Below are 144,179 nucleotides of genomic sequence, written 5' to 3'. Positions count from 1 at the left end.
GAGCTATGTGAAAAGGCTGGCAGAGCAACTAGGATGGCCTGGATAATTTAGTGAAGGGATATATGATGTGGGCTAAGAAATCTTACCTGTAAATGGCACTTATGGAAAGAGAGGCCATGGCGCTGGTAAAACCAACGGTACGTGCCCATCAATTGTTAAAAACCTCTTGTGTAATTGAACCCTATTTAAATGTTGTAACCAACTCGAATGATCGTTTCCTCTTAGTAAGATTTAGGCTGGATCAGTTACATTGTTTACTTGCCGAACCTCAGGGATGGAGACGGGAGAAGGATTTAGGTGTCTGTACATGTGACAATGTTTCTACCCAGCACACATTGCACTTTGTCTTGTTCTGTGAGCATTTTTTGCACAGTGGGAAACGTTTTAATTTTCCAATTTTAAACGGCAAAGGATTTTTACAGGCAAAACCAGCGCTTATATATTTACAGATGCTGACCAATGTCTGGGAAATTTTTAACATAGCAAGTTTTTTAACAGCAGTAGTTAGAATAAGGAAAACAAAAAGTGAGAGCGACACCCATGATCTAAAACATAACAATTACTTTTTATAATTGATTTTAACTCCTTCAGTGCCCATGACGAGATGGTCTCGTCATGGAGCGCGGTTGCGCTGTGCCCATGACGAGACTATCACGTCATGAACCCCGCCTGCTAATGCAACGCCCGGCACAGGGCGGGGAAAGGGCGGGGCACTGAAAGGGTTAACCCCTTCACTGCCAGGCCTTTTCCCCCTCCTGTGCCACGCCCTTTTTTGGCTATTTGAGGTAGTGCGCGCTGAGGCCCCTGTAACTTTTTGACCACATAAGGTATCCACGCCAAATTTGCGTCCTTTTCTTCCAACATCATGGGGATTCTGAAGGTACTCAGGGTTTGTGGATTTCCCTGAAGGGGTCACATAAATGAGACAAAATACAGCAAAATTTAGTTTTTTGGGGGGAAATTGGGAAAAACGGGCTGCAAATGAAAGCATCTGGGTTTTTCCCTGCAAATGTTATCAAAAAAGGGTTTGTGGGGCTGAAATCACCATTTTCCCAGATTTTAGGGGATACCAGACTTTTGTCAGAAACCCAACATTTTTTACACAGTTTTGGCATTTTTCTGGGACATAGCCTATTTTTGCTATTTTTTGTGCTTTCAACCTCCTTCCAGTTAATGGTAGAAATGGGTACAAAAGCAATAATGGATCCTGGAAAGCTATACATTTTAGAGAAATAGACAAAATTCTAAATTTAGCAAGGGGTAATTTGTAGGCCTGGGCTAAAATTTCGTTCCGTTCGTGGAAATTGTGATAATTTGACATTTTCACGTTCCGCGGAAAGCGCGAAAATGTCAAAATTTCCGCATTCCGCAGCTTTGCGATAATTTGGTTCTTGCTCACGCTGTAAAATAATACATTCTCGCGCGATCGCCTTACCTGAATCCCTGCGTTCGCCGACAAGTTTTCTTGATCCGGTCGCGTTCTCCATGAGATGTTGTATTGTTTTTAGCCATTTGCGCTGTCTCGCGACAGTTCGCGCCCGCAGTGACGTCATGCGCCGCACGATCACATCTTTCTTCTCGCGATCATGCACCGTTAGACAACTGAAAACAAGATGGCCGCGCCCGCGAGTAACCGCATGGGTAAGTTGGTGAGCCGCAACCATGCAGAAAATCTCGCGAACATGCGGGAAAAAACCTCCGCATCTTCGCGATATTTCCGCGTGTTTGCGATAATTTGTAAAATTTTCGCGATAATTTGCGAAAGTGGATTTCGCAAATTCCGCCCACCCCTAGTAATTTGTGTAGATCCATCAAGGTTTCTTTATAGAAACTAACAGTTAAATATAGGATAAATTGCAAATTTGTTGAAAAAAAGCGCATTTTGTGTCAACGTTTTCACCTGTAACTTCTTCTAATTTTGACAGCTCATTGAAAGCAATATACTGTTACATCCGCTGGACATTACTGGTTGTGGGGATATATAGGACTTGTAGGTTCACCAAGAACCCGACGAACCCAGAGCCAAAAACTGAGCAGCAACTTGCAATGGTTTTTTATTATGTACCGGGTATATAGTAATTATTCTGTAAAAATGTGTACATGGAAAAATCGGTATGAAAGACACCTATGTATTTCTGAAATGGGAACAAAATATAGAGTTTAGAAACAGTAGATATTTGCACATTTCCGAAATTGGGATACTCATACTAGCATGAGAATTATCAGTCATTTTTTAGAATGACTTCTTTTTTACCCAATGTCTTTCATTTGGAAGGCAGAAATGCATCGAAAGTCAATAGGTAATAACAGTTCCTTTACAAATCTGAATTACCCTAAGTCTCCTGATAAAAATGGTACCTCACTTGTAGGGGTAGGCATAGTGCCCACGACAGGAAATGGCTCATAACCCAACGTGAACACACCACATTTTCACAATGCCAAATTACCCTTTTTTAGCAAAGTGCCTAGCTGTAGTTTTTTAACCCTAGCTCTGCCGGCACCTAGGGAAACCTAGCAAACCTGTACATTTTTTAAAACTAGACACCCAGGGGAATCCAGGATGGGGTGACTTGACTGCCTCCCACCAGGTTCTGTTACCCAGAATCCCTTGCAAACCTAAAAATTGCCCAAAAAACGCATTTTCCCCACATTTCTCTGGTGGAAAGTTCTGGAATCTGCATGGATCCACAAATTTCCACCCACCCCGCGTTCCCCAAAGTCTTCCGAGAAAAATGGTACCTCACTTGTGTGGGTCAGCCTAGTGCCCGTGACAGGAAACGGCGCAAAACGTAACGTGAACACACCTCAATTTTGTTGCGAAAAATGACCCTTTTTAGGCAAAGTGCCTAGCTGTAGTTTTTTAACCATAGCTCTGCCGGCCCCTAGGTAACCCCTCCTCAAAGAACACACTTTCTAAGAATTGTATGAGGACTCTCGTGTCGATTTGTTGGACGCATTTGTAGACCAACCACCTTGAGTGATAGTCCACCAGCACCAGGATGAAGCGTTCCTTCAATGTTTTTAAGTTGAGGGGACCAATGATGTCCAAAGCTAACTTTGACCATGGTCGATCAGGCACTTCGACGGGAGAAAGGGGGGGCTTACGGGTCTGGTGAGTTTTGTCACTCCGGCTACAGTCTACACAATTTCTCACCACTTGTTCCGTCATGGCGTCCATACCTGGCCACCAATATTCCAGTCTGATTTTATTCTTGGTTAGGCTTCGCCCTAAGTGTCCCACGTGAGCTAGTCCCACAATCTTCTCTCTCAAGTTCTCCGGTGGAATAACTTTCTCCCCTCTGCAAACCACATTTCCTTGTATATTGAGTTCTACTCTGACATCCCAGAATTTACTTAAACTGGTAGGAATGTCATTCTTGTTTTCAGGCCACCCATTCTTGATGAACTCTTTGATCGAACACATCTCTGCATCAGTTTGCATACTGTCATTCCATTCTTCCTTTTTTAAGCAGGTAAGTTGCAGTATAACATCATCACATACACAACTAACAGGCGCACTCTCTCCCTCTGATGGAGACTTTGACAAGAAGTCAGCAACTGTGTTTTGATAACCTGGCATGTATTTCACACAAACATTGTAGCCTTCCAGTCCCAGAATCCATCTAGCAATTCTGGGGGTGGTTTTGTTGGCTCCTTTGGTGGTGAAAGCAAACATCAGTGGTTTGTGGTCCGTCTTCACAGTAAAAGGAATACCCCACAGAAAGAAGCGGAAGTGTTTGATCGCCCAGAAACAAGCTAGTGCTTCTTTCTCCACCACCGAGTAGTTGATTTCAGCACCCTTTAGAGCTCGAGATGCAAAGGCCACGATGTGTTCCTTACCCTCCCCCATTTGGGTGAGGCTGGCCCCCAACCCCTTATTGCTTGCATCTGTGCAAAGGATTGTGGTTTTGTTTGGGTCAAACCTTCCCAGCGATGGAGCAGTAATTATGCTTTCTTTGACCTGATCAAAGGCCTTCTGACAGGCATCGGACCACACAAACGAAGTCCTGGATTTGAGTAAGTTTCGTAAGGGTTCCACTATTGAGGAATAGTTCCTCACAAATTTTGAATAGTATTCGGAAAGGCCCAAAAATGATTTAAGGTCTTGAACACCTTTAGGGGCCTCCGTGTCCCTAATCGCCTTAACTAGGTCTATTTTAGGTTTGATACCATCTTGAGAGATGGTGTGCCCTAGGTACTCAACCGATCCCACTCCAATACGACATTTCTCTTTTTTAAGGGTGAGCCCTGATTTTTCCAAGTTGGTTAAAACCATCCTGAGGGTGGCATTATGCTCGGTTAAGTCCTTCCCGTAGATTAGTATGTCGTCTTGAAAACAGAGAGTTCTGGGAAGGTCTTTCAAGACATGCTGCATGATCCTCTGGAAGGCAGCCGCAGCAGAAGCCAACCCGAAAGGCATTCGACGGAATTGGAATGCTCCCAGGGGTGTCACAAAGGAGGTGAGATGCCGTGAGTTGGGATGAAGCTCCACCTGGTGATAGGCAGAGGATAGGTCGAGAACGCTGAAACAACTCGCACCATTAATGAGGGTAAGCACCTCGTGAATACGTGGGAGGGGGTGCCTGTCTACCCATATGTTCTGGTTAAGGTCCCTGAGGTCTACACACAGCCTGATGTCCTTACTGGTAGCCTTGGTGGTAAGAACAATGGGGGCCAACCATTGTGAACACTCTATGGGTTCAATCACCCCCAAGGACAGCAATCTGTCTAACTCATTTTGAAGGGGAACATGCATTAAATGTGGTATGGGTCTGGCTTTGTGTGCTACCGGCCTGGCATTGGATTTCAATTTGATAGAATGCTGATAATTCTTGAGTAAGCCTAGGTCATCAGAAAACACTTTGGGGAAATCATTGCAAACATCCATCCCTCCCACCAATGGATCCACTAAAAGGACCTGATCGGGACTGTTGGGGTCTAACTTAATCCCGAGTTCCCTCTGGTGTTTCCAACCCAACAAGTTGGACCCCTTCTGGGTAATGTATATCTTGCCCACCGTGTTCCTCCCTTTGAACCCTATTTCCTTAGTGGTCATGCCTAATAGGGGTATGGGGTCCCCATTGTAGCCTCCTGGTTGAATGTCAGGAGGATGTACCGTTTCTTCCCATGAGGGAAACAGTTGAGAAAATACCGTGGCATCAACAAGGGTGTAAGGGGAACATGAATCAGCAAAGACAGTTAGGGTTTTGCTATCCAGGGTAATGTTACAAGAGGGGAATTTGTCAGCATTGTTTTTGTCTTTTAGTTGAAAAATTAACTTGGGATCAGGAAATAATTGTGGCTCAATCTCCAACACCGCTTTAGAGCGCTGATCGTGACAAACCCTGGACAAATGTCCTTTTTTCCCACATTTGTGGCAGACAACAGAACGTGCTTGGCATATCAGGTTATTGGCTAAGTGTGTTGGGCTCCCACACCTATAACACTTGAGTTTATTTCCCTGAAGTGGGGTGTTAGCTATCTTACTTTTGTGATCTTTGCTTATGGCATTGACCTCCATGGTTTTGCCCCCTTCACCCTTCATTTCAACCATACAATCTGCCGTGTGCTCAATCCCTACCGCTATATCAATGGCTTCCTTGAGGTTAGGATTGGCCACCAGAAGCCTCTCCTGAATCTTATGATTGTTGGTGCACCTGACCAACTGGTCTCTAATCAGGGAATCTTGAAGGGACCCTTTAAGGCTGCAACAAATGGTTTAACATTCTCATTTTTTCCCTGTGTTCTTGAGAAGAATTTATGTCTCTCTAACACTACGTTTATCCTCTTACTGAAATGTTTTTGTAGTTTGTTTACTGCCACCATATACACATTTTCATCATCATCACTATCACTTCCCCCTTCTGCATTAGTGGAAATATCATCATAGACCTTGCGTCCCTCAACGCCCAAATTGTGTAGGAGGGTGTGTAACTTGCGTAAATGGGAAAATGTCTCCCCCCGATAGCAATTAGATAGGACTCCAGTAACCCAAACCATTGTTTCCAAGGCAGAACAGGTTCTCCTGCTTCATTAAGGAAAGGTGGGGGCTGCGACATATTAGCAGCAGCCATAATCTATCAATAACTGGATGAAGGGAAGAAATATGCAGCAACGCAGGGCGAGCACAGCGTTGGTATGAGGGAAAGCTAAACAAGATAACTCACTCTTGCCTTGCAACCCACCAAAAGCACACCCCCATGTACATAGCAAAAACAAAATGGAGCGAATCAGAACATGGTACAAGTTGGGACAATCAGCGAAGAAGGAAGTCACCAAAATACACTGCAATACACTAGTAGTTCACTACACATAGAAAATCCCTTCAAACGTATTATTTAACAAAAGTCTGCAAATGAGGAGCTGAGCCTGTCAGCGTAAGCAGACAAGCATGACCAAAGTGAAGATAACTGTGCCCATCAGTGATGACAATATTAAGCAGCTGTGCCCGTCAGCGTGAAATGACAGGCAGGACAACCTCACAAGCTGAGCCCGTCAGCGATAGTAAAGGAACCGAAGACTCGATGGAGGGATTCCACAGCTGCTTCGTTGAGAGGAGAATAATGCTGGAGATCCAGGGGACAGGGAAATTAATGTCCAAAAGGCTATCTACCCAGATCCGGACTTAAACGTAGGGACGCACTGCCACCTGCTGGATGGTATCGGAACCACACTCTCCTTCCGCCTCAGCTGAGAGGAGACAAGAGGTGACGGATCAGTTGCGAGCGCGCGCGATGGAACGCTCTAGGATCCTGTCAGAAATTTCGAACGTAGGCCACCGAACAACACAGGGGCTGCCCAAAAGCGATGAGACCCGCCAGGAGTACTGCCACCACAGGAGGCACAGCGAAGCAGGCAACTGCGCTGACAGCGCCTCAGGCGCAATTCTCACACCAGCAGTGGTAACAGACCCCGCAGAGGTAGCGAAATGAAGCAATCCGCCGTGAAGGCAGTCCGGCGCTGAGGGGCCGCAGAAGGTGAATGTCACAGAGGAAAGCGGAAGCTGGAGCAACCCCCACAGGCAGCCGAGAAGGCAAACTGCCGCGGCAGGAACGGGGCTGCCACGCTGAGGAGCAAGGCAGAGAAACCGTCACCAGATCATTGATGCGCTTGAAATGTAAGCGAATATGATAAAAGCACTCTACTCATATTTACACTGCCGGCAGTAGCGTGAGGAAGGACACTGTAGAAGTAGCACGAAGGTGGCAAAAACACTTCCTATAGCACAAGGCAGGCAGCAGAAACGAAGCACAAAGGCACAGTCTTACTTGGTGAAGCAGCGGAGCCACAGCCGGTTATGGACAGCGAGGCACAAAACCGCCGACAGAACAGGAAAGCTGGATTTCAAGAAGAAGTTTGGGGTGATGGTGAGCCGTCCCCACACAGCGAATCGTCGCCAGTGTTATAATGAAGTACAAGACAGGTAATCAGGAAACTCTTCTTTATTCGTACTTCCACCACCACAGGATCCAGCAGAACAGAGGAAGGGTGCAATGGAATGTTGGTGACAGGGAGAAGGAGGAACCAACGGGAGGAGAAAGGAGGGGGGAAAAGGAACGTACCAAGTAGTAGATTACAACAGGAAACCTAGCAAACCTATACATTTTTGAAAACTAGACACACAGGGGAATCCAGGATCGGGTGACTTGACTGCCTCCCACCAGGTTCTGTTACCCAGAATCCCTTGCAAACCTAAAAAATTGCCAAAAAAAACAAATTTTCCCCCCATTTCTCTGGTGGAAAGTTCTGGAATCTGCATGGATCCACAAATTTCCACCCACCCCGCGTTCCCCAAAGTCTTCCGAGAAAAATGGTACCTCACTTGTGTGGGTCGGCCTAGTGCCCGCGACAGGAAACGGCGCAAAACATAACATGGACACACCTCAATTTCACAGCGAAAAATGACCCTTTTTTGGCAAAGTGCCTAGCTGTAGTTTTTGAACCATAGCTCTGCCGTCACCTAGGGAAACCTAGCAAACCTATACATTTTTTAAAACTAGACACCCAGGGGAATCCAGGATGGGGTGACTTGACTGCCTCCCACCAGGTTCTGTTACCCAGAATCTCTTGTAAACCTAAAAAATTGCCAAAAAAAACACATTTTCTTCACATTTCTCTGGTGGAAAGTTCTGGAATCTGCGTGGATCCACAAATTTCCACCCACCCCACGTTCCCCAAAGTCTTCCAAGAAAAATGGTACCTCACTTGTGTGGGTCGGCCTAGTGCCCGCGACAGGAAACGGTGCAAAACGCAATGTGGACACACCTCAATTTCGCTGTGAAAAATGACCCTTTTTTGGGAAAGTGCCTAGCTGTAGTTTTTGAACCATAGCTCTACCGGCACCTAGGGAAACCTAGCAAACCTATACATTTTTTAAAACTAGACACCCAGGGGAATCCAGGATGGGGTGACTTGACTGCCTCCCACCAGGTTCTGCTACCCAGAATCCCTTGCAAACCTAAAAAATTGCCAAAAAAAACACATTTTTCCCACATTTCTGTGGTGGAAAGTTCTGGAATCTGCGTGGATCCACAAATTTCCACCCACCCCGTGTTCCCCAAAGTCTTCCGAGAAATATGGTACCTCACTTGTGTGGGTCGGCCTAGTGCCCGTGACAGGAAACGGTGCAAAACGCAACGTGGACTCACCTCAATTTCGCAGTGAAAAATGTACCCTTTTTGGGAAAGTGTCTAGCTGTAGTTTTTGAACCCTAGCTCTGCCAGCACCTAGGGAAACCTACCAAACCCACACATTTCTGAAAACACCCGTGGGATTCCAGGGAGGTATGGCTTGCGTGGATCCCCAACGTTTCCTTACCCAGAATGCCCTGCAAACCTCAAATTTAGCTGAAAAAAACACATTTTTGTGTGGGAAAGTTGTGGCATCACCGCGCTGACACAAATTTCCTACCACCCAGTGTTCCCCCGGGTCTCCTGATAAAAACGGTGCCTCACTCGTGTGGGAGGCAAAAGTACCCGCAACAGGCAAGGGCCCACAACGTAGTGAGGCGACATGAAAATTGCCTACCTCAATACGACCTGGTTTTGCAAGGGGAGTCACCTGGGTTTTTGGCCCGGTGCTCGGCTGCCACCTAGGGGAACCTACCAAACCCACACATTTCTGAAAACTAGACACCTGGGGGATTCCAGGGAGGTATGGTTTGCGTGGATCCCCCAACGTTTCCTTACCCAGAATGCCCTGCAAACCTCAAATTTAGCTGAAAAAAATCACATTTTTCACACATTTTTGTGTGTGAAAGTTGTGGCATCACCGGGCTGATACAAATTTCCTACCACCCAGCGTTCCCCCGGGTCTCCCGATAAAAATGGTGCCTCCCTCATGTGGGAGGCCCAAGTACCCGCGACAGGCAAGGACCCAAAACGTATTGAGGCGACATGAAAATTGCCTACCGCAAAACAACCTGGTTTTGCAAGGGGGGTCACCTGGGTTTTTTGCCCGGTGCTCGGCGGCCACCTAGGGGAACCTACCAAACCCACACATTTCTGGAAACTAGACACCCGAGGGATTCCAGGGAGGTATGGCTTGCATGGATCCCCCAACGTTTCCTTACCCAGAATGCACTGCAAACCTCAAATTTAGCTGAAAAATTCACCTTTTTCACACATTTTTGTGTGGGAAAGTTGTGGCATCACCGGGCTGACACAAATTTACTACCACCCAGCGTTCCCCCGGGTCTCCTGATAAAAACGGCGCCTCACTCGTGTGGGAGGCCTAAGGACCCGCCACGCGCAAGGGCCCAAAACGTAGTGAGGCGCATTACGTTAATGACCCTTGCTTGTTGAGGCGCACTACGTTTTGGACCCTTGCCTGTCGCGGGTTATGTTATGTTATGTTAAATTAAATTTATTAAGCGCACGTACGCCCGTAGGCTTCATGGCGCTGTGGAAGACTAGCAAAACATAACATGTGACAGAAAGAAAGAAAATTTAACTAAGGATAAGCTTGCTTAAAGAGCCAAGTCTTAAAAGCCTGTCTAAAGGCTAACAGATCTTCGTGGAGTCTTAGTGGCAGTGGCAAGGAGTTCCACAGGGAGGAGGCCAGGAAGTGGAAAGATCCTCCTCCCTGGCGTTGTTTCCTGATCCGGGGCACGACTAACAAATTCTTTTGGCCAGAACGGAGAGCACGGGAGGGAGTGTAACTGACCAGCAGGCAGCTAATGAATCCAGGGCCCTTACCTTGTAGAGCCCTGAAGATAATGCATCCCGCTTTAAATGCTGCTCTCTGCGCTACAGGCAGCCAGTGGAGACTGGCCAGTCCAGGTCTAATAGACTGCCACTTAGGAATTTTACAGATCAACCTGGCCGCTTGGTTCTGAACCAGTTGGAGTCTCTTGAGCTGCCCCGCCGGTAGGCCCAAATATAAACTATTGGAATAATCCAAACGGGACAGCACAAGAGCAATGATGACCTGAATCAGAGCAGGGTGGGTTAAAAGGTGGGCGATCTTCTTAATCTTGCAAAGTTGGAAGAAACTTGCAGATACCACAGTCCCTACCTGGCTTTTGAGCGAAAGATCTTCATTAAAAGTGATACCTAAGCTCTTAACTGTTTGGGATTTAGCTGGAGGATCTCCCATTTCTGGAGGCCAGAAGTGTGGTCCCCAATGCAGTTCACTCTTCCCGGGCAAAATCAGTTCAGTTTTGCCTGGGTTGAGTTTCAGATGATTTAGGCCCATCCATCTCTGAATGTGAACCATGACCTCCCGAAATTCGGTGGCAGCGCCAGGGGAGTCCAGACAGAAGATCAGTTGCAGATCATCTGCATAGTTAAAAATTAAGGCGCTAAACTTTTTTAATGAAAATAACAAGGGTCGTAAGTACAAATTAAACAAAAGTGGGGACAGGAACGAGCCTTGGGGGACTCCACATTCATTTTTGATTTTGGGCGCTGTAAAAGTTCCCAATCTCACTGCCTGGGTACGCTCCGAGATAAATGACTTCAGCCATCTAAGTGCCGAGCCTCTCAGGCCAGCCTGTTCGACACGGTCGACCAAGATGGTGTGGTCGACCGTGTCGAATGCGGCCGATAGGTCGAGAAGTACCAATGCTTGGTGAATGTCCCTATCTGCATTGCTTCTTAGTACATTCTGGACCGCCAGTGTCACCATCTCGGTTGAATGCCCTGGTCGAAACCCAGCTTGGTTATGCTCCAGATATCCAGTGGTTTCAACGAAGCTAGAAAGACAGCTAGCAACGTGTGCCTCCAGGATTTTTGATAGGAATGGCAGCAGGGATATCGGGCGGTAATTAGATGGATCGTGAGGATCAAGACTGGGTTTTTTGATCAGGGGAATCAATAGAGCATGCTTAAATCCTGCCGGTACCTCTCCCTGGTTAAGTGAGTCGTTAAGCAGAGAGAGGATCCCGTGAGGGATAGAGTGCCCAATCTCTGTAAAAATGTGGGGTGGGCAGATGTCATCGGGTGATCCAGACTTAACCCGTGCCAGGAGAGTTGAAAAAGTTTTAGCATCTATAGCAGGAAGGGTGTCTAATGTAGTGGGGTTATTAAAAATATCATCTAAAGGAGACGATTTAGGAGAGCTAGCAATGTTGCGTTTTATATTTACAATTTTCTCTCTGAAAAAATCATTCAGAGAGTCACACAACTTCTGGGTAGGGGCTATTGATGGGGCTGTCCTATCATCGTCACAGAGCTCGTTGACTATGTTAAAAATATCTTTAGTTTTATTTGAGGAATTTAAAATTTTTTGAGAAAAATAGTCAGATTTATGTTGGAGCAAGATTTTTTGGAACTCCTTTCTTGCGGTACAGTACACTGTCCTGGCTTGAGGGGAGTAGCTTTGTCTCCATTTCCGTTCCTTCTGTCGAACTCCCAGTTTAAGATCTTTCAGTTCTTGGGAGAACCATTTGTGTGCTTCATTTCCTCTAACATTAGGGACCCGTACTAAGGGGGCTGAGAGGTCAGCTGCGTTAAGTAACCAGTTAGACAGCGCTCTCTCGCTAGTGTCCAGATCATCGTACGGTGGTGGTACGGTTTTGTTTAAAATGTCAATAAATCCCGGAAGGTCCATAGATTTCCATTTGCGGAATTCTTTGCTCTTGCATGGCTTGGGTTTGACATTTCCGCCTACTTCTAGTGTGAAATAGATGATGAAATGATCCGACAAGATACATGGGCTGATGACTGGATTGGATAAAGATAGATTATGCGTCCATATCTGGTCCAAGCTGTGACCTTTCTGGTGAGTGGGTACATGGATGTGCTGATTTAGATTCAGGTCTGTTAGCAAATCTATCAATTCAGCAGCTTGAGTATCTGTGCCTATGCTATCAAGCCAGTAATTTAGGTCTCCAATAAGGATGATTTTAGAGTAGCTGACTACATATGAAGCCAGCTGCTCTGCCAGAATGGATGGATATTTGGCCATGTATTGGGGGGGTCGGTAAATCAGGACCAGAATGAGGGACCCACTTTCAGTGTCGAGATTAATCACCAAGTTCTCAGTGTCCGGAAGGATCAAAGAAGGCAGTTGCCTGACCTGAAGGGATTTCAAGATTATAGCTGCTACTCCACCTCCGGCCTTCCCAGGTGTACGGTTGGCCGTCAGAATATAGTATTCTGCAGGAAGAGCCACGAGTACGTCGGGGAGGGAGTGAGGGGTTAGCCAAGTTTCAGCTAATAAGAAGATGTCAGGTTTTACCTCCTTCAGGAAAAGAAAAATGTCTATCTGGTTTTTGACCAGGGACCGAGTATTGAGGTAGTAACAGCGCAAGCTGTGTTTTACAGAGGGTGCAGTTTGAGGCTCAGGAAAAGGTTGTTTTAAAGGCTGAGCATGAGGCACAGCATTGATGGAAGAGGAAAGCCCTAGGCTTTGAATGCAAGTCAATGTGCGTGGGGCTAGGGAGTGCTTACAGGGACCATCAGGATTGTGAGGGCGTAAAAGCAGGAGTTCCTGAGATGAGTATTTATAAAAATGGCCAGGAGGAGTGGGCTCGGGTCCCGGTCGGCCGCGGACGGGCGCAGACGGGCTTAACTCAGGCGCAACTCCGGCGCGCCTCCGTCGCGCCCGCTGCGCTCGTCCGCTGCGCTGACACATGATGGCCCGTTTAAGTAGGGGCGGTACTCGTGGGGGTGTGGCCAAGATGACCGTGGCCTCGCCTCACCCGAGCAGCCCAATCCAAGATGTCGGCCCCAGCTGCTGCGAGCCGCCGCTGTGTTCAGCGCTGTGCCGTGCCGGTGCACTCAGAAGGAGTGGAAGGTGAGCGTCAGGATTTCCGTGGGGGAAGAGATGAGCAGAGAAGATTAAAAGCGCGCCTCTGCGCTTTATGCAGGAGCGCTAGTTAAAACAGCGTCTCTTCCTGGGAAACAAGTCAGGTACTGATGTCTAGTGGGTGGATCCCTGCTTGGGGATCGCCCTCCTGTGGCGATCCCCAAGCAGGAATCCACTGGGGAGGAGTACCATTGGAAAGGGGAGATTCTCCCCTTTCCAATGATACCTCTCCCGTCTTTCTACGTGCTCAGGGGGCTGAGATAGCCCCCTGAGCACGTAGAAAGAGAAACAGAAATGAGCCTCTTGGCTCATTTCAGTTTCACTTTCAGTGTAATGACGTCAGCGCGACGTGCGCGCCGATCGTCATTACACTGAAAGCTGGGGGGGGGCATGGGGAGCTGGGGAAGCTCTTCCCCAGCTCCCGAGGCTATTTTTAGTGAAAAGGAATCCCTCATGACGTGCTGGACTCGTCATGGGCACAGCGCGACTGTGCTCCATGACGAGTCCAGCTCGTCATGGGCACAGAAGGGGTTAAAGTTGAATTGTAATTGTTTATTTACCTTGATTATGAAACTTGTGTACTATTCTTGGTGTAGGCTTTTGTCATATTACTATTTTTAACCTTTTTATTCTGTAGAATGCATTTATGGTTTTAATTAACCGAATAAAGTGATTTTGACTGACTGATATGGAAGGGCAACTGTAATACTCCTGACCGTTTCCTTAACTGGCTTAATGAGAGAGCAACAGTTTACTATGACTCACAGCAGAGAAGAAATAAACTTTGTTATTCTATAGGAGAGGTAGGCCTTGCAATCGTGAAACTACTAGGAAATTTAAAATGTAAAAGTACATGTCCCAATTTTAATACACTGGCCCCTGCCCCCTGGCCTCTGGGCTGTCCAGTGCCTGCCCTAGGGGTTAGATATGTATTAAAAAGGAGGGTTTGGGCCTGGCAGGAGGTTTATCTTGCCAAGTCGAATCTGAGTTTAAAATTGCACACACCAGCAACAATGGCAGCCTGGAGACATGTTAAAGGTCTACTTAGGTGGGTGGTACAATCAGTTATGCAGACCCATCAGTATCATTTATCTTACAGGCTCTGGGCAAAGGTAATACCAATTTACTTGTGGCCGACAAGTAAATTAAACATGGCACTTAGGCGTAAGCCAATTCTACCATGTTTTAGGGAGATACCAAAAACACTTCACCAATCGTTAGAAGTGGTAAAATGTGCAGAGCCCTAAGGCCAGCAAGAACGAAGTCAGGAAAACAGGTGGGTTGAAGGCAAAAATGTAATGGGAAAACCCTTCCAAAGATGCCAGCTCTAACAGTTACTGATTTGAGGTTTTTTAAGGCTGAAGGTATAGTTATATGAGGTACGTTTTTTTGGGGTTCAGAGACTGGTGGGTAGTGATTTTTGAGATATGGGTGGTTTTAGGTTTGGAAATTGGGTAGTGTTTTAAGGGGCATGGGGTTTTAGCATTCAGGCACGGGTATTGATTTGGGTAAGGTGTCTTTTTTAAGGTTCTTGGGTGGGTAGTGATTTTAAAAAGTAAGGTTTTTGGGGGGGATTAAATAGTGGTTTGTCGTTTGTGGGTCAAGGGGATTTTTAGAGATGGGATGGGTAGTGATTGTGGTTACGTTTTTTTAGGGTTTAGGGATGGGTATTGTGAAGGGTGAAGGGTTTTGTACGGTTCAGGCTGGGCAGTGATTTGGTTTAAGGGGATTTATATGGTTCAGTGTGGGTAGTGATTTGGGGGTATGAGATTTTTAGAATTCAGAAGTGGGTAGTGATTTGGGGTATAATGATTTGGTTGCAGGCATATAATTTTGAGTCAAAAAGTTAACAGGTATGCATTTGCCACTGACAAGGCACTTTCAGCTAGACTCCATGGCAGCACTCCGTAATTTGGTAAAATACATTACCAACATTGCTGAGATGTGCAGAATGGTGTTCGACTTTAGAGAAATGCTTACAATTACACTGTAAATTGAAACATGTCTCACTGTGTCACCCTAACATTTTACATTCTTGTACAATGTACAAGGACTCTAAACCTACAGAGAAGCACTAAAACTAAACATCCACAGCTTATAAATCCTGTCTTTAAATATAATTTATATAACACAGTATAAAACATTTGTTTAACATGGGTATATGGTCAGACATCCACATGAGGATAACCTAATGTAAATAAAAGTTTTGGCTTTGCTCACAGAATTTCGACAACGGGTTTGGCTTTTAGGAGAGAAGGTAATTTGTAATGTACCCCTAAAGACCACACCAGGAGCCTTTAACCCTTATCTTGTTTAAGAAGCTTTACTGTCATATGTCCCAGTTAGGCCTTGTAGGAAACGCTGCCATTTTTACATGTATACATGGATCTTTCCTAAAGTTTCCTTCACTTTCCACATCAATTTTTGACACACATTTGCATTTGTGACACTTTGGGTTTGTTTCCTAGAAACACTGACCTTGCTTACACAAATCAACTTTGCAAGAACACTAGCATATTGCTTTATGCTGTGTAGAAGGCCTACACATATGTGTCGAAATGTGTTCGTTATTTGCATCCATATGGTGATACAGCTATCTGTAGAAATACAAACAATGGCAACTTAATCACAATTTCGGCCCAAGGCAAGGATGCTTTTTTCTAAATATAAACATTTGTTTCTGGGTATAGTCAGAAGAGGCACTTCTGCTGACTTCAAGATGTTCCTACCTGCTGACTGTCATCTCCATGAGGGGTGTCCAGTTTGTGACCAAGAAGGGATTCTATATTCTTACCCACCAGGTAACGGGGTTGGATCACCTAGTAGGGGGTTTCTTGGCAGAACATACACATACACCCTAGGCATGTAGGTTAGGGTTTGCATAGTAGCAGTGCGCCACATTGTTATATTATTTCATATGCTTGCATATATATGTTGTTTCAGCACAATGGTGGAGCCTTTTGTTCTGTTCACTGTCCTGATGCTTATTATACCTTTTATCTCCTTCTGTCTTTTTATCATTGCCGCACATATTTTCTATACATGAATCACTCATGTTCAATAAACTGTTATGGGCCCAATGCCTACATTTGTCCTACCTTGATCTACATACAGCTCTGGTTCTGACCTTTTACCTAGTTAAGTGCTGTAGGAGAGTAGGATCTGCACTTATGTTGCCCCCACTTTTTTTCTGATGTTAACACTGGTTTGTGGCTATAGTCTGGCTGGGTCCCTGCTAATCGGGGCCCCAGTCTCTCTGTTCTCTCTAAACAACTTGGAGTGCATATTAGATGCACTAGTGATTGGATACTGTGGTACCTTATGACCCCCTAGTATATGGTACCCTAGGTACCAAGGGCATAGGTACTTCTCAGGCCTACCAGGGGCTGAAGCATGTGTTATGCCACCCCTGGGAAGCAGACCAAATCTGACACCACAGGCCTGCTACTGCAGCCTGGGTGAGGTAGTGTTAGCACTCCTCACTGAGGTATAGGTTCCTATATCTCACCATACACACACATATAAACCTATCAGTCACCCCTAAGGCAGGCCCTAACAATCCTGAGGGCAGGGTGCTTGGTTTACAATGTGAGGGGGTGCCTCTGCATGAGCAGGACCCCTCTGCAGCTGGCAGAGTCTATTCTCTGTGGCTGTTTGTGGATGCGGTTAAACCATATACTCTTAAGTGCATTATAACCTACCGGTAAATGCTAACTTTGGAATGACTGCATCAAAACATGTCGTGTTTGGTGTCAAACAACTTGGAATCATACCCCCACACCAGTAACTGGTGTGGGAGTATGATCCCACCCTTCTAGAGGGGACGACATGTACCTACTGTGGTAACACGGTAGAAATCTGAAAGAGCCCTGGCATCACAAAATGGATGCCACCAGCACAGACACTGGGCTGCCCTTCTGCTGCTGACTGAAACTCGCAGTGGAGGAGGCCCAACAATAGGCATCCTGTCACAGGGAGGTGTCACCACCTTCCAGGCAGGATTTAGTGTATTGGGGCTGGGTGGGTGCACTCCTAGAGTGCTTTGAAGTCCTGTACTGGGGGAGCAGTAGGCTCCTCTGTGCATATGCCAGCTCAAACCGGTTCAGGGGCTACCTGTCCCTGCTGTGGCATGAAACTGGACAAAGGGAAGTGGGTGTAACCACCCCCTACCCTGACCCTCCCAGAGGAGTGGTCATAAAGCTAGTCCCTCCCTTTCATTTAGTATAAGATAGGGAACCCTTGCCACTGCAAACTAGATATCCCTGGACGACGCTTTACAAGAAGAATCCTGGTCCTTCGACGTTCCACTACCTTTGGAAGACTGAAGAATCTCCCTTGGAGTCAAGGAGTGACTCCCCTGCTTGGCAGGCACCTAAAACTCTAATCAACGGTAGCAAACTTTCCCGCTCCCGCCAGAGTCTGAAGTCCCTGCAGCCCCAGAAGTAGATTTCCTGCCTTCTTGACTGCCATTGTGAGTCCCCAGCAGAGCTGAGGCAAGTGGACCCCACGAGTGATGAGGAACAGCAAAACAGCAATACCCAAGTACCGTGCACTATTGTCAAGTGCAACCCCTTCACGACATTTGATGAACTTGTGCATTGGATCATTTATGGCCCAAGCCTCCTGCAGGTTGTGCACCGAAAATCAGAGGCCTACCCCGTCCTGGGTGACCGTGGGCTCCTGTAAAGCATTTCCTCATGAGGGGTCTTTGCTATCCCTTGCCTGTTGGTTTGTGGGTCCCCTGAAAACTTTCTGATCAAACCAAAGGGCTCCCCTGGTTGCTCCAGGACTGCCCTCACTTACCTATGCTGGGTGAGTCCCTCAGACCTTGCTGGTCTGCACCACTGACTTAATTCACTTTCCACAAGACTTGCTGTTGCCAAGACTTGTTGGCTCCAATCCAGTTGCCGGCACCTCAGTAAGCTGCAGACTTTGTGGTACACTCTGAATCCAGCTGCTGGTCATCGTCGATGCCTCGTGGTCCTCGTGAGCGAAGAGTCAAAACACCCTGGATCACCTGAAATCACCCGACTTCCGTGTGCATCCATCTTCCTGGCTTCGGGTCACTGGCAAGTGACTGTGAACACTCTCCCTTTTGCTTTCAGGTCATCTTCATCCTGGATTCCACCGGACACGTCTCCAGTCTTCGCAAGCAGCAAATCTTCTTTGGCTTCCATAGAAAACAGCGTCGCGACCCGACACCAAAAGACACCTATGCACCCGGCTTCCCTGGGTGAGGTAACTCGTGCACTCTGGTGCCCTAGTGTGTGTTGGCCCTCAAATTACTGACCTTGTAAGTGGCTTGCTTGTAGACTTCCTCGAGGTACCCTAAAACTTTAAAAATCCAACCACGACTTGCTCCATTGAAATCAATAGGGAACGCGTGGCTGTGTTCTCACACTGCACTCTTCTCCCGGAGGTCTTTAACTTACCTGCCTTGGGTGGATTAGTGAAGCCCCAGCGATTCTACAGGCCCTAGGCCTTGTCCCCTTGCAAGTCAACTTTCCTAAACCTCTTTTTTAGTATATGGTCTGGTACGCCCCTAGGGCCCCAGCCATATTTGTGCTTAACTTATTGTGAAACGTTGATATTTGAATGTGTTCCTGACTTCTAATCTCATAAAGAGATTAGTAAAGTGTGTCTAGTAATAAATACATATATATTTGATATATATACCTGTGTGGTGTCCTTTCATTTGGTAATTCAAGAGATTATAAGGTCAAACAAGCTGCTTTACATTCCTCAGAGACTTAGCCTGAATGCTGCTCTCCACAGCTACCACTAGGATAGCTTTCTTTAAAAGGTTGTCTTAAACCTATCTACCATAATAGTCGAATTGGACTGGTGCAAGGTGGCCCCTAAAACTAGTGACCAGCATGTGCCAGGCCAACTTCTCACAAGTGCCAAATAAATTTCATGTGGTTTTCTTCAAAAACGAGCTCATTTATTATGCATGAGGATTCTTAGTATCACACAGCAGGATTATCATCTTCTATATAATAACTCTGTACAAAGTCACGCCTATCACCATCCTTAGAAGGCTGGTAATATTATGGCTTCTCCTTTTGGGCAGTCCATACCAAACTCAGGTGGCGAATCTTTTTCAGCCAAAAGGATATCATATCCATATGGCAGGTTCTCCCAAATGAGACCTTTCACTTTCCTGGGTATGTCTCCCTCCATTTGGAGTGTTATTTTGTATAACTGACGTGGGACACTTAACCTTGTATCAGGTGCTTCCACCGTGATATGCTCATTCAAGGCTGCTGTCAAAAGAAATTAATCAGGTTCTGGTGAGCAATTGTTACTTCTGCAGCGCTGTCTAGCATTGTCAGAGCCCATTCCCCGTTCAATAGTTGAGTCCTCAGTAGCATGGTCCTTTCTCATTTTAAGGCAGCTACTTTCCTCTTTTCAAATTGAGGTTTAGATTTTGGGTTATCTTCTTGTTTGATAATGTAGTCTGAAGTGTGGTGTGTTTCTTGGCTTAACTCGCTCTTCTGATCTGCGTTCTGACTGTCCTTCCCTTTCGGAGTTTTTTGATGAACCCTGAAAGGAACGAGAGGAATCTGTATCAGTATCCTGATACCTGTCAGGTTTTTTAAGTTATGTTTTCTGTCAGAGGACTCCTGTTGAGGAAACCCACACTGTGATTGAGATGCATCCTGCTTATTTTTTTGATTGTTTTTGTCCCAATTCTTTTTAGAAGAATCGGGTGCTTGCTTTGAGTCATAATTTTCAGGAATAGACATTCATTAGGATGCTTGTTTCCAGTCCAGGGAGGACCTGGCTTGGCAGTTCGGGCTGGACTGTTCCGATGAGGCACAGGGTCAAGACTGATTTGCATATGGCTAGGTTCAAACTGGAACGGGATGGTGAGCAAAAAAACTCTGGATTTAGACCCAGATCTCTGTACTGGGGTGAATGTATGACATTGTTCTGCATTCTGTCCATCAACTGTTGTTTTTGCATTAGTCACCCCGAGTGGGAAGGGTATTCCCAGACGTGGGTCCCATGCTCTTCATGCCACTGAAATCAAGCTATCCTGGCTGAAGAGGGGTGAAACCCCGAAACCGGCCCTAGGATGCTTGTTTCCAGTCCAAGGAGGACCTAGCTTGGCAGTTCGGGCTGGACTGTTCCCATGAGGCACAGGGTCAAGACTGATTTGCATATGGCTAGGTTCAAACTGGAACGGGATGGTGAGCAAAAAAACTATGGATTTAGGCCCAGATCTCTGTACTTTGGTGAATGTATGACATTGTTCTGCATTCTGTCCATCAACTGTTGTTTTTGCATTTGTCGCCCCGAGTGGGAAGGGTATGCCCAGACGTGGGTCCCGTGCTCTCCATGCCACTGGAATCAAGCTATCCTGGCTGAAGAGGGGTGAAACCCCGAAACCGGTCCTAGGATGCTTGTTTCCAGTCCAGGGAGGACCTGGCTTGGCAGTTTGGGCTGAACTGTTCCCATGAGGCACAGGGTCAAGACTGATTTGCATCTGGCTAGGTTCAAACTGAAACGGGATGGTGAGCAAAAAAACTATGGATTTAGGCCCAGATCTCTGTACTGGGGTGAATGTATGACATTGTTCTGCATTCTGTCCATCAACTGTTGCTTTTGCATTTGTCACCCCGAGTGGGAAGGGTATGCCCAGACGTGGGTCCCGTGCTCTCCATGCCACTGGAATCAAGCTATCCTGGCTGAAGAGGGGTGATACCCCGAAACTGGTCCTAAGATGCTTGTTTCCAGTCCAGGGAGGACCTGGCTTGGCAGTTCGGGCTGGACTTTTCCAATGAGGCACAGGGTCAAGACTGATTTGCATATGGCTAGGTTCAAACTGGAACGGGATGGTGAGCAAAAAAACCATGGATTTAGGCCCAGATCTCTGTACTGGGGTGAATGTATGACATTGTTCTGCATTCTGTCCATCAACTGTTGTTTTTGCATTAGTCACCCCGAGTGAGAAGGGTATGTCCAGACGTGGGTCCCGTGCTCTCCATGCCACTGGAATCAAGCTATCCTGGCTGAAGAGGGGTGAAACCCCGAAACCGGTCCTAGGATGCTTGTTTCCAGTCCAAGGAGGACCTGGCTTGGCAGTTCGGGCTGGACTGTTCCCATGAGGCACAGGGTCAAGACTGATTTGCCTATGGCTAGGTTCAAACTGGAACGGGATGGTGAGCAAAAAAACTATGGATTTAGGCCCAGATCTCTGTACTGGGGTGAATATATGACATTGTTCTGCATTCTGTCCATCAACTGTTGTTTCTCCATCTGACAGAGCGCCTGTACCCATCCTGGCTGTCGAAGGAACAAGAACAGTACTTCTTCCACCTCTTGCTGGCAAGAAAGAAAATGTATTCATATTAATTGATCTGATCAAACTACACTATGTGGCCGATAGTGGATAACAAGCCACTGGCGCTCCTGGGTAGCCGCCGATCTCCTCTTGCTACCATACAAGAAGTGCAGACAAAAGATTAATAACAGTTGAAGATTCGACTCTACGAAGTGATGGAGTTACCAACAATGGAATGGAACTCTTGCCTTTTAAAATTGAACAGCAACGAAACACAAACGAAACATAGATTTCAATTGGGCCTAATACCGACATCTATGTGAATATGTCTCCCAATGAGTCATCTGCCAGTTCTACAACACCTGCTGAGCTACCAAAGATAGATCGAACTGCGCCTGGCTACGTCATTGGTTTCAATTTTTTGCCGGATCCATGTGAACCTGAGTCATCGCCAGCTCCTGTTTCCCACAAATAACAACTTCGGGATTTCAATTTTTTGGCTGAAAAATACTTACTTCGTCTCTCCCTGACTACAACTCTGGATTGCAATTGGTCTACTGTTCCTAGTCTTTTGGATAGGTGTAGTGACTGTCTTTTTCTTGCTCCTGAATGGACACTATCTCCCAGAGAGCTCCGCAGTACAGCATGTGAACTTGGTTCTGAAACTGCACGCATCATCACACGAAGAACAAAGAGACCTGTCCTTTGTAAACATTACATTAACTTTGCAGCGATGAGAGAGGACTAATGCCTATACTCACCCTTCGAGCTTCCTATTAACTTACAGCCACCTCTCAAGATCACCACCGCCTGGGGTTCCACTTATCGTGCCACCAGTTCTCGCTCCAGGATTCACCCTGGTCCTTTTAGGGCTGCCCTTCAATCCCCCCCGCCCATTCCAGTCCTGATGAAGACCCGCTCTTGACTACCTAAGGGAGCATAACTGGGTCAAAACGTCGACAACCACACTAGGCCCGGATCATCCAAAGGCGCTGCCCAAGGAAAGAATCATCATCAAACAGTCCTTATATTTTTCCCTTGTATTATCCGGTCCATTACCCACATGTAAAAACTTTCACCACTCTGTATATATTGCACATCACTGTACACTGAGCACTAATGTCACTACCACCCATTTCTTAATTGTTTATTTTGTTGACAGCCCACAATGTATGTGTAAACAATGTGAATGCTAATATTTGGATAAACGTACACATAATACAGCCACATAATACAGCAATTTGAGTTTGGTGCCTTATTGTTTGAAAAGTTATCATCTTTTTCTAGGCATTCTGAGATACTCTTGTGACATCTTAATGCGCAATTTGAAGTATTTTGAAACCTGACAGAACCACTTTTGAATATTACTTTGTAAACATTACAGCAGTTCCAGATCCAGAAGTAATAGTATGGGACAGGGTTTCTTATGATGTAAATGCTCCAACTGAACTTTTAAAAATACCACACCTGTTTAAAATGTCTTTGAAAGATATCATCATCTCCAGTTCTTTCTCCGATGATTTGGACTTTGAAACTGTAAATACTAGGCTTTCTGATTTGAAAAATTCTACTGCATTTTCCGGTAATGAATTGTATGATGATATATCTGATTTTGACACCATGTATTCTTACCAACATTATGGTAATCACTTCTTGCACAAAGCAAGCATCTCACGTAATGATTTCATTTACCATCAATGGGAACATTGCCCAACACCACAGAAAGGTAGTTCACAAACATTTGCACAGAAGTTTGCTTATTTTTCTGGGTTTACCACATCGGACCTGACATCTTATTATTATAAGCTTTCACCTACACCTGCAAAGACAAATATGCTCACCAACAGGAAACAGATATATTTCTTTTATTTCCCAGCTGTCTTTACAGGGTTTCAACTTTTGGAGGGACACCATAGGAACAAATTCTGTCTGGGGGACTAACGATTGGAATGGTCAGGGAACTGAGGCCTTATTTAGAGCCTGCCTTATACCACAGCAAATAATCTTCCTGAACAACACAGTGCAACAGACTTCCTGTCTTGGTCTAGATAAGATCAAGGACTTGAACACAAGTTGGGTTCCCTTGCTTTCACACTTTGAGGGATGGCAAATCTATACACAACATATTAAGGATACTTTAGATGACATTCTACATGATGGCTCATACAATTCACCTGACCCCAATTGGAAGGGATGATTGGTTTGGCCTATCGACACAAACAGGTGTCATTCAAGATTCAGGGGTACCACTGAAGAGTTTAGTATCCATAGGCCTGACCAGCGCTACGTAAAACGAGAGCACTCGGGGTGGTGACATCTTAAAATGTCGGGAAGTTATGCCTAGAGTGGCTAAAGACCTTAACACTGTCCCAGGTGAAACAACACTTGTCTTTACTCTCAGATGACATGGATCTTAGAGATTTTTGATTAGGTCCCCAGAAACCACGTCAGAAGTGCTTCTTATACGCTATATACAACGAAGAATGGAAAATCTCTCAACAGGAGTCTGCAGAGAGATTGCAGGAGATTGACAGTGTCAACTTACAAAAGGCTTTGGCAGTGGTCAACAATGGCATGACCACACAGACATCCAGGATTTATTTAGTGGGCAACATTGTGTCTTCTGCAGGAGATATAACAGAACAGGATTTGTCTATTCTTAAACATGGGCAATCGCAATTGCGATCCATTCTATTATTATGCTGGATGCTACAATCACTGCACTCTGGTCACGTGTCCTGGCGGTACATCAACAGTACATCTCTGTTTTCTGGATAAAATCTCACTGAAAGACAGACAACTATGGAACAGAGAGATGCAAAATATACAATACTGCACATTGAAAAATTGGACCAATTACCTTTTACCGTGGCTGAGTCATCTTCCACAGAATGCTTAATCCATGGCCATGTAACACTGCCAGTCATTACATTCCAATTTCAATACTGTCTCTAGTATCACCAGGTAGTCAGGAATGAAGCATTGGGTAAAGGATACATATATGAATCTTGGGTGTTACCATACAAATTAAGATGCAGGAATGGAGACGCTGAAGTTTTTCTCATCGGTTCAGACTGTGAGAATTCTTTAAGTGGGTCCCTAATTTGTCAAGATATTATGCTTTGCGGAGAATGTAATGCTTCTTTTGCAATCTTATCATGTCAATTAAAAAGGACCCCCAGCTGCTGTGATTCATTCGGTGTTCAAATTGCTCTCAAATGGGAGTTATTTGATGTTAAATGTTCAAGGTTGTTGTGGGATGCTGCCAAGCATAGCATATCTGGTCACAGTAAGTTCCAGGGCTAGTTGTTTTTTTAAAAAAATATTTTTATTAATATTTTTTCAATAAAATCACATTACATCTCATTGTGTTTATTTGGACGACAGTAGTACTGCTGTTCAACCATAGGACATACATCCTGTACTCAGAGGGGGTATCTGTCGTTATAGTCCACTTGCCTTCTCTGTAAAGTGACGTCGGTGGGAACCGGGGAGAATAAACTGGGGGTACCTTGAGGGGGGAGTCAGGGTGTGGGCATCGGGTAGGGTGTCTGGGTTATGTCAGCTACAGTCTGTAGGTGCGTCACAGCGTTGTTTGCAGGCTATCATTTGGACAACGTTGCTAGTAGCAGTATACGGTGCAGAACATTGTGGAGTTATTGTGCATTACGTATTAGTTGGGGTGGTGGGGGTGGTGTCCTGTGTACTCCCTTGTGAGGTTCGTGCTTCTGAGTCAGTTGGATTGCATTGAGAAGTAATTGGGTCGGTACCCGTGTGCAATTGTTTGAACTGGTGGGATAATAGGGCCCATTCCATAGATATGGGATGCTTTCGTAGTCCCTTCACCTCCTCCTCCCGCAGTGTTTCTTCTGCTGCCACCCATTTCTGCACCGCTCCCACCCACGCCTCTATCGGGGGCCCAGTGTGGCTCGCCAGTTCATGGTGATACTTCTTTTTGCTAGGAACGTTGCGAGCGACACAAAACAGACAGGTACTTTGTGCGTTTTTGGTCGTCGGAAGATTCCGAGAGTGACTGCCTCCCACGTGTGTATGTCTGTGAGGCCTGTGAGTAATTTGAGTGTCTCGAGGATTATGGACCAGTACAGTTGCAAGGTGGGGCAGCTCCAAAACATGTGCCTAAAGTGCGCGTCTGGTGAATGACATCTGGGGCAGTGGAATTGGGTGTCTGGGTAGAATCGCTGTAGGCGTGCTGGTGTTTGATACGCTCTATTTAGGACGTAATACTGTATATTTTTAAAGCGCGCATTCCTAGACACTTTCTTGGGGTACTCTAGTGCCCTTTCCCACTCCCTGTTGTATAATTGACGCCCAAGTTCGTCCTCCCATTTGGCTCGGAGAGCAAGCAGTGGTTTGTTGGTAAGTTCTCGTATGGACTTATACAGCCATGTGACTAAGTGTCGGCCTGTACCCATATACAGGATTGTGTGGATGACCGGGTGTGTTGTTGGCTCGCCCGTAGAAAGGTCAAAGTGCGGCCGGTAATTTTCTAGGAGCTGTCGGTGGGTCAAAAACTGTCCCGGGGGGAGATCGTAGTCCTCCATGAGCTGGTCATAAGGCCTAAGTTGTCCATCTGTGAACTGCGATTCAGCCTCGGTTATTTCGCGGTCTGTCCACATATGGAGCATGGTAGTTGTGAAGTATTTCTCTCGTTTGGGCCAGCTGACCAGCGGCAACCGAAGGGAGTAGTGTGGGGTCTCTGCCGACATGCAGTGGATTCTTTGCATGCATCGACGGGCCACCGATACTTGTAACGGATAAGTCCATCGGAGTTTGGTACCTGGGAGCAGCATGCGATGGAGTTCCGGAGTAGTGACCGGGCCTCGGGATGTATGTGTTTCATCTGTATGCCTACCTGCCATCCAGTGCGATAGCCATTGAAACAGCGCCGCCAGAAAAATGTGATTCGAAGGAGAGGGCACCTAGACCTCCTTGCGTGGTGGGCAATTGCAGTTTAGTGAGGGCTATCCGGTGTCTACTTGCCCCCCAGATGAGCGAGTGGAGGAGCGAGTCTAGGTCGTGAAAAAAGACTTTGGGAGGGATTATCGGTATGTTCGGGAAGTGGTATAGCAGCCGGGGGACGATGATCATCTTAGCTATGGCCACGTGGCCTATCGGGGACAGCAGGAGATTCTTCCAAAATCCCACCGACGATCTTTGCAATGATTACCCTCATAAAAGTCGGCGGGGGAGTGGTACAAGCGGACGCCGAGATATCGGGGGGAGTTTGTGCTCCAAGATAGGTTCTGCGCACCAATGCGCACCTCCTGCAGTACGAGGTTAGGATGCAGAGGATAGATTGTGGATTTTTCCCAATTTACTTTGAGTCCGGACGCCTCCGCGAACTCCGTCAGGATTGTCCAGATGGATGTGAGATCTGCGGTGATATCACGGATATATAGGAGGAGGTCGTCCGCGTACATGGAAACGCTATGAATGGTGTCCGCTATGGAAATGCCCCATTCAGGTCCCCCCTGGCGTAATCGACGAATTGCCAAAGGTTCTACTGCCAGGGCAAAGATCAAGGGTGATAGTGGGCATCCTTGCCTTGTACTTCTCTCCACCTTAAATGGGGACGATACATATTGGCCCATTCGAATACGAGATGTAAGCTTGGTGCAGAGAAGCTGCGTGTATGTTAGGAGAGTTGGACCTATTCCTGCACGTTGTAGAATGGCGAAAAGGTATGGCCACGTGAGAGTATTGAAGGCCTTTTCGAGGTCTAAAACTAAGCAGGCCTTGTTAGGGTGCATATCTCCCACTTGATCCTGAATGTGGAACAAGCGACGTATGCTTTGGGACGTTTTTCTGCCGGGAACAAACTCGCACTGATCCGGGTGAACTAGGGGTCGCAGGATTTGTTCATATCTATCCGCTAGAATTTTCCCCCGTATTTTGCAGTCGGCAGAGAGGAGCGTGATAGGGCGGTAGGAAGACAATTGTTGCAGGTCGCGGTGTGGTTTGAGGAACGTTATGATGACCAACTCGCGGAGGGAGCTGGGCAATTCTCTCCTCTCGAGCGCGGTCACAAACATCTCTGAGAGACGAGGGATTAACAGGGAGGAAAAGGTGCTGTAATATTCGAGTGGTAGACCGTCTAGGCCCGGTGCCTTGTTCTGTGCTAGCGCACGGATCGCATGGGTGACGTCAGTCGGCGTTACTTTGGCATCTAGTGTGGTTTTCTCTGCTTCCGTAATGTGTGTGATAGGTAGGGGGTCCAGAAAGTGCTTATCGCCTCCTGTCTGAGCTGTGTCGGGGTGCGGTAAATCGTGATATAGTATTGCTGGAATGCACGTAGGATGTCTATTTGGGATCGCACTAAGTTACCGGCGGGGTCTATTATCTCGGTGATGGGTTTCGTGTCTGTCTCCTGTTTTGCTAACTATACTAGGAGTGTGCCCGTTTTGTCTCTCTCCTTGTGCATTCGAGTGGCGTAGGCCCTAAAGTTGTATTTGCGTAAGTCTGCCATGGCCATAGAGTACTGTGTTTTTGCCTCCGCCACCTGTTCGGCTGTCGCAGCATTTGCATCTTCTCATCTTGTGAGGGTTGCTAACTTTAGTTCGGTGGTGGTGAGTGTTTGTTCTAGTGTGCGTTTCACCCCCACTATTTGTTTGATGCATGCTCCCCGAGCCACTATCTTAAATGCGTCCCATTCTACCAGTTTGGATGTGGCGGTCCCCGTGTTATTAGTAAAGTAGTCCTGTATGTTTTCTTCATGGTCGTGCTTGAACACTTGGTCCATCAGACAGTCGTGGGGGAGGCACCAGGTGGGCACCGGGGGACGAGGGGGCCTCTAATGTATATGTAAGATATGTGCATCGTGGTCGGAAAGTACGCGGCCTAAGTAATCCGTGTGTTGAACTTTGGGGATCAGTGAAGGGGAGCATAGAAATCTGTCCAACCGGATCCGCAGGTTGTGCGGAATGGAGTGGAACGAGTAGAGTCGTGTTAGCGGGTGGTGTGTTTCTCCATGAGTCTGTTAGCGCCCAGGGCGTGACCCAGCGTTGGAAGCACTCCATCCGTCTCGGAGCGGGAGAATGTGGTGGTGACGGGTGAGATCTGTCCAATGCGATATTGAGCGCGCAGTTATAGTCGCCCCCTAGGATCCATGGGATAGATGCGAATTGGGCTAGAACCCCAGTAAGGGAATCCCAGAACCTGTCCTGTTCAGTATTCGTGGCATATATGCTACCCAATAGGATGGATTGTCTGTCTAAGAGCCCCTCCAGCAATGCAAATCTACCCTCTTTGTCCACCACTCTCCGGAGCTCTTGAAAAGGGACACCCGGGCGGACCCAGACCAGCGCGCCACGTGCATATGCAGAATATGACGTGGCACATATAGTTCCGCGCCATCTGGCCCGTAGTTTGTTGAGTTCTGGCGCTGTGAGGTGTGTCTCTTGCAGAAACGCAACTTGTGAGTTTTGACATTTAATGTATGAAGGCCCCATGTGTTTAAGGTTATAATGCTAACGTCTGCACTCTGCATTGGGGTATGTGGGAATCGTTACCTGTGCACCTTAGTGTGACAAAGGGTGGCTGCGTCATGGATTCTAGCGGTGTCCTAGCCCTACGTTCACCAGTCATGGGGGTTGGTGACAGCCACCCAAGTGTGATGGGTGCCCTGATGCGTGCGTTCCCTGAGGGGTAAAAGGGTGAAGTAAACCGGGTCAATGAAACCAGAAACTGGGTTGGGAAACTGTCCCAATACCTGGCACCTATCGGCGGGGCCAATACGTCCAAACTGACTCTCATTGAACTGGAGAGTGAACAGTTGATACATGGGGGTGGCAGTTCGTTCCTGCGAGGTTGGTTCCCGTCGGGGCATTTGTAGGATCAATGTTCGACATCCGGACTGTGGATCAGCGAGGGTTCCATGGTGCATATTGTGGGTGTGTCTCGTTCGAGCGTGGCAGCTTATGTCTGCCATTCTGACCGGATACTTCTGATCACCATCTTACGTTTCCATTAGTGCATATTGTCGGCTGTTTGTGGAGTGACCTGGGGCAAGGAGATGGAGTCGGTCTTAGATTGAGTTATGTTATGTTATTTTATGTTATGTTATTGCCATTTGTATAGCGCAACAGCTGCCCCAACAAAGGGGCGTCCCGGCGCTGTCAGCAAGGCAACTAACATGGAAGGACACAGGAGCTACACGCTGGGAAATAAGTGGGTTTTTATGGCCTTCCTGAATGTCAAATAGTTAATATGGCTTCGAATGTGAGTGGGCATTGAGTTCCAAAGGAGGGCTGCCCTGCTGCGGAAGGAACGGCCTCCTGCCCGCACTCTCTGGAACCTAGGGATCCTCACCAAGTGCTGTCCAAGTGACCGGAGCTGGCGTGTAGGAACATAGGGAGTAACCAGGTTGGCAAGAATACCAGGAGTGGTGAATTTCAGGACCTTAAATGTAATACAAAGGGCCTTAAATTCTAATCTCCAACCAGTAAAGCCGGTCAATTATAGGTGACACCGGACAGGACCTGCGCAAGCCAATCAGTGATCTGGCCGCTGCGTTCTGGACCCATTGTAGCCAAGCAATCTCGCCCTTATTTGCCCCTAAATACAGGGAACAGGCATAATCCAATCTGGACATTATAGCCTGGATAATAGTCTGGCACGTCAGGGGGTCAAAAAACCCCAGTCGGGGTCTAAGCCCCCGCTAGAGTCCAAAACACGCCCCTGCTACCTTTTTTGTTTGGATTTGATAGCTGAGCGATGAGTCTAACCAAACCCCCAGGTTTTTGACAACTTGCTTAGGAAGAGGGGCACGCCCTAAGTTTTCAGGCCACCAAAGCTCACTCCAAAGCCCATGGTCCTTTCCCACCAACAACACCTCAGATTTACTGGCGTTCAGCTGGAGGCAGTTAGCAGTAATCCATTCATCGATCACCGCCAGGTCGCCCCGAAATTTCAGGGCGTCCCTCTTGGTGTCGCTAGAGAGGGCTACCACCAGCTGAGTGTCGTCGGCGTAAGAGACCATGGTCAGTCCCCTGTTTCTAGCCACCACTGCCAGCGGTTGGACATAGAGATTGAATAAAAGGGGACTGAGGGAGGAACCCTGTGGAACACCTTGTTTGATGGAATGGATGCCTGAGGAAAAAGGGGGGACAGAAAGCCTAAATGACCTCTCACTAAGGAACGAGGTGAACCACTTCAAGGCCGAGCCGATAATCCCCGCCTCCTCCAAGCGTTGTAACAGAATGGCATGAGACACTGTGTCAAACGCGGCGCTGAGATCCAGCAGGATGAGCGCGTATGTTTGCCCAGCGACTAACGCAGATCAGAGATGTTCTGTCACGGCCAAGAGAGCAGACTCTGTGCTGTGACTAGGTCGAAAACCATTCTGGGAGGGGTCCAGTGTGCCGTTCTTGGTCAGGAAGTCTGAGAGGAGTGAATTAACATGCGCCTCCATAATCTTAGCTACCCACGGGAGTATTGAGATGGGGCGATCATTTTCGGGCCAACAAAGGTTTTTTTAATAGAGGTAGCACTTTGGCATGTTTCCACGCCTTGGGCACAATAGCGGTGGAGAGCGACATATTAATTACCTGTTTCAAGGAGGGCAAGATCGTACGCAGCACCCTTCTGAATTGTTCCACTTTAAGGGGATCAGCCGGTGAGCCAGATTTAATTTTCCTACAGAGTGCTTGTAATTGGTCTGTGGAAATGGGTGCAAGGGACTCCAAGGTATTGGCAGGTTGACCACACCCTACCCCTGAAGGGGTCATAGCTATGGCAGGGAAGGACCTATAGATGTTATCTACCTTCCTAACAAAAAAGGAGGCAAGGTCCTCACATTGCTTATTGGACTGTATTTTCTGATCTACGTTGGTCTGCTGTGGTTTAAAGCTGGAGAGTATCGTGAATACGCTCTTTGCCGGGTTATCACTGTTGCGGATTAGATCGGCATAGAACGTTGCGCGCGCTAATTGAATGGCCTTATGATAGCTTTTGACTGCCATACGATAGCTATCATTCGCCTTGATGTTAAAATCCCTTCTCCAAATACGTTCCAGCCTTTTGCGTTTCTCCATGCAGATCGGCCAGCTCGCTATTGTACCATGGCTTAGATCGAGTTTTACGATTCAGGGACAATTTCTCAGGAATGAGACCATCCAGTGGCTGACTGATCCAGTCTATAAGGACCCCATATAGCTTATCAGGGTCGTTACGAAGGCTAGGACATGTTGTAGATAGTCGGGCCTGGAAAGAATCCCAGTTAAGCTTATGCCAAGGGCGTTTGAGCGATGGATGTCCGGTCGGAGCTCTGTAAAGTAGATATCTCCTGAAGGAACATAGGGACCAAATAATGGTCGGACCATCCCATAGGCGTGGGGGCAAGGGCTGTAAGTGAAGGTGTATTGGTAAAAACTCGGTCAAACAAATGGCCAGCTAAGGGTGTAGGGCCTGACACCAGTTGTATTAATTGGCAAGCTGCCATATCTGCTATAAAATTTGCCACACCAGGGTCATCAGATTTCTCTAAATGGATGTTCAGATCTCCGGTGACTGTGAAGTTGGCAGTATTAATTATTAGCGCGCTAACCGCCTCTACGAGTGCAGCCTTAAAAGCAGTGGCTGGCCCAGGGGGCCTATAAATCAGGAGCCCTGACATGGTATAGTTGGGGCTGAATATAACCTTGAAGAGGGCACACTCACCACAGGTTCCGCAGTTATCTCATCCGAAAGCCACTTATGGGTGAGAATGTCAGTGAGTCTCATCGCTATCCTCCTCTCCTTCCGAAGAGAACAGGTGGGGGGCACAGTCTATGTCTTCCCCGGGCGGGGGTGGTCCCCAGATCCATCACGGCTTGCAGGGCCTTGCGCCGTTCCTGCATGATTTGCTCCAGGTCTGGGGATTCCACGGCATGGTGCCCTGTTAGCTCCCCTCTTCCCTGTAGTCTCTGCGTTTGTGTTTGCCGCCGGCTGCGCCTCCTGTTGCGCGGTGTTTTCTGTTTCCACTCCTGTGCGGCCTGTTCCATGGAGCCCTGATTGCAGTGGTGGTCTGCCCACTCACACGCATCATCAGCTTTGGAGAAGAAATGGGTGGTGCCAGCATGGATGACTTTCAGGCGGGCTGGGAATAGTAATGAGTATTGAATGTTATTCGCCCACAGCCAGTGTTTCACCTCTAGGAACGACGATCTTTGTTTCTGCACCGCCCGTGCATAGTCAGGAAAGATCATGATGTGCTTGTTTTACAGCTGTAGGGGGCCTGTGCTTCTGGCGGCTCAGAGCACCACGTCGCGTTCCTGGAAGTGCAGAAATTTAGCGAGCATCGGCCAGGGTGGGGCTCCGGGCGGGGTCTTCGGGCCAGGACCCGGTGGACTTGTTCTATTGAGAAGAAAGGCATTCGGTCTGTGGTTGGGGTGAAAGATTTAACCCAGGCCTCCATGTATGCAAGTGGGTGTGTCCCTTCGATTCCCTCCGGAAGGCCCAGCACGCGGATGTTGCAGTGCCGTGAGCGCCCCTCCAAGTCATCCTTACGCTCCTCCACGGTGGCTAGGTGACCCAGGACTGACCGGAGCGTTTTCTGCTGTGCGTGAACGGTGGGTTGTAGGTCGGTGAGGGACTTCTCTCCATCTTTTACCTTATCTGCCAGATTCCTGTCGTCGTCTCGAATTAGTCTAATGTCTGTAGTGAGGGTGCCAAGTCACTCTTCCATGGAAACTCTAGAAAGTTCAATTGCTGCGAGCACTTGATCAAGTTTGTCCGAGATGGTCGGTTCCGGCCAGGTCGTGGGCAGCGTGGCCAGTGTGTTAGTACATGGTAAGTTCTCCGGTGCAGTTTCTGGGACCGTCGTCTTCTGTGTAGCTCTGGGCTTCCCCATTGTGCAGTTTGGAGTAAAGTTGTTTGTGCCCTGTGTTAATGGCAGTAGGGGTGTAGGCGGTCTGATGCCTCCTTGTGGCCTAAGTAGCTGTCTTGTTAACCGCTTGATGTATGGGTAGTATGCCCGCAGGTTGCCACTGCCCCGGCGGGGGTTGTCTCGCCGAGCTTCCAGTCACACTCGTGGTGGGCACCCTCAGCGGCAGCCGCGCCTGTCCGGCCTGCTACTTGCTTCTTAGCCCGTGTATTATCCGATCCCTGCGTCGGTGTCAGAACCAGTCTCCTTCGTTTGGCGTCCTCATCATGACGGCAGCCATTGTGCAAGGCGCTCAGATGGTGGCAATGCGTGCAGCCAGCGGTGCGGTAGTCAAGACTAGTGTCGAGGATGTTCCAGGCGCCTGTCTGCTATGTTGTGGGCGACATGGCGGCATGTTCACTGGTTATAATTCCTTCTGGTGGCCGCCATGTTATGGTCAGGCAGCGGCAGTCACCATGTCCAGCCCACTATTAGGCACTGCGGTGGGTGGGCGGGAAGCTGCAGAGTTAGGATTAGTGGAGTTGGGTCGGGTCCCCGTCCCTCTCACCTCCTGTGATGTTGCTTGTAGGTCCTCTGGGGAAGATTCATCCAGTGGGCAGAGCGTGTCTGCTCATGGGCGCCATCTTAAAGTCAGCCAGGCTCGGCGCGAAAAACAGCCTCTCAGTGATGTACCGGTAAGGGGCACCAGAGATTCGTCCCCCAGTGTCCGTATGTTGGTGCCGGTGATGTCGGCCCCAGTGGCCGCTCCAAGCGTTTGCTTTGTTGGTGGATTTTGGCGCTTAGGCGGGGATCGAGGAGATTTGTCGCTAACTGTCCCCGGTCTCTCCTGCAGCTCGTAGGGTATGCGGCGGCCGGTGAGGGTGACCACCATCGAGTGAGCGCCTTCTCCTCTGGTCACCGTCTGGAATAGGAATCAGGTACTCCCGGTCGGGGGATACCCCACCCGGTGATCGGAGCCCCGCCGCTCTGAGGTCAGGGCAGGGCATGGGCAGACACCATCTTGTGACCAGGTCCCGGGACAAAACTCCTGTGGTGTGCTCGGCTGATACTGCGGTGTTAAGTATTTATTGTACCCCACTGTGTGCAGTTTCGGTTCCGACGTCGGCTGAGTCAGTTTGGTGCCAGATGGTACTGTCTACTGGTCTGCCCGACCGCGGAGCCTCAGCAGAGCGCGTCCGCCATCGCAGCCTGCTTGGCCACGCCCCGTTCCAGGGTTACTTGTTGTATGCAAGTATTGTTTCCACTGACCCACACAGGGAGGCGCCGCTATAGTCTTCATTGAATGTTTCCCATAAATGGTTGGATTCTCAAAGAAGACTGGAAGCCATGCTGTTACAGAAGGATGTGGCTTTATCCTCAGCCCAGATGGCTTTTTCTTCAACGTGCCAGTGCACAATAGGTTTGGACTGTTGGATCATGCTTACTGACTCAACAATGCAGAGAAGTCTTTATCCATGAATAATTCCCCTATAGGGTTAGAAGGAAGTACACATGCTGCAAGAGCACAAAGTTTTCTAGGGTTACATTTACATCGATTGTGATTGATAAGCTTACTGTTGTGAAATCAACTCATGTGATGGTCACTTGAGGCTGGGCCCCCCATTATACAAAATGTAAACCAGGATATTTCGTTGTGCAATGATAGGGAGGGGGGAGCAGGCAATATAGAGTTGCCTGATAGTGGTGCCATATTAAAATGCAAATCCCCTGGGATCCGGAGTCCAGATAATTGTCCCCTATTGTCCCTGAATGGGTCCTAGTCAGCGAATCTAGTAATGAGGACAGCAACAAGCAGGAACCGGGCAGGATTACTCCGATGGCAGGGACCAACTCTCCTCTCAAGGTGATTTCCCGGAATGCCGCTGGCCTAGGACAAAGGTTTCAGAATCAGGAGTGGGGCTCATATATAAAGCAATTCAACATTTTTCTTTTTCAGGAAACTTGACTCACATCTAAATTAAATAGAGCTGGTTATGCCACCTCTAGTACTGAGGCAGTGTCCAATGGACGGGGGAGACCATCCAGGGGCTTGATGACCTGGGTAGGTACTCATATTAATTGTACAGTGGTGAGGTCAGAGGCTATTTTGAATGATGTCTTGTGTTTCACAATAGCAATACCTAATGGATGTACTATTTGCATTTACAACAGCTACTCGAGACCCACAGAAAATAAACAAGAATCCCCAGTAGTTGGCCAGCTCGCTTCTCACTTGAGTGGACTCCAGCCAGGGGTATTGAAAATAGTGTGGGGTGACTTTAACTGTCAGTTTGAGTCCTTAGATTCTATGCTTTTAGAAGAGGATATAATCTGGTCTATACATGATTTGACCATCAATCAGATTAAAAAATGGGCCTCCTTGGCAATTCAAATCAATGCCCTGGTGTTAAACCAGAATTTGTGAGCATGCAATGGGAAGACTAGGTCTGATAGAGCGGGGATGTATACTTTTAAGGGACTCAAAGGTTCAAGTCTAATTGATTATATTTTAGTAGACGTCAGTATATGGCCCCTAGTTAAGGATATGATTGTGGTCACCAGATACAATAGTGACCACAATGCCATCAAGTTAGCACTGGACCTCCTGAAGGCATCCTTCTCTGGTGTTTGCATTAGGCCTCTGGATAATAGATGCCTTTTAGCCCACAACAAGCGTAGGATCCACTGGCATTCAGTGGTCCACTGGGAACAGGCAGTGAGGACTATTTATGCACATGTGGAATCGATCCTTGGGGTAACTTTGTAATATCGATATGGACTTGACCCAAAAAGCTGTCCAGTTTAAAGTAGGGAAGGTTCATCAGTCCCTATTTGAGAGCTTAAAAACTAATTCTTCAAGGCATCAAGGAATCAAGGCCCAATGAGGAGTGCTATATCTTGATTTGACTCTCAATGTAGAAAGGCCAAATTTGCATTGGCTAGGGCCATCAAAATGAAGGAGAAGGGGGAGATTCAAATCAAAAGAACTAACTAGAAGAAGGCTGTTAGTAGGCTAAAAGGAATTGTGATAAAGGAGGTGGGTTCAACTTCTTGAAGCCACCAGAGATAAAAACCAAACCCTCTTTTGGAATGTTGTGGCTACAGGAAACATGGAGGTCTTAGAGGAGTTTGATAACAACATTGCATCTAATGTATGGATTCAACATTTTTCCCACCTCTATTCATCATCACCAGGGTACATCAGGCAAGATGGTGTAACAAGTAGTCTATGTAGTGTCAACACAGCCAGATTTGTTGAGAAATGTGCATTTCAACCAATTACCTGTCTTGAGGTTGAAGCAGCTATTAGAAAAACCGTGCCCAATAAAGCCCCAGGAATAGACAAAATACCAGGTGATCTATTTCTCTCAGAGACCAACATATGGGAACTTTATCTTACAGTGGTTTTCTATCCATTTTAAATTGGCTGAGCACTACTGTGTCAAGGTGCAGGGGCCGAAATTGTTCCTATATTTAAGAAGGGCTTACCCCTATACCCTGCCAATTACAGGCCTATTAGCCTTATAGATACCACTCAGAAACTCTATAGTAGGGTCATACTTACCAGGTTAGAGGATCATGCAGTTCTCTGTCCCCTGCAAGCTGGTTTTCGGTCAAACACATCTACGATAGACCAACTATTTAAACAGCAGTTGATCTATTGGAAGACTGTCATCATTGATAAGGAAAGGCTTTAAACAGTATTCGTGGATCTTACAGCATTTTTTTATATGGTCCCAACAAATAATTTGTGGCATGTGCTCGCTAAGATGGGTGTTCCCGAGTACATATGTAGAATTATTGATAGATTACATGCAAATAATTATCCACTGGTGTGTTGTGGAAAGCTGGGAGAACTGACAGACCCTTTCTCTGTAGGCAAGGATGTAAGACAGGGTTGTGTTTAGCCCCTACCCTTTTCACATTTTACCTGATTGACCTTGTTGAGCACCTTAACATATGTGATAGTGAAACCCCCAAGTTGGCAAACATGAGGGTTCCGGCCCTCATGTTTACTGAGGATACTCTCCTTTTAGCTAAATCTCCGATGGGATTAAGAAAACACTGCATGAATTCAGTAGGTTTTGCACACTCAGGGGGCTGAAAATTAACATTAATAAAACAAAATACATGGTGTTCAACCCCTGCCATTCCACATGTCCATATCAGACACTGGACAGCATTCCACTTGAAAGGGTGCACCTATTTGATTACTTGGAGATGACTCTTGATGGGAACATGGTTTGGTGCCACCATGTTACAAAACGTAAGTTAAAACCAGGACCTTATGTAGGGGGCTGCTGTAGCGACATAAGGGGTCTCTTAGCAAACTTGTTTCTCCGGCCCTACAGATGTATTCTTCTCAAGCTTATGGCGCAGAGACATGGGGACATAAAAAGACAAAAGCTCTGGAACTTGAGGAAAAACGTTTTTTAAGGCTTTTACTGAGTCTCCCTGTAAGTACCCTCTTTGATCCGCCTGAGATTTGAAACAGGGATCAGATCAATTTCAGATATAATAGAAGCATGACCCTTAATGTTTTGGAGAAGGCTCTGGGCCACCCCCGAGTTGTCTTCATACTACAGAGGGCTAGAGGAAATGTTTAGTTATCATTGCTGTGCTAGTCTCCCTTGGATAAAACATATAAGAGACTACTTTATGGTGATGGGATTAGCTAATTTGTGGCTCGATCCTGAGGTTTCCTATCTAGGCATAAGTGCGAAAGACTTAAAAAAATAAGTATAAGTACTATAAGCTGTGTAATCTTTTACCTTCTCATTCACACTGCACTTTAACTAGCTCTTTTTTTTTTACAGTTTAAGGACTCTTATTCAGTGAAATTATTTCTGGACGATATTGAACTAAGATTGCCCAAAAAACTGTATGTGCAGCATAGATTTGTCATGCTTCCCCTTTGTGCTTTTACATCTGGCTAGGCATGAATTGCTGATCCTAAGGATCAGAGCTGTGCAGTTTGTGGATATGTAAAGGAAAGAGTGCCCGTCTATTTTTTCTTGCTCAGTTGATAGTAGGCCCAGGTTGAAATGGCTGGTTCTCATTTGCAGGAGTTTGGGTACCAGAAACTATGAGGAAGCGTTCAGGATCCCTCAAACTCATCCCATCCCTCCCTTTGTTTTTTGCTGTATCAAGGTTTTTAATGATTCATGGTTCATAAGAAGCTGCCTTACCTCTACACATAAAGAACCAGCGAGGTTAATTGAACAACTGCACAACTAGACAATGCACTTTACAGATTATAATATGATTGTCATATAATGTTAACTGTTTCCGGCCAATATAGTATTTTATAACGATCCACAATGATGCAATTTTATAACTTCATTTTTAGGAGATTGTTTTGACTTGACAGTTTTATTGATCTGTTTTATCTCTCGATAAATTGTTAATTTTTTAACGTTTTTTTCTTGTTTATATTTATGTATCTCTTTTATGGTATTACAAAAACCGAAATAAAGAGTATTTTGAATTGAATTGATTTAAAGGTACTTCTGGTGAATACATTTTGAATTAAAGACTTCCAATGTAATGAATCATGGTGTAACAACCTACATTCCTGAAGTCATTGCTCAAGATCCATGTTTCCTCAAATCTCTAGCCACAACAGAGGCAACACTGCAATTAGCATGTCTTTAGTTTACTAGGAAGGACTACATAGTTTCACAAACTTTGCAATACAAGCTTGCCGATTCCTGGGTCATAGCGAATTTAGGATGCTGAGTGGCCAATACGGTGCAATCAGATTATTAGATTGCTGCTCAAAGGGATTGATAAACAGACCTCCTGCTGATCACACCTCTGAATGCACCTCCCTGCATCCAGGGACAAAAAAACACTCATAAGGGAGGTATTATGTGAAAGGAAGGTGTAGAAAATTCTTGTGACTGCAGCCTGCTCTATTATCCTGACATTGTCAGGATAACTGTGAACATAGTTTTGTGGATCTGTTGGGTCTAATTGCAAATTACTAGCCTTAGCAACATTCTACATTTGACAGTGATGTTGTCAGTGGCAGCGGGTCATTTGAGCAGGCGAGAGGCAGGGGGGTCACACATGTGGACACATACATACTCACACTTATTCATCTACTTACACACTCACTCACACCCATACATTCAGAAGCATGCACACATACATCCACCATACACAAGCACATTCACACGCACAACCCCATTCACATCACACATACACTAATACACATACATTCATACATGCACACACAGATGCACCAAATATAAAAAAAAATTGAATCATGAGGTGCAGCAGTGATCTTGGGTTTTGGGAGGGAAGCCTCTGAGGTTCCTGGAGGAAAGGGACTGACACCTCCTCTCATTGGCTGACCTTACTCGTCAAAGAGAGAGTTGGGGTCAGTGAGAGTTGCTGGCACCACTCTGTGATGAGCGTCACTGATGGACTCTCGGCCCTGTGCACTTTAGGGCTGAAAACTGAAGCACCCACGACATTCTGATCTCCGCCCAGTAGCGGAACCGCCCATGCTCTGCACAGATGGAGTCTCACTTGCAGAGTCCTGTGTGCAGTATGGATACATGGAAGCTGGACCCTTGTGACACAAGCATACAAGTTAAACAGCCTTGTCTGTGAACACTGTCCTATGCAATATAACGATTGCGGACTACTCAAGGATGTTTTCACCGTGAAGGAAATTTGAAATTCAGCAAAAAATCATTAATTTCTGACATGAAACAAATCTCTAAGTGGGATTACAAAACAGCTTTCCAAAATATCCCAAGCTTAAAAAAACAAAGTGGAGGAACTCGACCCTCAATAGGTTCATCCAGTGAACCTTTATAGGTGCGTATACTGTACCCAAAAGAATACCAATCTAATGCCTTAAAAAATGAAACGTGTGCAATACAACACAAAAAATAAACTGCATACTATACCTCTATTAAAAATGCATAATCTATCCCCGAAACAACAAGACACCTGATCTGCTGCCCAACCGTCAGCATCTTTAACAGCCCATACTCATCCCTATCTGGCCATAAACAAATTCTGTATAGTCAGGTTAGGGTGTTCGTTATGAATGTGATTTCACCAGACTGCACTTTGATTAGCTCAACAACGTATGCGAGGAGTTAGTTTATTAATTGTTTCCATTCCATACACGTAGTCTACATCAGAGAGGTGTGCAGCTCAGTTGTGACCCATCCTTGGCTACGCTCAGAGTACTAGAATTTACTATATCAGACTTACACATTGTTGATATTAGGAGGCTCAGTGCAAGCCCCTGGGCACTTTTCATTCCTCCAATAACCAAGATGTTATTTTGATACTACCTCTTTCACTTCCATGGACAATGACAACACAGGAGCGACTCCCCCGTGAGAGCTGAGGAGCGTCGCTCAGGTAAAAACATGCCGGGGCAACTTAAAAATAAAATGGTAGTAAAGTTTAGTCCGGTCAGTGTACCGCCAAGTCAGGACCCAGATATCCAGCTCCAGTGTGGCCTGTAAGGGAACTCTCTGTTTATTCTGAAGAGCAGAATCACACATGAGGCCCGGATAGTACAGTCTGGGGAAATATCTATTTTGTGGAACAAGGTTAGGTATTTAATCATTAAACCCAGTAGGACTATTGTTCTTTTTATAACCCTGTACATGAATCCACTGATGACAACACAAATTACATTAGTAGTAATTAGTACTATTTCTTGGAGACTAAACTCTGGAAAACAGCACTTATGCTTACAAAGAATACATGGAGACCATAGTCTACGATTTCAGTGACAGTCCACAGATGCCCTCAAGGAGATTTCATGAGAATAAAAGGTTTCATTTTCAGAGACAGCTAAATACGGCATTGATTACATGGATACAAAAGGCTGCAGCTTCATTGGCACCAAAACAAACGCGTTCACACAGTTTGCAAGGAAATAAACGGTTGTAGTATCTGTCACAATCAACAGATGTCGTCACAGAGATTACAGTTGACACGAAAGGACACCACACTCACAAGAAGCACTGTAGTTTCCACCAGCACTGCTGCTGCATGTCCCCATGAGCTAAAGAATACAAAAAAGTGCCATCAAATTCCCGAACTTTTGAACTAATGCCTAAAGTGTGCCCTCACATATAAAAATTGCAATGCTATGTTTCACCAGGGAGGCCAAAGCTGGTCTCTTCCATTATTTGTGTTGTCATCTTAAACCTAATGTGTGGGGAAAAGAGCAATGAATGAGGGGGAATTGAGACTCTCGTAAAGCTTACCTCTTCCAGGCAATTTCATTTGTTTTAGGTTTGGATTGTAGCGACAATGCCACTTCATCCAACTTTCTTTCAGGGAATGCGCATCTTTTTAAACTGTAGATAGGTACATGCAATTGACAGATTACCCATAATGCCACTTCCAGTAACTATCATAAGCATTGCCACCGCTTGTGTCTAGTTCAATCCACAAAGATGTTTGCCGCGCAGCGGATCAGTTTTTACACAGCATTAAAATATGTCGCTGAGATGTGAACTATCTTTTGCATCCTTGCACAGATAAATAACCGCATGGGTTCCCAGCAGGTTGCAGACCTTGCAAATTGTAATTATTCTAATTTCATATTTTATGTTTAAACCTTGATGCCAACACATGATAGCATTTCCCCCTTAGGTCGTTTCCTGTGTACCGAGAAATTGCTTTGGGCACTCTGCTTGGTGGGACTACACATGATAAAAAATGTAGAGCTTCTATCTTCGAAAACAACAATCAATGAGGGAAATTAGAATGCACTTTATTCTGAGCCATTTAAACATTTTCTTTCTTTTCAACTATTACTCTTTTCTTGCTGTTACAATTTAACTGTACATCAAGCAATCCCGGAGTTGGAACACATTTTCATTAACAGCTACAGCCTTCCGGAGTTAAAAAAAAAAAATCGCTTCTAATTGGTATGCCATTATGAGCCCTTGTACAAGCACAGTCAGCTGGTGTCTCATCTCTCTTCCGACGTCTATATAAAGGAGAAGACTGTTTCGCCCAAAGGAAGAAATGAAATGGAATTCCTCTAAGAAAGGTAGCTGAGGGGCGGGGGTAGGTTATTAGGGGCATGTGTAGAAGGGGGCTTTTAAGTGGTAAATGATCGTTTAGTTTCGAGGTAAATTAAGAAGGTTTAATCTTCCTGATTAGGACTTAGATTGGATGCTTTTCGTCAGTTAGCAAGTGCCAAAAATAATTATACTGGAATGCATAGTCTGCAGAATATGTACATAAGGCGTATAAATCCTTTGCTTCCCCAGGGATTTCTTGGAACAACACAAAAGTAAGAGAAACAACAGAGATCAAACTAGTATAAATTATCATTGCAAATGTGCTGAAAAAAGAAAACAAATAACCAGATTTAGTTGCGCTGGGTGCGTTATTCAGCAGGGTATATCAGCCAACAAAAATATCTTCATTAATCTTCTACTTCTCCACTAAAACCTTTTGAACTATCCTGATCCACTTTTAACGTTCAATGCAAGGTTGAGGTTTACAGTCCCTTGATATGTATGTGGAAATACTTACATTTCTTTAACAATGAAAATGACACGGGATTTGGCTATACTTTCAAACATTATATATTTTTTTATATGACGCTACATGGAAGTGTGTTTTTATTTAGGAAATTAACACAATACTTGCTCTGTAAAAGTCATAAGCCAAAACATTTATGCTGAAGAAACCAAAAAGTTGTGAAGGTATGATCTGCTGCGTAGCCACGTTGCCAGTCGTTCAGAGCATAGAAAAGTCCAGAAAGCAAACCTATGTATATCAGTTAAAACTGATGCTTCATGCACTGATGAATTTATGTACTGGGGAGGAAAGCTGACACCTCCTAAACTGAAGTTCACTCTCTTTTTTAAAAAAAGGTTACGAAATTCAAATGCAAAATAAGAAGACAAATATCAACTTTGGAGGTTGAAAAGTATTGACCAAAGTCAACGTCTTCCCAAACAGATTTCAACATAATTAATTAATCCTTTAGACAAACAACAAAGGGCCTAATTTAGAGTTTGGCTGAAAGGTTACTCTGTCACAACATGACGGATATCCCTTCCACCTTATTGCAGGTGCTGTGGGCTATAATGCACTTAGAATAAGGCAGACTGGAAATCTGTCACATTTGTGACCTAATTACCCTCTATCTCGCGTAGTCTTTCACACAAACACTTACTTTATGGAGATGATCAGGAGTTAAGATGATGGTAACACCTACATGTGAGTAATTTGATTGTAAGTACAGATAATCAGAAGAGAAGAACTAATTATAAAATATATACAGTATTAACAGAAAGTACTGCAATTTTCACCAAAACCTACTTCAAAACTTCACAACTTTTAAGCTAACACTACTCCAATAAGGAGAGATGTTCACTTTCTTTGCCACAATGAAGCTTTGACTGCCACTATTACTGTGCCAGAGGTCATGGCTTTTGTCTAATCCCACAATCTGCATAATCTGCAGTACCAGCAAAGTAGAGGTAGAACCAGTTAAAGCTGTACTCTTAAAGCTGAACTTTATAAAACCATTAACTTGAAAACTGGTAGTAGCCATTTTAATAACGATGTGATCCAGATTTGACATACGGATAAGAACCAATAACAGTGTGTTAAATCTATTATGTTCTCAAGTAAAACCAGTATATGGCATTACCAATAACAAAAACACATAAACCTTCAATATGGACTTGTATGTGATCAATATGAAGCTCTATTTGTTATCAGTCGCAGCTCCTGTAGGTAAGCGTGGTGGGGCGGGGGGATGTCGACAGACGACAAAGAGGATTTATTTATTTATTCAAATTTCCCTATTCTGTCTTCTGTCGACATTCCCCCCGCCCCACTGTGCTTACCTGCAGGAGCCGTGACTGTTTGTTAGAATTACTAGTAGTAGGAACCAAAAGAAAACATTTGAAAGGCTCATACCTGTAACAACCAGATAAAACCAAGAAGAACCTTTAAAACCCGGATAGCTTCTCTGAAGAAGTTTGCATAGCACTATGAACCAGACAAGTTCTGGGCCCCTGTGCTGTTACTGATGAGGCACTTTCACAATCCCACATGTCACATAACAAATCTACTAAAGTTGGCACACAACTATAGATTCCAAGAGCCCCAGAAGAGTGAAAAAGAGACCTAAAAAAAGGGAGAGATATTAATGGATTCACACCTAGAAAACAAGATAGATGGGAACTATCTGATCAGAAATAGAAATTAGCACTCACAATACGTTCAATACCTCACTTGTGTTCCGTGCATGGCAAGTACCTCTGAAGCCCACCATGCAGTTTTAGTACAGACAGAACAATGGGATTCCTGCCTAAATTACCTGATGAAGGGTTGGAGGCCTATACAGGAAAGTAGATTTTACTACCACCATTCATTGTCACAACATACCTGCATTCAGATATCTACCTGTCCCTTCTAAGCACATGGGTCACATTGCTAAAAGCAATGGAAAATTGTAAATGTGATATGGAAAGCAGGCAGCATTCCCCAGGATGTATCACATCTGCACAGTGAGACTGTAAGCTGTCAAGTTTGGTTCAATGATAGAATATCGATGCTAAAAACATCGATGTAAAAAATATCCCCCAAAAAATATAGAATGCAAAAATATTGACTCCCTATACTTAAACAGGGAAGTACAAAAATATCAAATCAAAAATATCGAATTTAAAAATATAGATGTGCAAAATATTGATTTAAAAATATCAGTAAATTAAAATAATATGCATTAAATATATAAAATGTTAATATTATCTTTAGCAAAATACATTACATTTAGGTGTATTCCGATCCTGTAAAACCCGGGTACAAATGGTCGTACGGAGCGTTTTCTCCGTACGACTCGTACCCGGGAATTCCACCGTACAAACCAGCAAGTACGATTCGTACAGAAATACCATTTCCGTACGAATCGTAAAAAACACCGTACGGCTAAAAAACACATACAGTTCCGATCATGGACAGCGCGTACGTGATGACTGCATGGAGTCAGGCAGCGTTTTACGGACCAGCAAGTACGATTCGTACCCACAGCACTCCGCATGGCTATATTTTTACGGGAGACAAAAAGTGCTGGAAAAGCTAAGTACGAAGCAAAACCAAAGGAAATTATGGATGGAGTGTTGAACATTGCAAGCACTCACCCCCAGTCAACTGATCTGGGTTTAATCCATCACCATTCTTTAGCCCACTCTGCCACCCCAGTTCAGACATGGCCATATGCAAATCAGTCTGACCCTGTGCCTCATGGGAACAGTCCAGCCCGAACTGCCAAGCCAAGTCTTCCCTGGACCGGAAACAAGCTTCCTAGGACCGGTTTCTGGCATTTCAGCCGTCTTCAGCCAGGCTTGCTTGAATCCAGTGGCAAAGTGAGCAAGGGACTCACGTCTGAGCATACCCTGCCAACTTATGGCGAACAAAGCAAAACCAAAGGAAATGATGGACGGAGTGTTGAACATTGCAAGCACTCACCCCCAGTCAACTGATCTGGGTTTAATCCATCACCGTTCTTTAGCCCACTCTGCCACCCCAGTTCAGACATGGCCATATGCAAATCAGTCTGACCCTGTGCCTCATGGGAGCAGTCCAGCCCGAACTGCCAAGCCACGTCTTCCCTGGACCAGAAACAAGCTTCCTAGGACCGGTTTCTGGCATTTCAGCCGTCTTCAGCCAGGCTTGCTTGAATCCAGTGGCAAAGTGAGCAAGGGACTCACGTCTGAGCATACCCTGCCAACTTATGGTGAACAAAGCAAAACCAAAGGAAATGATGGATGGAGTGTTGAACATTGCAAGCACTCACCCCCAGTCAACTGATCTGGGTTTAATCCATCACCGTTCTTGAGCCCACTCTGCCACCCCAGTTCAGACATGGCCATATGCAAATCAGTCTGACCCTGTGCCTCATGGGAACAGTCCAGCCCAAACTGCCAAGCCACATCTTCCCTGGACCGGAAACAAGCTTCCTAGGACCGGTTTCTGGCATTTCAGCCGTCTTCAGCCAGGCTTGCTTGAATCCAGTGGCAAAGGGAGCAAGGGACTCCCGTCTGAGCATACCCTGCCAACTTATGGCGAACAAAGCAAAACCAAAGGAAATGATGGGCGGAGTGTTGAACATTGCAAGCACTCACCCCCAATCAACTGATCTGGGTTTAATCCATCACCGTTCTTTAGCCCACTCTGCCACCCCAGTTCAGACATGGCCATATGCAAATCAGTCTGACCCTGTGCCTCATGGGAACAGTCCAGCCCGAACTGCCAAGCCACGTCTTCCCTGGACCGGAAACAAGCTTCCTAGGACCGGTTTCTGGCATTTCAGCCGTCTTCAGCCAGGCTTGCTTGAATCCAGTGGCAAAGTGAGCAAGGGACTAAGTTCTAAGTACGCCACGATGCACGAGGAAAATGGGGCCCGCTATGCGACGTACATGCCATCACCCACATCGTGCGTGTCATCATGTACGGTGCGTACCCCAACATTGCATATGTACGGACCGTACCCCCCACCCCCCCTATGTACGGACCATACCCCCCACCCCACCCACGTATGTACGCACCGTACCCCAGGCATACCCCCACCCTGTATGTACATGCCGTACCCCCAGCCCCGTATGTACGTGCCGTACCCCCACCCCAGCCCCGTATGTAGGCACCATACCCCCAGCCCCGTATGTACGCGCCGTACCCCCAGCCCCGTATGTACGTACTGTATCCCCACCCCAGCCCTGTATGTACGTGCCGTACCCCCAGCCCCGTATGTAAATGCCGTACCCCCACCCCAGCCCCGTATGTACGCGCCGTACCCCCAGTGCGTACATACGGGGCTGGGGTGGGGGTACGGCACGTACATACGAGGCTGGGGGTACGGTGCTTACATACGGGGCTGGGGTGGGGGGCCGTACGACTCGTAACCCGGGCACAAGTGTACCCGGGGTAGGGGTCGTACACAGTTTGCTCCGTACGGGACGTTTTCCATACGCTTGTGCATTCGGAACGCCGGTACGGATCGGACTTGTGCGCTCGGACTTCAGTTTTACGACTCGTACGTAAAACTGTCCGGGCACGTCTTGTAGACTTTTCCTGAGGCGATTTGTATGTATTTTTCCCGTACGAATCGTACTTCACCGTTTGTACGGTACTTGTACGATTCGTACGTAAAAAAATACGGATACGAGTAGTACGGGAAAAAAAAATACAGGATCGGAATCGGCCCCTTAATATACATTTTAACTAAATATAAAAAATAAACTTAATTTAAAAAATATTAACAGGCAAACAAAATAATTTATAGATATATATATATATTTACTTTAAAATAATTTATTAACCATTATCTTTATTTAATTTTTAAACTTTTAAATTATATAAAAATAAAATATATACATATTTCAATCATTTAAAATAAAAATATCATTCTATAATTAATTAAAACATTAAACTATTAAAACAAAATAAAAACGTACATTTCCCAATACAATAAATACAATAGTAGGGAAAACTTTGGATAGCATAATATTTACATTTACTATTTTAACTTAAGTGAGTGCAACAGTAAAGAAAGGGTTGGAGAGCGGAGGGGTAAAAATTACTATTCCCACTCCAAAGAGTGAACCAGTAGGGAAATTGTTGGATAGGGGAGGGGTAACATTTACTATTTCCACTCCAGTGAGTGCAAAAGTAGGGTAAATGTTGGATAGCAGAAGAATTACATTTGCTATTCCAACTCCAGTGAGTGCAACAGTAGGGAAAATGTTGTATAGCAGAGGGGTAAAAATTACTATTCCCACTCCAGTGAGTGCAACAGTAGGGAAAGTGTTGGATAGCAGACGGGCAACAATTACTATTCCCCCTCCAAAGAATGCAACAGTAGGGAAAGTGTTCGATAGCGGAGGGGTAAAAATTACTATTCCCACTCCAGTGATTGCAAAAGTAGGGAAAGTGCTCGAAAGTGAAAGGGTAAAAATTACAATTCCCACTCCAGTGAGTGCAACAGTAGGGAAAGTGCTGGATAGCGGAGGGGTAAAAATTACTATTCCCACTCCAGTGAGTGCAACAGTAGGGAAAGTTCTGGATAGCTGAGGGGTAAAAAAATTACTATTCCCACTCTAGTGAGTGCCACAGTAGGGAAAGTTTGGGATAACAGATTGGTAAAAATTACTATTCTCACTCCATTGAGTGCAGCAGTAGGGACATTATTGGGTAGCAGAGGGGTACAAATTATTATTCCCACTCCAGTGAGTGCAACAGTAGGGAAAATGCTGGATAGCGGGGGGGTAAAAATTACTATTCCCACTCCAGTGAGTGCAACAGTAGGGAAATTATTGGATAGCGAAGGGGTAAAAATTACTCTTCCCACTTCAGTGAGTGCAACATTAGGGAAAATATTGGATAGCGGTAGGCTAAAAATTACTATTCCAACTCCAGTGAGTGCAACAGTAGGGAAAGTGCTGGATAGCGGAGGGGTAATAACTTACTATTCCCACTCCAGTGAGTGCAACAGTAGGGAAAGTGTTGGATAGCAGAGAAACAAAAACTACTAATAACATTTAAACAATTGAAAAAAAAAATCTTAAAAATAAGTTATCTTTTTTTTTTTTATTCAGCAAAAGCAAATTTCATTATTATTACATGAAAACAAATCCTTTTACAAAACAAATACAAAACTGAGACAAATTCATTACAATTTTTAAATATAGCCTTCAATCATAGCCAACCTGTAATTGGTGCCCATAGTTGCTCCCCAAATGTCTTTTTTCTATAACCTTTCAGTTTATATAGAGCCATTTCCATATTATACAAAGCAAGAATCCTAGCCCTCCATTAAAAAAATTGGGGTGGGTCCTGGCTCAACCACTGCGAAGTTATACAAAGACGCATCACAGCCATACATAAGAATAAAAAGCCCTTTTGTGGTACTAACCGTTTGTTAGGTATAGTATCAAATTAGATGCCAAGCAGTACCAATCCCGCGTTAAGGACCACCGGAATTGCCAAGGAAAAATTCAAAAAATGTTGTAGATAACGCAGGAAAGGGGCTAAAGACGGACATAAAAAAAACATATGTGCGGCATCAGCTGCAATCGCCCCGCACCGGGGACACCTATCCCCCCTTCCGGTCTTCCATTTAGCTATCTTAGCGGGGGTATAATATAGGTCAAAAATCGCCATATAGCACTGGCTCCTAAAACTCCCAGTCCACAGTATTAAATTAGCCATTTCCAGAACTTCCTGTAGATCTATATTCGAAACATCAAGCCTATTTTCCCATTTTTGTTCCTGTATTAAAAGGTCATCTTGCTGCCCCCGACTAGCTTCTTGATACATTAGCGCCAGCTTACCCCTACACTTTATTACTTCAAGAATGGGTATTCCCTCAAGTGAGCAAATGCCGTTTATAATAGCTTTATCTAGAAAGCTCCGCAGCTGTAAGTATTTGAAAAAATCGCCCTTGTCAAGAGCAAATTTCTCCCTCAAAGAGACAAACGTCCTAATTTGACTATATTCACAAAGATCCCCAATAGTCCTAATACCGGCAGCACGCCACTTTCTCGCGACGGAATCCTGAAAGACTGTAGAAAAAGTCCCTAGTAGGCCGATCGGAGTATAACGATTAAAATCCCTTATCTTAAACAGCGCACGTGTCTTTTTCCAAACAGAGAACGCAGCCCTCAAGATTTTAAATCTAGTTTTCTTATAGTAGCTCGGTTCAATAATCCTGACAAATAGATACCGAGCTTCTGAGCCCATAGTTAATTCATAAATGGACGGAGAAGTGTCCGGGTCCCATGCAGACCTTTCTCCAAAAATCAAGACCCCAATGTGCTGAAGCAGTGATATATAATAATAGAGACGGAAATTAGGGATAGACCACCCCCCACGACTTCTAGGTAAATAGAGCCATCTCATGGCTCTTCTCGCCCTTTTATAGCTCCATATAAACCGGGAGCACATCCTTTCTATTCTCACAAATAAAGAGTTGGAAAACCATAACGGAATAGCTCGGAATAAATATAAGAATTTTGGAAAAATTAGCATTTTAATAACATTACTTCTACCATAAAGTGACAAATGCAGGTGGTCTAATTTCTCCAAAATTTTAATAGAAGCCATAACAGTAGGTTCAGCATTTAAAGCAGGGATGTCATCTACTTTCGCGGAAAGTTTAATGCCCAGATATACTGCCTCATCAACTATTTTAGAATCAGATGGGCGTCCCCTGGCTGAATGTAAAATCTGTGTTTTGGCTAAGTTCAATTTATAACCTGAGAACCCGGCAAATTCCTTAGTCAAATTCTCAATTCTATTTAAAGCACTAGCCACATCCCTTGTGAGGACTGCTAAGTCATCAGCGTAGGCTAGTACTTTAACATCATGTTGCTGGGGTTTAACTGAAGCAATTAGTGCATCATGTTCCAATTTAAAAATTAGCGGCTCTATATATAAAGCGAAGAGAAAGGGCGAGCAAGGGCAGCCCTGTCTAGTGCCCCTGAACACTCTGAGCTCCTCAGATTCCTCCCCTGAGACCCGGATTGTGGCGGTTGGTTTCCGATATAGGGCCTGAAAAGCCGTCAGGAAGTCAAGAGGGAATCCCTTCCATACAAGAACCGACCACAAAAAATCCCAGGAGACCCTGTTGAATGCCTTCTCGGCATCTAACAGGGCCACCCCCATCTGGGAATCCGTCGCCTGTGCCCAGTCTAATAGAGATATGACACGCCTTATATGATCAGTAGTGCCCCTACCGGCAATAAAACCGTGCTGGTGTACTGAAACTATTGAGGTAATGACTCTAGCAATTCTCCTAGCGAGTAGTTTGGAATATATCTTGCTATCCGAATTTATTAGAGATATAGGTCGATATGACCCTAGCTGAAGGCCATCCTTCCCCTTCTTCTTAAAAACCACGATCCTCGTTTTAGACCATGAGTCCGGAGGGGAATCTTTAAAAGCGCACAAAAACAAATTCATTAACTCTACCCTCAGCTCCACCCTAAACATAATGTAAAACTCGAGTGGGATTTTGTCAGGTCCCATCGCTTTGCCACGCAAAAGCGAAAGAAGAGCCGCCTCCACTTCATCCCATGTAATCGCCTTCGACAGAATATCTCTCTGTGCAGCTGTTAATGAAGAGGACACAATCCCTGCTAAATAACTATCTGCCTTATCTGTTTTTTCATCAGAGTATAGATCCTCATAGTAGGCCTGGAAGGCTTTCCGAACCCCTTGGGGAGATTCCTGAATTATTCCCTGATAATCTTTAATTTTGGTAATTTTGTTTTGTACCTCTTTTTGGCGAAGTCGGTTAGCGAGAACTCTGCCTGTCTGCTCACCATACTCATAGCACTCGCTCTTATGGAGCTGGAATTTAGCAGCGGCCTCATCAGCAATCTGCTGGTAAACTACAGATTTTTTAATAGCAAGCTTTATCAACACCTGATTCAAATCCGCTCCTTCTTTTACTTTTTTATCCAACTCGCGTTCCACAATACTAAGGTCCAAAATACGCTTTTCCATGATTTTCTTCAAATTTTTACACTTTTGTGCAGCGAAGCTCAGGGTCTCACCCCTGAGTCCTGCCTTAAAAGCGTCCCAGACCATCCCTCCTGCAGCAGAGTTCCTGTTTATCTGAAAAAAGCAGGATATCCAATCCCTAATACGATTGCAGTACTCCAAGTCTAAGAGCAATTTTCTATCAAAGGTCCACTCAAAATTGCGGGGAATAAACATGTCAAACTCAATCTCTCAAATTAAGGGGTTATGGTCTGAAATAAATCTAGGCAGAGAGCGTATAGACACCTTACCCAGCAAAGAATAAGAGACAAAAAAATAATCCAGTCGGACTAGCTTTTTGTGAGGGGAAGAAAAAAACGTATAACCTGGCTGACCAGCATTAAGCCTACACCAGACCTCACAAAGTCCAGGATCAATCTACGCACACTTTTATAGACTCTCGGCTTCCTACCATAATATACCTGCCTACCAATTACATCAAAATCCCCATCAAAATGCATATTTAGGTCCCCACAAGTTATAAGGGGTTGAGGCCAAAGAGACAGTTCCAGATTGATCTTATCAAAAAATTCAGAATCGTCCAGATTAGGACCATATACGGTACATATTGTAAATATCTTGTTATTAAAGATAACTTCTGAAATTACCCACCGTCCCCACTTATCCTCCTTAGATTTCCTGAGCATTAATACCCCCTTTTTACATAAAATAGCGACACCCCTAGCATTAATTGACTGACGTGAACATGCAACCAGATCCATGCCCAGCGTTTTGAGCCAGCCCCTATTTGACCATGAAATATGTGTCTCTTGCAAGCAAAGAAGATCCCAGGGCAATGCCTGGATTACCTTGGCCAAACCTCGCCGCTTGTTAGGATTGTTCAAACCACATATATTAAGAGTGCAAACTACAAGTTTACTCATTGTATAGATACGTTTGTTATTCCACAAAGACCATCACTGCTTCCCAAGAGCTATCCCCCTCTATCCCCCTCTTGCCGTTCTCACTCACACTCTTTGCACAATTACGACCACAAGAAGATAATAGAGTACGGAATTTTAGTTTCAGATTAAGGCTATGAGCAAAAACATAATAGAATAAGAATAAAGGGATCGCCCCATACCAACATAAAAAGAAATCATTCAGTGCCAAATTTTTCACCCTCAGCTCCCCCCTTAACCTACCCCCCAATACAACCAACCCCTACCCCTAGTAGCCCCCCCTCCCCCACCCTAACAACCCCATAAGGCAACGGGACCATTGTCCCTTGTGATGCAGAATCGGGCACCCGGACCCCCCCACTCCTCGTCTCAAAACATCAATAATAGACCTGCTTGTCATATCGTAGATCAGGCATAAATCAATCAGATATAAACAGAGAGAAAAGTCCAAACACAAAAACCATCATGACCAGTCTGAACACCCTAGTCCAACTTTTCTAAGATTTGTAGGTCTGCAAGAATTCCTTGGCAGACAATTCATAAAAAAACATCTGTGACCGTCCTTTGGCAATAATCTTCAGCTTAGCCGGGTTCTGAAGGAAAACCAGGTCCCCTTTTACCTGGAACTGTGGAATCAACTGCCGCAACCTCCAGCGAAGGTCAACGGTAGATTGACAAAAATCAGGTCTGACAAAGAAATCGCAGTCCTTCGCATGGGCCTTCTTGTTGGGTCGTGCCAGGTCATAGAGAGCCTCACAGGCCCAAAGATTATTTAGTGAGATAAGAATTGCCCGAGGAAGAGATGTAGACTGGTATGCCTTCTTTCTCTGTTTAGCTGGAAGCGATGCGCCCTCTGTACCTCTGTCTGCCAATCCCAGTGTGAGAGCTCAGGAAAAGCCTCACCCAGCAGCTCAACTACAAACTTGCGTGGATCCGTACCTTCTTTGCCTTCAGGAACCCCCAAAATTCTGAGGTTATTGTGCCTTGAGCGATTTTCTAAGTCGGATAATTTCCACTGTAAGTCATCCCGATGAGCTTTCAGAGAGACTGTAATTTCTTTCTGTGCAATAAGATCATCCTCGAGAGCAGAAATCCGGTTTTCAGCCTCATTAATTCTATTAGCCATATCCGCACACGTCTTCACCACCCTCCGTATTGAATTCTGTAGTTTCTTAGACGCATTCTGTGTGCGTACACTCTCAGCCTGAGTTTCTGCCCTATGTGCCACAATCAGATCATGAATTGTTGCCAGCGTTATCTCTCCGTCATCGCTCCTGGCATCACCCGCAAGTACGGTTGGCTGGGATCCTGTAGGAACCAGTGTATTTGGTGAGCTCTGATAATCCCAAGAGAGTGATGTATCTGACCCGGCTGGACTCGCCCCTTCTGCTCCTTCCTCCGAGTTCATACCACAGAGTGCCTTCTCTAGAGCCCTATCGGCTATGTTCGCCGAGGGCCTTACCACATCATTTCCCTCTTCACCAGAGCATGCTGCCTCTAGCCAGTCCTTTTCAAGACTCTCAACTGAAGAATGATCAGACAGAGAAAAGAAATCATCAGTGTTAGATACTTTATCCGGTATCTCCGGCAGCTCACCACGCTCCAAATGCTCCTGACCACCAACCACCGCAGATGCAGCAAGTGTGCTATCCTTCTCTCCCTCGGACATATCTGTTGAAGCAGAGTCATATATAACACTAACAACGGGTTGTACATTTGAGATCTCAAAAATGACTTCAGCCCCCAGAATGCCCTTGGATTGAGACAAAGATACAGGCTCAGCGTTCATCGATGCCTCGGAACGGTAAGTCGCAGTCTTACCAGCTTCTTCCATCTCCCCCATCGTTGGCCTTCCGCACTCTCCAAGGAGATTAAACCATCAGTGCTCTCCTGAGCTAGCAGAGCGCTGCTACCCTGAATCGCCTGAGATGCAGGCTCGTCCTGGCGTTTCTTTCTGTTGGCTCTTTGTTTAAACATTGCCGGGATAGCCTGAGCATGAGCCATTGGTTTCACACCCCCAAGACCGGGCTCCGTCAAAGCCCGGTCCAGAGCCTCCAATACTGAAGCAGAGGTCGATCGATTGCTTCTCTGGGCCCCTTCATTTCCATGCGGTGTTTTGCTGTTCAGCGCGGCAACAGCGAGGCGCGTCTTGACCGGAGTGCCGGTCAGAGGTGCGGCCGCTCTTGGTCTCGCTAATCGGGGCACCGCTTTGGACGCCATACCTCGAGCTCCGCCGAGCGCCCAAGACCAGCAACTGCCGTTAAAGAACAGATGAAGCCGCCGGTAAGGGGAGTCAAATAAAGATAGAATCCGCCACAGCATCAGCGAGTTTTTGCTCTTGTTTTCGCTTCGGTTTTTCACTTAAGCAAGCCAAAAAATATCCCGAAGTTGAGGAGAGGAGAGGAGCAGCCCGCTCAACTGGCCATCAGCGTGGCCGCCATCTTGCCAGATCCAGTACCTTTTTATTGTTATATGTAATTAACATTATAATATGTGTTCTTTTTATATTTTTAATATATTTAGTTGTATATTTTAAAAATATTGATAATTTATTTTTAATAAAATATTGATAATTTATTAAAAATAAATTATCAATCTTTTTAAAATATACGACTAAATATATTAAAAATATAAAAAGAACACATATTATAATGTTAATTACATATAACAAATATTATATAAAATAAATTAATAAATACATGTATTAGCAATATTTATTTAAAAGGAGTAAATATTAAGAAAACAAACAAATTATTTAAAATAAATATATTTATTTTATTTCCTACCCTATAACACCATACCAATAAAAAAAGACTTAAACATTTTTATTTAAATCCCTTTACATAATTAACACACCTAATAATGAATTTAAAAAATATTATTAATAAAAAAAGATAATACACATTCATTGAGTACACATTCTTTAACACTGTAATATCCACAACACACACCTAAACTTACTTACACAATTACCATAATTAATTACTAATTAATTACCTTAAATTCATTAACATCTAATTAATAGTTCATCAATAAAAAATACAGTACTTCCCGCCCTTCCCACCATTTATACCTATAAACACCACAACACACACCTAAAACTAATTACACAATTACCATAATTAATTACTAATTCATTAATTTGAATTAATTAACAACTAATCAATAATTCATCAATTAAAAACAAAATACTTCTCACCCTTCCCACTATTTATACCTATAAACACCACAACACACACCTAAAATTAATTACACAATTACAATAATTAATTAGTAATTAACTAATTTAAATTATTTACCAACTAATTAGGAAATAATTAATAATACAATAATGTACACGTTTAACACTATAACCACAATTAAGCAAATATTAATAAATAAAAATTATTCAATACATTTTATATAATTGAATTACTTCCCACCCTATTCCTCTATAAACCCACAACCCGCTGTGGAACTAAAAATGCAAATTTCAAATAAAAACAAATTAATAACTACTAAAAATAATTAATACATTTTATATCATTAAATTACTTCCCACCCTAAACACTTCGATATTAAATCGATATTACTGACCTAAAATAGATATTCTTGACCACGAGAATCTGTCTGTCGATATTCCTGACCGACGATATTTTTGCCACGATGTTTGTGCAATGCGATATTTTTTTCATCAACCAACTTTTGACAGCTTGCACTTTCAGAAAGGTTACTGACCCTTCCACGTAATTCAGCCACAAAGGGGGGTTGCAAGGCATTTGTGCATTTGCTTCTGAATCACAAGAGAGAGAATACCATGTTGACCCCTACAACCCCTTTCCTTGTGGTTCAGAAAGGATTGCAATACTTGCATTGTAGTACAAAGTACTAAATAGGAACTGCAATACACTTTTGTGCATTGCAAAATCATATTTGCACTGACTTTGTGTATACAAAGGTTTTTGACCATTCAGGACCGAAGTGTTTTGTTGGCCTAAACAATTGTTTAAGAAAGCTTCATCTTTGTGTCTCAAGCATGACCAGAAAGAGGTCATAAGACTATGGTACAGTAAGATAAATTAAATTCGGAATGAAACTTTATAGGATTTGAACAAGCCATATCACTTAAAGCAAGTAAAAACTGTATGAACTAGTTTTGGGTCAGCATGATACCCCAACAGTTAGAATAATGGGAAACCTATAAGAACCTGTTATATCAGTAAGTGCCAGTTCAAACCAGTAACTATCACTATGACCTAATAAAAACCAGGTTAGGCCAGTAAGAACCAGTTATACCATATGAGATCAAAAATGGTCTGATGTATCCACTAAAACCGTAAGAACCATGATCCTGTTAGAACCCACATGAATGAGTTGGGCAATGCAGGAAGCAGTAAAACTAATATGGAAAATAGGAACCAGTTAAAATCAGAAAGAACCAGTCGTTTCTGGGACTTAGGAACCAACTGTGATCATAGGCACAGCACTCACAGTGACTGGTGAATTGCTGCTGTGCCCACATTAATAAACATTGTAAAATGGCCAGTCTTTGTCAAGTGCTTCAGCCCTCAGTCCTCAAAGGGCATGGTTGAAGGCTATAGCAGATACATTCTGCGCACAAGGCATAGCATTAGGCTATGTCATGCGCCCACTATTAATGCCAATAATTCACAGAGGGATTAGCTCCAATGGTTCCATTATCCACAGGGCATGGCAGAAGGCATGAACCCTCTACTCCATGCATTTGTGGGCTAAATGTTCAAAGCCTTTTGTGGTCACAAACGGCCTGATTCACAGAATTGGCCATTTGCGAATGCAAAAAGGCATTTTCAAATGTATAAAAGGCCTAACTGCAATTTGGTAACCTGTTACTGAATCGCAATTTGCATTTGCAAATCGGTATTTGGAAGGGGCGTGTCCCATCCAAATACTGACTTGCATTGGTTTGTATGAATGTTTTGCAACCAAAATACGGATGCAAAACATTAACACTTTATTTAAATTTTTTTTAGTTTAAAACATTTTTATTTTCATTAAATTTACCTTAGTGCAATAGTGACAGGCATATAATACAGATCATAAATGGTGTGCACTACATATACTGTAATTTGCTTGAAAAAGGTACACATATAATCATAATAAATAGATTCAAATATCGGTTAAAAAGGAGAAATACCCAGATAAAAATGATTTACAGATTAAAAGTGATATCAATATACCTCATAAACATCTACAATTTGCAGCCAACTCAAAGTTGGTAGTAACTCATTCGCAAATGGAAAAGGGTCCCCAAGGGACTTCTTCGCCTTTGAGATTTGTTTAATAAATGTTTTAGGACCACTTCCTAATCTTAAAAAAAATACTTAAATGTTTCATTTTTTTCTTTTTAAACACATTTCGTTTTTCTTTAAGGAAAACGGGCTGTGTTTAAAAAGATTGGTGGTCTGTTGACCTCACAAAGCCACCATCCCTGTGATGATAGTTAATCATAGAGGGTCACAAACTGCAACCTCCCTAATTAATATTCATGAAGTAGGTCTATCTTTGACCCGCTGAGAATCACTGTTTACAGAATAGGAACTAAATTACCCTTTTGTACATTAGTGATAGCAATTATGAAATAGTGATTCACAAAAAAATTACTTTTTGATAATCGCTAGTAGTATTATTCGTACATCTAGCCTTTTGTTCTCTTTTTAAGCGCTGTGGTGAACAGGAAGCCCATTTCCCTGCATTTTGGAGAGCTTTTGCTAAACTAAATATAAAAGAGTTTGATAAAATGTGTATATTGGTCCACAAAATATTTATCCCACTAACAAAATTAGCTTCCAAAGATTCATTCATTTTTCTTAAATGAGTCCTTTTCCACCATTCCTTGCTGTTCTCTAGTCAGGTGTAGGGGAAAGTGTAACCATCATTTATTTACATTACCCCATGATTATTTTTATATGCAAGTTTCATCCCCTGAGTCACCAGTCCACAAACACAATAATGTCTGTCTGAGCTGAATAGACAGATGACGATCCAGCTACTAGGAACAAAAAGTAGGAACAGATAGTAGCAAAGGGGCGAGGACTGCAATGGAAAATCAGGAACTAATGCATTCTGACACATCTTCCTCTTGTGATTACCTCCTTTATATATGCTTAAAATAGCAAATGAAATTACAGAAAAAGTCTCTGCTATAGTTTACATTGGGAATTCAGATTATCTTCTAGAAAAAGAACACATCTAGGAACTGCAATCTCCTTAAACTCATGGTGTTCCTTTGACAAACAAGGAAAGAGCTTAAGTTTGACATACTTTGTGATGCACTGAATTGTGCAGTGCCACTGCCGCTCTATATGTTCTGCCCTATAAGTTCCTTGAAGCAAGCAGTTTACAGAATCCCTGATGTGGTGCCTGTGAGTGCAGAGATACCACAATAAGTCAGCCTGCTAAGAAACCCAGTCACAATGCTGAGCCTGATTTCCAACAATGCACTGTTGGGCAGCACACAGAGTGCTTATTTCACCTATGGATGTGTAAAGTCTCTGGCAAGCTCTTGGTGTAGATCTCACTATCTCACTGCTCACAGTATATATCTCAGCACAGATGTAACAAATAGGCCCTTTGTCAGAATCTGATTTGGATTGAAAAACTGTCCTGTAAAAAATAAGTGACCACATCACATGAGTGCAATCCTCTGTGGGATGGGGGGTGGGGGGGGGTAGTTGCAGTCTTCCACAAACCAATAGTGACTAGTGACCTGTGAAAGTGGTGGTGGTTAAAAATGAGTTTTGCAAAAACAAGGATGACTTCCTTCAAAGCTGGTTCTGAGGTTCTCCACTCCAAGACAATAAAATAAAATGGCTCAAAAATGCATTTTACTTCACTATTTTCAGAAAAGTGTCTACAAATATAGTTGTCTGAAAGTGGGCTGTTCAGTTAGGAGCCAGCTATCCTTAGCAATGAAAACACCTTGCTTAAATCTCAACACAAGTAGCAGTGAAACTCACCTCAATCCAAGGTTTTTGTGGTACAAGCATAAGGCAATTCCCCAGAGAAATGTGTCTTAAGTTTAAGTTTAAGCAGTGGCAACAATTTTGAAGTAAACAAACTCAGTAGAATTCTCAAATCAATGCTGAAAAATAGAATATGTATACGAAATGTAATGAGCAGAAAACAAAGAAAATTATCAAAATAGGACATTGGAAACACAATTTATGAATGTTTATGTTTTTACAGCAAAAAATAATTGCCAGTTAAATATATCAGTTAGAAGTTGACCAGAACCTCTCCATGAGTTCTGGATGATCACAATGATTAAAGGTTGGCTACATCAAGGTGCTCGCCCTGGTCTAAGTTTTTACCTTGGGGCTTCCGTCTACTTTTTGGAGGTTTTGTCTTTTTACGAAGGTTAAACTCTCGAAGGTACTAACCAGTGAGTTAAGAATTTCCTACACCCAATCCTGACTACTGTCTCACACTATCCGATCCTCCTTGTTTCACACGTCCTCTTTGGTTTACAGCAAATATTATCAGAAGTCATAAATCCAAGATTGCTCTGCCCTTCTTCCATCTAGGTTTGCTCTCCCTCAGCCCCTTCACTATTCAAATTAGGAACCCTCCCCCCTGTCACGGTCCAGGTTGCTTTTTCCTCCTACTAGGGCTGGAGAATAAACATTTTAAATTGCTGTGGGAATGAAATGAATGGAAACAGTTACATCACTAAATGCAAAGGCTGTCCTGTGTTCTGCCAACTGTTCCTGTGTTCTGCCAAATGGCGATGCAGCGTGCACAGTGTAATTTGTTTTATTTATTTATGTATGTACTTACCTCCGTTCGGCCGTATGCCGGAGTTTACTACCCCCACCCTGCCCCTCCCCCGCCCCGCCTCACCGCACTGCAGCACTCCCTCCAGGAGCCGCTACTTTTATCCGGTTTGCAGAGCGTTGCATGGATCTGCATTGAAGAGGCACCTCATAGCCGAATCAATACATTGTTCTGAGATGCGACAAAGCTGTAGTATGAGGTCCTGTTGACAGGGCTTGCGATGCTATGTCCGACGTCAAAGATGTGGCACATTGGCAGTGTGTCGGTTCCCAGAAGCAGTGAGATTGCGATGATGCAGAGTCCGGCATCGTCTTCGAGGCTGCCATCAACAAGAGATGGGAGGACCTGGGCTGTGGATGCGTAATGCCGTTTGGGCGATGCATTGGTTCCGAGGACTGCGGAGTTGGTGTGGGTCTTTGAGGCGGATAGCAGCAGTGATGCCTCAGGTCTGCTCAAGGATGCACTGCTCAGCAGAGGAGATACATCAGTTAGGCTCTGGGATGCGTAACTCAGGAGGGAAGATGTATTGGTTCCACCCGCAAGCACTTTAGGTGCACTACAAGAGTCTAGGTCCAGGACTGGGGTGGCACCACTTAGCAGGATAGACTCACAGATGGCAAAGTCCAGATGCAGGTGAAAGGTTGTTGGAAGCCTTTCATGCCCCTGAGGCTTCAGATCAACCAACTAGCCCTTGGAGTCACTCTAGGTCGTGTTCAGTAGTTTTTAAGAAATTTAAGCCAAAAATTATAATGATATCTCTGGTCGTGAAGCCTTAGCGAACAGAGACTAGCTTGTGCAGGTAAATGCACTGCTCTAATTGGCTGCCAACACTTCAACCAGGAAATGTTGGCAGCCATCTTGGGACTCGGCTTCAGTGAGTCCCCCGAAAATAACTGAAAATAAAGAAAGGGTGGCAGGGTAGGAATACCATGACGTCCAAGCCATGGTCTTGAGGTCCCCCTGGACCCCACCATGGCTTAAAAGGATTGTTTTTAACCCCTTCGACGCTCATGACGGAACGGTTCCGTCATGAGCGTCGGTTGAGCTGTGCTCATGACGGAACCGTTCCGTCATGACCACGCCCGCGCAGGTAACGGTCAGCACAGCGGGGGAATCCGCCCCGCATGGAAGGGGTTAAAGAAATTCCAGTGAAACCGGGATTATCGTGATTTTGCTGCAAAACAAATCACGGGCTCCCGCACTTGCTTTTTAATAAACCCCCAGTTGGGCCATGTCCCAAGGACCCTGCTGACGTTTTTGAGGCCTTATATTTTTGCATTACTTGCTCTCCGACAGAGTCTTTTACTGGTATCCTGGTCTATAGACCACCGGGCCCCAGAACCAGCTTCTGCTCTGAGCTGTTCCGTATCCTGGAACCATACTTTGACAAACCTCATTTCTCTATCTTGGGGGATTTCAATTTCCATTTAGATGATATGGTTTCTAGGGATTCTGCTCAGCTCATTGCCGCGCTGGAAGCCTGCGAGTTTATTCAGCGTGTAAATCATCCGACGCACAGGGCTGGCCACACCTTGGACGGGGTGTTTTCCAATGATCCTAGACTCTCTGTTGGCTCTCCCCTCCCCTTGGTTTGGTCGGACCACTCTGCGGTACCCCTTGGTCTTTCATTTGCTACCAAGGATCTTCTCACTGCTGCTCCTCGTAACAGAGCTTTGAAAAGAGGATATAGGAATATCAATAATCAAGCCCTCGTTCCTTTCCTAAGAGATTGTGGTATTTCCGCTTTAAGAGACGCGGATGGAGCCGCTCAGGAGCTTGTCAACTCTATTACTACTGCGGTTGATACGTTAGCTCCCGCCTCTCTACGCTATGTTGCGCGGCGGAAACCCTCTGCACCCTGGTTTACGGAGCCTTTAAGACTCTTAAGACAATCCTGCAGGACTAAGGAGAGGAAATGGCGTAAGTCATGGGCTCCTTCTGACAGAGAGGATCATAAACGGATACTGCGAGAATATAAATCTCGAGTTATCAAGGAGAAGCAGGAATATTTCTCCCAGTTGACAACTGCGCTTCCCTCATCTAAAGAGCTTTTTAAGATTGTGGGCTCATTGTGCTCGCTTCAGACCCCTGATCCAGTGGTGGCTTCGCAAGAGCTTTGCAATAATCTTTCCGATTTTTTTTATAATAAAATCTCGGATATCCACTCGGCCCTTGACAGTCAGAGGAAGATGCTGGATGAGCATTCTCTGAGTAACATTAAGGCCTCGGAATCCTGGAGGAGAGACCCACATATCTCTCTTTCCCACTTTCCGCTTCTCTCTCTTGAGGATCTCAACTTATTGTTGGATCGGACTAAGTCAGCCTCCCTGGCCGATCCCTGTCCGTTGAAAGTTTTAAGGGACTGCAGGGAATCACTTCTGCCACCGTTTCTGGCAGTCTTGAACGCGGCCTTGACTCAGGGCATCTTTCCAATGGTCTGGAAAAAGGCCATAGTGAAACCCCTCTTAAAAAAATCCTCCTTGGATCCGGGAGTGATGAAGAACTTTAGGCCCATCTCCCTCTTGCCTGCCCCTGCAAAGATGCTTGAAGCCCATTTAAACTCTCACCTTTCCACCTTCCTTGATTCCTCTGGGTTCTTAGATAGTTCGCAGCATGGCTTCAGGAAGTTTCATAGTACTGAATCTGCGCTGACTATGGTAGTGGATAACATCCGGCGTAAAGTTGATCTGGGTCAGTCGACGATTCTTGTTCTGCTGGATCTGACTGCAGCATTCGATACCCTGTCTCCCTCTACCCTTACATCGCGGTTGAGGGAGGCAGGGGTCGCAGGACAGGCTCTCAGCCTTCTTGACTCCTTCTTACATCAGAGAGAGCAAAGAGTTCTGCTGGGTGATTACCTCTCCCCTGCTAAATCTTTGCAATGTGGAGTGCCCCAGGGTTCGGCCTTAAGCCCCACCCTATTTAATCTGTATGTGGCCCCCCTTGCAAGATTAGTAAGATCGCAGGGGATGGAGGTAGTATCCTATGAGGATGACACTCAGATTATGGTGTCCCTTAACCATTCTCTGGGTGTCTCTGCCGCGAGCTTTAGGGCCTGTATGCAGATGGTCGCTGAGTGGATGGTGCTTAATTCTTTAAAACTCAATGCCGATAAAACGGAGGTTCTTGTGTTCGGCAAAGATCAAAACATCTGGTCCAATGAGTGGTGGCCTCCTTCCCTAGGAACCTGCCCTATTCCCTCCTCCACGGCTAGGAATCTTGGTGTCATTTTTGATACCTCACTTGCCATGAATAGCCAGACTAACAGGACCGTGGCTACTTGCTGGGGAATTATTAAAATCCTAAAACGCATCATTCATTATCTGTCCCCGCAGGCACGAAAACATACAGTCACGGCCCTTGTGGGCTCCAGATTAGATTACTGCAATGCACTATACGCGGAGTCTAATAAATATTTGATACAACGTCTGCAGGTAGTACAGAACGCTGCCGCTAGATTTGTTTTAGCACTTCCCAGGGACTCTTCGGCGACGATGGCCAGGAGGAACTTGCACTGGCTCCCTATCAGATTTAGAATTTCATTCAAACTCCTCTGTCTCACTTATAGAGCCGTGCAGGCTGGCCCCTCAAATGCTTTGGGGTCTCTGCTCACTCGATATATTCCTGGCAGGTCTTTGCGTTCTGCAGACTCCAACAAGCTTGTGGTCCCTCGCTCTAAAAAATCCAGATGGGGGAGCCGAGCTTTTTCCACTGTTGCGCCTCTACTCTGGAATGGTCTTCCTCTAGAGATTAAGGCGCTTCCCTCTTTGTCTTTGTTTAGAAAAGCGCTTAAAACCTGGTTCTTTATAAAGGCCTATCAGTAAGCTCTCATGTTCTCCTCCAGTCAGCTTTTATGTTAGGCGCCTTGACGCCCATTGGGCTAAGTTTGCGCGTTACAAGTTCTGCTTCATTCATTCATTCATTCATTCATTCATTCATTCATTCATGTAATAAATATAGGAGGAGGCATATAGGGCCCCCCTCCTAGGGATTATCAAAGCCCTGGGGTCAACCACCTTCCCAGAGAACTTTTTATTATTAATGCGGACTGGTCTACTGGACCTGCCTGCAGCCCCAGGAACCGTCACCTCCCTGGGGCTATTTCTTCTTATGTGTGTGAGGGGCATCATGGAACCCCCTGCCCCAGGGACCGCCACCTCCCCATGACTAATTTAAACATTATGGTGGGGCCTCAAGAATCCCCCTACCCTTGGGACTGCCACCTCCATGGGGCAATCTCTTTTAATAAGTAATGAGGGGCTGGCCCTATGGCCTCCCCCGCTTGCCCCATGGACAACGACCTCCTTGAGGCACATATATCCAAATGAAGGGGTTTCCTTGTGCACCCCTTTCCCCTAGAGACCACCACTCCTTGGGGAAAATATGAATATGGGAGGGGGCGGCGCGGCCTCCCTCCAGGAGCCCTAGATGTCCCTGGGGACCACCACCCCCCAGGGCAGGTCCCAGCAATGTCCCTGGGTTCCCACCCCTAGGACATTGCAGTTTGCTATTCCCGCCATGCCATATCAAACAGTGTGCTCCGCTTTGAGCAAGCACGAGCATTTTGTTCTCATTTGCTCAAAGCCAGGCTCACTTTTTACACACAGGGAGCTGCATGAGGCAATTGAGGCTCCACCCGCTGTCCCCAACAAGGTGGCCATGCCCTGGGGGATGGGGTCCCTGGGGCTAAAATTAGCTCAAGGAGGGGGGCCACGTTGGCCCCCATCCCATAAATGAAAATATATTAAGGTCTTGCCCTGCGGGATGGGGTCCCCGGGGCCAAAATCAGTTCTGGAGAGGGGGGCCACGTGCCTTCTCAAGGCTTGATCAAGGAGGCTACTGCTCTTCCTTGATCAAGAATTCTCTTAGATTCTTCGACTACAGCAAGATGAGCAGTTCCATGCTGAGGACGAAAACCGGTCTGCGAGTATCAGCCCCCAGGGGACAAGCGTACCATTGGTTTCCCATCCAGCGGTCCAAGCGACAACCAATATTCACCATTCCAAGTGTGTTGACTATCAAAAAAAGGTGATCTCTGCGGGAATGCCTCCGAGGCCGCCTTGCGACTTCTCAGTTCGGACACATAAAATAGGTAACATGCAAGATTTCTGTCAGTGACAGACCTCTGCCCCTCGGATTCAGCAGAGCTTTCACTCAATTGTGGTGTCTGGTCACATTCCTTGATGCGCAAATGTGAATCCATCCAGGTAGAGTCCCCTTCCTTTGGCTGCAGTCAGGTACCATTAACACGGAGCGTGCGTAGTTTGCGCTACTACGCACTATGCAAATTTCACGTAGCACAGTGCAAAAACGCATAGCGTAGCGGGCATTTTTTGCTTGCTCGTGGTTTTCAACATCAAGTTGGCGACCGCAAGCAAGCAAAATCAACATCCCGGTGAGACTTTTTCCTCGTTCGCGATCAGCAACATCAAGTTGCTGATCGCGAGCGTGGAAAATAAACCTCAACGCGCCGAGGTCAGGTTTCTCATTGCTCGTGATGAGAAACTACCTGTCCGCGTTGAGAAAGCTGCCGCTCGAGTACAAATCTACTCGATCAGCAGAAAATGACTTCTTGCACTGTGCAAGATGCCGTTTGCAATGATTGTACAGTGCGGACAAGCATCCGGCACTGTGCAATCAGTGCGAACAGCATTTCCCTACTGCATTACGCAGTTCGCGTAGCTATGCCTAGCGTGCGTAGTGCGAAGTGCACTTCGCGTAGCTATGCGTAGCGCTACTACGCAAACTACGCCCAGGGTTAGTACCAATCTGTCCTGGCTGTCTCACCAAAATGCTGCTTAAATATGAATTTACCTTGAAAAAACAAAAGACAAGAGGTGTATTATACATTTCTTTGGGTATCGTAGGGCGTTTCCGTTGATCCTTTTTTGGTTAAAGAATGCAAGCCTTGTCTTGAGTCAAGTCAAGTAAAAAAACTTTATCTGTAACTCTTCATTAATATAAAACCACAATCACATAAATAAATATAAAAACATCTCATAAAAAACATTACATTAGGTCTATTCTTGTGAAGGATGAAAAATCTCATGGACCACACATAATCTTATTCTTAACCCAATTTAGCACCTTTCCGAATTTTTTTAATCTGGCATATAAAGGAGGCCATTGCATAACAAACCAACGGGTTATTCAATTGTTACAGGAATAGTAGGGCTCGTCTACCCTGTCTAACATTGAACACTTTAAAAAGAGGGAGAATGAAGATTATTCTTGGTAAATCATTAAAGGGGCAGAAGAATACAATATGTAAGTTCGATTGAGGTGTGAATTAATCAGAGGGGCATAGGGAGAGTCTGCCAATGAAAAACAACTGCCAGGGTAGCCCATCATTATTGGTAACAAATTGGCTCAATCTAGTTAATTTGAACTGATGCTGTATATTCTGTATAAAGGACAGAGAAAGTTGTGGCCCCTCTTAAGTGGATACCAGATTGTAAGCCGCTACAGATGTATTTCTCCTCACCTTCAACAGGCAAAGATGTTTAAGTTTACCCATGTCAATCATGCGGCAGGTCTCAGGTTCCTTAAGGAGATCCGTGAGGCAATGTCTTTACAACGCGATTTTACAGGCCACCAAAGGAATCTTTTGGGAATTGTCTAAATTGAAACAATCCTTTCATATCGGTTTCTTTAGAACCATTTCCTCTCATAGCCATATGGAATGCCAGAGTAGAATTGGGGCCATCTTAATATTATTTGTAATGTGTGGAGTACCCAATTCAGTACGACGGATGAGATTAGAACAACTTGGCGACACCGCTAAAAAATTTTTCATAAATACATTTTTCACCAGTGGAATACTCTGCGTTTTAAACATGCTCCATACCTCTGCTCCATAGGTTACCACTGCCACACATTTACTAGCATAAATTGTTAAGAGGTCCTTCACTGGTGTAGCTCCCAGTTTTTTCACAAGACAATGCACACCATTAATCAACTTCTCCATCATCACTAATATGTTTGATAGCATCATCTCCCAAAAATAATTACTGTTGAATAAAATCCCCAAATATGAGAAGGTAGTGGCTTCAGTTAGTTTCGACCTATTAATAAAGAAAGCAAGTTTTCTCAAGTTGGCCCCACAAGTCATAACTAATGTCTTGGACCTATTGACCTTCAGATCCAGATCAGATATAAATATAATATAATCGTCAATAAGTACTTGCAGCCCTCTCCCCGTTCTGGCGATCAACACTGCGTGATCCACATCAAGTAGAGTGGTTAGAGGGTCCGAACCAATAAGTGCCATATCTCTCACCGATGTCTTTAAATCAGTCTCCACCCAGTCAGTGTACAGGGAAAATAAAAAGGGGGATAGCACACACCCCTTTCTAAGCCCCCTTTTAATGTTGTTGTTATCCACACATTCACTGTGTATTCCGAATCATACATAGGTATTAGAGTCGCTATAGAGGTGTCCAAATTACACCCTTTTTTTGCCACTGTATGCTTTCCAATTAATAGACTAAGATTCAAACATTGATCAACGCGCCCAACGCCTTTTTAAAGCCATATGGTGTGTTTGACAGTACATCTTTGTTATTTGCCTAATCCTCCAAACGATGCAATAATATGCACCCTACAATGAGATGAGCTTATACTTTTTTGGTAGGGCTTTGTCAACCTTTTTGAAAATTGGAACTATAATCAAACTCTTCCACTGGTGGGGGAGCAGGCCTAGCAATAGCGTTAAGGATGTTAGTAAGTAGAGGGGCCCAAGGTTCATGCTGATCGCAGAATAGGTCGAGTGGAACCCCATTTGGGTGAGGGGCATTTCCTTTACTACTTTCTGTCAATGTCCTTTCCAGTTTCTCTAGTTGTGATGACAGTGTGTTATTCTGGGGGTTAATAACCCCAGGACACATCTGTACACATGGCGTAATCTGATTTGCATATATTACAGAAATATAATCTAGCAAGGCAGCTTCTGCTATATGCACTTCTGTGGTAGGGTCTTTGTATTCCCAGAAATAGGGTTCATTTATCACACTCCAGAAAAACCTGCTGTCCTTTAGAGCAGTTGCCCATACCAATGCCTCGTAAACTGCCTCTTTAATGGCCTTCTTTCTAGCGGTGAGGGTTTTCTCAAAGTTAGCAGGTGTCTCCTTCATTACTCCGAACTCCCCAGGTATCCTCTGCAGAGCTTTTTGCAACTGGGCCCTAGCTTTAGAACAATTCGAATCAAGCCAGCCCCTTATTTGAGCGCTGGATGCCAGGGTATCGTGACTGTTTATTATGATTTGCAATAACAGAAAAAGCCATAATGACCTTCGGCACCTTTGCCGAATGGTTTAGCAGACTTTAACCTCTGGAAAAGTATGACGTAGAAAAGAAAGTGCAAATTTGTCAAATATCTCTTATCAAATTGAGTAGCTATTTTTGGTAGCCAGAACTGCCTCAAAGCCTGTTTTCTGGAAATTGTTAGACAAATTTAGACCATGAGGGCTGCATGGTAACTATACCCCGAAAGTTCAGCCTCAAAGTTCTTTGTGGAGGTAATTAAGACTTAGAAAACATGAAATGTTTGATAGTTGAAGTATAATCATTTCTCATGAATGTGGGAGCTAATCCACCCTCTTCATCCCCATAGACATTAAATATCCTGAGACTGAACTTAATCATTAAACTATTCAGGTCACAACTATAATAGTTGTGTTTAAAATTGACTACGGCTTTCCCCCATGAGTCCAATATCCCGCAACTAGTTTGACAAGGAGAGAGCAACGATGCACATACCAAAAGTTAGTACCACACAGTCTCCTTCAATGGTCTTCATGGCTCTCCCCACCCAACCCACCCGTCTGATCATAATTATGTTATGGTATAGAGTAATTACATGTATCTGGCTGACCCTTGCCCCAAACCATTGGACACATTTGTTCTTCGGTCCCCGCCATGTTTCAACTTTGTCATCAGCTATCGGGGAACTCCTATAAGTGTCACAATGTAAGGCACAGACTCAGGTAGCAGGTCTAAGGTTGGGAGGGTAGCAATTTTGGGTGCAGCCTCCTTCTGTTGACTAGGTACAATTGTATTTCAATTAGATTTTCTTTTACTTTGAGCAGGGTTAACAATCTGGTTCTGAGTAGCTTGATTTATTATCTCAGTGGTACCAGCTCCATCTAGGCCCCAACCCCCCCAGCACATCTGGCCCTAGTGAACCTGGCTTTAATAAAAAAGCTTGTGACCCCCTTAGTGAGCTGTTCCAAGACACCACTACAGGTCTGCAGCAAGAGTTTAACTGAGGACAGTCTATTTGAAATCAAAGTTAGCACATTAACCATCCTCTGATTAGTTGCGGTCAGTGAGTCCATAAGGTCCATATAATGTCTTGAAGGCAGCTCTGCCCTGCTCTGTGGATCCAAAGTAGTAACAATGAAATCTGTAAACCCCCCAAAGGCACCCTTCAGACTTAAGACCCACATGGCAAAGGGGGCAATTTGGATTAACCAGTCCAGGGGCACTTTTGCTTCAGTTTCTTTTTGGGGGGAGTCTAGGACTAAGCAACAAGGTGAAATGTATGTGGTTTGGGCCAGAGAGGAATCACCACTAGTAACTTGGTAAGAACTTGGGCTGGAAACTCCTATGGGCCCCTCTCGAATTATGCTCATACAATTGGTAGGCAAGAGAGGGGTGATTGAGACTGCTAATTTAGAAGCTTCTTTAATGGTTGCCTCTAGTTTTGCCTCAGTATGGGTTATCTCAATATTTAGAGCACCCATCACTACTGTTAAAAACGTTTCCAGCGGGCCAATTACACCCACCTTGGGCATGGTGAGCTCTCTTTTACCCATTGTCATAGAGGTCCTTCCAACCCCTCCTTAGAAGGAAAAGCACTTAAGCTGTAAAGGGTATGTCTCCTGTAACAGGAAGAGTCTCTTACTAGTCTGTTGAAGGCATTGAACTGAGGCCTGAGAAAAACCCCACTGTTGCTGGGAGCTATCTGACAACCCCAGAGATGATAAAGAGCCTGTCCACTTCGATGCTGGGCCCAAGGAGGGTGGCCAAGCCAAGCTTCCTCTGGGTGATGATGGGGGCCATACGGGCCCGCCCTTGGCTTGGCTTCACCCTATCACATCCGGCGGGACCGCTACATACTTTTATTGTGCTTCCAGTCAGGTGATGCAGGGACTAATGTTAGGAAATGTAGTACCACTGCCGTTGGTCGCCAGCGGCCCTCCCCACTGGCAGAGATTCAGGTGCAGGTTTCCAGTTCAGGTGCCTAAATTGCAATGCACTACAGCCGTGCATGTAATGTTGAGATAGGTAGTGTCTGATTGTTACTCCAAATTGCAGTGTGCTTCAGCAGCTGTGTAAATGCGGCCCACAAGGCCACAAGACTTCCACGTGCTTTTGAAGCGCTTCCCGTCAGGTCATGCAGGGGGGAATGTTGGGAAATGTAGTCCCCCAGCGGAGGATCTTTGGCAGATCTTCTTCCTGGCAGAGATTCTGGCGCAGGTTTCCAGTTCAGGTGCCCAAACTGCAATGCCCTACAGCAGTGTAAGTAATGTTGAGATAAGTAGCAGCTGGATGTCACTCCGAAATGCAGTGCGCACCAACAGCACGACATACCCAGCTGTGTAAATGCAGCCCCTGAAGTCATGCATACGGCCCCTGATAACAAATGCAGGTGGGCTTCTACCTTGCATGGACACAATGGGGGCCATTGAGTAACGTGTCCAGATGTCCAGCATGAGGGATATGTGATCACTGCATGTACTGCGTGTGCTGTGTCCTGATTAGCTGTGTGTTCCTATCTTTGGTGTAGCATCTGACTTCATGGTGTTCTTGGGAATGTGTGCAACACCCGGGCCATATGTGCTTTATTAGGGCCAATCTCCCTGGACCATTGTGGTGTCGCTGCACTTGTATAAGGGATTGAACCCAGTTTCCTGTTCACGTGTCCATGTATTTATGAGTCAGAGTTGATGAAGAGTTGATGGCGAGTGAATTTGATAACAGAGATGCGATTTCATGCATACATGTAAATGTATCATTATAAGCATTGGCACTGATTTGTTCAATATCAACAATTTGTCCTCCTCCACTGACTTCTTCCTCAAATTGACCACATTGATTTTGGCTTGTGCTAAATAATACCTATGGTCTATTATTCGATCTTTCAACAGAATAGCACCTAATGCCATTGGTATTTTCATACAGTGAAACAGGGCAGCTGCCTTAGCATGCCACCCAGTGGTGAAACTTAAGTGCTGCAAAAGAAAAAAAATGTTTTATGGTCTATGTGGAGCACTTAGGAGTGCACATTGTTATTGTTGCCAGGATTGCTCTAAATCCTCTCCCCATCACTTGGGGACGATATTCATATGATTGAAATCGAAACTTAGAACACTCCATAAATGTCTTAATCACAAATAGCAAAGTTTAAATAATCTAATCAGGTCACGTGAACACCATCTCTTTCATTGATTTTCATATGTTTGCTGTATATTCTAGCTGGTGAAGGCTTACAAAATGCAGTGTATTTGTAATGAAGTCAAACTTTATCACTTAACTAACCTCAACAAAAAAGCTGTCGAGTGACAATTAATGACTACGGATTTGGTAAATACGTTTAGCAAATTTCTGAAACAAATATGCTCTAGAATAAATCTGCAAAATTTGATGTTCGTTCTTTTCTATATAGCAATTAATTAGACCATTTTATTTGAGTAATTTCTACACCTGCACCGTGCACCTCTTTCGTGTCACATGATTGTGTTTTCTACACCACAAGAAACAGTCTACATGTGCTGCTGAAAGGAGACAAAGCAGGAAGCTGCCATTGCTTGAGCTTGTGATTGGAGTATCAAAGGAGAAGGCGAGTTCAGATGTCTCTGCCCTGGCTGTAAAACCAAGCAGGGTCTGATTAAGGGCGCTGGGCAAAGGAATCATGGATTATTCATGTTTAATTAAAAATCACTATGGTGCGGGTTTAAATCATCTCTATGGGACATTATGGCCCATAACAACTGGAATAGCAATTGTTATAGTAGGGTTTGGGCTCCACCAAAGAGCGCAGCCTCTAATCAATAGTGAATAATGGCGAAAATTTGGCAGCAAGCTGCACAAGGCTTGTTTGATGCCTTCTATAAATCTGGTCAAATACGAAAGAGCGCAGCTGGGTGATCTGGAAACGTAAAACGCCCCTCCCTGCAGCAAACACCACTATAGAAGAAGTTGGAAAAAAAGACAGAAACGAGTAATGTGTCAATTCTAATAATCCACATTCTGGTAGAACGCTTTTTTTTTCATTTAATGTGGGGTGAAGAGCAGGTTGCATTCAAGGTCAATTTCGGGTGAAAGGAGGGAGGGGTCATCTCGAGGTCACGACAGCTCGCATGCAGGTCAATGCGGCTGGCTTGTTTCCAAGGGGGGAGGAGCTCCGCGTCAGCTCACACCCAATCAATCCACAAACACTGCTGCCGCCGAGGCAGCAAGCTGAATAAATGTAACCTATTATCAAAAAGCATGCTCTTTAAAGTACCTTCCCTTTTCATGTAAAACCTCTCGCTGTCAAATTCTACATTCAGTCGCCCAGCAGCAAGAAACAGAAGTGAGAAATCAAGCGCTCATTGGGGTTGGTGAAAGGTCACAGCTGACAGACACTGAGGTTAAACTGCCGAGTTAAAATACTGTTCATTACCCAATGCAGCGCTCTCATACTGCACTTCATTGTCCTGCAGCCGGGCACTACATCACTATGCCCCACCTTCTAATTTATTAGCATTTGCGGGATAGTTATGAGAAAAGGGACCGAGCTAGTTTCCCCTTGGTGTTTCAAATGTTTGAAACCTGTTATATTTTATGCACATATTTTCAGTCTCGTGTTCCATGGTCAAGTCATTCAGAAAATTATTATTGTATGAGCGTGGAGACTTTTTGCTTTTGATAAATATGGAACCTGGGTTGGTAAAACCCACAAGAACCATATTTGTTTTCTATTCTGTTAATATTAGCTGGGCAACCATTCTGTTACATGCCTGTGTGAATCGGCCACAGGCGTCAAACTACCTATTAGTAAAAGTGCAGACTTTCTATTTGTACTAATTATATGACTATTCCCATTTTCAAATCATGTTTTATGTTTTTGGGCCAATTCAAAGAGATATGGAATAGCAGGTATAAGAGCCCTCTGTGCTTACTACTTTACATATACTAAAATGTCTTTGTGAATTAGCTCTTTAAATTTGGATTATGATGGTTTTCACCTATATGCACTTCTCACCCGCAGCCTCCGCAGCCATATCTTTGAAAGCTTGTGTGGCATATTATTATTTTGAGGCACCTCTAATTATAGCATTGTAACCATTCAGTATATTAACATATTTTTATTACTTCAAATTTGTCATAACGACTGTTGCTCTTGTTTAAATGATAGCCCAGATGAAGAGCAAAATAATGGCCTCTCTTGCCATTTGGTGTTTAAATATTCACGTAGGTTTCTCACCTAAAAATACATATGCCCCAGAACATAAAGAGTCCGTGCTGGATTGGGAAATATTCGGGGCTGGAGGAGCCTACGTTAAAACTGTAGACAGTAACAGTAGAAAAAGGCACGAAGCCGAAACCCGTCCTGTTTGCTTGAATGTGGTAATAAAGTATACCGTATTTTCACCTTGAATTGAGTGCGGTCTCTTCACTTGTCACGAGTGAGGTTTGGAGCAGAGTATATATATATATATATATATATATATATATATATATATTACCTACTGGCGGTCGCCAGTAGGTAGTTATAGTTAGGACCCCTTTTCCATAGGAAAACCTCAACATTCTATTTTGAATAACTTTGGCGCCGGTCGATGAATCCTCGCGAATTTCTCAAAATAGGTGGGGCGCTACGCTCCGCTCCTAACCTGAAAGTCTCGGGGGGATCCGTCAAGCGGGGGCTGAGATAAAAGGGGGGTCCCAAAACGCGTTTTTCCCATGCATTTTTCCATAGGACCTTTAGAACGAGCTACAGCCCGAACGGCTGAACAGAATTACTCGAAATTTGGCAGAGAGGTAGTCCCTAGGTCAAGGAAGTGCCTTTTGTAGGTTTGGTGTAAATCTGTTCAGTAGATTCTGAGAAAATATCCTTTAAATCAATATATATATCTGAGCCCGCTTACGGTACGCTTACCGTACGCTTACCGTAAGCGTACGGTGGCGTGCGCGAGCGCGATTCTGATTGGCTCTTAGATCTTAGTAAACATTCGAATCGGCCGAAACCAGGAAGCGGCGGCCGCCATTTTGTGTATTTCACTCAGAAAAAAAAGAGTGAAAACAAGAAAAGGGCGCAATGAGGAGAGTTACAGACCCCCTTACATTTGTGAGGGGGTCAAAGAAGGACTGTAAAGTACAAAGAAAACATTTATTGATTTTAAAAAAAATCACGGGGTACGCGTACGGTAAGCTTACGGTAAGCGTACGGTAGAAAAAAAAAAAAAGAAAAAAATGAAAATCAGATTTAAGTGTTTAGATATTAGGGGGCTCTAAAAAGAGCCGTTGTGTTTATGAAATGATTTTTTAGTGGTACCTACAAGTAAGTACCGATGCAGAGTCTAAGGTTCAAGAGGAAGACTCTGTTCCCTTCATCATTGAAGTGCACACCATCTCCCCTATAAATGTCTTGCATGTCATAACGCAAGTTGTTGTGGTAAATGGCACCCATACCATAGTCACGGAGGAAAGCAGAAACAGATTTGTTGACGTGCTTTCTTGCTTTGTCATCGCACCGCGTGCCCACCGTGCGTGCACGGCACTAACTGCGTAAAGTGGGCGCGCGGTGCGCGAAGCGCACCGCGTGCTCACTGTGCGCGCACGTTGCGCGAAGCGCACCGTGCGCGCACGGAACGAACTGCGTTAATTGGGCGCGCACGCCACGAATGGCGTAAAGTAACTTAGCATTTAAAAAACCGTACAAATTCACTGAAAAAACCATAGGTTTCACACACGTTATAGTTAGGAATTAGCATTTAAAAAACCTTGCAAATTCACTGAAAAAACCATAGGTATCACACATGTTATAGTTAGCGGAAATTTTACTGATAAAAAACCAATGAAATTCCCCCGTTATAGTTAGTGCAGGCAACTATAACTCACGCGACCGCAATCTTCTGCTGATGACATATGTGTCTTTATGAAAAAAAAATATTTGTAATATATGTATAGCTAAAAATGTATGGAAGAAGACATGGGCAAATAAGTGTCTAAATACAGTATTAGCATCAGCAGAGGATTGCGGTCGCGTGAGTTATAGTTGCCTGCACTAACTATAACGGGGGAATTTCATTGGTTTTTTATCAGTAAAATTTCCGCTAACTATAACATGTGTGAAACCTATGGTTTTTTCAGTGAATATATATATATATACCAATCAAAGCTTTATTTCGACATATAATATCATAAAAGCATAATTGTACATAAAACACAATTCATAAAAATACATATTAAAAGCATGTCGTAAAAGAGTCTTTTTACAATAAATGTTTTAAAAATGTATTAAACTTTGACAGTTTTGAGAATAAGAGAGAATAATCAACTAGATCGAATTAACTTCTGCCTGATCAGCCATGCCCAGCCTAAGAATTTGGCCACCCCGCAGACTATGGTAGTATTTGCATCCGTCTTAAGGATTCTCAATGCTACAAGGTGGTCCCTCGTACCTAGCTGCGATCAAACGGGCTTAAGCCATTTCATTCTGGGTTTTACATATGCTGGACAAGCAAAGAAGAAATGGAAAATATTCTCAATAGCGCCCGGACAAATTGGGCAATCCGAGGGAGTCTTATGTGGAGGATTCCACTTGCTGGTACGGTCGCGAAGGGGAAGAGTCCCAAACCTAAACTGGATAAAGAGTGATCTGTCCTTGGGCTTCGTAATGAAGTCTAAATAGGGTTCCAGATGGGGCGTAAGCTTATGCTGGCGAAATACCTCTGTCAGTCTGCCAGGGTTTGGGTCTCTCAGCTCCTGTGCATCAACCCATGCCCAAAAAGCTCTTTTAGTTTCCTCCTTGGATAATGGTGCCCCAAAATCCCGATCAGTTGTGAGGCCTGTTGCCACCAGGAGATTCTTAATGTTAGTAACCCACCCAATTTTGTGGGCTCCTCGTAGATTCATGACCTCTCTTAGGCCATCAGCATAGCTAGAGAGCTCGGGGGTGCGCCACAACCGCGCCCAATATAACAGAGGACGTAAAGTGGCTAAATCTCTAATAGAGCGCCTACCAAAATCGCTCAATAATGGTTTCATCGGGGTTCCCCTTGGGAGTGATACAAGCTCCCTAAAGAACTTGTTTTCTCCAGTCACAAGGGCATCTACACAACAAAAGCCCCATAATTCTGCGCCATAGAGAGCACAGCCTACCGCCTTTGCAGCATATAAGGCGGTAGGCTCTATATATATATATATATATATATATATATATATATATATATATATATATATATATATATAAATTACCTACTGGCAGTCGCCAGTAGGTAGTTATAGTTAGGACCTATTTTCCATAAGAAATCCACAACATTCTATTTCCAATAACTTTGGCGCCGGTTGACGAACCTTCACAAAATTTTCAAAACTCGTGGGGCGCTCTGGTCCGCTACTAACCTGAAAGTCTCGGGGTGATTCGTCAAGAGGGGGCCGAGAAAAAACGGGGGCCCATAATGCGTTTTGCCCATGCAATTTTCCATAGGAACATTTAGCCGCGGCTACAGCCCGAACTGCTGAACGGAATTACACCAAATTTGGCAGAGAGGTAGCCCTTGGTTCAGACTCGTGCCTTTTTGTTAAATGGTCTAAATCCGTTCAGTAGTTGCTGAGAAAATCAAAAGTAAAATCATATATATAAATCTATGGCCGCGCTGGATCCACGCACCCTCCCGATGACAAGCTGTATGCTAATTGGCTGTCAACACTCCAAACCAGGAAGTGTTGGCAGCCATCTTGTGCCTCGGTAGAACCGTGGAACCGTCACGGACCCCCCAGCTCCGGGGACCACCACCTCTCCGGGGCTTTGGAAATGATGGGAGGGGGCCGCGCAGCCCCCCTCCTGGAGCCCTTGATGGCCCTAGGGACTGCCACCCCCCAGGGCCGGCTCCTGCGGTGTCCCAGGGTGCCCACCCCCAGGACACTGTGGTTTGCTATGGCAGGGCAGGAGCCTTGGGCGTTTGTGAATAGCTACATGAGTGTCTATTAGTTGTCTGAGTATCTGTATGGGTGGCTGAGTGTTTGTGTGGGTGAGGTGTGTGTGACTCTGTGCATAGATGTGTGAGTGGGTGATTCACTGGGTGCATGGTTTCAAGAGTGCATCTGTGATGGACTGCATGGGTGGGTGAGTGTATGTATGGGTGTGTTAGTGAGTGAATGTATATCTCAGTGGTACATGTGTGGAAGAGTATTTAAATGGCTGTAAGTGAGAGTGTGGGATTGTGAGAGTTGCTGTATGGATGAGTGTGTGGTTGTATTAGTGATTGTATGAGTGCATATGATAGTCCTGTACTGAGTGACCATAAGTATGAGTGACTGTACAGATGAGTGAGTGAAAGTGTGTGTAGACCTAAGAATCAGCGAACGGGTATGTAGTTATTGGTGTTGGAGTGTCAATGGTTTTGAGAATTGCCATCTGTAATTTAGAGTGGGTGTATCAAAGGTTATATTAGGGTGTGAGAAAATGCATCAATTTATCACATGGGTGATTTTATCAGTGATGTCATCAGTGATGTCACTGACCATGTCATGAGTGGAAGTTGGGACACTCCGCTCACACATATGCCCAGCCTTCCCTGCGACGCGGGCAGAAGGACCGGACTTCAGTGTTTTCTGTGAAGAGAGCCTCCCTTTTCTGGCCGGCGCAGAGGGTGGTGGGGTCAACAGGTGGGTATCAAAGTAAGTGGAGGACAGTGACAGATGAGGGGATGTCGGACAAGAGGGCCGCCAAGGGCACATTAACATCATAAATGGACTATCACCTGCTTCCCCCGCCACCTAGGAGCAGGGCGGGCAAGTTCCAGGGCCTGCTACCAAAACTGCCTACTCCGCCTTTTAACATTAGGCTAGGGCAAACCAGAAACGTCGCCTGCAGGGCCCTGGCCATTCTCCAAGCGATCTCAGGAGGACCCCGGTCCAAACAGAGTAGTGAATCTAGTCGCGCTTTTTTCATTTTCTAGTCAAATACTTCTGTTTTTGTTTGTCAGATAACGTCATTATATTGCCACTAAACTCCACAGTCTTCGTGCATTCATTGATCTTGTGCTGACAGAAAAACTGCCATGGTCACCGAATGCGCCACGTCCACCTTTTCTGACTCAGAGTTACTGAGAGGTGCTCGCACTTGTCTTTTGTTGTGTGGGCAGCAGCCTCTTTCTTCTCAGACTTTTCTATAAAGACGACATATTACCGAAGAACACACTACATCAAGCATGCCACCTATCGCAACCACCACAGCCCCCCCGCCCTTGTATAGGTTTTTCAAAAACGTGCAATTTGTATTTAGCTGGCAATAGCTCTGTGTGCTCCTGCACCTGCTGCCAGGAGGTCAAGTAGCAGGTCAAAGGTAGTAAGAAATCCCAAAGGGGCCCATTCAGAATGTCATCCTTCCATGATCAACAAAACTCAGAACTTTGATTTGGGTTAATACTCTGAACTCTGTTCCCCCGAAGCTTTCTTTTTTGGCGCTATATTTAACCATGTGCTTTGCTGCTCCGCAAGGTCTGGAATTCGGAAAGTATTGGTGCTGTCAGAGCAAAGCAGGGACTGCTCCTTGTGCTCCCAACGTAAATGTGTTTCTAATGGAAAGAGAAGCGCTAGATACCAAAATATTCTGCTAAAATGGTGCAGGCGGCGCTTCTTTGAGCGTCCTCATTTACTGAGAAAGTCGATAATGCAGTGCGCCTGTGAAGTACACTGGGCACACACTAACCCATTTACTGGACTGTAGCTACGCCCTCTATACAAACCTCATCAATCAATGAAAACGTATTTAGCTGGATAAAGTTGTTGATAAAATTATGTTGAACAGTACAGTAAAGTATTCTGTAGAAAGTCGCCTGCAGCAAACTAAATGGAAACTAGTGACTTATCTCTGCGCATTATTTTGTGCCAAAGATTTTTGTCTTCAAATAGCCATTTTAAAAGAGCGCTAATCTGTGAGATAGGGGATTTTGGAAAGCGGCTCAATGTAATGTTTATCTAATAGTCGACAGCTGCTGTTATTAGTTGACATTGGAATATCGCTAGCATTGTGTAATTTCAATCAATTTTCCAAGACAAAAATCAAGAATTTAAAGTGATAGTAACCGAAAGTAAAACATTGCGCCTAGATTCTTGAATGTCTCTAATCTATGAGCATCGAGGTCTCGGTTTGCACAAATTGGGCTATAGTCATGTATGTTTATTCACTTGGCTTAACCTAGAATTAATATTCTTCTGCGATGCATTCGGAAATGGACTGATAGAGATGATGTTTGTTTTTTCAAAGGAATGGATGTGCCGAATTTGCCATATAATCCAACATCTGCTGCACGCTTTGTAGATTTTATAAAAAAAGAATGTGTCACTCTTGCGCTGTCCCTGTCTCCAGACCCAAGGTGGGACCAGTACCAGGTTCGCAGTGCCGCTCCCTCCACCCTTAGGGTTGGAGTGGGGTGTCCCTCCTTTAGCCCAAAGGATATGCCCAATGCCAGTTTTTCAAGGTCCCTCTCTTCAGCTGCTTGCGGGAACCACTTTCCAGGCTTTCATTTCCTTTCCCTGTGCACTGGATGGGCCCAGTGATGAACTTGTAGTGCCCATCCCTGCAGCCCAGAGAGTGGTTCACCAGCCACGCTTTTGTGCCTCCCCACCCCCAACTCACAGGGTAGGAGACCTGTGCTACTTGGACTGCCCCCTCTTCACCCCCAGGCTCGGTCCAGTGCCAGACTTGCAGCACCCCCAGCAGTCAGGGCCTGTCACTCCCGCCCCCAACATAGACAGTGTATAAGACCTATTGAGTCCTTCGCTCAGCCCAAACCCTGCACCCTCTAACAGGCCTGCAGCACTCCAAATCCCCTCTAACTCAAGGGACGTTCCTGTGCCAGCCCTGCAGCCCCCCTGCCAGAGTCACAGTGGCCCTCACTACAGTCTCCACGTCAGGTACATCAGGATATCCCAGTGCCTTTGGTTATCTTTTCTTACCTGTGCATCTTGCTTCCCTCTGCGCCTCTCTTGCCTCTTTCTGCATTTCTGTTGCATCTTCATGAACATTTCTTTCTTTTTCTGCACTGCTCTTGACCTCATTCTGCAAATCTCTTGCACTTTCTGCACCTCTCTTCGCTCTTTCTGCATGTCTGTGGCCTCTTTCTGCACCTCATTTGCATCTTTCTGTACCCCTGTTGTCTGTTTCTGCACTCATCTTCCCTCTTTCTGTACCTTTCCTGCCTGTTTTTTCATCTCACTTGCATCTTTCAGCACTTTTCTTACTTCTTTCTACACCTCTGTTGCTTCTTTCAGCGATTTTCGTGCCTCTTTGTGCACTTCTCTTGCCTGTTTCTGCACCACTCTTGCCTCTTTTTGTACCTCTGTTCGCTCTTTCTGCACCTCACTTACTCCTTTCTAGACTTTTCTTGCCTCTTTCTGCACCCCTGTTGCTTCATTCTGCACTTTCCATGCTTCTTTCTGCACCTGTCATGCTTCTTTCTGCACCCCTGTGGTCTCTTCATGTACCTCTTTTGCCTCTTTCTGTACTTTTTTGCCTTTTTCTGCACCTCTCTTGCCTCTTTCTGCACGCCTGTTGCCTCTTTCTGCACATCATTTGCTTCTTTCTCTTGTCTCTTTGTGCACCTCTCCTACCCATTTTTGTAACCCTTTTGCCTATTTGTACACCTCTGTTGGTTCTTTCTGCACTGCTCTTGCTTCTTTCAGCAATTTTCTTGCCTCTTTCTCCACTTCTCTTCCTTCTTTCTACACCCCTCCTGCCTCTTTCTGTACCTCTCTTGCCTCTTTGTGCACCTCTCCTACCCCTTTCTGCACCCCTTTTACCTCGTTGTACACCTCTGTCGGTTCTTTCTGCACTTCTCTTGCTTCTTTCTGCACCTCACATGCCTCTTTCTGCACTTCACTTGGTTTTTCTGTACCTCTCTTGCCTCTTTCAGCATCTCTGTTGCTTCTTTCTGCACTTCTCTTGCCTCCTTTTGAACCTCTTAGTTAGAGGAAGTTCTGATCCCCCTGACCTATTATGGACTAGGGCCATAGAGGGGAGGTCATGCCAATCACAGGGGTATCCAAACCCATAGTGTACCCTAGTGTATGTAGGTGTTTTCATTGTATTCTAAGTGTTTTTCAGCATAGCACTGGCTCCGGGCCTGGTTAGTCAGAGTCAGTTACCACCAGTATCCGTCAGCAAAAAGGTGGGGGCACAGGATGACTTTGCAACAAGGCCTCTTTCTGCTCCTCTGTTGGTTCTTTGTGCACATCTCTTGCTTCTTTCTGCACCATTCTTTGTCTTTCTGGATTTTTGCTGCCTCTTTCTGCATTTCTCTCGCTATTTTCTGCACCTTTCTTCCTCTTTCTGCACATGTCCTACCTCTGTAGGCATAGTTAGAAATTATCGTTTAAAAAACCTTTGAACTTCACTGAAAATTTCACATGTTGTAGGGACATTATAGTTAGAAATTAGCATTTAAAAAACCTTTGAAATTCACTGAAAAAACCATAGGTTTCAGGGACATTATAGTTAGAAATTAGCATTTAAAAAACTTTAGAAATTCACTGAAAAAAAACACAGGTTTCAGGGACGTTATAGTTAGTTGGACATTTCACTCGTACAAAACCAGAAAAATGTGGCCATTATAGTTGGTTCAGCTAACAAGAACTCGCGCCCCCGCAATGCACTGCTGATGACGTCACATATTACATCATTCATGACATTGTCAGTGACATCACTGATGACATCACTGATGACATCATACACGTGATAATCTGATGCACCTCCTCATACCCTAATATAACCTTTATACACCCACTCTAAAATACAGACTACCATTTTCACTACCAGTTTGTACATACCCACTCACTAATTCCTAGGTCTACACACACATCCACTCATTCACCCATACAGTCACTCATACATGCAGTCAACCATCAATACGGCACTATCATATACACTCACATATCTATACAAACACTCACACACTGCCACTCATCCATAGAGTTACTCACACACCTAGTCAGTCATACAAAGAATCAATCACACTCCCATTTACTCACCTATACAGTTATGCACACACCACCTCACTTATTCAAACATATACTAACACATAATTACACTCTTATACAATAACAAATACAAGCACACACTCATCCATACAGCCACTCTCACAATCACTCACTCTCATATATAGTGATTTATATACTCTAACACTCACATACACTGCTTTTCACATATGCAGTTACTCACACATGTACCACTGAGACATCCATTCACTCACCAACACACCCATACACACACTCACCCACCCATACAGCCCGTAACAGATAAACTCTCGAACCCATACACCCAATGAATCACCCACTCACCCATCTATGCACAGAGTCACATACCCCCACCCACCCACACAGACACTCACGCACCCATACAGATACTCAGACAACCAATCAATAACCCATATAGACACTCATGTAGCTACTCACCAACCCTTGCAGCCACTTACACACCAACTGACAGACTGATACAGACATTTACACAGTTTAGTCACTAACCGATGCATTGAGTCAGACACATTTAATCACTCACTTATAGAGTCAGTCATGCACCTACTAAATCATCCACTCAGACACTTATACACCCACTCATTCTTCAATACACCTTGGCACATATATATCGCATCCAAATCCCCGCCAATGCAAGAGAGAGCGAGGGACACAGCGGGGCTTCAGAAAGGACCTTTAATTATAAGATTCGGGCATGACGCATTTCAGCACACAGCCTTCCGCAGATGCCTCCATCTTAGACGTCATTCCCAGTCTTTTGCAGTCTTAAATAGGCGCCTCCTACCTCCGTGGTGAGGCGCGCACCTGGTGCACAGCTGATTCGATAGTTCAGGTTGCACAAAATACCGATCCCAAAATGCAACACTCTGGTGACCTGAAGGTCAAAACGATGTTTCGCTGCGCTGCCATGGAGAGGACTTGGCTAGATTTGTCTCCTGTCCCCTACTTTCCGCACACCCAGCCTGGGGACTTCTGACGCCTGCACAATGATTGCGCCAGGCCATGCAGATATGGCTCAGTACTGCTGACAGTCTCCAATGCACTCTGGGGGTCAGTTGGCGGGTCACGACTGACAGATACATCGGACAACACTCCTCCAAATGCCAAAATAAGTCACGACCACTTAATGAAAGGGTTCCTTAGTCGCGTGTCATTGGTGAGACATGTCACATGTAGCAACCAAATCCACTCCAATGCGAGAAAGATCGAGGGACACAGCGGGGCTTCAGAAAGGACCTTTAATTATAAGATTGGGGCATGACGCATTTCAGCACACAGCCTTCCTCAGATGCCTCCATCCATATATATATATATATATATATATATATATATATATATATATATATATATATATATATATATATATATATATATATAAAACATATTTAAACTTTACAGAAACACATAGTCACTGGATGATGTCACCAGTGATGTCATTTGAGATGTCATCAGTGATGTCACTCACCATGTCATGAATGATGTAATATGTGACGTTATCAGCAGTACAGTGCGGGGGTCTGAGTTATAGTTAGCTGAACTAACTATAACGGCCGAATTTCTCTGGTTTTGTACGAGTGAAATGTCCAACTAACTATAACGTCCATGAAACCTGTGTTTTTTTTCAGTGAAAATATATACATACACGCACACACACACACACACATATATATATTTGTTATATATATATATATATTCACTTAATAAACCAAAGGTTACAGGGACCTTTTAGTTAGGAAATAGAAATTCACTGAAAAACCCAAAGGTTACAGGGATGTTATAATTAGGCTCAGATTTCACTCGTACAAAACCAGTGAAATTCAGCAGTTATAGTTAACTGAGCTAAATATGATTTGTGCTCCTGCAATGCACTGCATATGACCTCACATATTACATCACTCATGACATAGTCAGTGACATCACTCATGACATCACTGATTACATCTCAAATGTCATCACTGATAACATCACAGATGGCATCATCAAGTGAGTGTGCTTTAAAGAGTTTATGGGTGTTAAATATATATACTAACCTATTACAACATTTAAATTAGTATACTAGATGCACTACTATAGAGTGATACTACTTCTAACATATATATGTCTGTGGGTGTGTGACTGTATGTATCCTTGTGTGTATGGGTGCGTGAGTGGCTGTATGGGTGTATAAGTGGTTGCGTGAGTAGCTGTGTGGGCAAGTGAATTGCTATATGAGTGGCTGTATTGATGAGAGAGTGGTGGTGTGAGTGGCTCTATGGGTGGGTAAGAGGGTGTATATAGTGACTGTATGGATGAGTGAGTGGGTGTCTGAATGGCTGTATCAGTGAGTAACTGGGTATGGAAGTGGCTGTATTGGTGAGTGAGTGGCTGTTTGGTTAAGTGAGTTGGTATGTGAGTGGGTGTATGGATGAGTGAGCAGATGTGTGAGTGCTTGTGTGGATGTGTGAATGGGTATGTAAATGGTTGTGTGGGTGTATGAGTGAGTGTGTGAGGTCTTATATGGAGTGCTTGTGTTGAGAGGCTGTATGGGTGTGTGAGTAGCTGTGTAGGTGAATACGTCTGTATGAGAGTAGCTGTATGAGTGAGTGTGTGGCTGTGATATTGGCTATGTGGGTGAGTAACGTTTTGTACAAGTGGCTGTATGGGTGAGTGACTGGTTGTGTGACTGGGTGTACGAGTGAGTGAGTATGATTGGCTCTATCGAGGTATGAGTGGGTATGGGAGTGCTGGTATGGGTCTGTGAATGGCTATGTGAATGGGTATATAAGTGATTGTGTGGGTGTGTTAATGGGCACGGGGAGGTTGTAAGGGGTGTGAGTTGGTGATTGAGTGGTTTTGTGGATGAAGTCATCAGTGATGTAATTTGAGATGTCATGAGTGATGTCACTGACCATGTCATGAGTGATGTAATATGTGAGGTCATAAGCAGTGCATTGCATGAGAGTAAGTTATAGTTAGCTCAGGTAACTATAACTGAGAATTTCACTGGTTTTATACTAGTGAAATCTGAGCCTAACTATAACGTCCCTTTGAGTGAATTTCTAAGGTTTTCAAATTCTATTTACTACCTATAACGTCCCTGTAATTTTTGTATTTTTAAATGAATTTCTATGGCAGTCGCATTTGCAGAGTGGTGGAGAAAGGGAACAGACCTTTGATGACCTCTTAGCAATACCACTCTGTGGGAATTACTGGAGGTAACAGGAGGGGAATTGGCACCCAAGGACCCTCAGCAGCCAAGGGGACTTCATCCCCCAACCAGTAATGCACCAGGAGGTGTGTTTGCAGAGCGGTGGAAAAAGGGTGTGTGGCCTCTGACAACCTCCCAGCTATCCTGCTGTGTGGGACTTACTGGAGGTAACAGGAAGGGCTTTTCGCCCCCAAGGACCCTCAGCATCCAAGGGGACTTCATCCCCCCAACCAGTAGGGCACCAGGAGGTGCATTTGCAGAGTGGTGGTGAAAGAGGGCATGGCCTCCAAACACCTCTCAGCAACCCCACTATGTGGGACTTACTAGAGGCATCATAAGGAGTTTCTGGCACCCAAGGACCCTTAGCATCCAAGGGGACTTCATTCCTAACCAGTAGTGTGCCAGAAGGTAAGTTTTCATTGTGGTGAAGAATGGGGTCTGGCCTCGGATCACCTCTCAGCAATCACTCTGTGTGGGAATTACTAGAAGTAACAGGAGGGGATGTTGGCCCTCAAGGACCCTCTGCAGCCAAGGTGACTTAATCCCCCGACCAATTGTGCCCCAGGAGGCATGTTTGCAGAGTGGTGATGAAAGGAGGCAGGGCATCTGGCGACTTGCTGATCACACTTTTAAATAAATATATTTTTCATATATTAGGGGAGGGGGCCAAGTGCCTCCCTTTCCTTAGCTGATTTTGGCACCGGGGACTCCATTCCTCAGGGTCGGGCCTTTTTTTTAATCAGAAGGAGGGGGCCCAGGTCAGTTTCAGGACCAGGGACCCCATCCCGGGGGCCAGGGCTTTTAAATTATTTCATAACAATATGAAGGGAAGCGCTCCCTCCCCAGGCTGACTTCCGCCCCAGGGACCCCATTCTCCAGAGCCCGGCAATCTCTGCTGGTGCCCCCAGAGCACTTAGTCACCACTGTGACTGCGGGGGTGCCTGAAGACCTTTGCAGTACATGCTGGCTCCCCACCTCCTGCAGGAGCCAGCATTGCTTTAACAAAGAGGGAACTGCTGAACATTCATATACATGTGAAAGAAATTCTGCTCCACTTCTAGCAAGCAAGAGCATTTTTTCTGCTCTCGCTTGCTAGAAGTTTAGCATTTGCTGTGACTTGGCAGGAGTGTTAAAGCTCCAGCCAAGCCATAGTAAACAGCTATGTCCTGGGTGTGGGCACCCCAGACAAAGCAGGAGCTGGCCCTTGGGGATGGCGGTCCCCAGGGTCATCTATGCCTCCAGGAGTAAATCTGCGTGGCCCCCCTCTTTTGAAAGACAGAGCCCTGGGGAGGTGATGGTTCCAGGGCCTGCAGGGGTCACACTGCCCCAACTTTAATTGTAACCGTTTGCCCCAGGGGAGGTGGCGGTCTCCGGCTGCAAGAGTGCCCCACAATCCCCAACATTAATTTAATTTTAGCCTCAGTGAGGTGGTGGTCTCCAAGTCTGTGGGGGGCGCATGGCCCCCCACATTAATATTGTATTTAGCCCCAGGGAAGTCGCGGTCCCCGGGGCTTCGGGTGGCACCATGCAGGCCCCCTTGCTTTAATTGCACATTTGCCCTGTGGGGGTGATGTTCCCCAGGGCACAGGGTTTGGCGAGCAGGCAACCCCACGTAAATTAAAAACAATGCCCCAGGGATATGGCAGTCCACCGGGCGTTTATAAGTCCTAGGAGGGTGGCCAATGTGTCCTTCTCCTACATATATTATGCATGCTCCCGAACCTGGCCCACCCAGGGGCTCAACATTACAGAAGCGAGGGAGACCGGGCTTCTGTTCTTTTCTTGAATTTTCAGCAGGATCCGTGGATTGATTGCGACTCCCTCTATTGCGGGGAAATGAAATACTGAGACAGATTCCAATGTAACTCAGTGAAAGGTTTATTCTTCAAATTTCCAAGCGAGAGACCCATGACGAAGGAGAGTGTTGGAAGAGGCATCCGATCCAGGCAAGATCAGGAAAAATAATCCACTTTATGGATCAAAGTCTTCACAATGATACCGTTCTAGAACATCTGAGTGCATGACATAAATCACAAAGTTGAATGTTCAGTACAATGTATAAAATACACAAGTGATAACTTACTATCAAACCCCATTCAACACACCTCGCCCCTTTACAGCCTTAAAAAAACAAGAAAAGATTTTTTAAAAACTATGCTAAATAATAATCCAACAATTTAGACAGTAATGTAACTAATCTATGACATCTGGGCATTGTGCCATGCACTTTATCACAATGAGAATTGGAACACAACTCCTCTAGGACATTTTCACTTAAATTAGAAGTGGTAGCCTTTTGATTTTGTGCAATTGTACTGTTGAAATTTGAACTTTGTGCACTGTGAATTTGGGTATCAAAATGCTGTGCATTCTGACTCAGTGTGCTCTGGTGATCATTAGAACACATCAGTTTTAAATCAGTGCTCAGCATGGAATCATAAACATCATTTCCATCAGTGTAGGTATCAAAATAAATGTCTGTTGAGTGGCAATAAGAACTAATCTTTTTTTGTTTCACCAACCCTTTCCCCATAAAAGCACAGCATGTTGGCTCAGTTTGAGCACTTTAACAGGAGTAGGATATGTTGACTCCCCTTTCCTTACTCTATTGGGTTTCTAATCAATACCCAACCATTTCTAGTAAACTGCACATCCTTGACATGTTTGGTAGCATCATAGTAAGATTTCTGAATATCTTATTTCAAGGTTGCCTTCTTTTTTATTCCAGTGAAAGAGTCTATTGACTCCCGTGGTTTGATTTTGTTTAACCAATTAGATACTAACTGCAAATTGGGATCCCTGCCCCTTAAAAGTTTAGATGGAGTAATTCCAGTGGTGGTATGCGGTGTGGTAATATAAGCCCAAACCTTCCCCTTGAGGTAACAAGTAACATTCATGCCTGAAGACAATGTGGTCTGTATATATTTTACCTGTATATCATATTCCTGGAGCTTGGACAATAAGCGTACTAATCTGGCAGATGCCTTACCAAGGCCATTCCCTGAAAACATAAATACTAAAGGTTTATGGTCTGTGTATACACTGAATGGTTTTCCCCAAATTTAAGATTTGAATTTTTGTAGAGCCCAGATACATGCTAAGGCTTCCCGCTCTATAGTTCTATACTTAGCCTCTGCTTCATAGAGAGCTCTTGAGGCAAATGCCACTGTCACCTCCTTACCTGCAGATATTTGCCCAAAGACAGCTCACAAACCCATTAAACTAGCATCAACCAAAATGAATCATATGATTTAAGCTCAGAAGCATTTAACTCTAGTTCTTTGGTTTTCTCAAAAGACTGATTCACCTCTTCTGTTCAGTTAAATTTGACTCCTTTGTGTAGAAGAGATGTTATAGGTTGAACCACAAGTGCATAGCCTGGAACAAACCTTGCATAGTATCAGCATAGCCCTAAAAAGGACGAGATATTGTAGGGTGGGAAGAGTTGGCCAGGATAGGTTTTATTTTGCGGCCAGGTCACAAAGAGCCAATTTTGCTGGGAGAGATGCCAATTTGTTCGATTGACACTTCAGAGGATGTTTTGCCAAGTTTAATGAAGCAGTTTCCTGAGGTGTTCACTACCAAAATTGGGAATGCCTTGGGTTTTGAACATTGAATTAAACTCAAAAAGGGGGCATGCGCGGGCACGCGCGCCTGCGCAGATTTCTCAAGCATAACTGGTACGGCGAGGAAGAGGAGGAGGGCAGCCCTGGGACACCACAGTACACAGGTAAGTGATTTTAAGTTTCATTTTAATTAAGGTTAACTTATTTCTTAATAGGGGGGTGGAGGCGGGCAGCGGAGCGGAGCGGAGCTCCACAGAGTTTGTTTGCAACTCCGTGGACCTCAGCATAGCCCTGCTACGCACACTACGCCCAGGGTTAATGTTTACTATAAATTCACAAATATCTTCTTCATCTACGTAAGAAAGAAAATCTAGTATACTGAATGAAATATGTACTTCCAACAGTAGCAGCAGCCTGTCGCTTGATTCCCAAGTGTTCTCCTGCAGCTTCACCACAGTTTTCCAATGAACAACTATAGCGTTAACGTTCTGAATTTATGGCAAATGTGTGGTACACCTCTGTTGCTGGAACAGGAGCTGTTGAATTTTAAGCCTTTCCTGAGGAGCATGATACATTAAATAAGCATTGAGATGTCAATGTGGGTATGAAACCCATGAACTAAAAATGTGAGGGGAGGTATGGTAAAATGTTTTGTAGACTAGTTTTGTGAGCTGCTGGGTTCACTGCCCCCTTAGGGTCGACCACAGGGCCTAACCATGAGACCAAGCACTATGGGACACAATTGGTACACAATTTGCGTGCAGAGTTGTTTGGGCACCCACAGTGGATTGGGCCAGGCCCAGCGGTCAACCTCCTCTGTGCATTGTCAAGGTTGTGCACAGGGATGGCCATGATGCCAAACCTTGTGGCCATCTTTCGTTGGGCTTAGGGGTTCTATAGTCACAGAGGTCTAGGCGCTAAGCCAATTTAGAACATGATGAAATAACCCCCTTCCTTAGCCTGCGAGAGGCCACAGGGACCCCATTCCCTGGAGCTAATTAACAAATTGAGGGGAGGGGTGTAGTGTGCCCCTACTCCCAGAGCCACTCTTTGGCCCAAGGACCCCATCCCCCAGGGCTGGCTCTGTTGTAGTGCCCCATGGGGTGGGGCCTTTCTTTTTCCAGCTCAGTAAACCGTGGGCAGGGAATTCTTATGTGCTCCCACCTGATGGGCACAGAAAGCTGCACCCACCTGGAAGGAGCACAAAAGTATCTTCCTGCATGTTCTCCTATTAGCAAGGAAGAACACAGAATTATTCCCATCTGACAGGAGCAAATGAAAAGCTGCTCTGGCCTGGTGAGAGCAAAGCCGGCTCCCGCCGCATCCTGGATTGGTACAGGCAGGGCCGCAGGGGCTTTTGGTCTCTCTTGCAGCTCAAATGTTAAAAATGCTGTGATGTGCCCCGGGTAGGCACAGGAAAAACAAATAAAAAACGTATTGCCAGCTCTGCCCTACCCTCCATAGCTCCCAATATCAAAAATGCTGTGGGGTGGCCTGGGGGGGCACTGGAGCACCCCAAAAAGAAAAATCTTTAAAGATTTCTGCCTCCTGCATGGCACCGTTGAAGGTGCCACTTGCATGGAGCCAGCAAGGCCTCAGGCTCCCTTGCAGCCCCCAATGGAAAGTATATCTGTGGGTGTTCTGGGTGGGCCATGGACACCCACAGAATAAAAGGAAAAAGTGAATAATAAATAAACAAAGGGTGTCAGAGCTCTTTACATCATGCACACAAACACACACACACACCGATGCACACACAAACACATAGAGATAATTACTTATACAAGTTTGTAAATCAATGTATAAAAATGTTGCAAAAGAAAATGAGAGCTGCAAAGTATAGGAGCCACATATCATCTATGCTGGTAGGCATTTATGTTTTTTGCTGTTTTATATAGTACGCATTAAACCCAAACGTTTTGGAGCACTTTACACAAGCAACAGGTACATTAGACAAGGTCACATTCATTTTTTAGGCAGGGTAAGATGAATTTATTTGCCTAGAATCATAGGATGTTCCAAAGTCGGCACCTCTGGCCACAAAGCCACAACCTCTTCCCTATTTTGTATGCTTTGTCTGAAGAAACAGATTCAAATTTTGTTTGAATTCCCACTATACGGTGCAGTATCCAAAGTTGCTATGCTGAGTGAAAGTGAAAGAGAGTACAACAGCACCAAATCTTCTAAAACATGGCACTGTTGTTCTCTCCCCTAGTGCTTGTGCAGTTTAGTCTGTCTTGCACCAATGCACATAGCCTTGCATAATAGGGTGTGTGTATGAGGTCAAGCAGAGTTTTTGCACTGGACGGGTTAAAAGTCTTGTTCAAAATAATATGCTTTGACAAAATGTAACACTTTCCTGCTTTGTATGTGTGTTGAACAGTGGAGCACACATGCAAAGTTGCAACAGTTTGGAGAAAATAAAACTCTTCCCCCAAATTAAAGCTGTGTGGAGTGGTTGTACTTTTTTGATGCAAATCCCTTTCTATCAATGTTAGTAGAGAGGGATTAATATCAAATCTAGAAATGATTGCATGGGAACTCCCATCCACCACCCATGATATGCAACCTTCAAACAAAGTTCTGCATAGCATACGTTTGTGTTATTTTAGGGCTACTATCCCATGCAAGTCAGGATTTGACTAGGAAAGTAAATCCCAAAAAAGACTTTAGACCAGGTTTATGACACTTGTGGAAACCAAGGTTTTCAGAATTTATCAGCTATTCCAACTTTTTGGAGGATAGGATAGATAAGAGGCAGACAGCTTTGTTATGTGCCTCAACGTATCCCAATCTAGGCCTATGTAGCTACACAACCTTTTACGTACATTTGTCCTACCTTGCTCTGCATAATGGTTCTGGCACTGACCTTTTACGCAGTTACATGTTGAAGAAATGTCAATCAGTTTCTTGGAAACTAGCCTAATTTATTATGCATAAGGATTCTTAGAAAAGTCCCTGCACATGATGTACGTAACAGCATGAACATATTCTGTGTAAAATATCATGGTCATCTTCATCCCAGGGCAAAAGAACTACTTTGCATAATTGCAGGTATTGTTCTAGACTCATTTGCATAATCTTCCAACACATCGAGTATGTAAGGAACCCCAATATTATCTTTATAGTATAAAAGACCCATACTAACACTAGGTAGGCAGAGGAGAAGCTTTACGCTGACACTAGATGCTGAGGTCCCTGCCTGCAGAAGCTACAGCATGCAGCGGTCTGACATCTCTTGCGGGGTGTCCAACTCGAGACCTTTGTTCTCTCCCATCAGGTATTGCAGTTGGCTCTTTTCTAGGAGATTCTTGGCTTTAAATCCATATACATGCTAGGTACACTTAGGTAGGGTTTGTATCTTAAGAGTATGCATGATTACTGCCATGTATCTATATGCCTGCATATATTCACTGTTTGAGCACCAAGGTAGAATTCTACCTTTTATTTACTCTGTTTATGCTTGTAATCTTATATATCTGTTTCTAATGATTGTCCCAGCAAACATGTTTTATACTAGAATGACACTGGTTCAATACATGCTTATTGAAAACGTCCCCAACGTTTATTATGTGTATCTCTCTGAGACGTAAGCACGAGTGACTGAGCAAAAAGTTCTGTACTGTTTCCACGATCCCTGAAGGATCAAGGGTTGCCATGTTCGATAGTTGTCAGAAACTATTTGCTCCTTTTTAAGATTAGGGGGCTTATGGTGTCACTGTGAGCTAGCTGCTGTAAAGCCTAACATATCCTTTGGGGGTGTCTGGAATCAGTCTGGGCACCTATCCCGTAGTTTATGTTGTCTAAATGCGCAGATCCTATCTATTATTAGGAGCTACGTGAGAGCTTGATGCACCAAAATCTGCATGTCCTGGTAAATCCTGGTCCTTTCTCTCTTCCTATTTTCCAACTGGATCGACCTGCCAAAATTTTATGGAAGATGCAAACTTCCTTGCACCAACTAATTACCAGGTGAAACCATTGCTTAATTTGAGCCGGAGGTTGCCAATGGGCACCAGCACTCATTTTTCCTCATCAAATATTTATCGAGATCAGCCGAAGGAAAAACATACACACCAGAAAGAAGGAAAAAGATGGAAAAAACATCATACAAAGTATGTTTTTGTTAGTGGATTAAAGAGGCAAAAGGCAGATTCAAGACAATGCAGCCTTGGTATTAGGCGTACCAATACTTAATAGCACCGGCCACAGGTTTCGGAGCAGAACTTTGGGCACCCACACCTTTTCTTTTACAAATTGAGCACTGGCTGTGCAAGAACTATCGCACCACTTATAATTAAAATACTGCTCACGCAGGTGCTTGAGAAGGGATCACAATTTAACAAGCAACTCATAATCAAAACCCCTGAGTGGGCTGTGGCTTCATTTCTCTCTCACCTCATACTATTGGCCATTTGGTGTGATGTATCATCCAGCCTACTGTGAATTGCTTGCACTGGGATGCCTGAGAGACTATTTTACGGGTGGAAAAGGCACTGAATCATCACAGATTAAATCATGTATCTCACATATGCATTTTATACAGAAGGCAGTCTTTTTTTTTTTTTAAACAGCAGGTATAATGTTTAGTCATGAATAACGTCTTGATCACATACATGTGCACATATATATGTACACAAATACAGATATAGGAATGCACAATTCAACTGCTTAAAACAAAACATGTATTTACAAAGCATTAGGTCAGATTTTAATGGTAACGCATGAAACAAATGAATGTAGGTTATATTAATTCACACATTAAAGTCAGACCTATTGGCTTTGCACATTCTTGGTTTTTATTGCAGGTTTTTAGTGATGTCACAAGTAGGCTGTAAAAGAAAATTAGAGACAATGTTTACATTACAGACGTCGATGCATTATATTATGAAAACTTGAAGTTGTAGTCTCTGATGCCAATATTATTGACCACGAAATTCCACATTGTAATACAATCGGATTTAGAAAAGTAGCACTGATTTGGCAATAAATACATAGTGCAAAAATGCAAAAGAGATCAATCATCAAATATAGGCAACATAAACTTTGCACATGTTTATTATGACAGTAATTTCGGCTCAACAAAATGACAGCCTTCTCTGTATACCATTAGAAAAATCAACCGTGGCGTTTCTTCCGCAAATATCGGGTTCCTTCTCCTGTGTGCATCCTCTCGCTGTGGGTCTGGAAATAAAATGTTATGACTTGAATCAGAAGAGGCTAAAATCATTTTTTACCAACAAGGGCTGCATAATTTCATGGCTATGAGTGAGTGGCTGACTTTAACTAAAATGTTTCAGTTCTCTTCGCATAGAGGTACATAAATAATTCAGAATTAATCCCTGCAGAGGGGACAATGGGAATCGTAAATTATCCATGTGCCGTCCTCCATATTAAAAGCAATGAACCTATGGTAACAAACTATGAGTGTTACTCATTACATACATTTCATAGACACCTTAACCTTTTGAATATTAATTTCCTCATGCAGATTGCTGCTAAACGGTATCATTTTTTCCTCTCCCCTTTCATGCCGCCTGTCTTTCTTTTATTGTTTCTAATCTACTAAACAGCACTTGGTTTAAGATATTGTGCTGAAAGCACACTAGATGCATGCTGATTTATTTTCTAAAAACAGAACAAATGCTACTGGGAGAATTTTGTAAACTGTTATGTTGTTTTTCCAGCTATATTGCAACAACATGACACAGAATGTTGTGTTTAGTTTATGTGCGCGAGAGAGCCTTCTGTTATGGAGGAGGACTGAGTAATGAAAACATAGGCGTGCTACGTTCTGTTGGTGTGGTGATATACCTTTACAATTTACAAACACTAATGACAGACATTTTTAAGACGAGCGGCGTCCTAGAAATCCCCTGTCTCCCATCTGTTTGCTCTATTAGTATTACTTTGCAGACGATGCCAAGATTATTTGCGCATTTCGATGAAGGCATTCACTTTTTGTTAGGAGGCTGTAAGCAACAGAAATGTTAATCGCAGATTTCACAGTGATAGTTGCTGGAGCTGCATAAGTAATGACAAAGAGAAAATTCACATCCATTTGTAAAGCTTGGAGATTAAATATTTTAGCTAACACCAAGGTCTGTCTTGCACAAGAGTGCCGGGGATAAGGAAATTGTATTAAGGCTTCAGTTTAGAATTGATTGCTTAGCTTTCATCCACCGACCTAGAGGCCTTAAAGCCCTTCCACCACACACACCATTGGAATACCAGAGAACTGCCATGCTAGGTTCGAGCAGCTTATTGGCTGCTTGAATCTGAGTTAGACGTCTAACTAGTATGGCTGGAGGCCGGATGTGGATAGAATCCTGCTTGCACAAACCAGGAGTGAGCCACCTCTTTTGCTCTGCCTCTGAGTCCTATGATCCCCTTAGAGTCTGCCACATATGCACATTGGGCAAGAAGGATTCTAGTGAATTTTAAAACATACTCTCTGAAAGAAAGAATCCTTTCTGGTGCTTTAAAGGCTGGATCATATAAGAAAAACGACTGGTCTTTTGGTATAAGGGCCGATATCTCCTGCACCACCCTGGATAGGCAGTGGGAGCTCAACAGATTTATTCAGGAACTAAGAGATTTGGGCGCCACTGCAAACATACGTTTTCCGGCATCTCTGAGGGTCATGAGAAATAACAAAATGTATAACTTCAGAGATCCAAACGAGGTGAGGGACTTCATAGAGCAGATCAAAGCACAATCGGTATAATATTCACTTAAATCAGACCGCCATGCTGAAGGAGAGCTCATGTGAGGTACCCACAGAATTCCTCTAGTTAGAAGGGAGGGTTCCCCAGGGTGGGTGGGGAGGGTCACTTGTAAAAAAATGCAATCTTAAAAGAAAACAAAAAATAGAGTCTCATTGGGTGGGGGAGCATGTGGGAGAAAATAAAAATTAAAAAGGTCCTCTTTTGTCATTATTAGTTACATTCTTTTCGTGTTTTGCCTGCCTTTTCATCATAACTGGTTGAGTTACCCAGGTCTTTATTGGCATATTAATTTTCTTTATGGCTGGCCCATATAAACCTAGACCTTTAAAGATACTAACGTGGAATGTCAATGGGCTTAGGGTGGCTTCGAGAAGGAGGAAGATCTTAGAGTATTTGAAGCTGAGCTATTCGGAGGTTATCCTTATTCAGGAATCCCATCTTCTGAAAGAAGAATGGTCGGAAATTTTAAAAAGTCAACAATGGATTGAGCATTGCATATGCACTACGCAATCTTGTACAGTAAAAAGTGTGACTATTTTATTCAAAAAAACTTCTCAAACCCCTCTAGGTTATACCATGGTAGATCCATTAGGCAGATGGGTAATTGCTAAGGCAAAAATCAATGGCGTATGGCTCGCCTTTGTTGGATACTATGGTCCGAATTTGGATGATCCTACACCTGAACGCACCTTATTTTTGCACTTCGTTGACTTAAATGAACCTATTATTAGGGGAGGTGACTTTAATGTTTTTTAGACCTAGCACAGGATACAAACTACAAGAGGGCATCTGTAGCAGCTCCCAAAATGAGAAAGGTCTTGAAACACCTAATTCAGGATATAGTCCTTATTGATATCTAGAAGTCTATGCGTTCTAATAAGGGGGCAAAGGGGGGAAAATTCACTTTTCATAACAAAAAAACTGGCCACAGATCTAGGATCGATTTTTTTCTGGTATGCCCTGCTATTAGTAACAATACTAAGAAAGTTACTCATATCCCGGAACATTTATCTGACCATTCGGCAGTTTCACTTGAGATTTTGTTCAAAGATAAGGCTCCTGAGTGACGCTAGACTTTGAATCGAACCTTACCTTCAGATATTTCCCTAGTTGATAATCTGAAAAAAACAACAAATGAGTTTTTTTCTTTTAATCTTGATTCTGCTCCCTTAAATATGGTATGGGATACATGCAAAGCCTATCTTAGAGGTATTCTAGCCAGTCTACGTGTATCACAAAATAAAAAGGTTAGGGAGGAAATCGAAACCTTAGAACATAAAATCAAAACATTACAAGGCACCATAGGGTATACTTCAAACACATTACTTAAATCGTGTTTAGAAGCTGATTTGATAAAGGCAATGGCTAATCTAGCTGATTATCTGTGAATCAGGGTGAAACGAAAGTGGGAAGCCAGAAGACTTGCCAATTATGAATATGGAGGAGGGTGTGGCAAATTATTGGCCTGGAAGACAAAAGCAAATCAGGCTAGAAATTTCATCAAAGATTTAAAATGCCAAGTTACCGGGAATATTATCTCTGAGGATGGGGAGATTGAACATGCATTTGCTCAGTTTTTCCAGGACTTATACACAGAAGATATAGCTCCTAGTAAGGAACAGATAGAAGTCTTCTTCTGGGATTTAGCCCTTCTTTCCCTTAATGAAGAACCTAGATGTGAATTAAATGCACCTATTACAATAGCAGAAGTCTATAACATAATAAATAGCCTAAAAAAAGGTAAGGCTGCAGGGCCGGATGCCCTCCCCAATGAAATATACTACTGAAAGAAGAGTTGGACCCAATTTTGCTTAAGCTTTTTAACTCAGATTATATTCTAAATCAGGACCTTGCTTCTTCTTGGGACCTAGCCACCATAATTATTCTGCTCAAACCTAATAAGAACCTGAGAGTCTGCGAGTCGTATAGACCGATTTCTCTCCTTAATAGTGACTACAAGTTATACACGCAGATTCTCACTAATAGGTTAGATCGGTTGGTTGGCCCATTGATACATAGTGACAAGAAGGGCTTCATGAAGGGGAGGCAACTAAATGATTTGACACATGCGTTATCAGGCACAATAGATCTGGCAACAGAATATGGCAAACCCTTGACGGTGATGACATGTGACACTATTAAAGCCCTTGATAGGGTTAGCTGGTCTTTTCTCCAAGAGGTGATCCAGCGTTTTAATCTAGGACAAACTTTTGTATCAGCAATTAAGGCTCTCTATAAAAATCCGATGGCTAGAGTCTTCGTTAATGGGAATCTGTCTAAACAGCTAAATATTGGTAGGGGTACCAGACAGGGATGCCCTCTTTCTCCATTGTTAATCAATCTTTATATCGAACCATTGGCTATCAAATTAAGAGCATGTAGGAACATACTTCCATTTTCATGTAACAGGTGGGAAAAGAAAATTGGGCTTTACGCCGATGACTCGATGATTTTTACGGGCCACTTATACTTGTCGCTACCAGCTATTTGGGAGACGTTAGAGAGCTTCGGTAAAATATCTGGTTATGCTGTTAATCAACAGTAAACTAAGATCATGCAATGGAATACAGACTACCAGGGCGATCTAATTAGACAAAATATCAGATATTTAGGGAGTCAAGTGGTCCAAAATCTGGAGAAAATAGCAAAAGTGAATTTTGATCTGGTCTCTTCAAAAGTAAAGAAACAACTTCAGATCTGGGATTCCTTACCTTTATCTTTTTTAGGTAAATCAAACCTGTTAAAAAATGTCCATTCTACCCAAATATACTTTCTTATTCAACACTATCCCTTTAGAATTTAAGAAGGAGAGGATAAAGAAAGTACAACCTTTATATGGGGGAATAAAAGACCCAGAATTGCCTGGAAAGAATTTAGGGAGAAAAAGGAAAACAGCGGCATATCAAGCTCAGACCGTCTCCAATATCAGAGCGCTTTCCACTTAAAAAGTTTCAGGCAGTTGTTGAAGGATACCCCGGACCTTTCACCACTCTTTCGCACAGTTACATTTGGCCCACCAGATTTATCCAGTTTTTTCCTTTTCAAATTTGGTGACCCCAAATACTTTAAAGAAGTGAGACTAAAGATTCTCCGGGGAGCATGCAAAATGTGGCATCAAATAAGAGTCTTACTGCAGATACCGTATTATAGCCAATATGGGCCTATTTGGAAATCACTTGGTACACCAGCTTGTTTACAAGTCTCTCTTGCAGCACCCATGAAAGAAAAAGGAATTTTTAGATGGGGTCAATTTTTTGAAGGAGCGGAACTAATCCCTTGGCAAAAAAATGCAGGAGATCTCAGAGGGTTCTGTCTCCAAATTTAAGTATTATGTAAATGTAAATGTAAATGTAAGTATGCATTTATAAAGCGCAAACTGTCACTCCGTAAGGAGCCTCCTGGCGCTGAGGGAGCAAAGTGGAGAAGCTGGAAAGAAGCAAAGAAGATGATGGAGGAAATTAAATAAGTGCAAAGCAACGGTCGTCCGGGAAGTTATAAATCCAAGTTTTTAGTGCTTTCCTGAAAAGTGGTTCTGATTCCTGCCTTCGTAGGCAGTTAGGAAGAACATTCCATGCTTTAGAGCCGAGGTAGGCCACGGTTTTTCTTCCTTTAGAAGAGATTTTGTAATGGGGTGTTTTTAAAAGATGGGCTGAGGAAGATCTAAGAGTCCTGGTAGTGATATAGGTGGGGAAACGTGCTGAAAGGTACCTAGGCCCTGCCTTGCGTATGGCTTTGTGGGCAATCAATAGAATCTTGAAAAGGATACGTTTATGGATGGGAAGGCAATGCAGGGTTTTAAGTGCCGAAGAAGCAGAGGATCTGCGGGGAAGCCTTAAGACCAGACGGGCTGCCGCATTTTGAGCTACTTGCATTCTTTTTATTGTGGACTTGTTAGACCCTGCCAGAAGGCTGTTGCAGTAGTCCAAGCGTGATAGGACTAGAGCGACTGTGACTGATTTCTTGGCCGCCAGTGGAATGAGATCAAAGAATTTCTTCAGAGACCTTAGCAGGCTGAAGCAGGAGCCAGCCGTGGCAAGGGCATGGGGGCGGAAAGATAAGGCAGAGTCAAACTTGACTCCTAAGTTTCTGGCTACTTTAACCATTTCAGGTGGCGTGGAGGTGCCTTCTGGCCACCATCTATTAGGGATGAAAGTTACATTTGTACCGAACGGTAGAATTTCGGTTTTGTCAGTGTTGCATTGCAGATGGTTGTTCTTCATCCATTGTAAAATTTGGGCAAGGCATGTTTTGAAATTGGTTTCGGCTTCTATATTATTTTTGTCCAGGGAGACGATCATTTGGGTATCATCAGCATATGAGGTGACTTCAATGCCAAACGATTTTATATGGGGGGCCATGTAAATGTTAAATAACTATCAATATCAACTACTAAGTTGGGCCAAAATGTCAAGAAAATGGGGTAAGGGAAATGTGTTCTTGGAATCTAAAATGTTCTTGCGCCTCCCTGTGCGAAAAGAGATATCAGAATGGTAGTGGTTGCTGATACAGTCCATAGAAGAACCACACGCCTTGTTAAAAGCGATCTGGAGGAAGGAACTGCCGGTGCACAACGTTGACTCATCATGGCAAGTATCTTTATCCTTCCTATGGTCCTATGTGAAATCTGCTCCACTAAGAAAAAAAGACCTTCTTACCATCCACAAGGCATATTGTACACCTCGAAGATTGGCAAAAATGGACTCTCAAGTTGTGAGGAACTGTCCAAAGTGCGGAGAAGCAAACGTAGATGAAGCACATATGTTTTGGCAGTGTCCTTCCATTCAGATCATTTGGCAGAAAGTGGGTACAACGCTTTCGGGAATTGTGGGTCAAGAAGTTAGGGTGAGTCTGGCATTGGTCTGGCATTGGTTTTTTTGGGAGTAATACCGGTCGAGGAGAGTAATAGGATATTGCCTAAAGCATTTAAAGCGCTTATTTTCACTTTAGTTTTTCTGGCGCGTAGAGAATTGTGTATTAAATGGATTCTACATATTCCGCCTCTTGAAAGTGAATGGGTAAACTCGGTATATAGGATAGATAAAATGGATAGGACAACTCAGAACACGAAAAGAACAAAATTCTGGAGTTTGTGGGATAATTGGGTTAAGATAGTCTATCCATAAACTAGTTGACTCTTATAGTTTTGTTTTTTTTGGTTTTCTTTTATCCATGGTTTATAATTTGTACTGAAAAAGTTTTCAACTTGTTTTATAAGGGTTTATACTTAGTCCAATGATTATCAATCAGAAATACAGGCATTTTGAGATTAAAGAGGAGTGCTTGAGATGGATTGGCATTTTCTCTGGGGCAATCTGAAAGTACCTGTATAATCGGAGTAAAAGGATGGGCGGCAAGGTATTGGGAATCCGAGATGCGATTCATCCCCTCCTTTTATGGAGTGAGTGGGTATTTCCCTTTATTGAATTGAGAGAGCCCGAATCCTTTTTTATCTCCAAGTATACATTGATTTGACAAATGAGGACTAAAAAAAAAAAAAAGAGTGCAGGGGATAAGGAAATTGTATTAAGGCTTCAGTTTAGAATTGATTGCTTAGCTTTCATCCACCGACCTAGAGGCCTTAAAGCCCTGCCACAACACACCCCATTGGAATACCAGAGAACTGCCATGCTAGGTTCGAGCAGCTTATTGGCTGCTTGAATCTCAGTTAGACGTCTAACTAATAAGGCTGGAGGCCGGATGTGGATAGAATCCTGCTTGCACAAACCGGGAGTGAGACACCTCTTTTGCTCTGCCTCTGAGTCCTATGATCCCCTCAGAGTCTGTCACATATGCACTGCACATTGGGCTGCATGGAATACACAGGCCTGCCCTGAGGATGGTGGAGAGGTAAACAATCCTCATTACCACTATACCAAAGGACATTCGATGAGACAGCCAAGTCACTCTAGTATCATGGCAGGGCAGTTGTACACATCAGCCTGTCAGTAGGAGGACCACCATGCTGAACTCTAATTTCCCGCCAGTCCCTTGATTTTCCCTCCCTCCTGGAGTGCATTTACCTCCAACTATAGAGTAAGCTAAGGGCATACCATTCAGGTCTGCCATAGGCCCGAGGGAATCCTTGGACTCCCATCTGGCTGGAGGATCTGTCTGTTCCAAGCTGAGTGCACCCCAGGTGAATACACATGCTGCTAGGGCCTTGGAAAGACTTTTTTCCATCCCCCAGCAAAACTGTTCATGCACAGCAGCTTACAGCTCCACAGGGGGGGTTTCACAGTGATTTCCAATCTCCTGTGGTGTGCTCTGCATTGAAGTGGGCAATCTGTCACCTCTACAATATGGAACTGCTGCAGGGATAACTGATCAAACCAGGATCCAGCATTTTGGTACCTCTACTGCTATGATATTTTTCACTAGAATCCTGTCATGGTGCTGCTAAAGTTCATTGACTTCTCAATTATGACATAAAGTCACAGTGTCCAAGGAAGAGATATAGTGGGAGGAGACACAGACAAAGTCCACTCCCAGCCCTAATTATATGAGGGGCTGCAAAGCCCCATCAAGAATAACATGTGTAAAGACCAAGTTTCAGGGCCTGCTCCTTCAAAGTAAAGAATTGAATGCTTGGCAATGATGTGTATCATGGAGGAAACAATAATACATCTATCAATCTGATGCATGCTACAATTATAGAGCATGTGCAAGCCTGATAGGCAGGTGATACCCTCATCCAGGAGAACTGCACCTGAATGAAAAGTATTAATATACTTAATGGGTGGGCGGGTGCATCATTTCTGTTTTTACCTGCAGACAAGGGGTTCAGAGAGTTTACATTTGGACACCTGACAATTGTGGGGTTGACAAGGCCCTTGGATTTTTACTCAAGACACCGATTGGGTATGAAGCATAAATCTTGTTTCCTAAAAGCATTGCTTTTTTCTCATACAACCATGTTAGCATGCCCAATCTACCAAATGAAAAAGGACCAATCCATTGTGGCTGATTGATTGCCACCTCTTCCAGACAGGTTTTTTTCCTTTTTAGTGGCTATATATATGCCATATTAAATTAGTGGCTCTTTGCAGCTCAACCCCTCCATTTTACTTCTCTAGGCTATCAACTTCTTTCTTCAAAAAACTCCCTTGTGCATAAGTTCATGCTTTCAAATCCTCTTTTAGTATTCCAACACTGGCCATTCCTTCCTTCCTATACCATGCTCCCATACTACATTCCAGTACATGCAAGCATGAAGATCAATCAATGACTGGTTCCTTGAGTTCTACTTTTATAACATTTAAAGATTTATATCAACCCTCCAATTCTGCTCTAGTATTGTGTTGCTTGAAGAGACATGTAAGAACTGGTCCAGTCAAATTTAAAAACTCATGTATTGTTTTTATGACTCACATATTTTATTTTAACTTGGTGACTTTTTAGTCTGGTTCTTTTTTGGCATTACTTTCCAAGGGTCAATCACTATTATTGTTGAAACTGGTGTGTTAAGAGAAATATTCTTTTCTCAAGAAGGTGAAGGACCAACCTCTGAATCCAGCTCATCCTTCACCCACAATGCATACAATCCTATCAAACATGGGAAAAGGAACCTGGTGATTTAGGATCCTAGAATGTGGAGTACATTGAATCCAGGCTTAAAGGCAGAGCCCAACTATATGCGCCTCCTGAAGGACCTGAAAACTGGACTGCTCTGCCTTGCTTCCAGTTGAAATGATTGTACCTGGAGAGCTGCACTGCTGCACACATGTGTGATGATTACAATAGACTGTCTCAACTTGATTGGGCATTGTGACTGTAAAGACATGTGGGGCCAGATTTAGTAGTATTTGGCATAACGCAATGCAGCAAGACAACTTGCTGCACTGCGCTGCATCAAATGCAGAAGACAGGAATTAACCATGTTTACCTAATTATGGTGCAATCCTGCTCTCACGCTGCACTTGTGTACTTGAGCTGCCAAGCACTGATGCAGGCATCCTTGCATCATGGTTCATGGGTGTCTGCATAACAGGCCAGCATCGCCTTTGTGCTGGAATGGACACCTTCCTGCACAAAAACAATCCTGAAGCATTTTGACTCTTTCTATGTGTGATGCAGAATGATTTTAAATGTGCATTTATATTAATGTCTACATCTATCACTAGACATAACTTACTGAAAAATGATATAGCTTTGTTGTAAGAAATGTTGATGTGTATTCCAAGCCCACAATTTTGAAACCATATAGAGTCCTACATTTGACAGGTCAAGGTCAATTTGAGAAAATATGGATGTGCATGAATAGGATATATGTCAATTCAAATGTACCAAAATGTTTACACTCCTTAAACCCATTAATGCCTTGTTTATGGTATTTTTTTATATTTACTGAATTTAATAAACTTATAGAAATAGATAGATAAATACTTATATTATGTCTAGTCATTCATATTTGTAAGATACACAAAAACTATCTATTTAATAAACCCCTATTTTAGTTTTAAATCCATAAAATGTATTAATAATATCCTAATTACATAAAAACATCAATAATACATGTTTTACATATTTTATGAAACAACTAATTTTAACAATATAAATGAAAACTCAAACCTGAGAAATCATACCTACTACCATTAAACAAACTAAGGACAAAGTAGAAATTAGGCCCTAAATATTGTTAAAGCAATCACACACTCATATTAAACCTAATTTTGGGTTCTGTAGAAAACAATTGTATCTCCAAATACCGTACCACTAGGTAACATGTTTTATTCTGAGGTGTTAATATTTTAAATCCAACCCAGTTACTATTATGGAAAGTGGTTGATTTTGGTAACCATAGATTTGCTATTCTTACTTCGACCCAATGACTAAAGAGGAAAGAGATTGATTTTGGAAACTTCAGGTTCATTATTCTTCAACTCACCAGCCATTGAGAAATGTATTTAATTTTGGGGAGTGCAGATTTAGTGCTTTCACTCCAACCCAGCTACCATTGGGTAAAGTGTTACATTTTTGGGAGGTCAGATTTACTATTCTAACTCTAACTCAACCACCATTGTGGAAACTCCTTAATTTTGTTGAGCACAAATGTACTATTCGGACTCAAGACAACTACCACTGGTGAAATTACTTAATTTTGAGTTCATTCAGATTTGCTCTTCTCACATCAACCCAACTACTATTTGGAAAAGTGTTTGAAGTGATTGCAGCAAACCACACAGGCTTGTAAATTGAAGTCTGCCTAATGAATATGTGACCTTCTATGATTCTTTTTTTTTTAAATCGGACCTATTGTTACATAGGTCAGTTCACAAAATGAAATTTTATGTGAAATTTCAAACTTCTTTTTACAAACAAAGCATTATTACATCTGGTCCAATGTTTTGTATCTTTTGTTAGTGATTTATATGCTAAAGTAATTTCTTTTTGATTTTGAAAGTAAATTGAGTATCAGTAATAACATTCTATACTTCAGGTGGAATTTTGGAGAAGTCTCCATAAGGCTTAAATGCAATGATAGTAAAAGCTTTGCATTGCTGTGTGACAATATATTTGAAGGATGGTTTGAATCATTCATAGTTCAAAATCTTTAATAATTGTTATGGGTAGTAGTAATCAATGTTCTCCTTTGTACTTTTTATTAACTACTGACTTATTTGCTTGTTTAGTAATAGTGAATTCATTATTGATGCATTACTGTTTTGCTGCTGACAGTGAATAGTGGAATTTTGAGTTAAAGGGTAGTGGACAAGATATGAAATTGCCACCCATTAACCACGTAGTCCATTGTGTTAGAGTTGATGTGGTATGTGCTATGCAGAAAACAATATATATTTTTTCTCATTGTCTCAGAGAATGGTATTTTCCTTTGTGCAAGTTATCTTTATGTGATTAGCAATATCTAAAATCCTCTTGAGGCTCTTGTGGCTTGTCTTATAATTTGTCTGGTTCTAGTAATTTGTATTTTAAAAATGTAATATAGAAAGGTATCTTTCCAATTACCTCATAAGGAATTTTAGGTATATAGTCTTACAACTTTATTTCTGATGGTGCTGAAGAGCTAGTGCTTGCTTCCCTTTAAGTCTTGCACATCCTTATGAACTGGTGATTAGCTATGTTAATAAGATGATTATGTTCTTTGAAGTTCTCAACAATGTCATTATAGGTAGTTGCTCAACCATAACAAAAGTTAGTGTAGTACTCAGTGCACTTTTAATAAGAAGTTATATCCCAGGGTTCTGCTTATCCAAATGTAATTGTTCCGGAGTCTTTTTTCTTCATTAACTTTTTCTCTATTTTCCAAACTGTTTGAGAATTTTGCTATGTTGTTTTCTTAACTTCAAAATTGTTTGTGCTGCTGTGAACTTAGCACACATTTTTCCAGGGAATTGCCTGCTGGATGGGAAACATCCCTCAAGCCTCATGGATCAATTCCTCCTGTAATAGCATATTAAACAGCAGAAGAACATTCAGAATGTTACCTTGAAAATTATAATGCTGGTCCTAGACAAATTTTAATGCTAGGTTGACCTACAGATCCACGGTTGGCTTGTTTGTAAATGAATCAACTATTGGCTAGTGAAGGTTAATGAACTTTCTGCAGACCTTGTCGGAGGGATGGCATGCAGGACGCAGAGAACTTAAAGATGACCGCCACCGATTCCCAGAACTAAGTAGGGAGTGTGGGTCTAGTTTCTCACCCTCGCTCACATGTGTGAGTCCAGGAGGCCCGCCCCTTTAGGGAACAAAAGGAAAGATGTATGGCAACAGGGATGAAGAAGACAACTGGTACACAAGGAGGTAAAGCAACGCCAGATGGGGAGCAGATTGCAGACTGGAGGGAAAGACCCGCAGTGCGGTTTTCAGGTTGGACTGCTGTTTCAGAGATGCAAGACTTCAGCGGAGGAGAAGAGAGCCTCGCACCCACAGAGATGCGGACAGCCGGTGACCTAAAGGAAGAAGACAGTGTGGTCCAGACCACTATGGCTCAGGAAATGAGCCATACCACAAGGCAAGTATGGTGAAGCATCAGAAGTAGAAGAGGCGGGCTAGATGAGGGCTCAGAGACCTTCGGTACTGCGCACTGGAGTTAGGCAAATTCCGGAGTAAGCACCAGAAACCTGGTACACTGACAGAGCTTTCACTGGTGAATGGTTGTGGGATTGTATACTGGTGAACCTTGATACTCAGGAACTGTTTTGTTTCTTCCCAAGGGTCTGCCTTTCCTGACACGGACTGTACAAAAGGGACACCATACTAAAGAAACCCAGAGCGTGAAGATTAAAGAATGGAGTAACATAACTGTGGAGTGCCTATATGGAATAACTTAATTTTTGTTTATCCCCTCCTTCCTTATAAAAACAACCCCTTATATCTCATATACTGCCTCATGCAGAATAAATCATAGACACCTACACTGCTTGTGTTGTGATCTGTTCTGTCAGCCTGGTACAGCCCCATTGATAAACTTTATATTCAGTTCAGTTTCATATTAACTGTATGCAGTGAGCCTATTTCATAAGCTTCAGGTTGTTGCACTATTGCATGGATTATAATTTAACTTACCAAATGATTCAGATTACAATTCCATGCTTCTTTGTTTGTATTGATTTATGTATGCTTGATAAACTATTGATGGAAGAGGCCTTGCTTCTGCTCAACCAGGATTGAATGTACAGTTTTACTTATATCACTCATTTCAAGTGATAGACTGCATAGACTGTGTGAGAAGAGAGCCCCCAGAGTATCTTTTTTAGAAGAGGTAATTGTGAAGATGTTTAGTGGACATAACTGACTTTCCCTAATAGTTTGGATGGATTGATCTGATCCATATCTATTTGTCAACATAAGAAGGAAGAATGCATTTAGATGGGAATGGAAATAATTATGATGGTACTTTTTCTTCTAATGTTAAATAACCTATGCACCTTGGAAGCACCAGGCAACTACTTCTTAATGAAGAGACATCTCAGAGACATCATCTAGGTTGCATCTGTAATATGGAAAATGTGGTTCTCATTTTGGAGATTAACTAGGCAATATCAATGTAGTTTGTGCTACTGTTGTGTACTTGCTTTAACGTTCTACTCAGTTGGATTAGGTTTGTACCATCCAAATTACAGCATGCCTGGATTCAGGAGCTTTTGATGTTAGTTGCTTAGAGTTTGCCTTTAGGAATCCATAAACAAAGAGTTTTCTATGACCTCATTGTCTTCTCTAATGTTCCGTTTCATGTTTTGTATTACTTCTGTTTTTACACCATAAGCCACAAGGTAACTATGTGAAATAATTTATAGTGTCAACCTGAGTCATTGGTTCGTTGGAAAGAAAAAACACAGTTTCACAATTTGGGAATCTGAAAGCAATATCTGTGCTGATTCACCTCCAGATGTTCTTAGCTTTCCTCAGATCTCATAAGTACCATTTTATTGTTGATGATTTCATGGAACAGAAATAGCATAGTTCCCCCTCCATCACGAGTATGACTGTGATTCACAGTCCGAAGATGTGGTTAACTGAGGAGAGTTTGATTCCTAGCCTAAATTTGAGAAAGATGTGGTAAAAAAGTGTATAGAAAAGTATTACATAACAGTTTCATTGGCTCTTTAAAAGATCTTTTTTTTAATTGAAAGCTGAATTAACTCATGGCCAGGTACAGCTATCCAGACATTTTGTATTCAGGTAATGGTGAACATATATTTATTAAAGAAGACATATATGGAACTAATAATTTATTGAGAGGTGAAAATGTGAAACATGGAAAATAAATATCATTTGGTCTCCATCACAGTAAAAGAAAGCTACATTCTAAGATTTTATAGATTCAATCAATTCTTTCATCCTGAATCAGTCAATTCTATATTTGGACGATACATGACATGTGCTATCACTAGAAATTAATGTTCAGAAAGCTCTTCATTCTTTGAAATTTGAATGGTGAATTTGATGATTAAGCTGTGGAGGACCAGGGATTTGTATTAACGTTTTCACAGTTACTCATGTATTCTCATACAAAAGTTGCTGTCCTTGAACCCTGTCTCTCACCACCATCAAGGAAAAAATGTTTTGGTGGGGGTTAATTTTTTATGTAGCAAGATTCTTGCTATTTCTCCAAAATTACTGGTTTACTTGAACAGGATAACCTTCAGAAAGTGATGTAATGGCAGGCTTTGATGGAGAGACTACCATCTATTTCTATAAGTTTATTAAATTCAGTAAATATAAAAAAAATACCATAAACAAGGCATTAATGGGTTTAAGAGTGTGTAAACATGTTGGTACATTTGAGTTGACATATATCTGAATCATGCACATCCATATTTTCTCAAATTGACCTTGACCTGTCAAATGTAGAACTCTATATGGTTTACAAAATTGTGGGCTTGGAATACACCTCAACATTTCTTACAACAAAGCTATATCATTTTCCAGTAAGTTATGTCTAGTGATAGATGTAGACATTAATATAAAAGCAAATTTAAAATCATTCTGCATCACACATAGAAAGAGTCAAAATGCTTCAGGATTGTTTTTGTGCAGGAAGGTGTCCATTCCAGCACAAAGGCGATGCTGGCCTGTAATGCAGACACCCATGAACCATGGTGCAAGGATGCCTGCATCAGTGCTTGGCAGCTCAAGTGCACAAGTGCAGCGTGAGAGCAGGATTGCACCATAATTAGGTAAACATGGTTAATTCCTGTGTTCTGCATTTGATGCAGCGCAGTGCAGCAATTTGTCTTGCTGGACTGCGTTATGCCAAATACTGTTAATCTGGCCCCACATGTCTATACAGTCACAATGCCCAATCAAGTTTAGACAGACTATTGTAATCATCACACATGTGTGCAGCAGTGCAGCTCTCCAGGTACAATCATTTCAACTGGAAGCAAGGCAGAGCAGTCCAGTTTTCAGGTCCTTCAGGAGGCGCATATAGTTGGGCTCTGCCTTTAAGCCTGGATTCAATGTACTCCAAACTCTAGGATCCTAAACCACCAGGTTCCTTTTCCCATGTTTTATAGGATTGTATGGATTTTGGGTAAAGGATGAGCAGATGCAGAGTTCTGGATCGTAATATGTTAACTTGGGGCTGATTTATAGTTTGATGTACAGCAGTGATCTCTGTACTTTGGAAAGAACTTCCACAATGGTGAGTCCACTTAAGGTTCAAAAAGTCTGATGGACAGCTGTTGGAGTAAGCTTTCTACTGATGGAGCCAATAAGGGCTCTGCTGACAGAAACCTTATGGTTTGCCCATCTCTAAATGAGGTGGGTGGACCGAGAGTCTAGCGGGAAAAATACTCCTTCGCATTTGCGTTGGTGTACCTGTCTATCCATTGCTAAATCTGGCTCTTAATAACCACAGTCTGATTATGTCATATTACAGTTCTAATATAATCTTTTCTCAATTGTTGGTAGCTGTTTCTCATCCAGCAGGCAATTCCCTGGAAAAATGTGTGTTAAGTTCACAGCAGCACAAACAGTTTTAAAGTTAAGAAAACAACATAGTAAAATTCTCAAACTGTTTGGAAAATAGAGAAAAAGTTAATGAAGAAAAAAGACTCCGGAACAATTACATTTGGATAAGCAGAACCCTGGGATTTCAATTCTTATTAAAAGTACTACTCTAACTATTGTTATGGTTGAGCAACTACCTATAATGACATTGTTGAGAACTTCAAAGAACATAATCATCTTATTAACATGGCTAATCACCAGTTCATAAGGATGTGCAAGACTTAAATGGAAGCAAGCACTAGCTCTTCAGCACCATCAGAAACAAAGTTGTAAGACTGTATACCTAAAATTCCTTATGAGGTAATTGGAAAGATACCTTTCTATATTAAATTTTTAAAAATCCAAATTACTAGAACCAGATAAATTATAAGGCAAGCCACAAGAGCCTCAAGAGGATTTTAGATATTGCTAATCACATAAAGATAACTTGCACAAAGGAAAATACCATTCTCTGAGACAATGAGAAAAAATATATATTGTTTTCTGCATAGCACATACCACATCAACTCTAACACAATGGACTACGTGGTTAATGGGTGGCAATTTCATATCTTGTCCACTACCCTTTAACTCAAAATTCCACTATTCACTGTCAGCAGCAAAACAGTAATGCATCAATAATGAATTCACTATTACTAAATAAGCAAATAAGTCAGTAGTTAATAAAAAGTACAAAGGAGAACATTGATTACTACTACCCATAACAATTATTAAAGATTTTGAACTGTGAATGATTCAAACCATCCTTCAAATATATTGTCACACAGCAATGCAAAGCTCTTACTATCATTGCATTTAAGCCTTATGGAAACTTCTCCAAAACTCCACCTGAAGTATAGAATGTTATTACTGATACTCAATTTACTTTCAAAATCAAAAAGAAATTGCTTTAGCATATAAATCACTAACAGAAGATACAAAACATTGGACCAGATGTAATAATGTTTTGTTTGTAAAAAGAAGTTTGAAATTTCACATAAAATTTTATTTTGTGAACTGACCTATGTAACAATAGGTCTGATTTAAAAAAAAAAGAAGCATAGAGGGTCACATATTCATTAGGCAGACTTCAATTTACAAGCTTGTGTGGTTTGCTGCAATCACTTCAAACACTTTTCCAAATAGTAGTTGGGTTGATGTGAGAAGAGCAAATCTGAATAAACTCTCAAAATTAAGCAATTTCACCAGTGGTAGTTGTCTTGAGTCCGAATAGTACATTTGTGCTCAACAAAATTAAGGAGTTTCCGCAATGGTGGTTGAGTTAGAGTTAGAATAGTAAATCTGACCTCCCAAAAATGTAACACTTTACCCAATGGTAGCTGGGTTGGAGTGAAAGCACTAAATCTGCACTCCCCAAAATTAAATACATTTCTCAATGGCTGGTGGGTTGAAGAATAATGAACCTGAAGTTTCCAAAATCAATCTCTTTCCTCTTTAGTCATTGGGTCGAAGTAAGAATAGCAAATCTATGGTTACCAAAATCAACCACTTTCCATAATAGTAACTGGGTTGGATTTAAAATAACACCTCAGAATAAAACATGTTACCTAGTGGTACGGTATTTGGAGATACAATTGTTTTCTACAGAACCCAAAATTAAGTTTAATTTATGAGTGTGTGATTACTTTAACAATATTTAGGGCCTAATTTGTACTTTGTCCTTAGTTTGTTTAATGGTAGTAGGTATGATTTCTCAGGTTTGAGTTTTCATTTATATTGTTAAAATTAGTTATTTCATAAAATATGTAAAACATGTATTATTTATGTTTTTATGTAATTAGGATATTATTAATAAATGTTATGGATTTAAAACTAAAATAGGGGTTTATTAAATAGATTGTTTTTTGTGTATCTTACAAATATGAATGACTAGACATAATCTAAGTATTTATTTTAATTAAATATAATTATATTTGTATAGAGAATGAGGTATTTTTTACTAACCAACTTGAAAAGTAAAACAGATACAACATAATTTTAAATTGCTTAATAAGCTTAATAACATCAAATGCAATTATTTATATATTAATAAATGCTGGTAATAAATAACTAGACATTTAATAAGCAGTATTTGTCAATATACTAACATTATTTTTTGCAATGTTTAAACGTTTTAACATTAGTAGAAACACTATTTACACTTTAAAAATATTTTTATTTTAATAAACAGTTATTTCAATACATTTTGCAAACATTTTATTGTAAAAAGATTTTTTTTTTTTGCCACCATTTCATTTACAGCTAATTGTATTTTCTACTCTTTTTTCATCTTCAGAGTATAATTGCAGCAGCGGTCATTGGGGGTGTTTGCATGGATGTAGCTCTATATTACAGGTAATGGCATTTCTTTTATAATTCTTTAAGTAACAGTAGTACCTGGGCTTGGTCAGAAGTAAAGTTAGAGTATGTTAGCTTGTTTAGTTCAAGTGTCCCAAGGCTTAGGCCCCGCCACTGCACCACCAATCCCGTGTGAGAACCGCTCGCCGTATAATGACTTTTTTATAGGCACCACAATGGGAACGTCAAAGGAGGTTCTAGCACGGCAAGGACTGTGAAGTCCATGATGTGCTGGAACTAGATGTGTATGTATCCACATCCACATGAAGTGAGGCACTAGGCGGCCCTATAGGGCCCCCTTTTTTTCCTCACTTCCACTGATTTCATGGAGGAACCACCTTCATGAAATCAGTGGCGGTGTGGAAAGCCGTCATATGCTTGGTGAGAGTGGCGGTCCCTCCAAGCATATTGATGCCTCTTGACCACCATGCCACCGCCAGGGAATGGTGGTTCCCCGGCAGAGTCAGCAGTCCCTTGGCAGCACGACCGGCAAGGTTGTAATGTGGTGTTCGGAAGACTGCCACCACCGTCCTGCCAATAGTCTGGTGGTCCTTGTAATTAGGCCCTAAGTGTTTTGTGTAGTGAGTTAAGTTATTAATTTCCAATAAAACTATTAGACTTATCTTATGTAGGATTCTATGGATATTTTTTTTGAAGTTTAACTTGATCCGAAATCAGGTATCAGAGTGCTTTACATGAGCACCAGTTGCGTTACATGAGGACACATTAATTTTTGTTAAGCATATGAAGAGTAATCCAGAATCACAGGATGTTGAGCGTCGCTGCCGAGTCTCGAACCTGGTTCCCCAGATTCGATGTCGACTGCCCTAACCATTAGGCTACATCCTCTCTCTTGAGTTTGACTTAGGAAATTGTTTGTTTTGTGAGTAGAAATATATATTGAATTTTTACAGGGGATGTCAGCTACTCAAAAGAAGGTTTTTTGTCATTAAAGCTGCATTTTATTTTACAAGGAAAATAATTTGGATTTTTTTTATGCGCAAGGATTATTTTATTATGCTTTGTAATCTGTGTTGTAATTTGAATTCTTTTGTATATCACTGTTTTAACTTATTAAACGAAATGTAACTTTTGTATCACTCTTATCTTCATTATGGATATTTGTATAAATAGCTAGAATGATAAAATATAAATGATAATTTCAGTAAAAAGAAAAATACTATTACATTTCATAGGAATTTTGCAAGGATTGGTCTGCTGGTTCACTGAATGTGGTGTTTTATGTGTCTGTGGTGTGGTAGATTTTAATAGTATATGAGCAATTGTTTCCAGCTAGTGTAGACCTTATCTGTTTGGGGAGAGTAGGACATTGGTAGCTAGCATCTCATGCATTTGGTGTGTCTGTTTTGATACTTTAAACTATTATTGTTGTACTAGGGCTTTCTTAGCTTAGGTCTTGATAGCTATGTTCTTTTTTTCAAGATTTCTATGAACTGTCATAGTATAGAGTGACTACTTTTAAGAGTGTCTTCGATGAAGTTATATACATTAAAAACAATGGTTCACACAGGACACATTCAAAATGAATAAATAGAGAATGTACAACAAACATTACTGTTGTTGATAGGGCTTTTAAGACATGACATTATATTTATACATGTGGCACAGGCTCTAATTAAAGCAAATTGTTTATTTACAGTGGTTACTTAACAGCATAAGTGAGAGGTGATCCCCATATGAGAAAACCATAACCAAAGAAGTGAGTGAACCATGTATAAACAATCAGGGGAATTTTGGGATACCACCAATCGCAAACTAATTAGTCCATTAAGACAGGCCCACAGTTGCCTCTAAGCATGTAAATCATGAAATGGGGGCAGTTAGTTTGTGAGATGTCTACGATGTTTCAACCTTAAAGGGTCTCTTCACGACTAAGTTTTACCTGGGGAACCTATGAAAATACAGAACACAAGATGAGGAAGGAATAGAGGGAACCATTTTCGATAGTACAATACTTTATTGGACCAGAGTGGTGTCAGGGAGTTATCTTATCCATGAGCAGGAACTTGATCATAGGGACTAAGAATCAGTTCCACATAGATGTCTCTTCAGACAGATTGAGAAGCACAGAAGTGGTGTATCATCACTAACAGGATGAAGGATCTGAAATGCCTGGGCACGCCAATAGAAAATATGGCAGCTTGCAAGTAGGGGGCCTGGAATGTATTGCATTCCAAGTGCTTGCGGAGACTGAGTTCAAAGAGAGGGCAGGAGCACAAGTGTGTTCCAACGGCAGGGACGGAAGAGGCATGCTCTGGGCTGGGGGACCTGGACCTGAAGGATAGCTGCTAGCAGGGGAACAGCTATAGGGCAGCGATGGGATCCCAAGATATCTAACAATGTCAATCTCAATCAAACTGATAAGAACACACACACATATATATATATATATATATATATATATATATATATATATATATATATATATATATATATATATATATATATATATATATACAATCAAAAAATATTCTTTACAATAAAGACATTTCTGCAGAACTGAGGAGAAATAACACATGAGGCTATAAATAGATACATACATAAATAAAGATAAAAGGTTTCCCTTGATTAAAAATATTTACAGATGTATGTCTACAGTTAATGCATGTAACACATTATTTAGCTAATTTTCAACATAACAACGGAAATGTTTTCCACACTAGAATATCACAACTTTTAGTCAATTAAAAGGGCCCATGAATAACCTAACAGAGGTATCAAGGAGAGGAAATTCTCCATAGTATTAGCTACTGATGCAACTGTGTAGTGTTTTTATCACAGTTCACAGACAATGATATGAAGCAGCACCCCTCCTCCATAGTATTAGGTCCTTGAGCAATGGAGTTGCACTTGTCTATCGATTTGCACTCCAAACATTGTAGGATATATGTCAGATCCCCCCTTGTGTAGAGAGCATTTCCTTCTCAATCAACTGCCATTTGATGGCATCAGCAGCATGTCCTTGTTTGATGAAATGTTTCTCAAGAGGAGCATGAAGGACTTGACATTCTAGTCAGCTTCGGCGCTGGCTAATCCTGAGTTTTGTAGTAAGTAATCCTTATTTTAATGCCTCTTTTATTGGCAAATAGTCAAAAGCAGAATCAGTTTGCTTCAGATTAAGCCGGTGTTAATTTCAGTGTTCTGATAATTTTGTTAGTGTCCAGACAAAATGTAGTAACACGCACTAGTTGGTCTGAAGCTTGTTTAGCTTTTGGTTGTAGAAGTCACTCCCTAGGGCTATACCAGGCCCTCTTCATAACAAACCTGGGAGTGTTTCTTTGGTAAACACTTTCCATCAAAGTTTTGGTTATAACTTCAGCTTCTCTGATAAAGTCATCTTTACGGGTACAATTCTGGCGGACTCTAAGAAATTCACCAAAAGACAATCTGTCTCCCAGAGCCCGTGGGTGGAAGCTGTTGTGTTAAAGAAGAGTATTCCTCTCAGCTGGAAGGAGGTATGTCACCCTCTCACTGCGTTATTAGTTTTGGATTTCAGGTACAGAGTAATGTATGCATTCCACAAGCATATGTGGAACTTTGGTTGACCCTAATCAAAATGAGAAGAAGGAAGCATTCAAAAGGTCACCTCAGCTTCCCAATTCCATTACGCTATTAATCAACCAAGACTGACCCCAACAAAAACTATTCACCTGTCTCCCTTTCTCTCACCTACAGGGTCAACCCAAAGTGTTTTTACAAGGACTTTCATCCACTAGGATTCCCATGACGTGCTTCATCATAGAATCCTATTCTACAAACATTCCGTATAGGGACGGGCACAACATTGAACCCCAAGGGAGCTCTTTGTTGTTCTTAAGGGTTTCAATAATACAATTGCCTACTGTGCCCTAATATTTGTTAATTAGAAGGGACCCCCGACAATGTTAAAAACAAGTGGCAACTAGGGGTGGGCGGAATTTGCGTAATCGCGTTACGCAAATCTCCGCGAAACGGTAAAAAATCTCCGCGAACACGCAGAAATTCCGCGAACACGCGGAATTGCTTGTTCGCGATACTTTTTTCCTGTTCGCGATCGCTGTTTGCGTGCTCGGGGTGAAATATCTCGCGAACACGCATATTGAGACCGCGAACAAGCAAAAAATTTCGCAAAGTTGCGGAATGCAGATTTTTGGGCAATTTCGCGTTCTCCGCGTAACGCGAAATTACCCAAATTCCGCAAATTCCGCGAACGGAGCTTAATTTACCGCCCAGGCCTAGTGGCAACGCTTTTGGAGAACAAAATTCCATCCAGCACCTCAGGTCAACATGTTTCAGCAAATTAACTTTGCCTCATTAGGTCAATTGGCTTTCTTTACAACCAGGTAGGGATCCCTAAGTTTACCTAATTAGGTTCTCCTATTATTATTTTTCAAGGATACGCTTTACTATTTGTTAGGGGTGGGCGGAATTTGCGAAATTCACTTTCGCAAATTATCGCGAAAATGTTACAAATCTCCACAAACACGCGGAAATATCACGAAGATGCGGAAGTTTTTTTCCTGCCCGTTCGCGGTATTTTCTGCGTGGTCGCGGCTCGCCAACTTACCCACGCGGTTGCTCGCGGGCGCGGCCATCTTGTTTTCACTTGTCTCACGGTGCATGATCGCGAGAAGAAAGACATGATCGCGCGACACATGACGTTATTGCGGGCGCGAGACAGCGCAAATGGCTACCAACCATCCAACATCTCGTGGAGAACGCAACCGGATCAGGAAAACTTGTTGGCGAACACGGGGATTCAGGTAAGGCGATCGCGCGCACGCGAGAATGTATTATTTTACAGCGGGAGCAAGAAACAAATTATCGCTAAGCTGCGGAATGCAGAAATTTTGACATTTTCGCGCTTTCCGCGGAACGCAAAAATGCCAAATTATCGCAATTTCCACGAACGGAACGGAATTTTGGCCCAGGCCTACTTTTTGTGGGTGTTTCTTAGAAGTCATGCCAATCACACATTCAGGCATGCCATACATACAAACCCACTGACCATAATCCTCGAAACAGCATCTGCGGGTCAAAAGAGATAACATTAGTTATATACACAGCTGTATATTTATACTGTGTGTCACACAGTGAGCACTGTACACAACAACTATGGAGGCATGTTATAGTATAGTGCACAATCACTGTAACTATAAATGAACCTTCTAGATTTCATTGAGGGAGTTGTTACAACCATTTTCCATCTGATCTGGAATTTAGGGCCTCATTACGACTTTGGTGGTCCTCCAGCTGTGCCAGAAACCGTGCTGTCTACTGGAAGACTACCAAAGCTGTGGCGCACCTGCCCGCCAGATTAGGTATTAAATCCTAGGCTGGCGAGCAGTGCTGCGGTGATCTGATGGTTTCAGTCTGTTAGGCTCATAGGAGAGCCTAACATGTAGACCACCGCCATCAGAGCGCCAACTGCACATTTCTGCATGAAGTGGCATGCAGGCACGGCCAGCACATGTAAGAGCGGTGGGCAGTGGGGCGAGGCGAGGGTGTGGTGGGTGGCAGTCAACAGAAGATAGGATAGTTAAATGAAATAAAAAATAAAAAAACACTTACCTTGTGCTCACCTCATCGCCTACTCTGCGATGCAGTGAGCGCAAGGTAAGTGTTTTTTTTATGTAATTTGACTTATCCTGTCATTTGTTGAATTCACCCCGCTTCTGCTCCACCCCACCAATCTTACCGGTGCCGGCCACATATGGTGGCATGCACCATGTTGTGCATACCACTCTGTATAGGGAAGAGGGTGCAAATGCTTTGCCCCCCGCATGCACCCACAGGCCCAGAGCCTTAGTTGCCTCTGCACCACACTTTTCATTGATGGGCTCACCACCTTGAAAAGTGCGGTGGAGAGGCAAATCAGAATATATTCGGCGGTGCCACTGCAGCACCGCCAGCATATGGCTGCCTCTGATCACTGTGCAACTGCCACGGGGTCTGACTGCCACACTCAGAATAATGTGGGCAGGCCCGCAGTGTGGCAGAGGTCGGACATCCTCTGTGAGTTCAGTGGTCCTATTGACTGCCATACTCATAATAGGGCCCTTAGTGTTTTTGCGCTCATTAAAACATGCAACTCTCAGTCCTGAAAATTGTTGAAAGTTTCCTAGCACCATGTGCTCATCATGACTCCTGAGGAAAAAGACTCCAGAACAATAACATTTGGATAAACCTATGACCTCTTGTCACACTCGGGTGGTGAAGAACAAAAAAGGGAGCCAGGAATTAGTTTTATTGTCCAGGAAGGGTCAAGTTAATGTTACAATTGGCCCTATTCCTCTTTTAGCTTACTCCGTCAAAGGTCAACAACAATTTTTGTCCTGTTTGGCTGCTCCAAACCTCCTATGTTCGCTGTCAGCTTCTTCTGACACTATTTGAGTGAGGAGTCTTCCACATCATGTGGTGGACAGTTGAGGTGCATGTATGTATGCGATGTGTCATGCCGTACTACATGATGTCGGGTCAGTATTTCTGCATTTTGTCACCATGCCACTAAAAATTAGCCCACATGTCTATCCAAACAGGGAAGGACCTGACACTCATATGATTTTTTTTTAGAAATTATGTGCATTATGCCTCCTTTTCTCGATATATTTCACCACATTTACGAGTTTTTCGTTGTAAAACCATGATGTGTATTTATCACTCTAGTCTTACTGTGTGCGGAGTCCCACCAGTCTGCTAAATATTTGTCAGACTTGTTATCACCATTAGTCGAATATGTTATAAACATTGAGGCATATTTACAAGGGCTTATCGCCACAGTAATGTCACTTTTTGTAATGTTCCTGTGGTGATAAACACTTCGCCCACTTAACATGACTTAACGCCGCCTTGTAATAAGGCCCCCTTTCATGCTACACTTAGCTTGAAAGGGGCGGGCAATGGGTGTTGTAAGCGGTGTTCCGCCGCAACACCCATTGATTTTGATGCTCCCCCCTATTTACAAGGGTGGCCTAAATACGAGGCAGCGCCAAAATTAAGGCCAAACATAATCTGGTCTAAGCATGGTAAAACTAGGAGAAATTATTAATCTCTCTTTGTTTTTGCTGTTTCATTTCTATGTGTGCTGCATTGTGTAGCATACATAGAAACAGCAAATTGCCATGACTAGAGTTACAAATCACCATTACTGATTAGGGACACCTTCCTGCATTAGTGATTAGGGACACCTTCCTGTACATAAACAATCATTCCCTCAACCATGGTGCAAGGGTGCCTGCGTTGTCGCTAGGCAGCTGAATTTAGCGCCAGCGCTAGGGAAAATGCAATGATACAGCACATCCCTGTATTTTCAGAATGGTGGAGCACTGCGTTATCAATTGTTGCTTAACACCGGGCTCTGCCATTTAATGCCGGCTGCAGCGTGGATCACAGTGGACACACACAGGGGATGTGCCAAAGGCAAGCCCATTGGCGCCCGTCTGCAACTGTCTGGGGCTAGGGTCTAGTCAATATGCCCGAATTGTAACTTATTTATTGCCTGAACTAAAAATAAAAGTATTCTACCAACTATCACTTAATCCCATCACTCTATCTAGATTAGTTACAATGGGGATTATGAACTTCAGGGACTTTCTTCCTGAACTCAAATTGCCGTAATCCGCTCAAGACTTCACTCCTAGGCAGGATTACCACAGGCTGACTCAATTAGCAATCATACACCTGAACACACGGTCAATGCTGAAACATCAACTAGAAATAGTTCAATTATTGGACTTTGCTAAACCAGATATTCTTCTATTAACTGAAACGTGGCTTTCCCATGAGTCCTACCCTGATATTACATTTTTCAGACTAATCGGGCTCAAGGGAAAATAGGTGGAGGGGTTGCTGCTATAATTCACCAAGGATTGAAATTCACCTCCCTTACCGCACTAGACATCACCTCAGTAGATAGCTTAGTTATACTCTCTTAACCCCCTGATTTGTTTCCTGATCTACAGGCCCCAGCAGAATATGACAACTATTGGGGGAGCAAATATCTCACATAGTAATTAACCATGCCAAGCTTTTACTGATTGACGACTTTAACTATTGGGCCAATGATGAGCCAAGCTCATCGGAATTGACTGACCTACCTAATGGGCTAAACTTGGTGCGTGCCATCTCCTACTCATATAAAAGGACATATCCTAGATCAAGTCTGAACTAGAGGTCCACCCTGATGGTTTCCCCATGTACCTGGTCTGATCATCTGTTAATAATGATGCATTGTTCAACTGATTACCTTGGTCCGGTGTCACCTTAGGTATATGTTTATTTTTTTATCATGACCGCCGTATTTGGAGCTTGCCGCTCAAGGACATATAGGGGTACACTCTACACCACGTGACCTACACCGTTGTGTGTCTGCTATCAGTTATCTTGCTGCAACGCTCTGGGTCCAGATAGCATTGCTCAAGTTTTTCTGGTGTCCAGTTCATGAAAGGACAATTTCAAGTAAACTAGCCTTTGCATGCAGCTCTCCCTATTAGATACATTGGTAAGGCTGCAGCGTGCCTTTATCCACTTTGCTATGGCCGCCCCTCTTGTAACATCCTGCACGGAGAAGTCCATGAGCATGTGACACATCACATGACCAAAATCGTTATTTTGTATTGCTTCACTTCCCCCGTGGTCCCCTTGTCTCAGACGGCATTCGGCTGCTGGTCTCTCAATGTCGGGTGCATCAAGTGGCTATCACTGAGTAAGTGTTTAGCTTCCTGGTTCTTTTACCTGCTTGCTAAGTTAGATATTTTAGTAAAGTTACAGCATGTTTATTTTTATTTTTTAGATTCTCTCTTGTATATTTAATATATCCAGCTGACCTTCCATTGTTCGACTTTTCAACCCCATAGTACGTACGTTTTCAGATCATTTTCATTTTCCTTCTCAGTCAAATATAGTACCAAGGTTACAGTGTGTTTATTTCACTTCTTAGATTTCTTTTCACACATTCGACATTTCCGAAGTTTTTCTTTCTGCAAGTGCGAGCCATCCGGTACGTTGAGTGGTTGAGGCATCATTGGACTCATACTAACATCAGACACCTGATTTTCTACTATTTCAGTCAATGTCTCTGAGAGTTGATGGGCTTTTAATTATTGTAGTTTCCATCTATCATTTTCCTTTAGATGTTTCCTGCATCTTACATATCGTGCTTCAGAGGACGTTTCATCAATAATTGGATTCTACGTCAGAGATTCCCATATTTTGGGTATTTATTTTTCTTTCATATAAATTTATCTCAACCCACAATGGGAGCCTGCATGTATTTCTCTGCACCAGGGAATTCTCTTTTTGGTGGCTTTTCCTGCTGTGATGCATGGCATGTATTCTTACAGGTTTTGTCACTGATTTACTCTCTGGCCTGATGGCCTCTCACTGGTTCGTGGGCTTTTGTATGAAATGTCTATGTATTTCTGTACCACCCTTTTTGGGAAGATCAAGCTATTTATCTGGTGTCTTCTTTCACCACTAGGTAATTTGGTTTCTGAATACCAATGGTCACAGATGCGAAGCAATAAAATCATGTTGTCTAATAAGTGAATCTCGGTTAGAGGGACTACATGTATATATTATTTATATTTGCAGATATCATGAGTTGGTATTGTGTGGCTTTTCCTGATGAAGGCACCCCAGTGCCAAAACGCACGTAGACACCATTTGGTTCCTAGCTACTGACTGTTACAGAAACAAATTAGTGCCCTATCCACTGATTGCTACTGAAAAGAATTTGGCTTTTAACCACTGATTATTATGTCATGTAGATTGATCAGATACTTAGGATGAATAATATATATCATAAATGAGAAAACTTCAGAATTTTCTCTGGTTTTTGTGAATGTTGATACAACTGTAATAAGCATGTGAATCTTTCTATTATTAATATTTATTGTACTGCTTTAAAAAAACATATTTTTGTATTTGTTTATATTATGGTGTTCTTGTCCCTTCAGGTTTAATTATGAATTATTGTCATGTCTTGATTATATTTGAGTTGCCATAGGTTTTTGCAATTTCACCCTGACGGTTTCCCCATGTACCTGGTCTGATCATCTGTTAATAAAGTTTACCCTTCTTAACTTGACTATCTCTGAACCCACATCTAGGGGGGATGTAATGACCAGGATTGGTCCCATATTAACATCAATGATTTCTATAATTCATTGGCCACCACTGTGCCTATGAAACGTCCCACTATTAACCAAAACGAAGAAAATATTAAATTGTGGTTAGCGGCCGCCAACAATATTAATGCCCCTATTAGGAAAGTTAAAATGGCCAGGTGCCACAATGCTCAGATGGGTTTACAGAAGACCTAGAACTTAAAAAACTAGCCCTGCGTTGCACCAAACGTACCTGGAGACGGAACCACTCTCCTGAGAAAAAAGTTACCTACCAAGACCAACTTAAGCAATATAAAAATGCCATCAAACAAACTAAGGCCACCTACTTTACTGATAAGATCGTGAACTCTACAAATAAATCCAAAGACATATTTGTGATTATCTCAGAGTTATCTAACCCAGAGAGAGTTACATCAAAATTAGCCCCCACTCAATCATTATGTAATGCTCTGAACTACTTTTTTATTGACAAAATCACTACCATCAAAGTTAGCCTACCCGTCAATTCTTCCCTTGGCATCCAACCAGCTGCCTTTAGGAACTCTCATTCTCTGCACCAGTTCCCCATAATTACTAAAGAACTCTTTCTTGATCTGTTGGCTAAAGTTAAATCTGGGTCCCCTGCTGACAGCTGTCCCTCCCATGTTTTAAAGGAAGCTTTTTATGTGTGTCCTGATCCTGCCCTTTCTCTACCGAATGACTCATTAATACAGGGCTCTGTTCCCAGAGCTTTTAAAGAAGCAACAGTAGTTCCATTAATCAAGAAAATAGGATCAGATTAACTTGAACTACCGCCCCATCTCATTGCTTCCCTTTTTGACTAAGGTATTGGAAGCCCACGTTGCTAATTACCTCTGCTCTTTTGTCGAACAGTCCCAATTCCTTGACTCCCATCAGGCTGGCTTCTGCCCTTCCCATTCCACTGAGGCAGTAGTTCTGACCATACCAGACTAAATGAGGAAAGAAGCAGACAAGAACTCCACTCAGACACTGGTGGTCCTGGACCTATCAGTTGCTTTTGAAACGGTCAACCATGAACCCTTGGTGGACCATGTCAGGGATACAGGGGTCCAGGGATCTGCCCTCAAGTGGCTCATGTCCTTTTTAGATGATTTCTTGCTAGCAGTTCGACTCTCCCAATTCACAGCTCCCAAAGTTAAACTGACCAGCGGCATGCCGGAGGGATCATCTCTGTCACAGCACCTGTTAAATCTGTACTTTCTTCCATTAGTTCAGTCTCTTGGGGAAATGAATGTGCGCACCGTTAACTACGCTAATTCTACTATCAACAACACTTCTGACTCTATTTTGAACTTCCAGACAATTATGTTACATATACGTAACTGGATGATTAGCAACCACCTAAAACTAAATCCAGATAAAACAGAACTGGTCTTAATCTGTGGATCTCGAAATCCTTGGAACTTGAATTTTTGGCCCTCTGAGCTAGGAATGCCACCTCCTCCCTCAGCTTCAGCAAAGAGCCCTGGACTCATAATTGATAGTGAGCTCTCCTTGAAGTCCCAGATTGGCTCTGCAATTTCCACCTGCTTTTTCCAGCTCCGGAAAATCAGCAGATTCCTCACTTTTGAAGCTCTTGTTCAGGTCGTTCTTTCTTTGGTCATCTCCTAAATCGATTATGCAAACTCACTCTATTTCGGAATCCCAGTACACTTGACAAGAAGACTGTAGTTGGTAAAAAACCAGGCAGCTAGACTGATTTATCATCAGCCGAGATGTTGCCATGTCACCCCCCTAACGAGGAAGCTGCACTGGCCACCAGTAACACAACACATTGCATTTAGGTTTGCATGCCTTAACTTCAAATCCTTGCATGGCACCTGCCCGAAATGTGTCTTTTTCCTCACCCAAAGGTATATTCCTGTTGGAACTTGAGGTCATCCCACCTTAACCTCTTGGTTATCCCCACCTTTAAAAGGAAAAGAATAGGCGGATCTAGATTCACTGTTCTAGCCCCTCGTTTTTGGAACTCCCTCTCTTCTAACATCAACTCTTCCATGTGTCATCTTCAGTTTAGGAGACTTGGCTGTTCTCCCAAGCATATGAATAAATCAACCAGCTGCAGGGTATTCCCTATATCTAGCGCCAAGAAACCGTATGGTGTACGTGCGCTCTATAAATATTTTTTTACATAAAACAACAAGTCACTTGATTCTTGGAGAGCAGTTCTAGACCTTGAGTGTCTTCTTGATCCAGGAGTTCTTGAGTTTTATTCTTTTGTTTCTTCCAGCAACCAGGCAGAGACATCTTCCTTGTCAAATGTAAGACTTTATAGGGGTTTGTAGAGATTCCTTCAAGATTGCCTGAGAAAAGAGTGACTTCACCTAGTAGCTACTGTGCTGCCCTTTGCAGAGATACACAGGTCAAAAAAACTTCCTTGTAAATCTTCTAGCTCTTAATTAAAGATGAAGATTTATGCAGAAGATCACAAAAAAGGCGCCAAACTCTCCCGGCCTTCAGGAAGAAAGTCCATCAAGGTCTTCCAGAAGAAAATCCGAAAAGAAAATCTGTCTGTCAGGACGAAAAAAATCAGGGACTAATAAAGTAGCAGATGGGTGATGAACACAACATAAAATAGGGAACAAACAATTTCGTGTCATCCTGATATTTTAAAAAGTTTATTATAGAAATAGCTGCCTATCAAAGAGCAGTTAACAGAGTTTTTTTTTACAAAAGCAAACCGACAATTAACAAGAAGGTATAAAGGAGTAAATCTACACCAAGGGCCTTATTACAACTTTGGTGGTCCTACAGCGGACAGTACAACATGCTGTCCGCTGTAGGACCACCAGTCAGATTAGGAGTTAAATCCTAGTCTGGAGGGCGGTCCTGTGGTGTCTGACAGTGGTGGTCTGTTAGGATCATAGAAGAGCCTAACGTGCAGACCGCTGCTCTCAGAGCACCAACTGCACCTTCAGGCACAGTGAGGCATACAAGTCACACCGTGCAGGAGCTGGAGGTGCAAATCCAGGGGGTGCTACATATGTCCCACAGCATGCAATCCACGACTAGAAGTGGCAGCGGCTCAGCCCCCTTTGTTGCCTCTCCTCCACACTTTTCATGGCGAGGTCACTGCCCTAAAAAGGACGGTGGACGGGCAACTCCTAACGTGCATGGCGGTGCAGCAGTGGCACCACCAGCATATTAGTGCTCCTGGCCGCTGCACGACCGCTGTGGGATCCTTTATCCCCAGAGGTCTCAGTGGTCCTGTGGCGGTCCAACAGCCACACTCATAATACTGTGGGTGGGCCCGCAGTGTGGCTGTCGGACCACCAAAATGGGTTCGGCGGTCCAAACTCATAATAAGGCCTTAAGAAATTGTGAATAGCAAAATCTAGGATGAAACCTATGAAGGCAAAAACAGAAGAACACTGTTCAAGGCAATTAAGCACTGCATCAAACCCCTGCAGGACACACCTATTCCACAGGAAAATACAATGCCACAAACCTCTTCTTCAGGCATAAAATACAGACGTTCCAAAGTTGCATCAATCACATACAGCCTGCTTCAGTTCTTACACCTACCCCTTCCTAATGGTCAGCCTTCAAAGCCCTATCTTTCCCAGATCTCATTAACATACTCAACTCCCTCAAAGCCACTTCTTATGAGGATGATGTCTTATCATCATCTTTCATCAAAGCTTTTTCATCAAAGCAGTCTATGATCAATTTCAATATCACGAAACACACAAAAGGTGATGGGAGGAATGCCTGCAATTTGTCTAACCACAGGCAATCATTCGGGGTACCATCCCAACCCATCGTTCTTTTGCTCACCATGTCACCTCAGTTTGCACCCAGCCATATGCAAACTAGTCTTGACCCTGGTCCTCATGGGAACATTTCAGCCTGAACTGCCAGGTCAGGTCCTCCCTGAAACGGAACACAAGCAACCCAGGATTAGTTTCGCCCTAGATATGGGCACATCATCCGGGTACAGCTTGGTTCCAGAAACACAGTGAGCATGGGACCCACGTCTGGGCATACCCATGCCACTTAGGGCGGTACATGAAACACACAGAAAAGGTGATAGGAGGTAAACTTGCAATTTGTTGACCACTGGCAATCGCTTGGGTTAGCATCCCAACCCATTGTTACTTTGATCACCATGACACCTCAGTTTGGACCCAGCCATATGCAAACAAGTCTTGACTCTACTTTTCATGGGGACAGTCCAGCCCGACCTGCCAGGCCAGGTCCTGAAATTTACAGTTCTACAGCAGAAGAAAAATGGAGCCAGGAAAAATAATCATGTTGCAGTTCTTTAACAATTAACTAAAGAGAAAAGTGAGGTCCTAACTATGGTCACAACTTGTCTCACCATTGTCCAATAAAAATTAAGGTGGTTATGGCATCTGGGCAGTAATGCACTATACAAATATTGTTAACATAACATAAGAAATATTGAAGGATTCTTATCTTAGGAAATTTAATTCTTATAAAATGCTCTAAGCCTACTAAAAATTACAATGAAAGAACCTTTCCTTCTCTTTCCAAGATAGTTGGCTATCACCCTTGTGCGGGATGCAAGTTTACATATGCATTACACATACATCACTAAACATGGGTCTACACTACACTGGAACCCAAAAATTGCAAACAAACTGTAACATGAAGGGTGTAATATATTAAATCATGCCCATGGAGACTATGCTACATAGGAAGGACAACACAGAAGGGTAAACTCTGCATAATTGGAGCATCATACACCAGGCAAAACTAACTACTTATGCTGTTGAATTATTTTAAAGAGAAACACAATGATGAAAATGAGCTCCAATGGACAGTGATTGAAAAAATCTCCAATGTAGCCCCTAATGTACTCCTGAAGTATGAGCAGTAGTGGGTGCTCAGACTGAAGAGGCATATAACAGACCTCAATGCTTTACATTTAATCACTTTGGATTTGCCAACTAACAACCTAGTGACATATCTATTATGTATACCTGTGCAGTGGCCATAACATAACATCTACAAATTGTGTGCAGGCTCTCATTTTGAGGCATTTGGAGGCTACCCATCTTCCCATGGTGACACTTGTAAAATACACACGTCTGTATACTTACGTGAGACTGTTCCCCACTTAAGATAAATTCAGCCAAGCCTCCTGCACATACATAAATACAAATTTAAGACATCAGACTAAACTAATGTTACCTCCCGTTGACACTATGAATAACTTTGAGAATTTTCTACTGCAAAAAAATCAAGCATTTGTTTCATATATTGCTATCTTTTTATTGTATTAAAACCAATTTTCTGGACTATTTGTCTGAGTTGAGTCAGCCCGATTTCAGTATGGTACCCCAAATGTCCCTCAATCAGACACTACGATGCTCCATCAACGTCACGCTGACATTACAGATTGCTTTCAACCTGCTGTTGCAATGGAGGTGCTAGTCTTCAAATAATTAACCATGTATCGGTGCCTTTCATTAAAACTGTCACAGTTTCCAATCTATTTTTTTTATTACTGCTAGCTAATTTTCGGACTTTTCTGTCTCTCTCCTTCATAGAACGAATGAAGTTTTCAAGGCAAGCATAACAAGCATTGGCATAGCCAATAGGTCTCGCTTTTGGGACCTTATAAGTATTTAGTTATGCAACTGTTGCATGGCTAAAATCTTATAAGGTCCCAAAGGCGAGACTTATTGGCTATGCCAATGCTTGTTTTTATAGCCATGGGCAAAAATTATAGTTTGGGCGTTGTACATGCCATAGCAACAAGTCCTTTCTAGTAATCTGGCGACCATTAGCCTACAGTTATCATCAAGGAGCGCTGGATCGGAGTGCCATTGCCTCCCTCTACTCTTCTAGTGCCCTTATGTTGAGATGTCGGAAAGTGTTGAGAAGAATGTGTTTTATTAGTGTGAAAAATCCGCGTGAACATCCTTTCAAGGACCAGGAGTGTCTAGTGCCACGTGCTGGTGCGCCGAGGTCCTGCCCCTAAAGCACTGTGTTCCTTGATGCCAGGATTCTATGCTGATGCTGGACGTGGCTATTTCAGAATGGCTTTTCTGCTTTCTGTTCTTTCTAAATTTTTCCTACCACATCACTTTGTAGAAGAACAAAGCTTGGCTTGCGGTTACAAAAAAATTAACATCTGTTTGAAAACTAAACATAATGTTTTCTTAACATGATTTTACCGAAGCGTGCAGCAGAGACAGCAGGGCTGAGACCCAATCTGTGCACTGGGTCCGGCGTGGGCAGAGGGTGGGTAAAGATGAAGTCTCACCCACAAATGTATTGGTAACACACAGCGGCCTTGAAGTAGTCACACAAAGGGGGTCTTTGTTTCAGTCTTTGCTCGGCGATTCAAAGACGAGGTAAAAGAAGATTCTGTGGAGTCTAAAGGGAGGGAGAAAACAGAAACCACATAGAGAGACCAACTGCACAGCCACGAACAGATCGGCTGTGGGAGTAAGAGAGCGAAAGCCAAGAAGGAAACTGTGAGGAGGAAAAACACACAGGGATAGAGGGAGTAGCAGAAGGAGGGAATCAAGATGAAAACAGAGAGGGAAAGATGCATGAGAAGGAGAGGGAAGGAGCAAGCAAAGAAACAAAGGGAAGGGAAAAGGCAGTAACGAAAGGGAAGGAAGGATGCAAACAATGAAGAGGACTTAAAGAGAGGGCGAGCCACTATGGATGCAGAGTGGAGGAATAATACAAAGGAAAGGGGACAAACAGTACAGTAGAATGAAAAGATAGAGGAAGTGATAGGTAAATGCAGGAGAGCAAGAGAGCCAGGATGAAAACAGAGATTAGAAGATGTGTAGGGAAATTGAGGACAGCAAGAGCGCAAGAAAACAGAGTATAATATGAAGGAAAGGGAGGAAGCCAGTCAGAATGTAAGGAGAGAGGAACTGGAAGGCAAGAGGAGGGTGCGCAGGAATACAGTGTGGACTGAAACAGAGGAAGGAAAGTACACCGGGAGGCGAAGAGGACCGAACCAGGAGGGGAACAGAGAGGATAAGAAACAAGCATTGGCCGCGCGGCCGTGAAAGTGACACGGCCGCACGGCCCGCGAAAGTGAAAGTAATCACATCGCGATCAAGCACTGCGGAGGAAAGACACATGGCGGCTGCGCGCGTGCACGCTCACGTGCACGCAAGCTTTAGGCCACAGGCAGCACTTTGAAAAACCGTACACAAAATGTCTCGGCCAGACCAGCGCCTGCACTGGATCAGGCGAGACCTAAAAACGGTTTGTACTGTCTGCTCATTTGCTAAGAGGACATGTTTTTGTTGATTAGATCTTTGCTTTAGGTCTGCCTACTGTCTAAGAAGACATGGTTTTATGTTTACAGTTCTGGTTACCTATCATCTTTATGGTAATCGAGATGACGCATTTGTTGCTATGATTTAGCCTTTTTGATGCTTTAGTGTCTGTAATTGCAACAGAGCTTTGTTTTCAAACAATAGGATAACATCAATAATATAGAAAGTCAGGAATTTAACAGTAGTCAGGCCAGGACTTCACTCTGAATTTAACAGTAGTCAGGCCAGGACTTCACTCTGAATTTAACAGTAGTCAGGCCAGGACTTCGCTCTTTGACTTTAATGCCAGATGTCACGCCGGCTTGCAGCACCAACCAACGTCATTCAAAGGCGGCATCAGGGACAGTGAGCAGACGTGGCCATCAGCCTGTCACTGTTAATTTTCCAGGCCTGAACCGGTTATGATAAAAAACAAATAGCTGGCTTGCTATTCCATAATGGAAAGACAGGTATACTGTGTGATGCACCTTGAGAATCTCAAATAAAGGTTTTGCTATCTACTGCTTTCACTAGAATTAGCGCAGAGCTTAGAATAGTCTGCGCGTGCCTGAATGCTACAACGTCAATAATCATGTTAGAAATGTTTTACTACTACGTCGCTAGCCATACCATATATATTTGCATTCGTTTTTGCTTTCTGTATGGTTACTATAAATATTTGAACCACTAGATTAGGAATTCAAAATAAACATTTTTAAATGCATATCCTTTTTCTTAGTGTTATTCATTTCCCAAAGATGGATTGGAGTTCCATGTTTGTCCCTGAACTCGTCTTGTTAACTGCTATGTACCGGTGAACACTTCCTGCTCAGCATTGTTCAGTCGGTTGCTTATGGTTTAGAGTCCAATTGGTTTTCTAACTTCTATGAGCACATTCACTTGGGGGCATATTATCAAGCCAGGCGATACAATTATCGCCGCTTTAGCGGCAGAAAACTGCCGCTAAAACGGCGATCATAGGCTTGATAATATGCTCTATGGAATTCCAATTGAAGCTCAGGTTAGATGTCCTTCACATCTAACATGGGCCTCAATTGGAATTCCACAGAGCATATTATCAAGCCCATGATCGCCGTTTTCGCTAAAGCGGCGATCATTTTATCGCCTGTCTTGATAATATGCCCCCAAGTCCTTGCACCAGGAGGCTAGAAATCCCACGCCTGCGGCTCCAGGGTGGCCCTCAGATGATATCACCTCCACTGCTTGGCACACTTGTGGCCACTCAGAGAGAATTGTTCCGAGTGATTGGAGGTCCTTTGTGAGATATGCCTGTGCTCTGTGTATTGCAATCCTAGGAGGGTGTGTTATGTGTCCGACAAGCATACCGACCCTCCGCTCAAAACACGTCAGGACAGCATTGTTTGATTATATTAAAAGACAATTCGCACTAAGCATTATTACCGAGACGACTCTACAGGTGTGTCAGCCAGGTGACGCTACATTAAGGCAGACAACAAATATTTCTGGACCTAGTGATTTTTGCAGATTTCATTTGAGGTGATAGTAATGGCATGAAGTGAAACACGTATGTCCATGTGATCTGCAGGGCGCATATTTATTTCACAATCATTTTACTGACCAATATGTCTTATCCAGTGTGTGCCGCTCATGAAATCAGTTGACATTTTATACGGGTTAAAAGGACCGAGTCTGATCACACCGAGGCAAGCAGGTGTTGGCCTTTGTCTCTCTTTCATGGAGGACTTCAGGACGTGAGGCTCTCTCTCCATGATTGAAGGGATCTAGACATTGAGATTAGAGAGATCTTTGCCCTGATCAATGCCCTGGATCCAAGCAGGCTTTAAATGTGGGCAGACAAGTGTCTGAGAATTCCCAGTGGACTGCATTATACAGCCTCTTCTGGTTCTCTGTGTCTTTAATCATGTGAGCACATTTAACAACAAATAAACCCAGGCATACTCACCTATTCCTCCGCTAGGGAGCTCCAGGGAGAGCGCACCGTGGTTAACGGATCCCTTCTCAGGGTGAAGGTGGGGCCCGATGAGGAAGTACGTCTTCTCGGTGAGTTAGGGCCTTCATCCTTTACACTGGGAAAACCACTTTGTGGGTTTTCCCTCTTTGAAGGATCTGGTCATAAGTGAATTTCGGTAACATGATTATATGGGTGTGTCCAGTACTCTTGTGACTGAGTTTTCTCTGTGCTCATTGGTAGGTGTCTCCTAGTCCCATTCCGGTATGAGTTGTAGGCATTTGTTACCACCTATAAAGAGAAAACCGAGTTTTCCAGATCATCAAAGGGACAATAAACAACCCCGTCCATTATTTGCATCAATTTCCTCTCAGCTCTTCACTTGACCACACGCTGTAAATGCTGTGGGAAGCACAGGCCACGTCATCAATTTTACTGCAAAGTGCAACAGAGGCTCTGGAGTTACTTTCCATAATTTCTCTCTTTCCATGTTTTACCAAACAACAGAACATACCACAGCCCATCTGGACAGACACTATTTTTAGATTTGGGTTTTGAGAGCACATCTGTCAAACAGACCTATTGTCTCTAATATACATAGCATGGGGTTTGTGTCCACCCCTTTCAACTATTAGTCTATATCACAAGCCTACCACAGCCATTGGCTTGAGACTATGTCAATCATCTCTTGGTTCAGCCGAGAGGAGTATTTCTCTGTCATTTTATGCTGTGGGTCATGCTATTAGAGTGTATCTTTCTGCCTCCAGTGGATTTCTAACACTGAACTGCAAGAGTGACTATTTTACAGCTATAAGCCTCTCTGTTGGTTTAGGGGTGGTTGTTCCCACTGCTTCAACTTGTATCCACACATGCTAGCTCCACCTCACAACACTCTTTCCCGTGTGTTTCATTCTTCACTTTCTTCAACTTGCTAATCCATTCTAGTTCCTCTCGCTCCCCTCTTTCTTTTCCCTTATGTGATACTCGTTCCAACCCATTGCCACCCCTTTTTTTTTTATCTCTCCCCGTGTGTCCTCTTCAAACCCCGGCCTTCCCTTCCCTCCTGGCAGCTTCTCATTACAGCCGGGATCAGGTAATTTCTTGTTGTTTTTTTTCTTTACTAATAAATTGACAGCTCCCTTGCCTTCAAAACATCCTTCTTTTCTTTCTATATCAAATGTATGTCAGATGGCAAGAGACCAACCATTATAGCCTTCCATTTATTCCTACACTCTATAGTAACTAAGAAGTACTATAATATAGGCTCCCTTACCTTATGGACTTCATTTCACATAGAAACAAAAGCAGGACTGCACTGAACGTAAGAGAGCTCTCAATACAGGCGGAGATTAGCTTCCTTAATTTTTCTGACTTTGATGTACCTATGTTGCATGTGTTAACACATCGACCCTAGACCTATTCGCTTAGTCGATGTGTGTTTACATAGTGAAGCCCTTTACTTATACATTGATAAACTGATGATTGCAATAGAGTACTAGTATTCTTTGATTATTTAGAGCAGTACATCGCACACATCATGCCTCTAATGCAATTTTTTGATCTGTCCCATGGTCCATTCAGGTTAAAATGAGTCGATGCGACCCTGAACTGCAAACACGGAATCTGGACGAACACGTTGGCATCTATAATCTAGTCTTTTTTGTCTGATGCAGAATGCAAACTCCCGCACCCTTCCTGCGAGCACTGCGAAGAGATTAAGTGCCCCAATGAGTGCCTAATAGGACCTGATTGCACATGAAAAATCACCAGAGGAAAGAAAACCCACATCACTGGAGTTAATAGATCTGAAGTAACAGTTCTTATTTCAGCCCTATTAACCATAACAAATTATTTGAATTAGCATACTGTTTTCCACAATATCGGATGGTTTATGCTAATGAATTTTTAAGGTCAAGGGACTGAAATATGACCAACCTTTTCTAGTTCTCCTCTAAGACCGCGTTCTTATTCCATGCACATCTTTCACTTGTGTTGACTAATTTGGACAGAATGTTTACTTCACCCTGATTTTGCATTCTCTTCCTCCCCTGCGGCTACCTAACTAAATGAAGTGTTATTGTGCATAGCAACTGCATCACAGATTAGTCATGTTAATTGGTACAAAGCATATACTTACAATCCAGGATATGTGTTAATTTTTATTACACTATTTACAGAGCACAGCCGAGCAAATTATTAAGTGTTTATGCATTTTTTCATTATTCTCTAAACTAACAGAAACGTACTTAAGCAACTTTACAACATATATGTTGTTCAACTACATATTCAATTTAATCAAACTGTAAATAAAGTTTTCAGATAAACCCTATTCAACTTCTTACCTTAGGTCACCAAGGGGCATATGTATCAAACGATTTTGTATTCGCAAACGCTGCGATTCGCAAAAAAACAGCGTTTGCGAATACAAAATCGAAAAACGCGATGTATGAGCCATTTTCGCATCGCATCATTAGGGAATCGCAATTTGCGATTCCTTAAATGCTATGTAAAAAGCACCCAAGTTGTGCGATTTCTCCTTAAGAAATCGCATATTACCACCAACTTCAAGGTGGTGGTAATTTGCGATTTCTTTGAAAAATGCACTTTTTGGCATTTTTCAAAGTGCCATGTGGCGCAGATACATGCCCATTTCAGGGGTGCATCAGGGTGTCCTTATGACACCCTTGCACTTATTCTTAATTTGCGATTCTCTAATTGCGAATCACAAATTGAGAATGACTTCCCATTCATTCCTATAGGCCTCCTGGCCTATAGGAATGAATGGGAAGGTATTCCTTAATTGCGATTTCGCAATTTGCTAATCGCAAGTAAGGAATAACTAGAAATCGCAAAATATTTGCGAATATTTAAATACATCCCGTTTTGCGATTCTCAAATAGCGATTCTCAAAAAATCGCTATTTGAGAATCGCAATAACGGATTTTGATACATATGCCCCCAAGTGTGTTTGAATCATGAGACAAAACTACTCACAGCACAAATTATTCTGTGGGACCTATTCTCAAATAGTAAACCAGACCCCCTACATATAATTGCTGATAAGAGCAAGACCACTGACTCATTGTCAGTGAAACTGTTCTCCCATCCTCGCAGCTCCACAATTAAGTGAGGTCTCTCCTGAGCCCCAGGAACTCCCATAGTGTTGGTGTTCGAGGCACTCCTCCACCCGCAGGTTATACCTGCGCCTCATCCCTGTTCTTCCCCTTTCTGCTCCATTTTCACCCTTTAGCTCTTTCACCCTTTCACTCTTTATAGCAGTCTTCTTCTGCTTTCTGCTCTGTTTCACCCTTTATTCTTCTCACCCTTTTACTCATTATATCTGTTTCTTTTCTTTTTTCACCCTTTTACTCTTTACATTTTTCCTCTTCCTTATTGCTTGCTTTCCCCCTATTTCCCGCCGCTGCTGCCCCCTCGGCCCCTCCACCCCAGCGCGACCAGCCCGAGCCAGTTTCCCTCCCCACTCCCGTCTCCCAGCTGTCCAGCTCTCCCCGACCCCTACTTAATGGCTGTTGCTGTGCAAGCCCGTCTGAGCCTGTCCGTGACCCAACCGAGGCCTGCACCAGAAACCCTGGATCTCGCACTGCCAAGGCTACAATCCAGCAGCACTCCACGCACTCAACCAAGGCTGCAACAACAACCGCAAGCTAGCATCAGCTGCTGAGACCCACGGACCCTTCAGCTGTCACCGCTGCGGCACACCTGCAGCACCGCCAGGAACACGGACTAAGCACAATCCGCCTGCAAGAACACAAACAAACCAAAGACCCTGCAATTCATCCTCCTCAATGTCCGATCACTCCACAAACATGCCACTGAAATCTTGGAACTCCTCGACAGCACCACCCCAGACGTAGCATTCTTCACCAAAACCTGGACCAACACCACCTCGGGACCGGACATTGCCATCGCCATTCCCCAAGGATACAAGATCTCCCGGTAGGACCGTCCCACCCTCCCGAGAGGAGGAATCGCCATCATAAACAAATCCACCCTCCGCCTGAGCACACTCCCAGACGAGCCCAGAGACCTGATGGAACACCTACACTTCAAGATTCAGGCCAGCCCTACCACCACTATCCGAGGAACTCTCAGCTACCAACCCCCGGACCCTACAGACCTTTCACCAACTCCATCACGGACATCATCTCCCCGCAAGCCATCGCATCCACCAACTACACCCTGCTGGGAGACCTCAACTTCCACCTCGACAACCAAATAGACCCCAACACCATATCCCTACTGGACAACCTCCACGACATTGGACTCCGCCAGATTGTGACCCAAACCATGCACTCAGCAGGACACACCCTCGACCCCCTCTTCACAACAGGAAACTCCATCACTTTCAGCCACACCACCGAACTCCCGTGGACAGACCATCGATGCATACACTTCACCTTCAAAACACCCACCATCCACAGACACCAGCACCTGCTCCCACGAAGAAACTAGACCAAAATCACTGACGACCAGCTCACTCAGGAACTCTACCCCAGCCACCGTGGAAGACAATGACCCCAACCCCGCAGCCCAAACTCTGCAACGATGGATCTCCGACAGGGCCAACACCATAGCCCCCCTAAAGAAGAACAACAACACACATGCCAAGAAAGCCAGATGGTTTACTACCGAACTTCGAGAGTCCAGCCACACAACCCACTGCCTCGAAAAGGCCTGGAGGAACTCCAAATCCACAGAAGCCCACAACAACTTCAGAGCCGCCACCAACGCCCACCACCAACTCATCCTAAATACGAGAAAAACAGAGATTGAAGACAGAATCTCCACACACGCACAAAACAGCAAAGAACTCTTCAGCATCATCAAGGAGTTTGCCCAACCCACCAGCGAGTCTACTGACATTCCTCCCTCACAGGACCTCTGCACCAAACTCAGCACCTTCTTCCGGATGTATGACGTTACAACGCACACTTTTACAACGCATGCACTTACAACGCATTTTTTACAACGCATAATCCATTACAACGCATGACATTACAACGCAGGACACTACAACGCATTTTAAAAAAATACCTTTACAACGCATTACCATTACAACGCATACTACCTTTACAACGCATACCATTACAACGCATAATATTAAATTACATTTAAGGTAAGTATTAGATAGTATAGGGGTAAAAATTACTATTCTAACTCAAGGGGGTGCATCAGTAGGGTAAGTGTTGGATAGTATAGGGGTAAAAATTACTATTCTAACTCCAGGGGGTGCAACAGTAGGGTAACTGTTGGATAGTGTAGGGGTAAAAATTACTATTCTAACTCCAGGGGGTGCAACAGTAGGGTAAGTGTTGGATAGTGTAGGGGTAAAAATTACTATTCTAACTCCAGGGGGTGCATCAGTAGGGTAAGTGTTGGATAGTGTAGGGGTAAAAATTACTATTCTAACTCCAGGGGGTGCATCAGTAGGGTAAGTGTTGGATAGTATAGGGGTAAAAATTACTATTCTAACTCCAGGGGGTGCATCAGTAGGGTAAGTGTTGGATAGTATAGGGGTAAAAATTACTATTCTAACTCCAGGGGGTGCATCAGTAGGGTAAGTGTTGGATAGTATAGGGGTAAAAATTACTATTCTAACTCCAGGGGGTGCATCAGTAGGGTAAGTGTTGGATAGTATAGGGGTAAAAATTACTATTCTAACTCCAGGGGGTGCAACAGTAGGGTAAGTGTTGGATAGTGTAGGGGTAAAAATTACTATTCTAACTCCAGGGGGTGCATCAGTAGGGTAAGTGTTGGATAGTATAGGGGTAAAAATTACTATTCTAACTCCAGGGGGTGCATCAGTAGGGTAAGTGTTGGATAGTATAGGGGTAAAAATTACTATTCTAACTCCAGGGGGTGCATCAGTAGGGTAAGTGTTGGATAGTATAGGGGTAAAAATTACTATTCTAACTCCAGGGGGTGCATCAGTAGGGTAAGTGTTGGATAGTATAGGGGTAAAAATTACTATTCTAACTCCAGGGGGTGCATCAGTAGGGTAAGTGTTGGATAGTATAGGGGTAAAAATTACTATTCTAACTCCAGGGGGTGCAACAGTAGGGTAAGTGTTGGATAGTGTAGTGTAATATTATGCGTTGTAATGGTATGCGTTGTAATGGTAATATGCGTTGTAATGGAATGCGTTGTAAAGGTAGTTTTTAAAAATGCGTTGTAATGGTATGCGTTGTAATGTCATGCGTTGTAATGGATTATGCGTTGTAAAAAATGCGTTGTAAAGGTAGTGCGTTGTAAAAGTTGCGTTGTAAAGGTTGTTCCCCCCTTCTTCCACCACAAAATCAAGAACATTTATGACAACTTTGGTGAAGACAACCAACACAATGAACCCTCACCAGCCACCCCGACACACTGAAGCCAACGATTGACAGCTGGACAGCCCTCACCACTGAAGACAATTAAGTCAATCCACTCCAGGGCCCCCACGGACCCCTGCCCCCACCACATCTTCAACAGAGCCGCCGACACCATCACACCCATGCTTCTCCACACCATCAACCACCCCCTGGAGAACGCCTCCTTCCCCGACGACTGGAAACACGACAAGATCAACCCATTCCTGAAGAAGCCCTCTGCGGACCCCACTGACCTAAAAAAAACTACAGACCCATCTCCCTGCTCCCGTTCCCAGTGAAAGTCATCGAGAAAGCCATCAACAGCCAACTTGTCACCTTCATCGAAGAGCACAACATCCTCGACTCCTCTCAGTCCGGCTTTAGAAAAAACTACAGCACAGAAACCGCCCTCCTCGCCGCAACAGACGATATCCACTCCCTACTGGACAAAGGAGAAACAGTAGCCCTCATCCTCCTCGACCTCACAGCGGCCTTCGACACAGTCTCCCACTGCACCTTAACACGCAGACTCCACGACCTAGGGATCTGGGACAAGGCCCTCAACTGGATCCGCTCTTTCCTTTCCGGCAGAACGCAGCGGGTCAGACTCCCTCCTTTCCTCTCGGACCCTACACCAACCACCTGCGGAGTCCCCCAGGGGTCTTCCCTCAGCCCCACGCTCTTCAACGTCTACATGGCTCCGCTCACCCCCTTCGTCAGAACCCAAGGACTCAACATTGTTTCATACGCAAACGACACCCAACTCATCCTCTCCCTATCCAACGAACCCAACGCAGCCAAACACAACTTCCAAGAAGGCATGGAAGCTGTAACCAAACGGATGAAAAGCAGATGCCTACAACTCAACACCAACAAAACAGAAGTACTCATCATGGGCCAACACCCCGATGCCTGGAACAACACCTGGTGTCCCCCCGCCCTCAGAAGCCCACCCACACCCATGGACCATGCACGCAACCTTGGAATCATCCTGAACTACAAACTCAAAATGGACCGCCAGATCAACTCCGTCGCATCCTCCTACTTCCACACCCTCCGCCTCCTATGTAAGACCTTCAAATGGATCCCCCTCAAGCACAGAAAGACCATCACTCACGCCCTTGTCACCAGCAGATTCAACTATGGCAACGCACTCTACACCGGAATAAACAAAAACCTCACCCGCAAGCTACAAAACATCCAGAACGCTGCCGCAAGACTGGTCCTCAACCTGCCTAGACACTGCAATATCTCCCAGCACCTGCGCACACTCCACTGGCTCCCCATCAAGACTAGAATCACCTTAAAGATCCTCACCCATGCACACAAAGCACTCCACAACACCGGACCAGCATACCTGAACAGCCGACTCAAATTCCACGCACCCCAAAGGACCCTACGATCAGCCCAGCTCTCCTACGCCGTGGTCCCCGTGCCAGAAAGACCAGATCGGGAGGCCGCTCCTTCTCCTTCCTCACGGCCAGAGCCTGGAATGCCCTACCGCTCCACCTTAGACAGACAACATCACTCCCCTTCTTCACGAGAAACCTCAAAACTTGGCTCTTCAACAGCCCCCCTACTTGATGGACTGGATCCTGCAGCTCCCCTCCTCCCCAGCACCTTGAGACCATTACGGGTGAGTAGTCATGCTTAACAAACACGTGATTGATTGATTGATTTAATACTTTTGGAAATTCACAAGCATTCCAGTAGTATGTCTGAAAACCTGTGCTCGGTGCACTCTTCCAAGTATATTATCAGGAATGTCATATCCCATACATTTGGGGTGTTCTGTTACCTTTTGCTTAACATTATGACCCTTTCCAGGGTACGAAGGGGTCAGATTTCAATTTGTGAATACTCGCAAATCTAGATTTTTTTGTATGTTCACAAACTTGCAAATTCACAATGTTCCACAGTGGAATTTGTTGCAGGTGATATTTCCATGATCCTGGTCTAATGTACTACAGACTTTTATTGTTCACAAATGTTTTTCTAAACCGATATAATAGTTTAGAAATTGTTACAGGTTTGATATTTGTGAGGGAAGTGTTCTGAACATCCTTTCGAAATACTGAGGGGCTAATTACGATGTCGTTCGGAAGAGCTCCGAATGGGATTCGGAATCTCAGAATCTGATTGGGAACCTATGTTTGCGAACAAATGGTAGATATTACCAACCGACCGATTACGATGCACGAAAACCATTTGGGCTGTCCAAATCAGTTCCAAAAGGCATTTGGACAGCCCGAGCCTTTCAGAGCCAAATCGTACAGCTTTATGGACACAGTTTCCGAGCAAGCAATTACGATGACTGATTCGGACAGTCATTCCCATTCGGTCTGCCCAACACAAAATGTCTGGCGGAATCTGACTTTGGGGGCCCAGAGCAGGCCTCCCTTCACCATGAGGTCTCCGGTTTGGGCCTGTGGGTGTACCTGTTAAACCACGCACAGTGTTGCGGGCACAGTGCCCGCCACAGGGTGCAAGGCTTTCCCCAACCACCCCTTTTTTCAATAGGAGCCTGTGAACCCAGTCTCCAATCATAATGATCATAAACCATTGATGAGTTATCAAGTCCAAATTTGGGTGGTAATTCACTAATTACTAATTCACAAAGGGGAAGGGGTACCATGTAGACCCCTTCCCCATTAGGAATTGAAGTTCTTGCAACCACTGTTAAAAATAAATTCACAACTTGTGAATGCTTTTTTGCAACTGGGTTTTGATATCTATGAGGTATTTTTGGCCCAAACATATGTTGCCAGCCGAACTACATTTGTAAATAGATCCCAATGCTTGACTATTTCATATTTTTTTTGTTGGTCGAATTACATTTTCTCTCTACACCAGAGGAGTTTTTCCTTTAATGTAGTCATGTGTTTTATTAAATCTTTTTGAATTTACTGTTTGTAACATTTTAAATAAATGCCAGCATATAACGAAACTAGACAATAACCTGCCTTTGAGAAAGTAGCAATTGTAAAACGATAAAACTTTATTTTTGAATACTCATAATGAATCATGGTAAGGATGATGTCTTGCCAGTAACGAGTAATTTTATAAGTAATATATTCTTTGTAGGGAGGAGCTTCAGCATTAGCTTCACTAGATGTAGGGCATTGCTTGATTGCAGCAGCCATTCATTGAAAAATGTGCTTTGGTATGTCACAATGTAGTGTACTTGGATGCCCATGTTCATATAATGCAAGAAAAAATATTGATCTTCAATGTCAATGCTTTTTTTGTAGAACATGAAAAACCATTTAGAGGATAATGGTCTGTCCCACTTCCGAACATTTCTTTTTTAGTGTGGAATGTCCGAGTACCAAGTATCATATTCTGCCGCTGTTCACAACCTCATCCCATTCAGCCACTTTCCTGTTGTAGATCCACAGAGGAAACACACAAAAATATGTTTTAATTTTTCCAGCCATATTGTGACAGATTTTGATCCAAAAGTAAACATTAAATGGAACAGTTGTATTTACTTTAACTAAAGAACACCCCAGGGATGGTACCTTAGTTTTTCATTACACAAATATGGTTTGCAGAGGCAATGTTTTGCCTATTTCAAAGAACCTCACATATACAGAGCTTTGTTCCTAGAGAGATGCCTTGTGAAGAGTCAAATAGAGAGCCAGGCATGAGTTTACAATATGTACTGTATATTTTTTCTATGTGCTGCAAAACTAGCAAAAAGAATTATGTCTCTTATTGATTATATATTTATATTAGAATTAAACATTTGCAAATAACTCGGAAATCGTGCTCATTTTATTTATTTTTATGTACCGGTGATTTTGGAGTAATGTTACTAGTAAAAGGCTTTTTCTTATAGCATGGCAACAGACATCACAAAAGTAAATGCTTACTTATATTTATAAAGGTGTTACTGTGCAATAAGTCAATGAAGTTCTTTTAATTGAACTCATAATGATGAAATCTCAGTCAATTCACTAGGATTCAAAGCTGCCACCTTCAGAATTCACACATATACCTTCATGGTGATGATCTACAAATTGAGTGGAGGCTATTCATGAAAGGAAAGGCAACTGAGCAATATTAAAAGTAGGCCAAAATTGGGGATGTTACTTCTGCACCATTCAAGACACGCTCTCTGCAATTAGCACTATCCCGACATCTCTTTTAAAATTACGATCTTGTGTTTATTCGTCGAATTGTATGGTGTTTTATCTTTCACCCATTGCTCCAGATACTGTTCTTTTTAACTAACACTTACTGTATTAGCACTGTGGCCGTCGTTTCTCTCCCCGTTCCACCACAAGTTGTGCTGATTGTGTGGAGGGTGGCTAAAACGCGACCTGGCGCCTAACTGAAGTCTCCTACTTCCTGTTGGACACTCTGTGGAGGCCATTTTGTTAAAGAGATGGTCTAGTCTCCTGGTCTTACCGACTGCCTAGCAGCAATATAAACTGCAGATGGCGCCAATGCGCAGCGGACGCGCCGCCGGCGCACCATAGGTGCGCCAAAGGCAAGCCCGTCTGCGCCCGTCCGCGCCTGGACCGGGCCAAGGGCGAGAAACGCTACATCTCCTCTGCCAGGCCTGTACTTTACAAGGGAGTTTTTATTATCATTCAATATAGCACTTACGTTGTGTCACAACATATTAGATGTTGTCAAATGGGAGGTTCCGATTAGTTGTAAAACCTACCAAAAGGTGCTTAAGCCCACTCAGGCTCCTCAAGTAAAAAAGAATGCCATGCTGAGCAGTTTGCGCGGTGGCCTCATAAATGCTAGGTCAATGGGTAAATATGTATGGCATATTCATGATTTAATAACTAATGAAAACCTTGATTGTCTTTTTGTGACGGAGACATGGCTAAAGGCCTGGTGCAACCCAGATAATGCGAATGCCCTCCCCCCCGATATCTCATTCAGAGATTGGACAGAGTAGAGCAACGCAGGGGAGGCCTGGCAATCATCCATCGTAGCACCCTCAGGTGTTCTATGGTTCAACTACCTGATCTAATAGGAGTGGAGGGCGTCAGTTTCTGTCTTCAGTTACATGACTCCTTTTCTTTTGCGGGAGTACTTCTTTACCGTCCACCTGGACCCTACAAAGACTTTCTAGATAACATTGGAGAAGTAGTCAGAACATTAGCTCTTAGATTTTCCAACCTTACGGTGTTAGGAGACGTCAATCTCCACTTGCAAACACAAAACGACCTAGGGCAACATGCTCCAAGGAGATAATGGATATACTTGGTCTAGAACAATGCTCCTTAGATGC

Source organism: Triturus cristatus, chromosome 2_1, assembly GCF_964204655.1.
Source record: "Triturus cristatus chromosome 2_1, aTriCri1.1, whole genome shotgun sequence".
Taxonomy (NCBI): domain Eukaryota; kingdom Metazoa; phylum Chordata; class Amphibia; order Caudata; family Salamandridae; genus Triturus; species Triturus cristatus.
Note: the sequence above shows the minus strand (reverse complement) of the source record.